General features: G+C 49.0%; 1 protein-coding gene and 1 pseudogene across 1 annotated transcript; one reads left to right on the top strand and one right to left on the bottom strand.

Moving 5' to 3' along the window:
- Nucleotides 1-52760: 52760 nt before the first annotated feature.
- Nucleotides 52761-124386, top strand: LOC146757486 (uncharacterized; annotated as a pseudogene).
- Nucleotides 124387-135723: 11337 nt separating this feature from the next.
- LOC146757485 (olfactory receptor 14C36-like) lies at nt 135724-136707 on the bottom strand. Its single transcript, XM_085520668.1, has one exon. It carries the CDS (start codon nt 136687-136689, stop codon nt 135724-135726), a length of 966 nt encoding a protein of 321 aa, XP_085376794.1. The 5' UTR covers nt 136690-136707.
- Nucleotides 136708-144179: the final 7472 nt, after the last annotated feature.

The raw sequence follows: 144179 nt of genomic DNA, 5'->3' as shown, positions 1-144179 counted from the left end.
CACAAAACAAGCAATTGATTAAAGAAATATTTGGGAGTAACATAGCTGTGTTTTAAATTTTACAGCCTCTATTAGATTTCTACCTCCAGTCCTTTCTGCCTTCGCTCAGATCAAGATATGGAAAATCCCTTCCTTGGCTCTCCTCTTGCAAAGGGCCTTCACAAACATTCAGTAGTGCAGTGGAGCTGTGATCCCCTGCGCCGGGCAGCAGCTGTGGCAGCACAAGCCCTGCCGGGGAGCTCCTTCCCCCCACACAACTCCAATCAGTGCCCTGGGCAGCTCTGCAGACAGGCTGAGTGCAAACACTCAGGGCTGTGCTCTGACACTGCAGCATGGAAGCCCTCAGGTGGAGCAGAAGGCTTTTTCCACAGTAAAGAAACATGCAGTGCCTGCAGCCATATCTTCTACGGGATGTCCCTGGTTTGGTTAACCCTCTATGAAAAGCAGCTGCATGGTCAGCAGTGAGACTTACCTTTTCATGGTCTGTGAGCAATGTTCCTGCTGTGTGCACATAGCCTGCTCACACCGTACACATCCTGTAAGCTCTCTCCCCTTTCTCTCCTCTCCTTCTGTCAGCTGCAGGCTGTGCTGTGCACCAGAGCTGCTCCTGGGCACAACTGTCTGTCTGCAGCACTGCCCACTTGTATGAGCTCCATGTGTCCCAGGAGCCCGGCCCAGCTCAGCAGCAGAGGATGTCATACTTTATCCTTCCCACTCGTCTCCCCTGAGATGTCCCTGTGTCCTCTTTGCCATCAGATCCTGGAAAACAGCCACATCATGATTGTATTTTGAAATCTGATGAATTAAACACCAAATGTACAGTGGTCAGTGACTGATTCCAGGCCTGATACCTGAGATCCTGTGATGAAACAAAATGGGCATACAGGCAAGGACAGAGAGAGGTGGACTGCCACTTTGCAGGGCAGTGATTTAACTGAGGCAGTGCAGGAGTCTCATCCCTAATGGGAAACCCTGGGGCTGAAATGGGATTCAACTCCCCATGGACACACAGTATCATTGGGATTACTCAGGTTCAGCTCCGATGTACACAAGGAGTTGCCTGCATGTGAGCTCCTGCTCTGAGTCCTCGGTCCTTCAGCAGGGAGGCAGTTGCTCGCACACAGACACTGGGCGATGCCCAAGGTGCCTGGGCTGCTCCTGGATGTGTTCCAGTGCTGATAAACTGTGTGGGAAGTCCCTGAGATAGACACCTCTTTCCTGAACATCAGCTGCGGGGCAGAGAGGGAACAGAGGTATTATCGACCATCCTGAATGACAACAGACCCCAGCATTTAGGGCACTTCATTCTGCCTTTGTCTCCAGCTGTACTGAGAATGCAGCGTTACACAGCTGACTAAATGGATGAGCTCACAAAAGAAGAGCCAGATCTTTCTCTGTTCTCCATCTGAGACATATTCTGAAGGTCAAGGCAATACAAAGATAACATACGTCCTTATTCTTCAACAGACATAACCTTAGTTTTCGGTGCGCTCTCAAGTGAATGGCTTCAGAAGCAGCCTAGTGTCTCTGGGCTCTCCCACACACTCACATGCAGCTGTAAATGCAGCACAGCGCCTTCAGGAAAGCCATGCCCATGGTGTATCTGTGCTGCTATGTCAACTGCAAGACCCACAATGGATCTAATGTCTGTGTGCCACCTTCTTCACAGTAATGCCATTAATGAGCTATCCAATCAGGCTCTGTCCAGTGATGCTTTCCAATGAGGATGTTTACTTCTGTATTTTTGCACTAATGAGAACAACAAAACTTGAGGAGCTAGAAATCTTTGTAGAGTTACATGCCTGAGCTCTTGTTTGGACCACAGTGGCAGTGTGAAATGGCTTCTACAACTGCACTGTAGCACAAGGGGTATACAGATTCTTTATCATGGATTGGCGAGGAGACAAGGAAAGGAGAGTGCACTGAGCTCTGCCTCGGGACTACAGAGCAGCCATGTCAGAGCTAATGGAAATGGCCAACAGAGGAGGCCAACAGTGCCTGTTCCTGTCTTCCTGATCAGGGAGAGCAAGTGGAAGGTGCCCTCTGCAGACAGATGGGAGTCTCATGTTGTCAGGCCCTTTTTCCCTTTGGGAGCCTTTTTCACTCCAGTATGTGCTGCAGGGACAGCACAGCAGGGCATGTGCCATCCAGCAGATCCTTGGAGAGCACAGATGGCAGCTTCTTGACCAAGCTATGGGGGAACCAAGGAGTAGAGGTGCTCTGCTGGATCTCATACTCTCCAGCATGGAAGGTCTGGTGGGAATTATGAAGGTCAAAGTGGCATCAGACCACGTGTAAAAGACAAATGGATCTCTTGTTATTATTTATTTATTTATGTATTTATTTATTTATTTTGAGGATGTAAGTTTAAAAGATGATCATAGATGTCAATAAAACTGAAACAAAGAATGGAAGACAAAGATAGAAATCAGTGAAAATGTGTTAACCCTTCTCAACACGAGAAATCGTCATGAATCTTGTTCTATTTTTAGTTGTAAATATGAGAATTTGTAGGGATTTTGTGTCTTTTTTTTTTTTTTTTTTTTTTTCCCTATAATTCAGATGCCTTCAGGTACAGAGACACAGACAGCGGTGCCATTGCCCTGTGACTAAAGCCTGGCGTCCGCCGCTGCTCTTCCCTGCTGCCTTGTTGATGTTCCTCACTTTCCAGGTGTCTTCAGCTCTCCTAAATAAATGGCCTTAGTTAAGGGCATGTTTTCAACAGTTCATTTGGAAACACGCTCCTGCCAATGCCCTCCAGATTTCCCCATCCTCTGCTCTTTGTTCAGTCAGATACCTCCCAATTATCTGTCTGATTTCTTACTTACAGGGACATTATTGGAATTTGCTCCATTCCTCAAAATGCTGATGGACTCTGTTGTCAAATCCTTCACAATTTTTTTCTATCTATCCAATCCTATCTGCGTCTAAATATTTTCTTGAACAAATATTCCCTGTAAAATATAAAACTCAATAGACACAGCTTGGACATGCCATGCAGTTGATCACTGAGTTTTACTGTTCATTCAATTGCATCACCTTTCCTTCAGCTTACTGGTCAAAAAAAAAGGGGGGGGGGGAAATTTTTCCTTTTCCATGTGCAGCTGGTTCTTCCTCTTTAAGCTCTCTCTAGATATCTCTCCATTTTGCTGAACAAGTTCTGATAAACTGAAGAAGAGAACAGGAAGGCAGAAGGCACAGGAGGCTCTTTAGGTTATAATGGGCCCCAGGGCACATTCGCTGCTGAGTCCATCAACCTCCAGTGCAGAGAGAAGTTTGCACAGAGTACTCAGCAAGACATAGTCAGAAGCAACAGTGAAGTTTCTTGGAGTATGAATGGGCCCACTGAGGGCCATTAGCAAGCAAGCTTCCCAAGGCACTAATTAGAGCAGATAATTGGAAGCCATGACTCCAGTCAGGCAAAGGCACTGGCATGGTGGCTCTGATGCTAAGAAAATCCTCCTTTATCTTAAGAAGCAAACAGGACAAGCCCTGATTCCCAGACCCTTGGCAGGGAGATCCTGTCTCTCATGTTGGCTCAGGGCCCTTCCTGGGGCAGTGGGATAGAGGTCTATATGATGTTTAATGAAAGACATGGGCACAGAAGATCCCAGGCTCTGCATTGGGGTCAATGATACTGTCAAGTTCATGTCCCATGTGTGCCCTGTGTCTCATCACAGGATGTGGGATGTGAGAAGGGCTCTGTCTAAACAAGCAGTCAATCACAGTGAAATTCTGAACTTCAGATCTCCCAGTTCCAGTGCCCTCCTGTGCACACCCTCCCATTGTTTGATGTCCTTCATGTTCTGCATTGCCCGGAAGTGCACCTAGTGCTCCAGGTGATGCTGGAGCTGCACAGAGCAGAGAGGGACAATCCTTTCCCTCACCCAGATGGCAATAAAATGCCTGATGTGCTCCAGGGTACTGTTAGCTTTCCTGGCTGTCTGGGCACACTGCTGACTCACATTCAATTAGATTTTGACCAGAACCCCCAGTCCTTTTCAGTCAGAACTCTCTCCAGTGTCCCTTATACATTCTGTGTTTATGTCCAGGGTTGCCCCTACCCAGTTGCACAATCAGGCACTTGTTCTTGTTAGACGTTATTCACTTGGTGCTTAGTACCAACTGGTACCCACTTCTCTGACTTGCCCACATCTCTCTGCAAGTCCTCTCCACCCTCAGTGGAGGCAGCAGCACCTCCTCATCTGCTATCATCAGCGAACATAAGCAAAAATTCCTGCATGCAAGTCATCCACAAAAACATAGAAGAGAAGTGGCCCTATAATGGAGCCCTGGGGAACCATGATAGTGACCATCTACCAGGCTGATGGAACCCATTGACTGTAATCCTTTGGGGCTGACCTACTGGCCAACAGCTCACCCACCACATTCTGTTTCTGTCTAGCCGTATGCAGGACATTCTCTCCAGAAGGGTTCTGTGAGAAATAGTCTTAAAAGCTCTACTAAAATTCTCAAGGATAACATCAACTGTCAACCCTTGGTCAACCAATTCACTAACATTGTCATAAAAAGACCTATAGTTAAACAGGAACTTTCCCTCGGGATCTTGTGTTGACTGTGACCAATGAAACAATTGTCCATCAGGTGATTTTCAATCACTCTCACAATCACTTTCTCCATAATTTTACCAGGCACTGGAGTTAGACTGACTGGTTCATAATTGCCCCTGTCATCTTTCTTGCTCTTCCTTACAATGAGACAACATTTGCCAGCTTCTCTTCAACTTGTATGACCATGGATTTATTTAGATGCCATTGAAATGAGAGCCCAGAGAATACTAAGGTGTCATCATTGCAAGAACATACACGTGCCATAGCTTTGCAGTGTATTGAACTCTGGAGTATGCCACAGATGAAGCATAGAGAAAGACTGGCCTCTTCTGTTGGTAAGCAGAGTAACACTGCGTGATACATGGGGACTGTGTCTCTGCTCTGCTATGCTCTGCTCGCAGGGGAAAGGTGCAGGGGGCTGCTCTCATGTCAGTGCTCATATCTGAGGTGTGGGGTCAAAGTGGAGAGACCAGGCTTTTTTCAGCAGTGTGTGGAGACAAGACAAGGGGAAATGGTCAGAAAGGGGAGCATAGGAAGCTCTGCACAAATGTGTGCAAGAACATCTTTACAGTGAGGGTGACAGAGCCCTGGAACAGGCTGCACAAGGGGTTGGGGAGTCTCCTTCTCTGGAGATATTCAAGACCAGCCTGGACGCCCACCTGTGTGCCTACCTGGTGTTCCCCAGGGGTCTGTGCTGGGGCCTGTCCTCTTCAGTATCTTTACTGATGACCTGGATGAGGGCACTGAGTGCATCCTATGTAGGTTTGCAAATTACACCAAATAGGCTGGGAGTGTGGATGTGCCTGAAGTTAGCAAGGCCCTACTGAGGGATCTGGACAGGCTGGAGAGCTGGGCTGAAGCCAATAGGATGAGGTTCACCAAGACCAAATGCCACATCCTGAACTTTGGGACCTGGAATGGACTGCCCAGGCGGGTGGTGGATTCAGTGACCATGGAGGCGTTCAAGGAATAAATGGATGTTGTGTTGAGGGCCATGGATTTGTGGGAGCTATTGGTGATAGGTGACCAGCTGGACTGGATGATCTTTTACGTTTTTTCCTACCTTGGTGATTCTATTATTCTCTGATATCCCGTCTTTGTATGAGTGCCCTCTTTGAGCAAACACTCTCTGGGATGACTCAGAACATGTCTGGAATTAGTCACTGACCACTTGAAATCTGGTGTTTAATTCAACAGATTTTAATGTACTGTCATGATGCTGTTGTCTTTCAGGAGCGGTTGGCCATTAATACCCCGGGACACCACAGGGGAGATGAGTGGGAAGGATAAAAAATGACATTATCTGTTACTGAATTGGGCTGGGCTTCTGGGATACAGGGAGCTCATAAAAGTGGGAAGTGTTGTAGAGAGAATGCTGTGCCCAGGAGCATCTCTTGTGCGCAGCACAGCAGGGCTGGGGCTTGAGCAGCAATTCACATGAGGATAGAAGAAAGGGAGAGAGAGCTTACAGTGTTAGTACAGTGTGAACCAGCTGTGAACGGACTGCAGGAGCACTGATAACAGATCAACAGAATGGTAAGTGCCTTGCAGTAGGCAATGCAGCTGATTTTCCTGGAGGGATCACCAAATCGGGGACATCCCGTAGCAGATCTGGATGCAGGCACTGCATGTTTCTTTACTGTGTTAAAAGCCTTGGGCTCCAGCTGAGGGCTACCGTGCTGCAGCACCAGAGCAAAGCCCTGAGGGCTGCGTGTCCCAGCACGGCTGCAGGCTGTGCAGCCGGGGCTGCAGGCGGGTGCCCAGGGCTGTCCTGCAGAGCAGGGTCCCTGCTGTGCCCCAGGGGCTGTGTGCCGGGTATGGGACTCTGCCGCCTGCCAGGCTCAGCACTCAGCCTGCCCGGGGAGCTGCCCAGGGGAGACGTGTGGGGGGAAGGAGCCCCCCAGCAGGGCTTGTGCTGCCACAGCTGGTGCCTGGGGCGGGCGGATCAGAGCTCCACTGCACAACGGATTGGTTTTTAAGGTACTTTGCAAGAGGAGTGCCACGGCAGGAGTTTTCCATTTCCTGTTCTGAGGAAAAGAGGATTGGAAACAGAAATCTAAAAGGAGCTATCAGAGATCTGTGAATTTTTCTTCAATAAATTGCTTGTGGCCTGAACAGACAGACCTGATGTGCATTCAGTCCCCCCTTTCTCAGAAGATGGAACCAGTTGTAATTAACATCATTTTCTGTAGGCATGAATAATTCACTTATCCTACAAACAGGCAGCATTTTCTAACTGAAACTGAAAGTCACAGATGCTGGGGTAGGGGGCACTAAGGGGGGCACTTGGGGTAAAGATATGAGACACTAAACAGATGAAAATATGCAGGGAGAAGGGATAAGAAAATAAGAGGAAGATTAGAGCTCCATATGCTGCTTCTGCTTAAGGAATGCTGATCTACATGAAATTAAATGCAAGTAATGGTGCTAAATGTACACTGTTGTAGGAGAATGAAAACATTTCATAGTATAGCAGGAGGAGTGTCTCCGAGAATGGTCTGGACTTGTCATTATCTTCTGCACTCTGAGCAGGACTCCAAGCCCAGGAACAACAGCAGATGCCCAACAGCAGCTCCATCAGCGAGTTCCTCCTGCTGCCGTTGGCAGACATGCGGCAGCTGCAGCTCCTGCACTTCTGGCTCTTCCTGGGCATCTACCTGGCTGCCCTCCTGGGCAACGGCCTCATCAGCACAGCCGTAGCCTGCGACCGCCGCCTGCACACCCCCATGTACTTCTTCCTCCTCAACCTGGCCCTCCTCGACCTGGGCTGCATCTCTACCACTCTCCCCAAAGCCATTGCCAATGCCCTCTGGGACACCAGGGCCATCTCCTACACAGGATGTGCTGCACAGCTCTTTTTCCTTCTCCTCTTCATCTCAGCAGACTGTTCCTTTCTCACCATCATGTCCTATGACCGCTACGTTGCCATCTGCAAGCCCCTGCACTACGGGACCTTGATGGACAGCAGAGCTTGTGCCACCATGGCAGCAGCTGCCTGGGGCGCTGGGGTTCTCTGTTCCCTTCTGCACACTGCCAGTACGTTTTCACTGCCTCTCTGCCAAGGCAATGTTGTCAACCAGTTTTTCTGTGAAATCCCCCAGATCCTCAAGCTCTCCTGCTCAGAATCAAATCTCAGGGAAATTGTGATTCTCATTTTTGGTTCCAGCTTAGCCTTTGGGTGCTTTGTTTTCATATTTGTGTCCTATGTTCAAATCTTCATGGCCGTGCTGCGGATGCCCTCTGAGCAGGGAAGGCACAAAGCCTTCTCCACGTGCCTCCCTCACCTGGCCGTGGTCTCCCTGTTTCTCAGCACTGCCATTTTTGCCTACCTGAAGCCCCTGTCCATTTCCTCCCCACTCCTGGATCTGACAGTGGCAGTTCTGTATTCAGTGGTTCCTCCAACACTGAACCCTATTATCTACAGCATGAGGAACAGGGAGATCAAGCACGCTCTCAGGAAGGTGTTGCAGTGAGCACTATTCCAGCTTCCATAAAATGGACAACTTCCTCATAGGATTCCCAGTGATGGTTCTTCATGTTTTATGCATCTTTGATTGTTTGATCATGTGAGATATAGCAACGTGCAAAAAAATGTTATCGAACTTATAAATAAAAATGTATTACACTTATTTCCTACCTAATTTCCATTTTTTCACTCCAAGAGCTCATGTAAACATGTATCCAGATTCCCCGAATACGTTAAAATATACCTAAAAAGGTTTCAAAATAGATTTTACTTAGCTTTTCTTTTTTCCTACTTTGTCTGGATTTGGGGAGGTACAAGCAGCTCAACGTGCTCTTTTCATTTCTGATCTCTTTACACCTCCACAGTGCTCTCAAGTCCTCTCATTTGTGCAGTCCTGAACGTCTTGTGTGTCTCACGACAGTCCTGTTGTCTCTACAGCAGCAATCCAGGGCTGCAGTCAGTAGCCGGCAATATGAACAGGTCTGTCAGAGCTGGTCTCCTTGCTGGCACTGCCATAACAAGAGGGCCCCTTTAGAGCAGGACCAGAGAACTGGAGGGAGGCCTCTTCCAAAGCTGGTGTAAGGAATATACATCAGGAGCTGCTCCCTGAGAAAACCTTGAGATCTTCAGGTGCTCTTCACTGTGTGACCAGATCAGATTGAATAGTCCCAAGGAGATCCGTAAGCATCTCAGGGCAGTGCTGTGGTTTAAGGTTTATGGGTTGAGACAAAGAGAAAAAGAAAAGGATAATAATTATGACAAATGTATTTATACATATATAATATATTTAGTGTATTTTCACACATATACAACATATGCAGTTGCAAACATATATGAACTAATCCCTATGCGCATCTGTTTGCAAGTCCAGGACTAGTTGCAGGGGTTTTAGCAGCCAGAGGGTTCACTGTAGGAGCTGTACTGACTTTCAGGCTGTTGCAGGAGTTGAAGTGACCTCAGAGTTCATTGCCAGAGCTGAAACCACCACAGGAGATGTGACTATGTTGGAGCAGCCACTGGGCTCACTGGAGGGGTTGGAGTGACCACAGGGCTGAACCTCCTGGCACAGTGCACCTCACCTGGGAGGAATTTGTTTCACTTTCTTGTCACTATACTTGGAACAGCTACAGGACCTGTAGCAGGAGTGACTGCAGAGCTCATTATGAGGGGTGGAGTGACAGCGGGATCTGTCCAGAGCGTGGAGTAACTGCAGAACGTGTAGCAAAACCTTGGAGCTGCTGCAGGGTCTGTGCCAGGAGTTGCAGAGGCTGCAGCACTGTCAGCATTTCCAGCTCTCTTCCCCTTGAGGATGCTGAAGACCCACTTATGGGGCTGGGGATGCAGTTATGGGGCTGGGGACTCAGATATGGGTCTGTGCTCCCACTTATGGGGCTGGAGAAGCATTTATGGGATCGGGGATGCAGTTATGGGGCTGGGGATGCAGTTAAGGGGCTGGAGATGAACCTATGGGGCTGGGGAACCACTTATGGGTCACACTTATGGGGCTGGGTACAGGTATGTCAACCAGGGACCCCCATAGTGTCCCCACTGGGGTAACACTTATGGGGCTGGAGATGCAGTTATGGGGTTTGGGGTCTCACTTGTGGGGCTGGGGACGCAGTTATGGGGTTGGGGATGCAGTTATGGGGCTGGGGAGGCACTTATGGGGCTGGGGAGGCACTTATGGGGCTGGGGAGGCATTTATGGGTCACACTTATGGGGCTGGGGTCCCCACTGGCCCTTATGGGGCCACACTTACGGGGCTGGGAATGCACATATGGGGCTGGGGACCTCTCAAAGTCTATTGTTGAGGGTTTGGGGTCACACTTATGGGGCTGGGGACCTACTTATGGATCTGTGTTCCCACTTATGGGGCTGGGGTCCCCATTGGCCCCTATGGGGTCACACTTATGGGTCACACTTATGGGGCTGAGGATGCACTTATGGGGCTGGGGATGCACTTATGAGGCTGGGGATGCACTTATGCGTCACACTTATGGGGCTGAGGATGCACTTATGGGGCTGGGGATGCACTTATGGGGCTGGGGATGCACTTATTGGTCACACTTATGGGGCTAGAATCATACTTATAGGGTTTGGGGGTCTCACTTATGGGGCTGGGGACACACTTATGGGTCTTGGGACTCAGTTATGGGGCTGGGGACCCACTTATGGGGCTGGAACCTCACTTAAGGGTCACACTTATGGGGCTGGGGTCACACTTATGGGGCTGGGGACTCAGTTATGGGGCTGTGTTCCCACTTATGGAGCTGGGGATGTAGTTATGGGTCACACTCATGGGGCTGGGGTTACAGTTATCAGGCTGGGGTCACACTTATGGGGCTGGGGATGTAGTTATTGGGCTGGGGACCCACTTACGGGGCTGGGGATGCACTTATGGGGCTGGGGTCCCCATTGGCCCCTATGGGGTCACACTTATGGGGTTTTGTTCCCACTTATGGTTCCGTATTCCCACTTATGGGGCTGGGGTCCCCATTGGCCCCTATGGGGTCACATTTATGGGTATGGAGCCTCACTTATGGGGCTGGAGTCACACTTAGGAACCCAGTTACGGGGTTTTAGGTCCCACTTATGGGTCTGGAGACCCACTTATGGGGCTGGGGACATCTCCAAGTCTATAGTTATTGGGTTTTGGGTCACACTTATGGGTGTGTGTTCCCACTTATGGGGCTGGGGTCCCCATTCACCCCTATGGGGTCCCACTTATGGGTCACACTCACCTTGTTGCTTGCCGGCCTTCCTGTTGTCATTGGGGTGAATGAGGTCCCATTTATGTGTCTGTGTTCACACTTATGGGGTTTGGGGTCACACTTATGGGTCTGGGGATGCAGTTATGGGTCACACTTATGGGTCTGTGTTCCCACTTATGGGTCTGAGGACCCACTTATGGGTCTGGAGCCTCACTTATGGGTCCCACTTATGGGTCTGGAGCCTCGCTTATTGGGCTGGAGACCCACTTATGGGGCTGGGGACATCTCCAAGTCTACAGTTATTGGGTTTGGGGACCCACTTATGAGTCTGTGTTCCCACTTATAGGGCTGGGGTCCTCATTGGCCCCTATGGGGTCCCACTTATGGGATTTGGGGTCACACTTATGGGGCTAGGGACACAGTTATAGGGCTGGGGAGGAACTTATGGGGCTAGAATCATAAGGTTTGGGGTCTCACTTATGGAGCTGGGGTCATACTTACGGGTCTAGGGACCCACTAGTTTGTGCCCCGGTGGCACAAGTGGTAGGAGTGCCGTGTTGCAACACCGGAGGCCCTGGGTTCGAATCCCCCCTGTGGCTCAAGTGGTAGAAGTGCCGCTCTGCTACACAGAGGCTCGAATCCTGGGGGGTTGGACTCGATGATCTCTAAGGTCCCTTCCAACTCGTACGAGACTGTGATACTGTGATACTGTGATGATACTTATGGGTCTGGAGCCTCATTTATGGGTCACACATATGGAGTTTGGGGTCCCACTTATGGGTCTGGTGACCCACTTATGGGTCTGTGTTCCCACTTATGGGTCACACTTATGGGGCTGGGGACCCACTTATAGGTCACACTTATGGGGCTGGGGACCCACTTATGGGGCAGGGGTCACACTTCTGGGATTTTGGGTCACACTTATGGGGCTGGGGACGCAGTTATGGGTCCCACTTATGGGTCTGGTGACCCACTTATGGGTCTAGGGACCCACTTATGGGGCTGGGGTCACACTTATTGGGACCCCATTAGGGTTTATGGGGACGTCATTAGTGTTTGGGGTCACAGATATGGGGCTGGAGCCTCACTTATGGGTCTCAGTTATGGGGCTGTGTTCACACTTATGAGGCTTGGGGTCCCCATTGGCCCCTATAGAGTCACTTTTATGGGGCTGGGGATGCAGTTATGGGGCTGGAGCCTCACATATGGGTCACACTTATGGGAGTGGGGACATCTTGAAGTCTTTAGGGTCACACTTATGGGGCTGAGGACCCGCTTACAAGTCTGTGTTCCCACTTATGGGTTTGTGTTCCCACCTTTGGAGGCACTTACAGGGCTGGGGAGGCACTTATGGGGCTGGGGTCCCCATTGGCCCCTGTGGGGTCATACTTATGGGTCACACTTATGGGGCTGGAGATGCAGTTATGGGGCTGGAGTCCCCATTGGCCCCTATGGGGTAACACTTATGGGTATGGAGCCTCACTTACGGGGCTGGAGTCCAACTTAGGAACTCAGTTATGGGATTTTAGGTCCCACTTATGGGTCTGTGTTCCTACTTTTGGGGCTGGGGTCCCCATTCACCCCTATGAGGTCCCACTTATGGGTCGCACTCACCTTGTTGCTTGCCGGCCTTCCCATTGTCATTGGGGTGAATGAGGTCCCATGTAAATGGGGATTGGGGTCACACTTATGGGTCTGTGTTCACACTTATGGGTCTGAGGACCCACTTATGGGTCTGGAGCCTCACTTATGGGTCCCACTTATGGGTCTGGAGCCTCACTTATTGGGCTAGAGACCCACTTATGGGGCTGGGGACATCTCCAAGTCTACAGTTATTGGGTTTGGGGACCAATTATGAGTCTGTGTTCCTACTTATAGGGCTGGGGTCCCCATTGACCCCTATGGGGTCCCACTTATGGGATTTGGGATCACACTTATGGGGCTGGGGACGCAGTTATGGGGCTGGAGCCTCACTTATGGGTCACACTTATGGGAGTGGGGACATCTTGAAGTCTTTAGGGTCACACTTATGGGTCTGAGGACCTGCTTATGAGTCTGTGTTCCCACTTATGGGTCTGTGTTCCCACTTACGGGTCTGGAGCCTCACTTGTGGGTCACAATTATGGGGCTGGAGCCTCACTTACGTGTCTGGAGCCTCACTTATGGGGCCTGGGGTCCCCATTGGCCCCTATGGGGTCACACTTATGGGGCTAGAATCATAATTATGGGGTTTTGAGTCCCACTTATGGGTCTGTCTTCCCACTTATTGGTCTGGGGTCCCCATTGGCCCCTATGGGGTCACACTTATGGGTTGCACTTACCTTGTTGCTTGCCGGCCTTCTCATTGTCATTGGGATGAATGTGGTCCCATATAAAGGCCTGTCTCGCTCCAATTTAGGAGTGAGGCAAAGGTTCTTTTGATATGTTATGCCCGGCGTGAGATTAAGAAGAAGAGCATTCAAATGTTGATCCGACCAGTTTATTAGAGGTGATAGACAACTGAGGGGATGGGGAAGGGAGAGCGACGAATACCAAAATTAGGGTGATGGGGACGGGAAAGTAGGCGATAGAAAAAGGTAGAAAAGAGCAAGAATTACGTTAAAGCGGGGAATAGTCACCTCCTGGATGCAGCAGCGACCCGTAGTACGTTGTTATGTTGGTAGGGGAGAGCAGCAGCAGAGTAGCAGGCCGCAAGCAGCAGATCGGTGCAGCGCAGAAGGCGGTCACAGTACCGTGGTCTCAAGAAGCGGAGTGTCGGGCAGCGAGGTCTCACGGAGCAGAGTCTCGAGCAGCAATCCCAGGAGAGACAGTAGGCAGCAGTAGGACAACGGTGGAGGAATCTGAGGTCAGTTACCTAAAAGGTTCTTCAGCATGCAGGCATCTTCTTCAGCATGCAGGCGTTCATGTAGAGAGGCATCTGATGACAGAAAACCTCCTTGTTTCCGTAGTGAGGCATCTGGTATCAGAAAACCCAAATTCGGGGTTAGTCCGTGCCCTTTTTATCCTACTTCTTCCCAGCCTTCGTGACATTTCTGGAAGGCTCGGGTCAGAGTCATGTGAATTCCTCGGAGATGGCCATCTTCCTTGAGATAGGCCCACACAAAAAGACCACTTTAGGGCCATTAATCAGCATCTTATCTCTCTTATAGCTCCCAGACTTGTCCATCTCTTGAACAAAGGGATTTCTCGAACCTTGGTTCCTGTGTGTCTCAGACAAAGGGAGTCCTGGAACCTTGGCCAGGACTTGCCTGAACTTGTTCATTTCAGCAAACTTTGAGACAGTAATGTAAAAAGCATGGCCTCTTACACCACCCCATGACTCAAAGTTTGCTTAAAAAATGGACCACTGCTGATCCAGGATGGTGAGAAAAAGATAGCAAGCATGAGGGAAAAGGAAGGTGAGGGTGGTTTAATACAATGATTACAAAAGATCTCTTGATGTGCTCAACTTCTCCATCACTTGAGGAGGTTACAAAATACATGGACAATACAACACATTGGATAAGTTCAATGAAACGTGATATCATACACAAAACAAACATGAAAGTTGCAACAACACACAATAGATATAATAAGATGCGTTTTACACACAGTCCACCTGGAAGCCAGGAAAAAAGGTCAAGGTCTGGACTTTTCCAAGTTTGGACAGGAACATGTCCTATTTTCTGTATACCTTCAGCAATTGGTTTAATTTTACCATTATCAATGTTTAGACAACAGGTGGAATCATTTAATTTGACACAGGCACCTCTCAGTGATTCTTCAGGAGGGGTGAGACAAATATTACATAATGAATAAAAGGTAGAAAGTGAGAAGGAACAGCCATACACTGAAAACAACCATACATTTAACAATGACCAATAGCAATAAATAAACAAGTAAAACAATAGGGATCTTTGTGTCAGAAGAACTTTCCACTTGAGCATTTCCAAAATAGTTCAATTGCTGAGAGATATAAATACTAGTCTGGCAAGTTTAAGAACTGTTATAGTCACAACATAGTGTAGGATACCCCAGAATTTAAATCATAGGCAGTAATCCCAGAAACATACATGTTTCTTGTCAAAAACTCAGACACTTTCCAACAACCATGTTTTGAATGGAACTCCTGGACTGATGAGGCACTGAAAAGCATCAGTGCAAAGGATTTTATGATAAATTTCACTTTTGTGACTACATCTAACATATATTAGATGGGTTCCATTGCTCATTTCCCAATTCATTAGGAATTTGGAAACACCATGGAGTTACATGCAAATCACCATCAAGTTTGACCAAAAGAGGTGAAATAAGGGGTCAAAAGGAATGATTACCACTGTGCAAAGAGTACAAGAAAGCCAGGATGACCTGAAAAAAAACAACCTCTGAGCCCAATTGTGAAGTTTAAACAGATCCAAAGACTGATATCAATCACAACTCACAACTACAGCAAACAAAAACATAATACTATTGCAACCAAATATGTAATAAAGAGATATATCAGTATTCTAGCATGATCACATCTTCAATTTTTCTGTCATAAAACACAAATGGTTAAAATCAGCTACAAGCCATTCTGTTCCGTGAAGGTCCCACGGGGATCTTCTGTAAAATAAAGCAAGACAACTTGCCCTTCGGGGGCTTTGTTAATACAATTATCTTCTCCTTTTGTTGTGAGCTTTCTAACACATCCACCCTTCACTGCTTCCCCCCCTCCCCCCCCCCCCCACCTCCCTCTCCTCTGGGGGAGGGGGCGAAAGTATCAGCTTTCCTTGGGCTTTTGTTCTGGCCACAAGTTAACTAATTTCTCTAGCCTGACTGTGGGTAATCCATTCATCAAATCTCGTGGAACACCCTTTTGCCAGTCCAGTGTCCAGAGACGATTACGTTTATGATCAATATTTCTCCTACCTGTTCTTACTGGCAATGAGACCCTTCCATTTCCACTAAGCTTTGGGCTAGGTGGCCTAGGAGCAAGGGTGGTTGCTGCGAGCCTTACTTCCCCTGGCTCAGATTTACTGGAAGAAGCCACAGGCCCATACTTCCTTTCATAATTAATCAACTCTTGGGCAACCTCCCCCCATGTCCATACATTGTACCCTGACTGCAAATGGCCGGAGGTGCCAGTTCCTTCTAATGCTGGCCGGGTTCTTTCTCCCTGAGGCATAGCTTGTATTTTTCCCTGTAGTTGTATACCTATGGGTTTCAGCGATTCTGGAAGCCCCCTAATTAAAGGAGTCATCCTTTCAGGATCCACAGGCATCATCATAGGTGATTCGTGCCATGGCTGCAATTTCCTGTCATACATCATTTGCAGGCAAGCGGACTTTTGGACACTTTCAACCAATTGGTCAACTGTCCCATCAATGGCAAGAGGGTCTCCCCTTTCTAAAGGGTTGAGACCACCAGCCCAGTAAGCAGCCCTTTGTGTTAGGGACCAGGGAACACGGTTATTACCAGTAGTCAAAAATACTCCTGGCCCCCAATAACCCTCAGCCTCCTTTTCGGTTAACATTATTTTTTCTCCACCAGTTAGACTGACTCTCCATACATATTCTGTTTCCGATTCCTTTGGAGAGTGGCTAAAATCCTTTTTCAGTTTTGCTAATTCAGTGGCAGAAAAGGGAATTTCTTTAACATTCATTTGAGGATCCAGGTCCTCTCCATTATCAAAGGTATCTTCTGTTTTTATTAGAGGGCGCAGAGGGGCTATTGGGGTTTCAATCTTATCAAAACTTTGTTTTGCTTCTTTCAGTTCTTCCTGAGGATACAGTTTTTCTTGTGGTGCAACATGAATATCAGTGTCACCCGTATCTTTATATGTTAAAATTTCCTTAAAAGCCATTTGTAACAAGGCCGAATTATGTCTCTCTCTTTCCAATTGTACTTCTAGATTTCCAATTTGGTTTTGCAAGGCTTTCACGAGTTCCTGGGTTGTTTTAACTGTTTCTTGTAACGACTGTATAGTCTGGTTTTCCGCCTCAAACTGCTGGTCTCGGAACTCTACGGCTGCTTTTAAAGCAGCACCCAGTACTGCACAAATAAATGATTTGCCTTTCTGTAGCAAAGTATTCCCTTTTCATCTACTATGGGGTCCCTTTTCACAATTCACTGACACTTCATGATGGATGGGCAAGGAAGATGAGGAAAGGCAGCTGCCCTTTGAGAGAGTGCACTGAGCTCTGCCTGGGGATGGCAGAGGAGCCAGCTGAGAACTGATGGAAAAGGCACAAAGAGGAGAGCGGCAGATTCTGTTCCTTGCTTCCTGATCAGGAAGAACAAGAGGAAGAGGAAAGGCAGGTATGTGAGTTACAGCTGGGATGGAATTGTTTTCTTCAGACATTCCGCTATGGTGCAGTGTTTTGGTTCTAGGAGAAAACCATTGATAACACTCTGATGTTTACAGCTGCTGCTAAGCAGTGTTGTACAGAGCCAAGGCCATGGTCAGTAGAGGGCACATGGAGCTGGGAGGGAACAGAGTGAGGACAGCTGACTGAAAGTGGCCAAAGGGATGTTCTCTATCAGCTGACAGCAAGCAGAAATTGTATTGAAAGGGGTGGGAGTTCATCTCAGTCTCTTCACTGCCCAGGGCCCAGCTGAGCATCAGTCTGGTGGTACTGAGCAAGTGATTGTTTATCCGCTGTTACATACTATTCCATATCAACGGATATATAGTGATAACTATTACTCCTCTCCTTTTATCTCTCTTAGTAAATTGCTTTGTTACAACCCACAAGTTGTACTTTTTTTTCCCAGTTCTCTTCCCCATCCCATTAGGAATGGGGCAGTGCACCAAGCACTGTGTGCTGCTGAGCCACATGTTGGGTTCAACAACCACTGTCATTTTGGTGCCTGATGTGAGGCTCCAAGGGTTGAGATAACAGCACATTTGTCCAGATCGAGTTAACTCAGGGCTTTGTGGGAGCTGGAGAACTGCTGGCCATGATGCTGATAGTTTCCCTATGTGTGGAGCTTGCTGAGTCTTCTCATGAAGCTGCATTGCACAGCTCCTTGCTTGCTGCTTGTTTGCCCTGCTGCATTATTTGTCAACTCTGGATTCTGGATTAGGGTATTTATTTTGCTATGCTGTTTGACCTCGTTTTGTATTATGATAAAATTGGCAGCTGACAAAGTGTAGTTTTGTGCACATTCAGCTCTGTGATCATCTTTGGGTTTTGGAAGTAATATTGTTGGTATGATTAGAAATTCCACATTTTACATAGTCTCCTCTGGGAGCCCAGGGGTGTTCAAGGAGTGACTGGTTACTGTATTGAGGGACATGGTTTAGTGGGAGCTATTGGTAATAGATGAACAGTTGGACTGGATGACCTTTTAGGCCTTTTCCAACCTTGGTGATTCTAGAATTCTAGGACTGAGGTTAAACATTATTCAGGAATATCACTGAGAGATCTGTTTCAAGGTGAGAAGGCTCTGCATGGCAAGGGGTGTGGGACGGTCTGGGCAGCTGCCTGGAGCAGTGGGCACCCCCAGGGCTTTGGAACTTCATCTCTGGGCAACTGCAGGATCCTGAGAAACTGGTAGAATATTGGGGGCAGGTCTGCTGTGGCTCTGGTAGCCCCCAAGAAACACACATGACTGCAGTGTGCCAGATCCAGAGAGCTGGAAATGCTGACAGTGCTGCAGCCTCTGCAACTCTTGGCACAGACCCTGCAGCAGCTCCAAGGTTTTGCCACATGTCCTGCGTTTGCTCCATGCTCTGGACAGATCCCGCTGTCACTCATCCCCTCATAATGAGCTCTGCAGTCACTCCTGCTACAGGTCCTGTAGCTGTTCCAAGTATTGCTATAAGAAAATGCTACAAATTCCTCCCAAGGGAGGAAGTACAGCCCTGCGGTGGCTCCAACCCCTCCAATGAGCCCAGTGGCTGCTCCAACATAGTCACAGTTCCTGTGGTGGTTCCAGCTCTGGCAATGAACTCTGAGGTCACTTCAACTCCTGCAACAGCCCGACAGCCACTTCAGCTCCTACAGTGAACCCTGTGGCTGTTAAAACCCCTGCAACTAGTCCTGGACTTGCAAACAGATGCGCATAGGGATTAGTTCATATATGTTTGCAACTGCATATGTTGTATATGTGTGAAAATACACTAAATATATTATATATGTATAAATACATTTGTCATAATTATTATCCTTTTCTTTTTCTCTTTGTCTCAACCCATAAAACTTAAACCACAGCACTGCCCTGAGACGCTTACAGATCTCCTTGGGACTATTCAATCTGATCTGGTCACACACTGAAGAGCATCAGAAGATCTCGAGGTTTTCTCAGGGAGCAGCTCCTGATGTATATTCCTTACACCAGCTTTGGAAGAGGCCTCCCTCCAGTTCTCTGGTCCTGCACTAAAGGGGCACTCTTGTTATGGCAGTGCCAGCAAGGAGACCAGCTCTGACACAGCCGTTCGTATTGCCGGCTACTGACTGCAGCCCTGGAGTGCTGCTGTAGAGACAACAGGATGGTCGTGAGACACACAAGACCATCAGGACTGCACAAATGAGAGGGCTTGAGAGCACTGTGGTGGTGTAAAGAGATCAGAAATGAAAAGAGCATGTTGAGCTGCTGTCTGTGGCTGTACCTCCCCAAATCCAGACAAAGTAGGAAAAAAGAAAAGCTAAGTAAAAGTCTATTTTGAAACATTTTTAGGTATTTTTAACGTATTCAGAGAATCTGGATACATGTTTACATGAGCTCTTGGAGTGAAAGAATGGAAATTAGTTTGGAAAGAGGTGTAATACAATTTTATTTTTAAGTTCAATAATATATATATAGTTTTTTTGCACGTTGCTATATCTCACATAATCAAACAATCAAAGATGCATAAAATATAAAGAACCATCATTGGGAATCCTATGATGAAGCTGTACATTTTATGGAAGCTGGAACAGTGCGTATTGCAAGATCTTCCTGAGAGCGTGCTTGATCTCCCTGTTCCTCATGCTGTAGATAACAGGGTTCAGTGTTGGAGGAACCACTGAGTACAGAAGTGCCATTGTCAGATCCAGGAGTGGGGAGGAAATGGTCGGGGGCTTCAGGTTGGCAAAAATGCCAGTGCTGACAACTAGGGAGACCACGGCCAGGTGAGGGAGAAATGTGGAGAAGGCTTTCTGACGTCCCTGCTCAGAAGGCATCCTCAGAACAGCCATGAAGATCTGCACATAGGACACAACTATGAAAACAAAGCAACCAAAGCCTAAACTCACACCAAAAAAGATAAACACAACTTCCCTGAGATAGGATGCTGAGCAGGAGAGCTTGAGGATCTGGGGGATTTCACAGAAAAACTGGTTGACAACATTGCCTTGGCAGAGAGGCAGTGAAAACGTACTGGCATTGTGCAGCAGGGAATGGAGAACCCCAGTGGCCCAGGCAGCTGCTGCCATGGTGGCACAAGCTCTGCTGTCCATCAAGGTCCCGTAGTGCAGGGGCTTGCAGATGGCAACGTATCGGTCATAGGACATGATGGTGAGAAGGGAAAACTCTGCTGAGATGAAGAAGAGAAACAAAAAGAGCTGTGCAGCACATCCTGCATAGGAGATGGCCCTGTTGTCCCAGAGGGCGTTGGCCATGGCTTTGGGGAGAGTGGTGGAGATGCAGCCCAGGTCGAGGAGGGCCAGGTTGAGGAGGAAGAAGTACATGGGGGTGTGCAGGCAGCGGTCGCAGGCTACGGCTGTGCTGATGAGGCCGTTGCCCAGGAGGGCAGCCAGGTAGATGCCCAGGAAGAGCCAGAAGTGCAGGAGCTGCAGCTGCCGCGTGTCTGCCAACGGCAGCAGGAGGAACTCGCTGATGGAGCTGCTGTTGGGCATCTGCTGTTGTTGTGCTTGGAGTCCTGTTCAGAGTGCAGATGATAATGACAAATATAGACCGTTCTCAGAGACACTCCTCCTGCTATAACATAAAATATTTTCATTCTCCTACAACAGTGTACATTTAGCACCATTACTTGCATTTAATTTCATGTTGTTCAGCATTCCTAAATTAGATGCAGCATTTGGAGCTGTAACCTTCCACTTCTTTTCTTATCCCTTCTCCCTGGATATTTTCATCTGTTTCATGTCTCATATCTTTACTCCAGGTGCTCTTAGAGCCCCAAAAACAGCCTCTGTGCCATTCAGTGTGAATTCTAAAAGACTGCCTGTTTGCATTTTAAGTGAATTATTCATGTCTACTGAAAATGAGGATATTTTCTGTTGGTTCCATCCTTCAGGAAATGGGAGACTGAGAGCACATCATGTGTGACTGTTCTGAAAACAATCAATTGAGTGAAGAAAAATTCTCAGAGCTGTGACAGCCCCTTTTACATTTCTGCCTCCAATCCTTTCTACGTTCCCCCAGAACAGGAAATGGAAACCCTCTGCTTTGGCTCTCCTCCGGCAAAGCAACCTCACAATCATACTGTTGTGCAGTGTAGCTGTGATCCCCTGCCCCAGGCAGTAGCTGTGGCAGCACAAGCCCTGCCAGGGGGCTCCTTCCTCCCACACGGCTCCCCGCAGCGCCCTGGGCAGCTCCCCGGGCAGGCTGAGTGCTGAGCCTGGCAGGCGGCAGAGTCCCATACCCGGCACACAGCCCCTGGGGCACAGCAGGGACCCTGCTCTGCAGGACAGCCCTGGGCACCCGCCTCCAGCCCTGGCTGCACAGCCTGCAGCCGTGCTGGGATATGCAGCTCTGCCCCCCATCTCTTATGCTGCAGCACAGAAGCCCTCAGGTGAAGCAGAAGTCTTTTTTCCACTGTAACGAACATGCATTACCTGCAGCCAATCTGCTACGGAATGTCCCAGATTTAGTTAACCCTCAATTAAAAGCAGCTACATTGCCTACTGCATGAGACTTACCGTGTCGTGGTCTGTGAGCAATGCTCCTGCAGAGAGCTCGCAGCCCACTCACACAGTACATATCTTGTAAGCTCACTCCAATTTCTCTCCTTCTGTCACCTGCAGGCTGTGCTGTGCACAAGAGCTGCTCCTGGGCACAGCTGTCTCTCTACAGCACCATCCACTTTTATGAGCTCCCTGTGTTCCAGGAGCCCAGACAAGCAAGCAGCAGATGGTGTCATTTTTATCCTTCCCACTCATCTCCCCTGACATGTCCCTGGGTCCTCATGGCCAACATCTCCTGAAAGACAACAGCATCATGACTGTGTTTTGAAATCTGCTCAATTAACCACCACATGTCCAGTGGTCAGTGACTGATTGGAGACATATAGCAAGCACTACCAGAGTACATTTGATGAAGCACAAATGGCACTCAGAGAAGAACAGGGAGGTTTGGATTTTCCCTGTGCAGGGCAGTGATCCAGCTGAGGCAGAGCAGGAGTATCATCCCTTGACAGAAATCCTGGAGCTGAAATGGGATTCAGCTCTCTACACACCCACAGGAGCTGGGATTCCTCTGATTCAGTTCAGAAGAGCACAAGCAGTTGCCTGCATGTGAGCTCCTGCTCTGAGTCCTCGGTCCTTCAGCAGGGAGGCAGTTGCTCACACACAGACACTGGGTGATGCCCAAGGTGCCTGGGCTGCTCCTGATGTTTGCAAGTGCTTGTAAACTGTGTGGGAAATCACAGAATCACAGAATTGTAGGGGTTGGAAGGGACCTCTAGAGATCATAGAGTCCAACCCCCCAGCCAAAACCTCAGGTATTTATAAACCTGGATCAAGTCCCCTCTCAGCCTTCTTTTTTTTCTAGGCTAAACAGACCCAGTTCCCTAAGTCTCTCCTCATAGGGGAGATGCTCCAGGCCCTTCACCTTCTCTGTGGCCCTCCGCTGGACTCTTTCCAAGAGATCCCTGTCTTTTTTGTACTGGGAGCACAGAACTGGACACAATATTCCAGATGAGGCCTCACCAGGGCAGAGTAGAGGGGGAGGATCACCTCCTTTGACCTGCTGGACATGCTCTTTTTAATGCACCCCAGGATGCCATTGGCTCTTTTGGCTACAAGGGCACACTGCTGGCTCATGGTTAATCTGTCATCCACCAGGACGCCCAGGTCCCTCTCAGCAGAGCTCCTCTCCAACAGGTCTACCCCCAGCTTGTGCTGGTGCATGCAATTATTTCTACGCTCATGCAAGACTCTACACTTGCTTTTGCTAAACCTCATCCGGTTTCTTACTGCCCAGCTCTCCAGCCTGTCCAGGTCTCGCTGAATGGCAGCACAGCCTTCAGGCGTGTCAGCCAATCCTCCCAACTTCGTGTCATCAGCAAACTTGCTGAGGGTGGTCACTATCCCCTCATCAAGGTCCTTGATGAAGATGTTGAACAAGACCGGACCCAGTACGGACCCCCGGGGGACGCCGCTAGTTACAGGCCTCCAGCCAGACACCGCACCACCAACAACAACCCTCTGCACTCTGCCAGTCAGCCAATTCTCGACCCACTTCACCATCCACTAATCTATCCCATACTTCCTCAGCTTTGTTATAAGGATGTCATGGGGGACAGTATCAAAAGCCTTACTGAAATCAGGGTAGACTACAACTACCGCCCACCCCGTGTCCACCCAGCTAGTGACATCTTCATAAAAGGCGACCAGGTTGGTCGAGCATGACCTCCCCTTGGCGAACCCATGCTGGGTTCTCCTGATAACCTCCTTATCACCCAGTTGTCTGGAGATGGCATCCAGCACAAGCTGTTCCATCACCTTCCCTGGGACAGAAGTGAGGCTGACTGGCCTATAGTTACCCGGGTCTTCCTTCTTGCCCTTTTTGAAGACCGGACTGACACTGGCCATCCTCCAGTCTTCAGGCACCTCCCCAGTTCTCCAAGACCTCTGATAGATTACAGAGAGCGGCTCAGCAACGACCTCCGCCAGCTCTCTCAGCAACTGCGGATGCACCCCATCAGGTCCCATGGATTTATGGACCTTAATGTTTCCTAGGCACTCACAGACCACCTCTTCCCTGACTAAAGGGAAATATCCCATTCCCTGGACTCTCTCATCAACCTCCAGAGTTCGGGATTCCTGAGGGAGAACCCTTTCACTAAAGACAGAAGCGAAGAAGGCGTTCAGTATTTTCGCCTTCTCAGCATCCCCTGTTACCAGAGCGCCCCCCTCACTTAGTATGGGGCCCACATTCTCCCTAGCCTTCCTTTTGCTGTTAACATATTTAAAAAAGCCTTTTTTATTATCCTTTATCTCCTGAGCTAGATTCAACTCTAGGTGGGTTTTGGCCTTCCTGGTCGCATCTCTGCAGTCCCTGACTACATTCTTGTATTGTTCCCAAGTGGTAAGACCCTTTTTCCACATATCATGTACTTTCTTCCTTCCACGGAGCTGGCACATGAGCTCCTTACTCATCCACACAGGTCTCCTTGCACCTTTTCCTGATTTCTTAGTCACAGGGACTCACCAATCCTGAGCTTGGAAGAGGAGCCGTTTAAACACTAACCAGCTCTCACAGGCCCCCTTGCCTTCTAGCACCCTGGCCCATGGGATAGCCCCAAGTCGGTCCCGAAGGAGATCAAAGTTGGCTTTCCTAAAGTCCAGGGTAGCAGTCCTACTTTTTGCTTTGCTTCCTCCACTCAGGATCTCAAACTCCACCATCTCATGGTCACTACATCCCAAGCTGCCCCCAACTTTTACTTCCTTAACAAGTCCTTCCTTATTGGTGAGAATCAGGTCCAGCAATGCCCCACCCCGCGTTGGTTCCTCTACCACATGCATGAGGAAGTTGTCTTAAATGCACTGCAAGAATTGTCTGGACCGCGCATGCCTGGCCATGTTGGTTGTCCAGAAAATATCTGGATAATTGAAATCCCCCATAAGCACCAGTGCCTGGGAGCGTGCCGCTACTTCCAGTTGCTTATGGAAGGCCTCATTGACCTCCTCCTCCTGATCAGGAGGCCTGTAGTACACACCCACAGCAGGGTCCCCTTTGCCAGCCTTGCCCTTGATTCTCACCCACAAGCTCTCGACTTCTACATTACTCTCCCCCAGGTGGAGTTCAATACATTCTAGCTGTTCTCTCACGTAAAGAGCAACTCCACCACCCCGCCTTGCCAGCCGATCTTTCCTAAAAAGCACATAGCCCTCCATGACAACATTCCAGTCATGCGAGCTGTCCCACCACGTCTCCGTGATCGCAATGAGATCATGGCCACGTGACTGTACGCAGAACTCCAATTCTTCCTGTTTATTCCCCATGGTTTGCGTGTTGGTATAGAGGCACTTGAGAGAGGCAGCATCTCTCCACCCCTCTCCATGCCTTTTAACTCCATTGTCTGCACCCAGCGAGTTCTGCTTTAAGACCTGAACTGCCGCCTCAGACCCAGTGACCCTTGTTTTGTCCCCTTCCCCCATCCTACCTAGTTTAAACACCTGTCAATAAGTCCTGACAGTTCCTCACCTGGAACCCTCTTACCCCTTTGAGACAGGCCGCTTCCGTCTGCAGCTGTCATGCCAGGAGCCGAATAAATTGCCCCATGATCAAAAAAACCAAGACTCCTATGTCTGCACCAACTCTTTAACCATTTGTTTAAGAGGTGGGTTTTTAGGCCCAACTCAGTATCCCTCCCTGCCACTGAAGGTACAGATGCAATAACCACTTGCACACCTGTTCCTTCGATTACCCGCCCCAGTCCCCTGAAATCATCTTTGATAGCCTTCAGGCTTTTGTAACTAACTTCTTCACTGCCAGCCTGAACTATCAGCAGGGGATAGTAGTCAGAAGGTGTCACGGTTTGAACTAAAAATCCACCTGCGTCCGTGACAGGGGGCCGTGGGCCCCGGAGGGGCCCTAGGCCGAAAGGAAAAAGTTAATTAGGAAAAGAAAACAGCGGCAATGATCTAAGGAGGCACACTTATTTACTAAATACTATATCGAAATACAGGATAACACAATATAATACAATGTAATTAAAAATTGAGCTAACGAATCAAGCAAAATAGGAGAGAGAATGAGTCCCGTAACCGAGAGGCCTACTGTGAAATCTAGGCGAATGGCTGAAGGCTCCCACACACTCCCCTGAACGCCAGAACTCGAAAGACGTCAGTCTAGTCTGCGACAGAGTTAATATAGAGTCCAGGTCCCGTGACCTATCGTGTTGTTCCCTGGGAGATGTAGTCTTCTTCTGTAATTTGCAGATTCAGTAAAATTATTCATGCTTTATATGATGTTATGATGTGGAATACTGATAGCAAAAATTACAAAATTGTTAAACCATGACAGAAGGGCAGATCAGACTGGGAAGTCTCCCAGCAATGTCCCTGACCGGTGCCCCGGGGAGGGAGCACACCTCCCTGTGGGTAGGGTCAGGCCGGCATATAGGGCCTTCCATTCCTCGCAGAAGGGAGTCACCTATGACGACTACCCTTCTATCCTTCCGTGTGGAAGAAGTTTTGAGGCGCAGGTGTGTCCGCTTCCCCTGAGGCACCCTCACAGGTGGGGCTGCTTCCACATCGGCATTCACCTCTCCCTCGGGTTCCAGGGCCCCAAACCTATTTTGCAGAGGCACCTGGGGAGCCGAGCATGGTCGTGGGGGCGGACGCCCACTTCGCCGAGCTGCCGGTACCTGTTTCCACCCATCCTTTTCTCTCAGACTACTTTGGTCTGACTGGCAACTGCAGGATAGAGGCTCTGCCGACAGTCCCACACCCCCTACCTCTACATTTGTATTGGTAGGGGTAAGGGAGGACTGAGGGCTCAGTGCAGCAGGAGCACAGTCCATCTGCACACTCCTTTCTATCGCCTATTTGCAAGGTGACCGGGGGCAACATGCTTCTTGGGGAGCCTCAGCTGTGTGCCTGGATCCCAGGGCCGATAGGGCCTGGCACCACCCATCAATTTCAATTTCACAGTCCTTAATGGACCCCAGCCTCTCCTGTTCAGATTCTCTGATTGTCCGCAGTCTAACTACCTCCTCCCTAAGCTCCACCACAAGGCTGAGCAGCTCATCTAGCTGCTCACACCGCACACAAGTTGCATCCTTCCCATCCTCTCCTGGCAGCAGCAGGTAGAGGCACTCCTGGCAGCCAGAGACCTGAACTGCCGCATCTTGGAGCAGACCCTCTGTTTGGGTTGCCACAGTCTTTGCACGGGAAGACCGTTTCCTGGTGAGGACCATTTTTGAAGTGTTAGCATCAGGTCCTGTCAACAGAAGAGCAAGTTACCTGAGAAAAGACAAGAGCACTGACCCGTGCTCACACAGGATGCAGCCTCCACTCCCACTGCTGCCTTATTGAGTGGGTAGTCCAGGCAGCCCTCAAACACTGACTACCTCCAAACTAGGTGCTCAGAACAGCTTTTCACACCTTCTGTGTTGTGTGGGCGGGAACTAGTTCCCACCCACTCTGGCCTCTCTTTATCCACACAGCAAATGGGTGTCTCTCTGTGCACAAGAGACGCTCCTGGGCATAGCTGTCTCTCTACAGCACCATCCACTTTTATGAGCTCCCTGTGTCCCAGGAGCGTGGCCCAGCTCAACAGCAGATGATCTCATTTTTATTCTTCCCACTCATCTCCCCTGACATTTCCCTGGGTCCTCAAGGCCAACATCTCCTGAAAGACAACAGCATCATGACTGTGTTTTGAAATCCGCTCAATTAACCACCACATGTCCAGTGGTCAGTGACTGATGGAGACATATAGCGAGTGCTACTAGAGTTCGTTTGATGAAGCACAAAGGGCACCCAGGCAAGGACAGGGAGGTTTGGACTTTCCCTGTGCAGGACAGTGATCCAGCTGAGGCAGTGCAGGAGTCTCATCCCTTGATAGAAATCCTGGAGCTGAAATGAGATTCAGCTCCCTACACACACACAGGAGATGGGATTCCTCTGATTCAGTTCAGAAGTGCACAAGGAGTTGCCTGCATGTGAGCTCCTGCTCTGAGTCCTCGGTCCTTCAGCTGGGAGGCAGCTGCTCACACACAGACACTGGGTGATGCCCAAGGTGCCTGGGCTGCTCCTGATGTGTGCCAGTGCTTGTAAACCGTGTGGGAAGTCCCTGAGATAGACACCTCCTTCCTGGGCATCAGCTGAGGGCCAGAGAGGGGATAGCACAGGCTGTCTGGTGTATTCACACGCATCTGCAAGAGCAGCACAGGGCCTTCAGGAAAGCCATGCCCTAGGAGTGTCCATGTTGCTACGTCGAATCCAAGACCCATGATCCGTCTAATGTCTGTGTTTCAACTTCTGCACACTGATACCACAGATGATCTGCAGGCCTGAGCTCCTGTTTGGAGCACAGGGACACAGTTACATGGCTTCCACAACTTCACTGTAGCACAAGGGGAGTACAGAGTCTTAACAAAGGTTGGGTGAGGAGTCAAGGAAGGGCGACTGCCCTTTGTGAGAGTGCACTGAGATCTGCCTGAGGATGGAAGAGCAGACAGGTCAGAGCTAATGGAAATGGCCAACAGAGGAGACCATCAGTGTCTGTTCCTGTCTTCTTTTCATGGAGAGCAAGTGGAAGGTGCCCTCTGCAGACATATGGGAGTCTCATGTTGTCAGGCCATTGGCCCTTTTGGGAGCCTTTTTCACTCCAGTATCTGCTGCAGGGACAGCACAGCAGGGCATGTGCCATCCAGAAGATTTGTGCACAGCACAGATGGGAGATTCTTGACCAAGCCATGGAGGAACCAAAGAGGAGAGCTTCTCTGCTGGATCTCATACTCTCCGTCAACAAAAGTCTGGTGGGATCTGTGAAGGTCGAAGGGGCATCAGGCCATGTACAAGAAGCAAATGGATCTCGTTTTATTTATTTATCTATCTATCTATCTATCTATCTATCTATCTATCTATCTATCTATCTATCTATCTATTTATTTATTTATTTTGAGTCTGTAAGCTTAAATGATATTCATTTATGTCAATAAAATTGAGACAAAGAATTAAAGACAAAGATTGAAATCAATGAAAATTTGTTAACCATTCTCAACATGAGAAAACCTCATGAGTATTGTTCCATTTTAAGTTGTAAATATGTATGATTGAGGTGATTTGATGTCTTTATTTTTTCTTTTTTTTTTTTCTTTTTTTTTTTCTTTTTTTTTTTTTCTTTTTCTGAAACTACGATGTTTTCCAGAACTGTGTTTGCTGGACACAAATGCCTTCAGGTTCAGGGACACAGACCGCAGTGCCAGTGCCAATGCCCTGAGACTATAGCCCAGCGCCTGCTGCTGCTCTTCCCTGCTGCCTATTTGATGTCCCTCATACTCCAGGTGCCTCCAGCTCTCCTAAATAAATGGCTGTCGTTAAGGGCATGTTTTCAGCAGGCCATTCAGACACATGCTCTTGCCACAGCCTGCCAGATTTCCCCACCCCTTGCACTTTGTTCAGACAGATAACTCCCAATTATCTGTCTGATTTCTGGCTTTTAGGGGGATGACTCAAATTTGCTCCATCTCGCCAAAGTCTGATGGACTGTGTTGTCAACTCCTTCACCGTGATTCTACCTATCCCTTCTTATCTTTTCCTTTTCTCTTACTTTTTCTTTTTCTATGTCGTTTTCTTCTCCTTTTTCTCTCCTTTACCTTTTCCTTTTCCTTTTCCATATCCTTTTTTTTTCCTTTTCATTTTCCTTTTTCTTTTTCTATTTCTATTTTTCTTTCACTTTCTCTCTTTTAATTTTTCAGGCTTCAAAGAAAGCATGAATTCTGTAAGTTGTTCATTAATGTCAGTAAAAGTGAAAAAAAGAGTTGAAGACAAAGATAGAAATCAAGAAGAATATGTTAACCCATCTCAATTTTTGTAATACTTGTAAGTCCTGTTCAGTTTTAAGTTGATAACTCCCAACTCCCTGGCTGTTCTGTCCCAGGGAGATTACTGGAATTTGCTCCATTCCTCAAAAGTCTGTTTTCAACACCTTCACCGTGATTCTATCTATCCCATCCTATCTGTGTCTAACTCATTTCTTGTGCAGATATTCCCTATGAAAGATAAACCTCAATAGAAGCAGCTTGGACATGGCATGCAGTTGATCACTGTGTTTTACTGATCATTCAATTGCATCACCTTTCCTTCTCTTTGTTGGCCATAAATAAAGATAATTCTTTCTTTTTCTGCATGCAGCTGGTTCTCTGTGGAAAGCCATTGGGAGTTGGTACAAAGTAGGTTTAACAATGAGCGAGTGACTGCAGAGGAGAAGAGTGATGTGAGGAAAAGTGATGCAAGTCCCATGGGGCCAATGAGAGTAGAAGCGAGGTGGGGAGGTTGAGGAGGAAATTTCTCCACACAGAAACGGAATAGAACTCACTGGGGACATCCTGGATTGACATCAGTTGCAAAGTGCTTCTTTTACTTCCTGTATAAAACAAACTATAAACAAATAGACAATAACTGCATTTTGGATTCTTGCTCTTTAATCTGTCTCCATTTTGCTGAACAAGTTCTGAAAACCTGAAGAAGATAACAGGAAGGCACAAGGCACAAGAGGCTCTTTAGTTAATAATGGGCCACAGGGCACATTTGGTGCTGAGTCCATCAACTTCCATTGCAGAGAGAAGTTTGCACAAAGAACTCAGCAAGACAAAGTCAAAAGTAACAGTGAAGATTCTTGGAGTACTAATGGGCCCACTGAGGGCCATTACCAAGTAAGCTTCCCAAGGCACTAATTAGAGCAGATAATTGGAAGCCATGACTCCAGTCAGGCAAAGGCACTGGCATGGTGGCTCTGATGCTAAGAAAATCCTCCTTTATCTTAAGAAGCAAACAGGACAAACCCTGATTCCCAGACCCTTGGCAGGGAGATCCTGTCTCTCATGTTGGCTCAGGGCCCTTCCTGGGGCAGTGGGATAGAGGTCTATATGATGTTTAATGAAAGACATGGGCACAGAAGATCCCAGGCTCTGCATGGGGTGCAAGGACGGTGTGAAGTTCATGTCCCATATGGGCCCTGTGTATCATCGCAGGATGTGGGTTGAGAGAAGGGCCCAGGCTGGACAAGCAGTCAGTTCCAATGAAACTCTGAAGTTCATAACAGAAACATGGTGGGATTGCTTCCATGACTGGAGCACTGCAATGGATGGCTACAAACTCTTCAGGAAGGATAGGCAAGGAAGGAGGGGTGGTGGTGTGGCTCTCTATGTTAGGGAATTCTTTTATGCTACCGAGATTGTTACTGGGGATGATAACATTGAATCCCTATGGGTAAAGATCAGAGGAAGGGCTGACAAGGGCTGACAAGGCAGACATCCTGGTGGGCGTCTGTTATAGACCGCCAAACCAGGATGAAGAGACAGATGAGGTATTCTACAAGCAGCTGGCACGAGCTGCACGGTTGTCAGCCCTTGTCCTTATTGGGGACTTCATCTTCCCTGTCATATGCTGGGAGTATAGCACGGCACAGAAGAAGCACTCTAGGAGGTTTCTGGAGTGCATAGAGGATGCCTTCCTGATGCAGCTGGTCAGAGAACCCACAAGAGGAAATGCCCTGCTAGACCTGCTGTTTGCAAACAGGGAATGTCTGGTGGGAGATGTGGAGGCTGGGGGCTGCCTTGGACAGAGTGACCATGAAATGATAAATTTCTCAATTCATGGTGAAACTTGGAGGGGGAATAGTAAAACTGCTACCTTGGACTTCCGGAGGGCGGACTTTGAATTGTTCAAGAGACTAGTAGGAGCAGTCCCCTGGCATTCAGTCTTAGCAAACAAAGGGGTCCAAGAGAGCTGGTTGCTATTCAAGAAGGAAGTCTTAAGGGCGCAGGAGCAGGCAGTCCCCCTGAGCCGCAAAATGAGCTGGTGGGGAAGAAGACCGGCGTGGATGAATAGGGAACTGTTCTTAAGGTTGCAGAAGAAGAAGAGAATCTACCGCCTGTGGAAGGAGGGAAGAGCAACTCAGAATGACTACAAAGAGGCTGGTAAGTTGTGTAGAGGGAAAGTCAGAGAGGCAAAACCCAGCTTGAATCTAAGCTGGCTGCTGGAGTAAAAACAAACAAGAAACCCTTTTACAAGTACATCAGCTGTAAGAGGAGGACAAAGGGGAATCTCCATTCTTTACTGGACGAAGCTGGGAATGTGATTACAGACGATAAGGAAAAGGCAGGTGTTCTGAATGCCTTTTTTACGTCTGTCTTTAAAAGTCCTCTCGGTCATCCCCAGGGCTCCCCACGCTCTGACCTGGTAGTCTCGGCTGGGGAGCAGACTGAACCCCCTGTGATTCTTGAAGAAGTGGTCAGGGAATTACTACTCCAACTGGACTGCCACAAGTCCATGGGTCCGGATGAGATTCACCCAAGAGTGCTAAAGGAGCTGACGGAGGTGATCGCTGAGCCGCTTTCCATTAACTTTCAGCACTCCCTGTTAATGGGTGAGGTCCCAGAAGACTGGAGGCTTGCCAACGTGACTCCCATTTACAAGAAAGGTTGTAAGGAGGATCCGGGGAACTACAGGCCTGTCAGCCTGACCTCGATGCCAGGGAAGGTAATGGAACGGATAGTCTTGAGGGAGATCATGTGGCAGGTGTGGGAAGACCAGGAGATCCGACCTAGCCAGCATGGGATTGTGAAGGGCAGGTCCTGCTTGACCAATCTGATCTCCTTCTACGATCCCGTGACCCGTCTAATAGATGAAGGAAAGGCTGTTGATATGCTCTACTTAGACCTCAGCAAAGCCTTTGACACTGTCTCCCATGCTGTTCTCCTACAAAAGCTGGCAGCCCGTGGCTTGGATGAGTACACTCTTGGCTGGGTAAGGAGCTGGCTGGAGGGCCGGGCCCAGAGAGTGGTGGTGAATGGAGTTAAATCCAGTTGGAGACCAGTCATGAGTGGTGTTCTCCAGGGGTCGGTGCAGGGACCTGTCCTCTTCAACATCTTTATTGAAGACTTGGATGGGGGCATTGAGTGCGCCCTCAGTAAGTTCACAGATGACACCAAATTGGCAGGGAGTGTCGATCTGCCTGAGGGTAGAGAGGCCCTGCAGAAGGATCTGGATAGGCTGGAGAGCTGGGCCAAAGCCAACAGGAGGAGGTTCAACAAGACCAAATGCTGGGTTGTGCATTTTGGCCACAACAACCCTGGGCAGCTTGGGGCAGAGTGACTGGAGGACTGTGTTGAGGAAACAGACCTGGGGGTACTGATTGATGCTCGGATGATCATGAGCCGTCAGTGTGCCCGGGTGGCAAAGAAGGCCAACGGCATCCTGGCTTGCATCAAAAACAGTGTTACTAGCAGCAATAGGGAGGTAATTGTCCCCCTGTACTCGGCATTGGTGCAGCCGCACCTTGAGTACTCTGTTCAGTTTGGGGCCCCTCACTGCAAGAAAGACATTGCGGCCCTGGAACGTGTTCAGAGGAGGGCTACGAAGCTGGTGAGGGATCTGGAGCACAGGCCTTACGAGGAGCAGCTGAGGGAGCTAGGATTGTTCAGCCTGGAGAAGAGGAGGCTCAGGGGAGACCATATAGCTCTCTATAACTTCCAGAAGGGGGGTTGTAGTGAGCTGGGGGTTGGCCTCTTCTCTCATGTAATCAGTGATAGAACTAGAGGGAATGGTTTTAAGCTGCGTCAGGGGAGAGCAAGTCAACACAAGGCTTTGTGGGAGTTGGAGAACTGCTGGCCATGATGCTGATAGTTTCCCCATGTGTGGAGCTTGCTGAGTCTTCTCATGAAGCTGCATTGCACATCTCCTTGCTTGCTGCTTGTTTTCCCTGCTGCATTATTTGTCAACTCTGGATTCTGGATTAGGGTATTTATTTTGCTATGCTCTTTGACCTTGCTTTGTATGATGATAAAATTGGCAGCTGACAAAGTGAAGTTTTGTGCACATTCATCTCTGTGGTCATCTTTGGGTTTTGGAAGTAATATTGTTGGTATGATTAGGAATTACACATTTTACACCGTCTTCTCTGGGAGCCCAGGTGTATTCAAGGAGTGACTGGTTATTGTATTGAGGGACATGGTTTAGTGGGAGCTATTGGTAATAGATGAACAGTTGGACTGGATGATCTTCTGGGCCTTTTCCAACCTTGGTGATTCTAGAATTCTAGGACTGAGGTTAAACATTATTCAGGAATATCAGTGAGAGATCTGTTTCAAGGTGAGAAGGCTCTGCATGGCAGGGGGTGTGGGACGGTCTGGGCAGCTGCCTGGAGCGGTGGGAACCCCTCTGGGCAACCGCATGATCCTGAGAAACTGGTAGAATATTGGGGGAAGGTCTGATGAAACCCTGGAGATCTCAAACAGGCACAAATAACTGGAGTGTGCCAGGGCCTGGCCCACACCTACTGAGCTGTGTTTAACATTCTTCAGCATCATCAATGGGAAGAGAGCTGGATCTGCTGACAGATCCCTCTGCCACTCCACCGCTCATAATGAGCTCTGCAGTCACTCCTGCTACAGGTCCTGTAGCTGTTCCAAGTTTTTGATAAGAAAATGAAACAAATTCCTCCCAGGTGAGGTGCACTGTGCGAGGAGGTACAGCCCTGTGGTCACTCCAAACCCTCCAATGAGCACAGTGGCTGCTAAAACTTTAATCCCAGGTCCTGCAGTGATTCCAGCTCTGGCAATGAGCTCTGCAGTTGCTCCAACTCCTGCAGTAGGAAAACAGCCTCTCCAGTTCCTACAGAGAAACTTGAGGCTGATAAAACCCCTGCAACAGGTCCTAGACTTGCAAACAGATATGCATATAAACTATTATCATCTATGTATCATATGTATATGTATAAGTACATGCACATATGTTAGCAACTGCCTATATTATATATATGTGAAAATATACTATATATATAAGATATGTATATATGCATTTATCATATTTATAATCGTTTTCTTTTTATCTTGACCTTAAACCACAGATTCTAATCCTCAGCACTGCCTTGAGTCCCTTACAGATCTCCTTGGGACTTCTGAAACTATCCCTGCCAGTCAGTGAAATGCACCAGAATATCTTGAAGTCTTCTCAGAGAGCAGCTCCTGAGGTACATTCCTTAAACCAGATTTGGAAGAGGCCTCCAGTTCTCTGGACCTGCTCCGAAGGGGCCCTCTTGTTATGGCAGTGACAGCAAGGAGACCAGCTCTGACACAGTCATTCATATTGCTGGCTACTGACTGCAGCCCTGGAGTGCTGCTGTAGAGACAACAGGACTATTGTGAGACACAGAAGACCTTCAGCCTGCACAAATGAGAGGGCTTGAGAGCACTGTGGCGGTGTAAAGAGATCAGAAATGAAAACGTTGAGATGCTGTCTCTGGCTGTACGTCCCAAATCCAGACAAAGTAGGAAGACAGAATAGCTAAGCAAATGTCTTTTTTGAAACCTTTTTAGGTATCCTATAACATATTCAGGGAATCTGGTTACATGTTTACATCAGCTCCTAAAGTGACAAAATGAAATTAGGTAGGAAAGAATTTAAATTCATTTTTATTTATAAGTTCAATAACATTATTTTCTTTTGCACATTCCTATATCTCACATAATCAAACAACCAAAGATACATAAAACATGAAGAACCATCACTGGGAATCCTATGAGGAAGTTGTGCATTTTATGGAAGTTGAAATAGTGTGTGTTGCAACATCTTCCTGAAAGCGTGCTTGATCTCCCTGTTCCTCATGCTGTAGATAACAGGGTTCAGAGTTGGAGGAACCACTGCGTACAGAAGTGCCACTGTCAGATCCAGGAGTGGGGAGGAGATGGACGGGGGCTTCAGGTAGGCAAAAAAGCCAGTGCTGAGAAAGAGGGAGACCACAGCCAGGTGAGGGAGGCACGTGGAGAAGGCTTTGTGCCGTCCCTGCTCAGAGGGCATCCTCAGCACAGCCACGAAGATCTGCACATAGGACACCAATATGAAAACAAAGCAGCCAAAGGCTAAACTGGAACCAAAAAAGAGAAACACAACTTCCCTGAGATAGGATGCTGAGCAGGAGAGCTTGAGGATCTGGGGAATTTCACAGAAAAACTGGTTGACAACATTGCCTTGGCAGAGAGGCAGTGAAAACGTACTGGCAGTGTGCAGCAGGGAATAGAGAACCCCAGTGCCCCAGGCAGTTGCTGCCATGGTGGCACAAGCTCTGCTGTCCATCAAGGTCCTGTAGTGCAGGGCCTTGCAGATGGCAACGTAGCGGTCATAGGACATGATGGTGAGAAGAGACAACTCTGCTGACATGAAGAGGAGAAGGAAAAAGAGCTGTGCAGCACATCCTGTGTAGGAGGTGGCCCTGTTGTCCCAGAGGGCGTTGGCCAAGGCTTTGGGGAGAGTGGTGGAGATGCAGCCCAGGTCGAGGAGGGCCAGGTTGAGGAGGTAGAAGTACATGGGGGTGTGCAGGCGGCGGTCGCAGGCTACGGCTGTGCTGATGAGGCCGTTGCCCAGGAGGGCAGCCAGGTAGATGCCCAGGAAGAGCCAGAAGTGCAGGAGCTGCAGCTGCCGCGTGTCTGCCAACGGCAGCAGGAGGAACTTGCTGATGGAGCTGCTGTTGGGCATCTGCTGTTGTTGTGCTTGGAGTCCTGTTCAGAGTGCAGATTATAATGACAAGTCCAGACCATTCTCAGAGGCACTACTGCTATACTATGAAATGTTTTTATTCTCTAAAAACAGTGCACATTTAGCACCATTACTTGCATTTATTTTAATGTAGTTCAGCATTCCTTAAGCAGAAGCAGCAGATGGAGCTCTAACCCTCCTCTTATTTTCTTATCCCTTCTCCCTGGATATTTCCTACTGTTTCTTGTCTTATCTTTACCCCAAGTGCTCTTAGAGCCCCCTACCCCAGCTACAGTGGCATTCAGTTTCAGTTAGTTAATGCTGCCTGTTTTTATGATAAGTGAATTATTCATGCCTGCAGAAAATGAAGATAATTACAATTGGTTCCATTCTTAGAGAAGGGGTAGACTGAGAGCACATCATGTGTGACTGTTCACAAAACAAGCAAATGACTGACGAAAAATTCTCAGATCTCTGACAGCCCCTTTAAGGTTTCTGACTTCAATTCTTTTTGCCCCAGAAAAGAAAATGGAAACCTGCCTTCGCTCTCCTCTTGCCAAGGGCCTTCGCAAACATACTGTTGTGCAGTGGAGCTGTGATCCCCTGCCCCAGGAAGCAGCTGTGGCAGCACAAGCCCTGCCGGGGGGCTCCTTCCCCCCACACATCTCCCCGCAGCGCCCTGGGCAGCTCCCCGGGCAGGCTGAGTGCTGAGCCTGGCAGGCGGCAGAGTCCCATACCCGGCACACAGCCCCTGGGGCACAGCAGGGACCCTGCTCTGCAGGACAGCCCTGGGCACCCACCTGCAGCCCTGGCTGCACAGCCTGCAGCCGTGCTGGGACACGCAGCCCTCAGGGCTGTTCTCTGACACTGCAGCACGGAAGCCCCCAGCTGGAGCAGAAGGCTTTTAACACAGTAAAGAAACATGCAGTGCCTGCGGCCAGATCTGCTATGGTTTCTCCCACATTTAGATAACCCTCTATTAAAAGCATCTGCATTGTCTACTACAAGGGACTTACTGTATCATGGTCTTTGAGTAATGCTCTTTCATAGAGCTCACAGCCTGCTTACACAGTACATATCTTGTAAGCTCTCTCCAATTTCTCTCTTCTCTTTCTGTCACCTGCAGGCTGTGCTGTGCACAAGAGCTGCTCCTGGGAACAGCTGTCTCTCTAGAGCACCATCCACTTTTATGAGCTCCCTGTGTCCCAGGAGCGTGGCCCAGCTCAACAGCAGATGATCTCATTTTTATTCTTCCCACTCATCTCCCCTGACAATCCCCTGACAATCCCCTGAATTGTCTGGACCGCGCATGCCTTGCCATGTTGGTTGTCCAGCAAATATCTGGATAATTGAAATCCCCCATAAGCACCAGTGCCTGGGAGCGTGCCGCTACTTCCAGTTGCTTATGGAAGGCCTCATTGACCTCCTCCTCCTGATCAGGAGGCCTGTAGTACACACCCACAGCAGGGTCCCCTTTGCCAGCCTTGCCCTTGATTCTCACCCACAAGCTCTCGACTTCTACATTACTCTCCCCCAGGTGGAGTTCAATACATTCTAGCTGTTCTCTCACGTAAAGAGCAACTCCACCACCCCGCCTTGCCAGCCGATCTTTCCTAAAAAGCACATAGCCCTCCATGACAACATTCCAGTCATGCGAGCTGTCCCACCACGTCTCCGTGATCGCAATGAGATCATGGCCACGTGACTGTACGCAGAACTCCAATTCTTCCTGTTTATTCCCCATGGTTTGCGTGTTGGTATAGAGGCACTTGAGAGAGGCAGCATCTCTCCACCCCTCTCCATGCCTTTTAACTCCATTGTCTGCACCCAGCGAGTTCTGCTTTAAGACCTGAACTGCCGCCTCAGACCCAGTGACCCTTGTTTTGTCCCCTTCCCCCATCCTACCTAGTTTAAACACCTGTCAATAAGTCCTGACAGTTCCTCACCTGGAACCCTCTTACCCCTTTGAGACAGGCCGCTTCCGTCTGCAGCTGTCATGCCAGGAGCCGAATAAATTGCCCCATGATCAAAAAAACCAAGACTCCTATGTCTGCACCAACTCTTTAACCATTTGTTTAAGAGGTGGGTTTTTAGGCCCAACTCAGTATCCCTCCCTGCCACTGAAGGTACAGATGCAATAACCACTTGCACACCTGTTCCTTCGATTACCTGCCCCAGTCCCCTGAAATCATCTTTGATAGCCTTCAGGCTTTTGTAACTAACTTCTTCACTGCCAGCCTGAACTATCAGCAGGGGATAGTAGTCAGAAGGGCAGATCAGACTGGGAAGTCTCCCAGCAATGTCCCTGACCGGTGCCCCGGGGAGGGAGCACACCTCCCTGTGGGTAGGGTCAGGCCGGCATATAGGGCCTTCCATTCCTCGCAGAAGGGAGTCACCTATGACGACTACCCTTCTATCCTTCCGTGTGGAAGAAGTTTTGAGGCGCAGGTGTGTCCGCTTCCCCCGAGGCACCCTCACAGGTGGGGCTGCTTCCACATCGGCATTCACCTCTCCCTCGGGTTCCAGGGCCCCAAACCTATTTTGCAGAGGCACCTGGGGAGCCGAGCATGGTCGTGGGGGCGGACGCCCACTTCGCCGAGCTGCCGGTACCTGTTTCCACCCATCCTTTTCTCTCAGACTACTTTGGTCTGACTGGCAACTGCAGGATAGAGGCTCCGCCGACAGTCCCACACCCCCTACCTCTACATTTGTATTGGTAGGGGTAAGGGAGGACTGAGGGCTCAGTGCAGCAGGAACACAGTCCATCTGCACACTCCTTTCTATCGCCTATTCGCAAGGTGACCGGGGGCAACATGCTTCTTGGGGAGCCTCAGCTGTGTGCCTGGATCCCAGGGCCGATAGGGCCTGGCACCACCCATCAATTTCAATTTCACAGTCCTTAACGGACCCCAGCCTCTCCTGTTCAGATTCTCTGATTGTCCGCAGTCTAACTACCTCCTCCCTAAGCTCCACCACAAGGCTGAGCAGCTCATCTAGCTGCTCACACCGCACACAAGTTGCATCCTTCCCATCCTCTCCTGGCAGCAGCAGGTTGAGGCACTCCTGGCAGCCAGAGACCTGAACTGCCGCATCTTGGAGCAGACCCTCTGTTTGGGTTGCCACAGTCTTTGCACAGGAAGACCGTTTCCTGGTGAGGACCATTTTTGAAGTGTTAGCATCAGGTCCTGTCAACAGAAGAGCAAGTTACCTGAGAAAAGACAAGAGCACTGACCCGTGTTCACACAGGATGCAGCCTCCACTCCCACTGCTGCCTTATTGAGTGGGTAGTCCAGGCAGCCCTCAAACACTGACTACCTCCAAACTAGGTGCTCAGAACAGCTTTTCACACCTTCTGTGTTGTGTGGGTGGGAACTAGTTCCCCACCCACTCTGGCCTCTCTTTATCCACACAGCAAATGGGTGTCTCTCTGTGCACAAGAGACGCTCCTGGGCATAGCTGTCTCTCTACAGCACCATCCACTTTTATGAGCTCCCTGTGTCCCAGGAGCGTTGCCCAGCTCAACATCAGATGATCTCATTTTTATTCTTCCCACTCATCTCCCCTGACATTTCCCTGGGTCCTCAAGGCCAACATCTCCTGAAAGACAACAGCATCATGACTGTGTTTTGAAATCCGCTCAATTAACCACCACATGTCCAGTGGTCAGTGACTGATGGAGACATATAGCAAGTGCTACTAGAGTTCGTTTGATGAAGCACAAAGGGCACCCAGGCAAGGACAGGGAGGTTTGGACTTTCCCTGTGCAGGGCAGTGATCCAGCTGAGGCAGTGCAGGAATCTCATCCCTTGACAGAAATCCTGGAGCTGAAATGGGATTCAGCTCCCTACACACACACAGGAGATGGGATTCCTCTGGTTCAGTTCAGAAGTGCACAAGGAGTTGCCTGCATGTGAGCTCCTGCTCTGAGTCCTCAGTCCTTCCGCTGGGAGGCAGCTGCTCACACACAGACACTGGGTGATGCCCAAGGTGCCTGGGCTGCTCCTGATGTGTGCCAGTGCTTGTAAACCATGTGGGAAATCCCTGAGATAGACAGCTCCTTCCTGGGCATCAGCTGAGGGCCAGAGAGGGGATAGCACAAGCTGTCTGGTGTATTCACACGCATCTGCAAGAGCAGCACAGGGCCTTCAGCAAAGCCATGCCCATGGAGTGTCCGTGTTGCTACGTCGAATCCAAGACCCGTGATCCGTCTAATGTCTGTGTTTCACCTTCTGCACACTGATACCATAGATGATCTGCAGGCCTGAGCTCCTGTTTGGACCACAGGGAGACAGTTACATGGCTTCCACAACTTCACTGTAGCACAAGGGGAATACAGAGTCTTAACAAAGGTTGGGTGAGGAGTCAAGGAAGGGCGACTGCCCTCTGTGAGAGTGCACTGAGATCTGCCTGAGGATGGAAGAGCAGACAGGTCAGATCTAAGGGAAATGGCCAACAGAGGAGACCATCAGTGTCTGTTCCTGTCTTCTTTTCATGGAGAGCAAGTGGAAGGTGCCCTCTGCAGACATATGGGAGTCTCATGTTGTCAGGCCATTGGCCATTTTTGGGAGCCTTTTTCACTCCAGTATGTGCTGCAGGGACAGCACAGCAGGGCATGTGCCATCCAGAAGATTTGTGCAGAGCACAGATGGGAGATTCTTGACCAAGCCATGGAGGAACCAAAGAGGAGAGGTTCTCTCTGCTGGATCTCATACTCTCCGTCAACAAAAGTCTGGTGGGATCTGTGAAAGTCGAAGGGGCATCAGGCCATGTACAAGAAGCAAATGGATCTCGTTTTATTTATTTATTTATTTATTTATTTATTTTGAGTCCGTAAGCTTAAAAGATATTCATTAATGTCAATAATATTGAGACAAAGAATTAAAGACAAAGATTGAAATCAATGAAAATTTGTTAACCATTCTCAACATGAGAAAACCTCATGAGTATTGTTCCATTTTAAGTTGTAAATATGTATCTTTGAGGTGATTTGATGTCTTTATTTTTTTCTTTTTTTTTTTTCTTTTTTTTTTTTCTTTTTTTTTTTTTCTTTTTCTGAAACTACAATGTTTTCCAGAACTGTGTTTGCTGGACACAAATGCCTTCATGTTCAGGGACACAGACCGCGGTGCCAGTGCCAATGCCCTGAGACTATAGCCCGGCGCCCGCTGCTGCTCTTCCCTGCTGCCTATTTGATCTCCCTCATGCTCCAGGTGCCTCCAGCTCTCCTAAATAAATGGCTGTCGTTAAGGGCATGTTTTCAGCAGGCCATTTAGACACATGCTCTTGCCACAGCCTGCCAGATTTCCCCACCCCTTGCACTTTGTTCAGACAGATAACTCCCAATTATCTGTCTGATTTCTGACTTTTAGGGGGATGACTCAAATTTGCTCCATCTCCCCAAACTCTGATGGACTGTGTTGTCAACTCCTTCACCGTGATTCTACCTATCCCTTCTTATCTTTTCTTTTTCTCTTACTTTTTCTTTTTCTATGTCGTTTTCTTCTCCTTTTTCTCTCCTTTACCTTTTCCTTTTCCTTTTCCATATCCTTTTTTTTCCCTTTTCATTTTCCTTTTTCTTTTTCTATTTCTATTTTTCTTTCACTTTCTCTCTCAGGCTTCAAAGAAAGCATGAATTCTGTAAGTTGTTCATTAATGTCAGTAAAAGTGAAAAAAAGAGTTGAAGACAAAGATAGAAATCAAGAAGAATGTGTTAACCCGTCTCAAAGTAAGAAATACTCATGAGTCCTGTTCAGTGTTGATACCTCCCAACTCCCTGGCTGATCTATCCCAGGGAGATTACTGGAATTTGCTCCATTCCTCGAAAGTCTGTTGTCAGCTCCTTTACCGTGATTCTGTCTATCCCATCCTATCTGTGTCTAACTCATTTCTTGTGCAAATATTCCCTATGAAAGATAAACCTCAATAGAAGCAGCTTGGACACGGCATACAGTTGATCACTGTGTTTTACTGATCATTCAATTACATCACCTTTCCTTCTCTTTGTTGGCCATAAATAAAGATAATTCTTTCTTTTTCCATGTGCAGCTGGTTCTCTGTGGAAAGCCATTGGGAGTTGGTACAAAGTAGGTTTAACACTGAGCGGGTGATGGCAGAAGAGAAGAGTGATGTGAGGAAAAGTGATGCAAGTCCCATGGGGCCAATGAGAGTAGAAGCGAGGTGGGGAGGTTGAGGAGGAACTTTCTCCACACAGAAACGGAATAGAACTCACTGGGGACATCCTGGATTGACATCAGTTGCAAAGTGCTTCTTTTACTTCCTGTATAAAACAAACTATAAACAAATAGACAATAACTCCAGTTTGGATTCTTGCTCTTTAAGCTGTCTCCATTTTGCTTAACAAGTTCTGAAAACCTGAAGAAGATAACAGGAAGGCACAAGGCACAAGAGGCTCTTTAGTTAATAATGGGCCACAGGGCACATTTGGTGCTGAGTCCATCAACTTCCATTGCAGAGAGAAGTTTGCACAAAGAACTCAGCAAGACAAAGTCAAAAGTAACAGTGAAGATTCTTGGAGTACTAATGGGCCCACTGAGGGCCATTACCAAGTAAGCTTCCCAAGGCACTAATTAGAGCAGATAATTGGAAGCCATGACTCCAGTCAGGCAAAGGCACTGGCATGGTGGCTCTGATGCTAAGAAAATCTTCCTTTATCTTAAGAAGCAAACAGGACAAGCCCTGATTCCCAGACCCTTGGCAGGGAGATCCTGTCTCTCATGTTGGCTCAGGGCCCTTCCTGGGGCAGTGGGATAGAGGTCTATATGATGTTTAATGAAAGACATGGGCACAGAAGATCCCAGGCTCTGCATGGGGTGCAAGGACGGTGTGAAGTTCATGTCCCATATGGGCCCTGTGTATCATCGCAGGATGTGGGTTGAGAGAAGGGCCCAGGCTGAACAAGCAGTCAATTCCAATGAAACTCTGAACTTCATAACAGAAACATGGTGGGATTGCTTCCATGACTGGAGCACTGCAATGGATGGCTACAAACTCTTCAGGAAGGATAGGCAAGGAAGGAGGGGTGGTGGTGTGGCTCTCTATGTTAGGGAATTCTTTTATGCTACCGAGATTGTTACTGGGGATGATAACATTGAATCCCTATGGGTAAAGATCAGAGGAAGGGCTGACAAGGCAGACATCCTGGTGGGCGTCTGTTATAGACCGCCAAACCAGGATGAAGAGACAGATGAGGTATTCTACAAGCAGCTGGCACGAGCTGCACGGTTGTCAGCCCTTGTCCTTATTGGGGACTTCATCTTCCCTGTCATATGCTGGGAGTATAGCACGGCACAGAAGAAGCACTCTAGGAGGTTTCTGGAGTGCATAGAGGATGCCTTCCTGATGCAGCTGGTCAGAGAACCCACAAGAGGAAATGCCCCGCTAGACCTGCTGTTTGCAAACAGGGAATGTCTGGTGGGAGATGTGGAGGCTGGGGGCTGCCTTGGACAGAGTGACCATGAAATGATAAATTTCTCAATTCATGGTGAAACTTGGAGGGGGAATAGTAAAACTGCTACCTTGGACTTCTGGAGGGCGGACTTTGAATTGTTCAAGAGACTAGTAGGAGCAGTCCCCTGGCATTCAGTCTTAGCAAACAAAGGGGTCCAAGAGAGCTGGTTGCTATTCAAGAAGGAAGTCTTAAGGGCGCAGGAGCAGGCAGTCCCCCTGAGCCGCAAAATGAGCTGGTGGGGAAGTAGACCGGCGTGGATGAATAGGGAACTGTTCTTAAGGTTGCAGAAGAAGAAGAGAATCTACCGCCTGTGGAAGGAGGGAAGAGCAACTCAGAATGACTACAAAGAGGCTGGTAAGTTGTGTAGAGGGAAAGTCAGAGAGGCAAAAGCCCAGCTTGAATCTAAGCTGGCCGCTGGGGCAAAAACAAACAAGAAACCCTTTTACAAGTACATCAGCTATAAGAGGAGGACAAAGGGGAATCTCCATTCTTTACTGGACGAGGCTGGGAATGTGATCATAGAGGATAAGACAAAGGCAGATGTTCTGAATGCCTTCTTTACATCTGTCTCTAAAAGTCATCTCGGTCATCCCCAGGGCTCCCCACGCTCTGACCTGGTAGTCTCGGCTGGGGAGCAGACTGAACCCCCTGTGATTCTTGAAGAAGTGGTCAGGGAATTACTACTCCAACTGGACTGCCACAAGTCCATGGGTCCGGATGAGATTCACCCAAGAGTGCTAAAGGAGCTGACGGAGGTGATCGCTGAGCCGCTTTCCATTATCTTTCAGCACTCCCTGTTAATGGGTGAGGTCCCAGAAGACTGGAGGCTTGCCAACGTGACTCCCATTTACAAGAAAGGTTGTAAGGAGGATCTGGGGAACTACAGGCCTGTCAGCCTGACCTCGATGCCAGGGAAGGTAATGGAACGGATAGTCTTGAGGGAGATCATGTGGCAGGTGTGGGAAGACCAGGAGATCCGACCTAGCCAGCATGGGATTGTGAAGGGCAGGTCCTGCTTGACCAATCTGATCTCCTTCTACAATCCCGTGACCCGTCTAATAGATGAAGGAAAGGCTGTTGATGTGCTCTTAGACCTTAGCAAAGCCTTTGACACTGTCTCCCATGCTGTTCTCCTACAAAAGCTGGCAGCCCGTGGCTTGGATGAGTACACTCTCGGCTGGGTAAGGAGCTGGCTGGAGGGCCGGGCCCAGAGAGTGGTGGTGAATGGAGTTAAATCCAGTTGGAGACCAGTCATGAGTGGTGTTCCCCAGGGGTCGGTGCTGGGACCTGTCCTCTTCAACATCTTTATTGATGACTTGGATGGGGGCATTGAGTGCACCCTCAGTAAGTTCACAGATGACACCAAATTGGCAGGGAGTGTCGATCTGCCTGTGGGTAGAGAGGCCCTGCAGAGGGATCTGGATAGGCTGGAGAGCTGGGCCAAAGCCAACAGGATGAGGTTCAACAAGACCAAATGCCGGGTTCTGCATTTTGGCCACAACAACCCTGGGCAGCGCTACAGGCTTGGGGCAGAGTGGCTAGTGGATTGTGTTGAGGAAACAGACCTGGGGGTATTGATTGATGCTCGGCTGAACATGAGCCGTCAGTGTGCCCAGGTGGCCAAGGAGGCCAACGGCATCCTGGCTTTCATCAAAAACAGTGTTACTAGCAGCAACAGGGAGGTAATTGTCCCCCTGTAATCGGCATTGGTGCAGCCGTACCTTGAGTACTCTGTTCAGTTTGGGGCCCCTCACTGCAAGAAAGACATTGCAGCCCTGGAACGTGTTCAGAGGAGGGCTATGAAGCTGGTGAGGGATCTGGAGCACAGGCCTTATGAGGAGCAGCTGAGGGAGCTAGGATTGTTCAGCCTGGAGAAGAGGAGGCTCAGGGGAGACCTTATAGCTCTCTATAACTTCCAGAAGGGGGGTTGTAGTGAGCTGTGGGTTAGCCTCTTCTCTCGTGTAATCAGTGATAGAACTAGAGGGAATGGTTTTAAGCTGCATCAGGGGAGATTCAGGCTGGACATTAGGAAGTATTACTTTTCGGAAAGGGTAGTCAGGCATTGGAGTGCACTGCCCAGGGAGGTGGTGGAGTCACTGACCATGGGAGTGTTCAAGAAATGCTTCGATGTGGTGCTGAGGAATATGATTTAGCCAGGAAGTATTGGTAATGGTTGGACTAGATGATCTTCTAGGTCTTTCCCAACCTTGATAATTCTGTGATTCAGTGATAATTGCCCCATAAGTGCTTCATACCCGCCCCATAGCTGGCCCATAAGTGCCCCATAGCTGCCCCACAGCAGCCCAATAAGTGCCCCATAAGTGCCCCATAGCTGCTTCATAAGTGCCCCATAGCTGCCCCATACTTGCCCAATATGTGACCCATAAGTGCCCCATTGCTGCCCAATAGCAGCCCCATAAGTGCCCCATAGCTGCTCCATAAGTTCCCCATATGTGCCCATAAGTGCCCTATAAGTGCCTCATAGCTGCCCCATAACGGAACCAAAAGAGCCCCACAGCTTCCCCATAAGTGCCCCATAAAATCTCCATAGCTGCCCCATAAGTGCCCCATAGCAGCCCCATAAGTGCCCTATAAGTGCCCCATACCGGCCCCATAGCTGCCCCATAGCAGACCCATATCTGCCCCATATGTGCCTCATAAGTGCCCCATATCTGCCCCATAAGTGCCCCATAGCTGCCCCATAAGTGCCCCATAGCAGCCCCATAAGTATTCCATAGCAGCCCAATAACTGCCCCATAGCTGCCACATAGCAGCCCCATAAATGCCCCATAAGTGCCCCATAAATGCCCCATAAGTGCCCCATAGCAGCCCAATAAGTGCCCCATAGCAGCCCATTAAGTACCCCATAGCTGTCCCTAAGCTGCCACATAGCAGCCACATAAGTGCCCCATAGCTGCCCAATAAGTGCCCCATAGCAGCCCATTAAGTGCCCCATAAATGCCTCATAGCTGCCCCATGAATGCCCCATAGCTGCCCCATAAGTGCCCCATAGATGCCCCATAGCTGCCCCATAAGTGCCCAATGGCTGCCCTATAGCAGCCTCATAAGTGCCACATAGCTGCCCCATACCAGCCCCATAAGTGTCCCATATGTGCCCTATAGGTGCCCCATTACTGCCCCATAGCAGCCCCATTACTGTCCCATAGCTGACCCATAAGTGCCCCATAGCAGCCTCATAAGTGCCCCATAGCAGCCCCATTACTGTCCCATAGCTGCCCCATAAGTGCCCCATAGCAGCCTCATAAGTGCCCCATAGCAGCCTCATAAGTGCCCCATTACTGCCCCATAGCAGCCCCATAAGTGCCCCATTACTGCCCCATAGCAGCCCCATAAGTGCCCCATAGCTGCCCTATAAATGCTTCATAGCTGCCCCATAATTGCCCCATAGTTGCCTCATAAGTGCCCCATAGCTGCCCCATAAGTGCCCCATAAGTGCCCCATAGCCACCTGTCACGGGTTACTTAGATTTACCTATGCCTGTGACAGGGGAAGCCACCCTTTGGGCCCCCCCCCCGGGGCCCGGAAAGGAGGGAGAAAAGGGGAATGGGATAAAAACAGCGGCAATCTAAGGAGGAAAAACTTATTTTACTAAATATGATATCGAAATACAAGATAACACAATATAATATAATTGAGGCTAACAAATCGAACAAACAGAGAGAGAGAGAGAGTCCCCGAAAACCGAGAGGCCGACTGTGAACTCTAGGCGACACGGCTGGAACGCTTCCCACTCTCCGAGAAGTTCGAGAGAAGAAGGAGGGCACTCCAGCCTGGGAACGAGATTATACAGCGTCCTGGTCCCGTGACTTATCATTAACCCTGTTGTTCTCTGGGATATGTAGTCTTCTTCTGTGGACTGCACATTCAATAGAAGTATCCATACTTTACATGATGTTATGATGTGGAATACTGATAGCAAAATTACAAAATTACGAAACCATGACATTCTCCTTGCAGAGGTGTCCTTGGTTCTCATGCTGTTGATCTTGCTCCACAGCTGCTGCTCTGAACAGCTTTTCTTGTATTCCCACAAGCACCAGTGCAGCCACCGCCCTCAGGCACCCTGGCCATCCCTTACTCACTTCCTTGGCAATTTGCAGCTCAGGGGTTTGGCAGATGACTTCTTTCCTGGCAGTCCTTAAGGTTCAAAGTCCAGCTGTAATCTCATTTCCCAAATATGTCACTTGCTGTTGAGTTATTTGTGCTTTCTGTAAACCAAGAAACTCAGCAAACTCTCAGTCTATTGTACACAGTCCTTTTGTTGCTGTGGCAGCCACGTGCTGCAGTAAAGTTCCACCCTAGGATGGAGGATCCCAGATCTCAGGCTCATGAGTTGACCATCATTCAGCTGTTCTCACAACCCTGGGTAACACTGTCCAGGTTAACTGAGACTCTTCTCCCCATATCAGGGCTTTCCTATTCAAAGGCTAATAACCTTGGGCTTCCTTTGGCCAAACCAGGCAGAAGAGACATCCCTCAAATCCAGAAGGTAAAATTAATCTTTTTGTTCCTTAACTTGGTTAATAAAGTGCATGGATTTGCCACCACTGAGTGTATCCATTCAACTATTCTAGTACTTGCCCTCAAGTCTTGTACCAAACTACAGCACTTGCTATCAAAATTGGAATCCAAACTCCAAAAAGTTACCTATTATTTCTTTTATCCTTCTACAGTCCCATAGCCTCAAAGGGCACCGCTTTACCCTGACTAGGCAAGCTCTTGCTTTTAACTTCTATTTAGGGCTTCATTTTTGGCCCTGATGCCCACACCACCAAGTGTGTCATATTTGAGACTGCTGTAACTCCTGGGGGTACAACATTGTTTTGCCCAATTTGTGTTAAAGCCAGAGTTACAGTTTTTAATCAGTCAATATCGTTGCACTCTTAGCTCCAGTTATATTCAATTTCTTGCCAGAGTAACCTGGCAGGTACAAGAATTTCTGTATTCCTGCTTGTTTTCTTAGCTTATGTTTAATTAATCCAAAAAAGGAAACCTTTTCTCGTTGGGCAGTAGCATCTACTACTGTTACAAAACCATCTATGGGTAGTAAGAAGCACCCATATCCACCAGAAAATGAACCTCAATATCCTGCTTTCCTAAATGCAATTTCCCATTGCAGTTTGCACACTGCTTTCCTTCCAGTGAGGTCACCCCCAAGTACATTGCCCGGTGCAACTCAAGGGTAGGTATGGCCAGCCATACGGACCACAAACCCACACAGAACCACAAGGTATCGCTGCACAGAAGACTTATTAGGACCCTTAGACAAGGATCTGGGGAAAGTCGTATTCTTACAGCAGCTTCTGGGTAAAGCTCCTACCCACAGCTCGGTTCCATTGCAAGAGTTCTGTTCAACACAGAATGTCCTCTGGTGCTGTACCGGAGATTGCCTCTTGCTGGGACATACTCGTGGGGGAGAGGAGTGAAAGGAACGCCAGGACAGCAAGGTAGAGATGCCTGAGCACAGGGGTGTGCGAATGTCCCCAGCGAAGGAAGCAAAGAGAGCCGGCAGAAAGCGATGCTTCATTAGCGTAACACAAACACCCATCCCTTCCCCCCTTCCCCCCTCCCCCGGGTGCAGATGTGCCATGAGAACGAGCTGTGAAACTGCCGAGCGCCTGGCAGCCGGCTCGGGGCGTGCTCGCTGCGGGAATTCCTGCCTTCCTGAGCCTGTGCGGAAGAGGCGAGAGCCTGGCTGGAAGCCATCCGGGCAGCACCGCGGTGGCAGGAGGTGCACCAAGGCCGTCCTGCGGCCAGCTCCGGGCTGAGGGCACTCGGCGTCCTCTGCTCTACGCGACTCCGAGGAGCCCGGCTACCTGCACCAGAGCTGGGAGCAGCCTGCTCCGCACCCAAGGTAGGTGCCCTTCGTGGCTCGCGCAGAGGAGCGCACGCTTCCTGCCCCCTGCCAGCAGCACCGGGAGAGGAGCGGGGAGCGGCCCCGGACGGGGCGGAACCCGCACTGCCGTACCCCAGGCGGGACCCTGGTCCCGGCTCCAGCTCCCGCTCAGCGCAGCAGGTTTGCTGGCCCAGACGGGCTGCAACCAGGGCAGCAGTTCATGCAGCCCGGGCTGGGCTCCGAGGGGCACGGGAATGGGCTGGGAGCTGGGACAGTGAGGAAGGGAGCAGAGGAGGTCAGCGTGCTCTGCTGCCCGGTTGGATCTCTGTAACACAGCGCAGCTGGGGCTGCAGTTCTTCCTCTGGGCCTCGGAAGACACGAGACAGCCTCGCTCTGCAGCTCTGCACGCGTGGATTGATGGAAGCTTTAAACCCCCCGATGCCTCCTTTGGAGTGTCTTAATGTGAAGCCTCCAAGTGGAAATTTGCACTCGCCCTGCTCCTCCTCCCCGGCAGCCTCCAGCTTCCCTTCGGGGACCCTGCAGGCAACATGTGCCTCTGGCGACCCTTGAAATGGCGTTACCTTTTGTTTGCTGAGCGCTTGCCTGATGGCTCAGCTGGGGTTGTGCAAACCTCTGGCAAGGCTTTTGTTCAGGCTGTCCCGGCAGCTGCAGATGCCTTGAGCACACAGCTGCGGGCCCTGAGCACGTTCAGCATCTGCAGCAGCTCTGGCACTGGACTCTGGAACAGACGATGAGAAGCTGGCAGCCTGTGGGCTGACTGGAGCACGTGTTGAGAACACGGCCGAGCAGCAGCAGGTCAGTAAAGCACAGCCCAGGTGCCTTCTGCAAAGGGCACGCGGTGCTGAGAGCGTCCCCTGGCAGTGGGCGCAGTCTGCATGCTCAGCTGAAGAGGGAGAGAGGAATGTATTTATCGATATCATGCAGGTGTCCTGGAGTGCTCTAACAACTGCTTAACAAGGCTGTTGTAACCACGTGGTTGTTTATTGCCTTAATTCTTCCATTTAGTGCTGATACTATTCGATAAGATGCCTTCACGGTTCAGTTAAAATTCCCAGCACTGCATCGGCTGGTGGTGGCTGTGACCGTCACAGGCTGGTTTGGCTGCAGTTGCTGTCAGATACTCTCTCTTCTCAGGAGATGGAAAAATAATCTCCATGTGGTTGGATGTTTTGTTCATTTATTGTTGTGTTTAAGTAAGCCATCCTATTTATTTGAGAAGTGTGAACCATCCAGTTGACTCCTCGCCATTTTGCACTTCCTTACCCGAGGAATGTGAGCCATCACCACTTTTAGGTAACATCAGCAGTAGGTGGTTTTGAGAACTACATCAGTCACCTTTACAGAGTACTTTTCCCAACCCTTTTCTGAGGGCTTGCTTGATTTCAGCAAGCCCAGGGCTACTTCCACTCCTGAGAGGATGTACGGACATCTGCCAGAGGATTTAATCCATTTGCCACCAGGTGTTCCCTCATGGATCTGTGGAGGTGGTGCTCCAGCAGGCTGCTCTGCTGGCAGCTGCCATCTGTGCTGAGGCTTGCTGTGATTGTGTGTTGGGGGCTGCATTCACGGTGTTCTTCCATGAACCAGGTGCTTTTCTGCACCTCCTGCTGGATGGTTGGATGGCCATACCATTTTCTAACAGTATTTCTGCATCTCTTTTCTGGGTAGCCGTCCCCTTTAGGCGTGCTTGCAGTCAATCAAAAGATCCCCCAGTTGGCACAGGCTGTCCTTGTTGCATGTCCTCAACTTCCTTCACCACTCAGACCTCCAATGAAACTCCCCTTTCCCATTCCTCCTGTATCACTCTTCAGTTTCCTTAACTGCAGCTAGGGCAGGCAATAAGCCGTCATTCTGCTGCCTCTGTTTGCCTTAACTGTGTAGAGGCAGTGCCTTTAATTAGTGCTATGGGTGCAGTTTTGCATCTGTTTGGAGCCAAACCCTACAGGTGGAGGATGTGTGGCCTAAAGGATTGTAGGCGACTCGGGGAGGTCTTCGTTTATTGTGTGAATAAGCATTACCTGCATAACTTGCACCGTGTAGTGCAGCAGAAATATTGTGGAATATCAGTCGCTTTTGATTCTGGGAGGACCAGTGAAGTTCTCCTTTGCTTCATATGTCACTTCCAAACCCGACACGATGCTGATAACACCTTTCCCATTTTGCATCCTATTACTGCTCCCAGTGACCTCTGCTTGCCGCTCAACTACAGCAGTTGCCACAAGAACATTCACAGAAGAATTTGGGACGCGCTTCATGTTTCTTGTCATCGGTTTGTTTCCCTTCTTGCCATCCTGCAGACTTTGCCCATTGGTCACAAGTGGATCCAAACACAGCATACACTCCTAAGGGAGAAGCAGGACTATATTTGTTGATATAATAGGGATATGCTGTAGTGATTTAACAGTGACACAACAGGATCGGAGGTGGCTGGATACACTTGGTTATTTACTGCATGGAGGGTAGGGTTACGCACACACCTACAGGAGGCCCTCCCATTGAGTCACGAGGCTCAGAGTAGTTCCCCTTTTTTTCTCATGTCTTCAGTCCACAGAGGTAAGGAGCTAGGATGTGGCTGGATCCTCTCCTAGTCCCAAGCTTGGTCAAGGCTTTGTGTGGAAGGAATCATACGTGCACAGTCCCTCTAAGACAGAACCTTAGAGAATACATGAAAGCTCCAAAGTAACCACGGGTGTCTTACAGAAGATCTGTATTGAGAAGGAGTCTTGATGTCAAACTGCAAGGGATCTCTGTGCAGGTGTGAGCTGCAGAAACAGCCCTGCTCGAGGGCAGGTCCTGTGGTGCAGCCCGCTGCTGTGCAGCAGAGCTGGAGGGGCACTTGGGCTGCTCCCTCTTTTGGGGTAAGATGACTGCCTCCTTGCCGTGCTTTGTCTTAAGTCCCCTCTCAGTCTCAGCTGTTGAACTAAGTGTCAGCTACCAGTTGTTTCAGCCTCCCAGTCTGAGACAGCTTTGTGACGGTTCATCTCTTTGAGCCAGACTGTTTCCTGTGCTGCAGCTCATTGTCTTCCTCTGCAAGGCTGGGCAGTGCCCTGCAGAAGGGCTGAGCTGGGACTGGGACTGCTGCATTCCCTCACAGCTCCCCTGCCATTTCTCTTCTCTCTGCAGGCTCCAGTTCAACTTCTGCCTTCCAGCCGTGATCATCCCAGCCTGCAGGAGAGCAGCAAATGGCCGCAGCACATCCAGTTGTGGTAGGGGTTGGGGAAGCAGGCAGGAGAGGCCAAGGGGCCAGGGATGTGAATGCAGGGGTAGAGGGAGGTGCCCTCAGCCAGCGTGTGTGTGCTGGGGACAGAAAAGCAGCTGGGGTGTGAGGTTCTGTCCTGTGCGAGCTGCTTGCCTGGGCCTTGGCTGTTCCCAGCAAGGAGCCTCTTTGCTTGCAGGAGCCCGTGAGCTTTGAGGAGGTGGCCGTGTATTTCAGCAGGGAGGAGTGGGCGCTGCTGGACCCTGTGCAACGAGCGCTCTACCGGGACGTGATGTTGGAGACATACCAGTGTGTGGCCTCGCTGGGTGAGAGCTTGTCTGCCTTTCCTCCTTGTTAGGGCACCTTTGGCTGTGCAAAATGAGCCTCTGCAAGCCGGGCCTTGAATAAACACCATGCAGCTACATATTGACTTATACCACAGTGCCAGCAAGAAAGGAGATACTGAAAAGCGTGAGTTTCAGAAGGGATTAGTATGCACGGCACTCTGATCAAAGCCACAGAGTCAGTGCTGGCAAGCAGGCATCAGCCAGGAGGGAGAAAACCAGCCCTTGTGTTGTGTGTTGCTTGGTGCCACCAGCTCCAGCTCACAGATGAATCCCTGGTTACTGCTATGGAATTGAGGATTTTCCATGCAATTGCCGTCAACATTTTGATGCCTTGACCACTGGTAGACTGTAAGAAAACAAATAAGCTGTTGTAAAGTTAATTTGAAAGAAAAAATATCCCTTCACAATGTTCAGAGATGTCAAAACATTCTTTGCTCCAAGGGAAGCTGTAGGCACAGTGTCATTTAGACCTAAATGGTGGTTTCTCCTTGGGGAGGGGCACAGAGTGGAACTGTTGAACAGGCACTGTGCCAGCATGAGGGAAATGCTCTCTTGTTCCCTGTTTCTCTCCCTGAAGCTCCACTTCCAGCCCCCAAGCCCGTGGTGATCTCCCTGCTTGAAAGAGGGGAAGACCCCTGGATCCCAGATGTGCATAGCCCTGAGGCCATGCCAGGAGACCTCAGCCCAGGTGAGGTGGTGGAGGGAAGGGGAATGTTGGGGCTGTAAGAGCCTTCTCTGCCTGTGTTTTATTTTGGGCACTGTGTGCTATTGCTGCATTTCCTCTGTCATCCAGCAGCTGATGGGATCAGAAATACAAAGGAGGTTCCGCAGAGAAATTGTGTAGCGGAAATGCAGCGGAATTGCATCTCTGAGGAAGAAATCAGAAGGGATGTCCAGGAAGTCCTGCAGCAAGGTCAGGGTGAGCACATCAAGAAGCCCCTGGGAAAGCATCTGGGAATGACACCGAGGAACCCAGTGGACTTCAACATAGGTCCAAAGCAGCCTGAGGAAACCAGGAGCAAGGATGTGTGCCAGATGAAAAAGCAGAATCCATGCTCTGAGTGTGAGAAAAGCTTTAAACTGGATTCCAGCATCACTAGCCACCAGTGCACGCACTCAGCAAAGAGGCATTACGAGTTCTGTGATTCTGCAGAGAGCATGAAATGGAGACTCCACCCCACTGGCCAGCAGTGCATGTACACAGGAGAGAGAGCCTTTGAGTGCTCTGACTGTGGAAAGACTTTTACGGACAGTGGGAGCCTCACTTCCCACCAGTGTATCCACAGAAGAGAGAGACTGTACAAGTGCCTTGAGTGTGGGAAGAGCTTGAAAGGTATTTCTAAACTCAAAATACACCAACGTGTCCACACAGGAGAGCAACCATGTAAGTGCCCTGAGTGTGGGAAGAGCTTTAAGGATAGTTCTAACCTCAAAATACACCAACGTGTCCACACAGGAGAGCGACCGTATAAGTGCCTTGAGTGTGGGAAGAGCTTCAAAACCAGTTCCAGCCTCACCATCCACCATCGCATCCACACAGGAGAGAGACCGTATAAGTGCACTGAGTGTGGGAAGAGCTTCAAAAAGAGTTCCAGCCTCACCGTCCACCATCACATTCACACAGGAGAGAGACCCTGCAAGTGCTCTGAGTGTGGGAAGAGCTTCAAAATCAGATCTGAACTGAAGGTGCACCAGCGTGTCCACACAGGAGAGAGACCATATAAGTGCTCTGAGTGTGAGAAGAGCTTCATAAGCAGTTCTAATTTGAAGCTCCACCAGCGCATCCACACAGGAGAGAGACCCTGCAAGTGCTCTGAGTGTGGGAAGAGCTTCAGAAGCAGCTCTAAACTGAAGGTGCACCAGCGTGTCCACACAGGAGTGAGACCATATAAGTGCTCTGAGTGTGGGAAGAGCTTCATAAGCAGTTCTAATTTGAAGCTCCACCAGCGCATCCATACAGGAGAGAAACCCTATAAGTGTCCTGAGTGTGGGAAGAGCTTCAGTAGCAGCTTTGAACTGAAGATGCACCAGCGTGTCCATACAGGAGAGAGACCCTATAAGTGTCCTGAGTGTGGAAAGAACTTCAAAAGACGTTCTGAACTGAAGATGCACCAGCGTGTCCACACAGGAGAGAGACCATATAAGTGCTCTGAGTGTGGGAAGAGCTTCATAAGCAGTTTTGCTTTGAAGCTCCACCAGCGCATCCACACAGGAGAGAGACCATATAAGTGCTCTGAGTGTGAGAAGAGCTTCATAAGCAGTTTTAATTTGAAGCGCCACCAGAGCATCCACACAGGAGAGAGACCCTGCAAGTGCTCTGAGTGTGGGAAGAGCTTCAGAAGCAGCTCTAAACTGAAGGAGCACCAGCGTGTCCACACAGGAGTGAGACCATATAAGTGCTCTGAGTGTGGGAAGAGCTTCATAAGCAGTTCTAATTTGAAGCTCCACCAGCGCATCCATACAGGAGAGAAACCCTATAAGTGTCCTGAGTGTGGGAAGAGCTTCAAAAGCAGCTCTGAACTGAAGGTGCACCAGCGTGTCCACACAGGAGAGAGACCCTATAAGTGTCCTGAGTGTGGAATGAACTACAAAAGGCGTTTTGAACTGAAGATGCACCAGCGTGTCCACACAGGAGAGAGACCATATAAGTGCTCTGAGTGTGGGAAGAGCTTCATAAGCAGTTCACATTTGAAGCGCCACCAGCGCATCCACACAGGAGAGAAACCCTATAAGTGTCCTGAGTGTGGGAAGAGCTTTAAAAGGCGTTCTGAGCTGACGCTGCATCAGAGCATCCACAGGAAAAAGAGACCCTGTGAGTGTCCTGAGTGTGGTAAGAGCTTCAAAGGGAGTTCTGAATTGAAGCTGCACCAGCATATGCACACAGGAGAGATACCATAGGTTCTGTTGGACATCTTAGAACATTTTGGCCAGGCCTGCATGCAGGGAGATGCCTGGGAACTTGTCTTTTCTCTCCCTCAGAGAATCCCATCTGCTGTGTTACCAGAATGTCTGCACCAGTGAGCTGAAATGGCAGGAAGCCTTGAGTGTGAGAAGGGCTTTGTGCCGAGCAGAGAGCTCCTCACACTCCCAGAAGAACTTCATGCAAAGCTCAGTCCTCATTAAACATTGCAGTCCACAGGACAGGTAGCTACTAGGAGTGCATCTCCTGCAGGAAGAGTTTCTCTCAGGGCTGATGCCTCATTTCTCATGGGAAAACCCCCAGCAGGAGAGACTCTCAGGATGCTGGATAGCCCGGGGATGAGGGAGACCAATGCTTCTCCCCATGCAGGAAGAGTTTGCAAAGGAGATGGCATCACCGACACCCTCTGCAGAAGGGACTTAACCCAGGAGCTTCAGATGGCCTTTCCTTGCTGCCCAAAGCACTTCTCTCACCATGCCCGCTTTCCACTTCTACTCTTCCCACCAGCTGCTTTTTGATGCTGTTTCCTAGTGGAGAAGTGGTTGTGTAGGGATCTGCTGTGTGTCTGTGTGCATGTGTTGCTCTCAGTCATTTCTGAGCGCACTCATGCATCCCAGAGAAGGGTCAGCAGAGCAGTAAGGTGGCTCTTGGAGGTTTTCTGAGAATCTTCTGTAGTGGAAAGAGAAGGGGGTGAATAAAGTAGCTGAGTTGTTCTGGAGCTTTCTTCACTGTAGTCTTGTTTTTGCTCTTAAAATAAATGTCAGCATGTGGAATGAGGAGAGGGAAAGGTGCAAGCAGGGTTTCGTTTTGGTGCCCTCTCCAGCCCACTGCTTGCTTCTAGACAAGGCATTTCCTTTCTTAATAGAGGAGATGCTCCAGGCCCTTCACCATCTTCATGGCCCTCCGCTGGACTCTCTCCAAGAGATCCCTGTCTTTTTTGTACTGGGGAGCCATGAACTGGACACAATATTCCAGATGAGGCCTCACCAGGGCAGAGTAGAGGGGGAGGATCACCTCCTTTGACCTGCTGGACACACTCCTTTTAATGCACCCCAGGATGCCATTGGCCTTCTTGGCTACAAGGGCACACTGCTGGCTCATGGCCAATCTGTCGTCCACCAGGACACCCAGGTCCCTCTCAGCAGAGCTCCTCTCCAGCAGGTCTTCCCCCAGCCTGTACCGGTGCATGTAATTATTCCTCCCTAGGTGCAAGACTCTACACTTGCTTTTGCTAAACCTCATCCGGTTTCTTACTGCCCAGCTCTCCAGCCTGTCCAGGTCTCTCTGAATGGCAGCACAGCCTTCAGGCGTGTCAGCCAATCCTCCCAACTTCGTGTCATCACAAATTTGCTGAGGGTGGTCACTATCCCCTCATCAAGGTCCTTGATGATGTTTAACAAGACCAGACCCAGTACAGACCCCAGGGGGACGCTGCTAGTTACACGCCTCCAGCCAGACACCGCACCAGCAATGACAACCCTTTGCACTCTGCCAGTCAGCCAATTCTCAACCCACTTCACCATCCACTCATCTATCCCATACTTCCTCAGCTTTGTTATAAGGATGTCATGGGGGACAGTATCAAAAGCCTTACTGAAATCAAGGTAGACTACATCTACCGCTCTCCCCCTGTCCACCCAGCTAGTGACATCTTCATAAAAGGCGACCAGGTTGGTCGAGCACGACCTCCCCTTGGTGAACCCATGCTGAGTACTCCTGATAGCCTCCATATCACCCAGTTGTCTGGAGATGGCATCTAGAACAAGCTGTTCCATCACCTTCCCTGGGACAGAGGTGAGGCTGACCGGCCTATAATTACCCGGGTCTTCTTCTTGCCCTTTTTGAAGACTGAAGTGACATTGGCCGTCCTCCAGTCTTCAGGCACCTCCCCAGTTCTCCAAGATCTCTGATAGATTACAGAGAGCAGCTCAGCAAAGACCTCTGCCAGCTCTCTCAGCACCCGCAGATGCACCCCATCAGGTCCCATGGATTTATTGAACTTAATGTTTCCTAGGCACTCACGGACCACGTCCTCCCCGACTAAAGAGAAATCTCCCATTCCCCGGACTCTCTCATTAACCTCCAGGGTCTGAGATTCCTGAGGGAGAGCCCTTTCACTAAAGACAGAAGCAAATAATCCTACGGGGTTAGGAAAGGGCACAGCAGAGCAGTCAGTGAGGAGCACAAGGCAGTGAAGCGCAGCACGAGCCATTGATTGCCTGCACTGATGATGTTCTGCAGCCACCTCCATTGAGATCTGCGTCCTGAGTGCAGATGGAAAGTGAAGGGAAAGGAGGAGCGGGGGATGGAGGGGCAGGAAGCGCTTGGTGCAGGCGGGAGCAGTTCCGGGCCATGGCGCCATGGGAAGATGATCGTGGCCGGGAGGAGCGGGCTGTGCGCTACCAACGGGGTCGGGCCGCGGTGCGGGGCATGGAGGGATGTCGGGGGAGGAGCTGGCGGTGCTGCAGCACGCAGAGGCGATGCGTGCGGTGCCAGCGAGTGCGTGGAGCTGAAGGAAGGTGTGTAACATGTCCTTGCTCTGGCTGTCAGTGAGCGGGACGAGTCGGGGCTGCAGTTCTGTGCTGGTGTTTGTTGCTGGGACCGGCTGCCTGAGCAGAATGGGGGCAGCGAGAGGGAGGTTGGACAAGCGGCAGCATCCGGAGCACGGCCCGGTTCTGCTGTGCTGATGGTGCTGTACGGCTGTGGGTCCCCACTGAGGGTCGGTGAGGCAGCGTGGCCCCGTGTGTGTTCCAACATGATGTGTGGACGTGGAACGTAATCAGAGTGAGTGGATGCAAATGGAGTCGGAGGTGTTACAAGGAGAGGCTCTGGATTGGAACACGGAGAGCAGAGCTGGTGTGTCCCAGCAGGCAGGCGTAGTCAGGTGCCCTTTGGAGCCTGCTGTTGTTGGCGCTGAGCTCAGGAGCCCCATCAGATCAATGTGGTGCTGCGTGCTGCGTATGGCAGCGCCAAGAGATTCCCTTGTGGGAGAAGGGGGGGGATGAAGGAGGCCGAGGGCCCTATGCTCAGGGCCAGCTCGTCTGTAGCCTCTTGCTGCTGGAGAGAAGGGCTGCCCGCTGGGCACAGGCAGTGCCTTCTGGCTCCCATGCCGTGCCCTTTCCTCCAGCCCCCTCCTCATGCCATGTGGAATGCCAGTGCCAGCAGTGCCAGCAGTTAGAACCCTGTTGGGCCATGTTAGAACCCTGGCCACAGCTGTTACCTTGGTCACCGCTGCCCCACGCAACGCACTCGCCTCTTAGAGCTCCGGCCATTGACAGCCATGTGGGGGCCTAAGAGAGCGAGGCTGGAGGAAACCCAACATTTAGCTGGGAAGATGGCGGCTTCATTTAACATCATCTCCTCCTCTGAGACCTCTGCAGGCCCCTGGTTCCATCTAAACCCTGTTTTTATTGGTGTTTTTCATGTTAAGTTTAGTTGTAGTGTTAGGATTAGGTTATTGTTAGTGTTTTCTAGATAGGAGTAGATTATTGTTCGTGTTAGTGTTCGGAGTAGATGATTGTTCCTGTTTTAGAGTTAGGTATAGGTTTCTGTTCGTACTTAGAGTTAGGTGGGGTCCTACCAGCTGCTGGCAGCAAACAGCGCTCACTCGGTAAGCACACGTCTGCTTTCTCACCCAATGCCATGAGTGCTGCTCCATGAGTGCAATGGTCTGCTGACATCTCCAAGGGATGGGATTTGCATCTTTTGACTTTTCTGTTGCAGATTGTCGAGGAGCAGAGCGTGAGTGGCTGTGAAATGCAATTGGGAAATGCTTCATGGAAACAGTCTGGAGCTGTGTCTGGAGCTTCCTGCATGGCCGTTGTAAGGTAGGTGTGCCTTACTGTAAGCATGCTCTGAAGCAGTGTTGGTTAAGCACAGCTCACTCCTCTGTCTTCAACAGATCAGCTTTCTGCACTCTTTATTTCTGTGGCTGGCGTTGTAGAGCACAGCAGCAGCAAGGCCACGAACACGTCCACAACCAGGTACGTGAACATGAGTGACTTTAATGGCTAGAATAACATTGCTGTTAGTATTAATAAGGCAGTGGTCACGCGTGTGTGCTGGAGCTCAGGGATAGGTTTATTCTTGCCTGTTAAGCTTTTCCCTTATTGACACCCACCCATCCTCTCTTGTTTCTCTTCCCTTTCAGTTGTTTGAAAGCTCCCTGACTGTTTCCCAATTGATTCTTGCAGGACTCGGAGGGTTTTGAGTATCAGACTTGGGAGACAGTGAAGAAACCCAAGGCAAGTGCTGCTCAGCTGAGCAAGAAAGCCAAGAAGGAAAGCAAAAAGAAACGATAAGGGCTTGAGCAGGAAGGCACAAAGGACAGCAGAATCGCCTGGATTGCGTCCTCACAGGTGCACCAAAGGACACACACTGCGTGGTGCGTTTTTCAGGCCTGGCCATGCTTTCCCTTTCATGGACTCCAGAGGGGAACTAAGGAAGCTGTGTCTTTAATCATTACCAGTATCCCGCCTTTTTGATTTCATATTGAAATGTATTTTGGATGCATTTAGCTTCTCTTTGTTGTAAATAAAAGTGAAACAAATATTTGAATGGTGTTGCTGCCTCTTTCAGTAGCTGCTCAATACAGTGCCTGGCTCGGGCTGGCAATTGCAGGGCCATGAAGTGTTCGGCTTCACATCCCTCCTGGAATCACAGAATCACAGAATTGTAGGGGCTAGAAGGGACCTCTAGAGATCATCGAGTCCAACCCCTCTGCAAAAGCAGGCTCCATATACCACAGCTCCAAACCAATTACATGATCCTGAAGCAGTCCGCGTTCCACGACAAAAGCAGCTCCATTTTGTTTAATCTTTCCACTATTTTGACAATGGCTGAAGTATACAGATTAACTTCTGTAGCGCTTATAAATAATTCAAGTTCCTGAAGCCTGCCAATTAGTTCATTCACAAAGGGTTTCCTGTCCCCTTTGCCATATACTAATGCAAGTGCACTGGCATGCTTTTCTGGAGCTGCTTTTGTAAAGTCACGCCACATTTGTCGTGGAACGCAGACTGCTTCAGGATCATGTAATTGGTTTGGATCGTTACGATTGAACTGGGGGCTGTATATCATTTCCATCAGAGCATTTTCTCTCAAAAATTGGATACCTTTCTCTATATCAGTCCATTTCTTTCCATCAGGCTCCAAGTCCCATTTAAAGGGGAATCTATCTCTTACCGCTATCAACATCCGCTTCCAGAGGGTGTAGGACTGATTTTGGCATGTGCCAATACCTCTGTCCACACGTGAGTCCCTGGAAATGCTACCCAGTTGGCGAGCTTCACTGCCATCGAGCCACGCACTATTGGCACCATTGTCCCAGCAGCGAAGTAACCAAGTGACCATATTTTCTTTTGGCTGACGTGTGAAATCCTTCCTTAGATCCCGAATTTCACTCAGTTTAAAAGATCAATCAATAATGGTCGTTATACTTTGCTCACCTTTTGCTCTATCAAGAGTCCCAGGTGTTGATGGTGGCAACTGTGTTGATGAGGCTGCCCCATCTCTAAGTTTGGACTCAAGAAATTCTCGTAAAGAAAATCTGGCTTTTGGCTCCTCTTCTGACTCTGACCCTGACCCTGACGCTTGTGTTATTTCCTCCAGGTAACCCTCCTTCTTTTTCCTCTCTCCAAACTTCCTCTGCTCCTCTAACTTCTTCTGCTCCTCTAACATCTTCTTGTACCCCTCTAACATCCTCTGCTCCTCCAACTTCCTCTGGTCTTCTGAGTCCCCCTGCTCTCCTGAGTCCCCTGCTCTCCTGAGTCCTGCTCTACTAACTCCCTCCGCTCTTCCAACTCCTTCTGCATTTTCTCTAACTGAGTTGAAACTCGTTTTGTCTTTCGCCCTCTTACAGGGGCAACCAACATTGTATCTGGTGTCCCTGATAGTTGGTCCAATTGGACTACATGTGTACCCGGTGGCTGGTCAGATTGAACTACATGCGCCCCCAGTGGCTGGCCAAATTGGACTACATGTGCCCCCAATGGCTGGTCAAAACTATCAGCAGGGGATAGTAGTCAGAAGGTGTCACGGTTTGAACTAAAAATCCACCTGCGTCCGTGACAGGGGGCCGTGGGCCCCGGAGGGGCCCTAGACCGAAAGGAAAAAGTTAATTAGGAAAAGAAAACAGCGGCAACGATCTAAGGAGGCACACTTATTTACTAAATACTATATCGAAATACCGGATAACACAATATAATATAATATAATTGAAAATTGAAAATTGAGCTAACGAATCAAGCAAAATAGGAGAGAGAATGAGTCCCGTAACCGAGAGGCCTACTGTGAATCTAAGCGAACGGCTGAAGGCTCCCACACACTCCCCTGAACGCCAGAACTCGAAAGACGTCAGTCTGTTCTGCGACTGAGTTAATATAGAGTCCAGGTCCCGTGACCTATCGTGTTGCTCTCTGGGAGATGTAGTCTTCTTCTGTAAGTTGCAGATTCAGTAAAATTATTCATGCTTTATATGATGTTATGATGTGGAATACTGATAGCAAAATTACAAGATTATTAAACCATGACACTGATTGAACAAATGAACTGAACTGCTTGTTAAATATGATTAATCGGTCATTAAATCAAACCCTTTTTCAGCCTAAAAGAAAACGGGGGAAATGTAGAGAGTGTTTTTTACAGCTAGTTAGCTGAGAAGGGTCGTAAACATGGTGCAGCTAAGCAAGCAGCCGTAACACCTGCAAGGACAGCAAGAACAACAGGATGCCCTGGGATGGTGAGAAACTAGCCATGGTTCTGGGAACTCAGCAAGGGAGTAGGTTTCAGTTGATAACAACAAGCTGTTAAGATACTTGGGGATGGTATGTAATTGGGAACCAATGATGAGCTCCACTTTTGCAATATGTATGAGCTAATTATCCGTATTATAAAGGTACACGCAGCCAAGGAATAAACGAGATTAGCTGATCATATGTCAATGACAGGTGTGGTTGTTTGCTTTTCTCACATTGTTCTGCAACAATATACAACATATGCAGTTGCTAACATATATGCACAGATACTAATATTTTGTATATCTGCAAAGTCCAGGAATTGTTGCAGGGGTTTTAAAAGCCACAGGGTTTACTGTAGGAACTGAAGCAGCTGTCGGGCTGTTACAGGTGTTGGAGCAACTGCAGAGCTCATTGCCAGAGCTGGAATCAACACGGGACCTGTGGCTGAAGTTGGAGCAGCCACTGGACTCATTGGAGGGGTTGGAGCGACCGCAGGGCTGTACTTCCTGGCACAGTGCACCTTCCCTGGGAAAAATTTGTTTCATTTCCTTATCACAATACTTGGAACAGCTACAAAACCTGTAGCAGGAGTGACTGCAGAGATCATTATGAGGGGTGGAGTGACAGTGGGAACTGTTCAGAGCTTGGAGCATCTGCAGGACATGTAGCAGAAACTCGTAGCTCCTTCCTATGAATATGTAGATGAGTTCATATAGATTTGTTGAATATGTATGAGATTGACTTTGAATTATGTAACAATTCTGCATGCTAGTGTGCAAGACAGGAAGAGTGATTCCCCTTTGCACCCTGCTCTGAATAAACACATCTCTGCTTTATAACCTAATCCTGGGTTATAGAGTTTGATTCCAGAAGTCAGCTTGGTGATCCAGATGGGACAAGCCTGTTCAAAGACAGGAAAGCAATCCAGCCAATAACTGATCATTTTCAGAAACTCAGGTTTTTGATGGAGTGTTTAATCAAAAATACAACGCAGCCATCCTCCTGGTTAGAAAACTGTACAGGAACTACTAGATACTACAAGATTCAAGGACTATCAACAGAACAGTGGAGAACTTATATCCATTGGTACCATATCCGTATACACTGCTTACAAAATTATCAGTGGAATTGGCATGGTCCCTCTTGTGCCATCCCATGGCACCCAGACTGTGTTGCTGCAAGGGTTGGACTGAGGCATCAGCTCTGTCAGCCTCATCTCAAGTTTGTTGTATGACAGCAGCGTCTCCCGGTGGTGGGTGATGAGGTCGTAGAGGCTGTCAAATTCTCAGCTGTCAGTCAGAAAGAAACTGTGGATGCTGGTGTCCTGCTGCCTGTGGATGTGACAATGCTGCACTTTCCTATTACGCCAGATGGACAGAATGCATTCCCCAATGAGTTTTTAGTTCTTCCTGACAAGAAAGGAGACATCAGGTGCCCCCATCTCAGTGCAGTACTCTGTCAGCAGCCACTCAGCAATGTGCCGCCCACCACACCCTGCTCCCAGCCTGCCATGGAACCGTTCCCATGGGAGATGCAGCTCTGTGTTCAAGCTCACCTCCTTTTGCACAGCTCATCTCCCCCAGACATCTCCCCCTGTTGTCCTGACCAGTACAATATAGAGTGGGTTCCATGCACAAGTGATGGGGTCTTAAACCATTTGGCAATCCACCTTCTGCTCATCTGCCACCATTTGGCACTCTGCCGTCTGCTCCTCTGGATTTGCCATCTGCTCCTTTGTCAGACATGAACCCATGGCTCCTTACTGCTCACTTCAAGCCACCTCAGCTTTGCTGGCGCTTGCCTATGGTCTTTACAGCATCTGCTAACACCCATGCTAGGTGTCTGGTTATTATTTTGAGAGGGTCTGTCTGGCATGGATAGTTACAGTCTTTCAGTTTTCTCCCTCCATATCTGTTGAAATTAATTTATGGGGGTGGGGTGGGGAAGAGATAGGTGGTTCGGAGAGCATACAGAAATGGAGGACATGGAAATGCAGGCTTTGTTTCCAGACAGTAAAAATTTAAAATGAGATTAAAAAACAAGATACCAAAAATTGATAGAGGTCTTAGGAGGGCAGGTAGGAGAAGGAGGGTGGGTAAGGGTTCAAAACAAAATAATAGTCCCTATTATGCGCAATATTCATGGCTGAGCACAGGAAAACATACAGGGGAACAGAGGCTCTTTATAAATAGCTGAGCCATCAGATTATGGCTTGGAAGTTATACACCACCACTGAATAGGTAGCACAGCAATGTGAGGTTTGTTTGCAGAATAATCCTAGAACCAGCCCCAAGGTTTCTGTAGTACAAATAGGAAAGGGAATTTACGCTGGGCAACAATAGCAAATGGATTTCTCTGAACTCCCAAGGAAAAGGATGGTTTCATTATATGCTAGCTCTGACCAATACATTTCAGCATAGCCGTATGGGATTCATTCCCTGACCATACTCAGAATGTCCAGGATAGGGAAAAGAGAGTGGATAATCTTCCTAAAAACCCTGCAGTTGTAATAGTTGCAGAAATAAAGGATCTCAGTCAAATGTTTGAAGCTGAGACAGAGTATGGGGATATGAATGCCTGGGTAGAACTGATTAAATATACCATCCAGAATACCAAACATAGCGATTGCTATGCTTCATCATTCATCAGGATGACCTGTAGCTCAGGTAGTACCCCTTCCACTAGGGTGGACTCAGGAACCCCAAGGGATGTGGTGCATGATTGCCCTGTATCAGGAGAAAGCCGCTTAGGGAAACAGAGCCTGTAAATCGCTATCTTTACTGCTCTCTCCAATGCCTGAGGTGGATGCCAAAACCCCTCCTGCATTCCCCATGGCCACGGGTAACCATACAGTTTGCCTCTCAAGACAGGGTGTAAGAGCTACCAGGACTACAGGGAATTTCTCCCTATGCAGTGAGACCTTGAATGTCATGGAAGATTCAGCAGAAAACTACTTGAGATTGGGAATCTGTGGAGCAGATCTCTGGTGCTGTTGCAGTGTGTGGGAAGATCTTACAGTCCACTCTCCCATCTTACTGGGGAGGTACCTGTGTGCTTGCTCAACGAGCTCTACCATTCACCCTGGCATTCACGAAGGGGATGTCACACACCCCCAGAAGGAACAAAAGGAGCTTAGGGTTCTCATTTGATAATGCTGTATATAGATATAGATTTGATGGGAATGCTCAGAGGTTTCTGTGATAAATTTAAGGCAAGAAATCCAATTGCTGCAGGGTTTGAATCACTGTCCTGGTGGGTGACAATTAACAACAATGTGGACTGGATTAACTACATCTCTTAAAACAACAAAAGAGAGAATCTGGTCTACAGGCAATATGGGAACATACTAAACTACTTCATCAAGTATCGATAGATGATACTTTATTTGGATTTACCAAATTGTGTGAAAAACTTACTGCTTGGCTACCACAGTTTGCATGGCTGAAGCAGCTCTTTGTTGCTTTGTATTACTGCAGTCATCTTGCTTGTTTTAATGTACGTTGAAATGAGGTGTGCATTACGGCAGTGTAAAACCAGTGGGAATAGCTGTGAAGAATAGAAAAAGCACAAGCTAAGACAGAAAGTGGAGAGCGGAAGTTATTTGAAATCTTCCCTTTCCCAGAATGTAGCAATCTAGCAAAAGTATTTGCAAAGTCTAAGAAAAGGGGGATAGAGTTTGAACATGGGGACAATCTAAGGCTCAACTATTGCAGAGGGGCTTGGGTAAGCAGGATGTCAGATCAGATAAGAAAAGAATATTTTGAAACTCCATTGTCAGCGTTATGGGGAACACTGGGCAAGGGACCAGCTGGAAACTGTTGCAGGCTGAAGTCAACACACAATTTGATGAACAGCTGTGTGCTTCCTGCTGGATTGTGGGTTTCTGAGAACATCCGACCCCAACAGCTCCAGAAATGTCTCACAAGAAGGAGGACAGACAGAGTAACTGCACGTCCTTTATTCTTTTAAGGTTCACAGAGAGCCTGGTTCATTATGCATAGTGTATTTGGGCTACAATACAAAGGTAAAGGCTGAATAAGAATTGGTTTTAATAATGAGGTTTTAGTGAAAAACATTACAGTATTTAAAAACATAATAATAAGCAGAATAAATTACACATACTAAGTGGCATGAAACAAACAAACAATGAGAGAGAGAGCGACTCTGTAAAAAGCTGCATTACAAGTCATAAATTCCAAAAGACAGGCAATTCACTGCATTTGAAAAACATCTGGTAATCACTTTCCTCACAGCATCCTTGACCTCCCTGTTCCTCATGCTGTAGATGAGGGGGTTTACTGCTGGTGGCACAGCTGAGTACAGAACTGCCACCATCAGGTCCACGGATGGAGAGGAGACAGAGGGTGGCTTCAGGTAGGCATAAAACCCAGTGATGGTAAGTAGGGAGACCACAGCCAGGTGAGGGAGGCACGTGGAGAAGGCTTTGTGCCTTCCCTGCTCAGAGGGCATCCGCAGCACGGCCATGAAGATTTGAACATAGGACACAAATATGAAAACAAAGCACCCAAAAACTAAACCGATACTAAAATTGAGGAACACAACTTCCCTGAGATTTGATTCTGAGCAGGAGAGCTTGAGGATCTGGGGGATTTCACAGAAAAACTGGTTGACAACATTCCCTTGGCAGAGAGGCAGTGAAAACGCACTGGCAGTGTGCAGCAGGGAGTAGAGAAACCCAGCGCCCCAGGCAGCTGCTGCCATGGTGGCACAAGCTCTGCTGTCCATCAAGGTCCCGTAGTGCAGGGGCTTGCAGATGGCAACGTAGCGGTCATAGGACATGATGGTGAGAAAGGAACAGTCTGCTGAGATGAAGAGGAGAAGGAAAAAGAGCTGTGCAGCACATCCTGTGTAGGAGATGGCCCTGGTGTCCCAGAGGGCATTGGCCATGGCTTTGGGGAGAGTGGTGGAGATGCAGCCCAGGTCGAGGAGGGCCAGGTTGAGGAGGAAGAAGTACATGGGGGTGTGCAGGCGGCGGTCGCAGGCTACGGCTGTGCTGATGAGGCCGTTGCCCAGGAGGGCAGCCAGGTAGATGCCCAGGAAGAGCCAGAAGTGCAGGAGCTGCAGCTGCCGCGTGTCTGCCAACGGCAGCAGGAGGAATTCGCTGATGGAGCTCCTGTTGGGCATCTGCTGTTGTTGGGCTTTGAGTCCTGCTCAGAGTGAAGAAGATAATGACAAGTCCATACCATTCTCAGACACACTCCTCCTGCTGTACTGTGAAATGTTTTCATTTACCTTTGGGTAATTTTCATTTAACTCCATAACTTGAATTTATATTCATGAGCTTCACCATCCCTAAAGAAATAGAAGATTAAGGAGCTCTTACTTTTTCTCATTTCATAATCATATCCCAGACTCCTGAATATTTTCCTCTTGGTAACTGTTTACATGTCTCATATCTTCACTCCAACTGTTCTTAGTGCCCCCAACCCCAGCCTCTTTGCACTTCAATATGTTTTAGTCAAATATGCCTGTTTGCAGGATAAGTGCACTATTGAAGTCTGCAGAAAACAAGAAAAACATGAACTGATTCTTTCCTTTTAGAAACGAGAGGCTGAAAGCACAACCTGTGTGGCTGTTCACAAAACAAGCAATTGATTAAAGAAATATTTGGGAGTAACATAGCTGTGTTTTAAATTTTACAGCCTCTATTAGATTTCTACCTCCAGTCCTTTCTGCCTTCGCTCAGATCAAGATATGGAAAATCCCTTCCTTGGCTCTCCTCTTGCAAAGGGCCTTCACAAACATTCAGTAGTGCAGTGGAGCTGTGATCCCCTGCGCCGGGCAGCAGCTGTGGCAGCACAAGCCCTGCCGGGGAGCTCCTTCCCCCCACACAACTCCAATCAGTGCCCTGGGCAGCTCTGCAGACAGGCTGAGTGCAAACACTCAGGGCTGTGCTCTGACACTGCAGCATGGAAGCCCTCAGGTGGAGCAGAAGGCTTTTTCCACAGTAAAGAAACATGCAGTGCCTGCAGCCATATCTTCTACGGGATGTCCCTGGTTTGGTTAACCCTCTATGAAAAGCAGCTGCATGGTCAGCAGTGAGACTTACCTTTTCATGGTCTGTGAGCAATGTTCCTGCTGTGTGCACATAGCCTGCTCACACCGTACACATCCTGTAAGCTCTCTCCCCTTTCTCTCCTCTCCTTCTGTCAGCTGCAGGCTGTGCTGTGCACCAGAGCTGCTCCTGGGCACAACTGTCTGTCTGCAGCACTGCCCACTTGTATGAGCTCCATGTGTCCCAGGAGCCCGGCCCAGCTCAGCAGCAGAGGATGTCATACTTTATCCTTCCCACTCGTCTCCCCTGAGATGTCCCTGTGTCCTCTTTGCCATCAGATCCTGGAAAACAGCCACATCATGATTGTATTTTGAAATCTGATGAATTAAACACCAAATGTACAGTGGTCAGTGACTGATTCCAGGCCTGATACCTGAGATCCTGTGATGAAACAAAATGGGCATACAGGCAAGGACAGAGAGAGGTGGACTGCCACTTTGCAGGGCAGTGATTTAACTGAGGCAGTGCAGGAGTCTCATCCCTAATGGGAAACCCTGGGGCTGAAATGGGATTCAACTCCCCATGGACACACAGTATCATTGGGATTACTCAGGTTCAGCTCCGATGTACACAAGGAGTTGCCTGCATGTGAGCTCCTGCTCTGAGTCCTCGGTCCTTCAGCAGGGAGGCAGTTGCTCGCACACAGACACTGGGCGATGCCCAAGGTGCCTGGGCTGCTCCTGGATGTGTTCCAGTGCTGATAAACTGTGTGGGAAGTCCCTGAGATAGACACCTCTTTCCTGAACATCAGCTGCGGGGCAGAGAGGGAACAGAGGTATTATCGACCATCCTGAATGACAACAGACCCCAGCATTTAGGGCACTTCATTCTGCCTTTGTCTCCAGCTGTACTGAGAATGCAGCGTTACACAGCTGACTAAATGGATGAGCTCACAAAAGAAGAGCCAGATCTTTCTCTGTTCTCCATCTGAGACATATTCTGAAGGTCAAGGCAATACAAAGATAACATACGTCCTTATTCTTCAACAGACATAACCTTAGTTTTCGGTGCGCTCTCAAGTGAATGGCTTCAGAAGCAGCCTAGTGTCTCTGGGCTCTCCCACACACTCACATGCAGCTGTAAATGCAGCACAGCGCCTTCAGGAAAGCCATGCCCATGGTGTATCTGTGCTGCTATGTCAACTGCAAGACCCACAATGGATCTAATGTCTGTGTGCCACCTTCTTCACAGTAATGCCATTAATGAGCTATCCAATCAGGCTCTGTCCAGTGATGCTTTCCAATGAGGATGTTTACTTCTGTATTTTTGCACTAATGAGAACAACAAAACTTGAGGAGCTAGAAATCTTTGTAGAGTTACATGCCTGAGCTCTTGTTTGGACCACAGTGGCAGTGTGAAATGGCTTCTACAACTGCACTGTAGCACAAGGGGTATACAGATTCTTTATCATGGATTGGCGAGGAGACAAGGAAAGGAGAGTGCACTGAGCTCTGCCTCGGGACTACAGAGCAGCCATGTCAGAGCTAATGGAAATGGCCAACAGAGGAGGCCAACAGTGCCTGTTCCTGTCTTCCTGATCAGGGAGAGCAAGTGGAAGGTGCCCTCTGCAGACAGATGGGAGTCTCATGTTGTCAGGCCCTTTTTCCCTTTGGGAGCCTTTTTCACTCCAGTATGTGCTGCAGGGACAGCACAGCAGGGCATGTGCCATCCAGCAGATCCTTGGAGAGCACAGATGGCAGCTTCTTGACCAAGCTATGGGGGAACCAAGGAGTAGAGGTGCTCTGCTGGATCTCATACTCTCCAGCATGGAAGGTCTGGTGGGAATTATGAAGGTCAAAGTGGCATCAGACCACATGTAAAAGACAAATGGATCTCTTGTTATTATTTATTTATTTATGTATTTATTTATTTATTTTGAGGATGTAAGTTTAAAAGATGATCATAGATGTCAATAAAACTGAAACAAAGAATGGAAGACAAAGATAGAAATCAGTGAAAATGTGTTAACCCTTCTCAACACGAGAAATCGTCATGAATCTTGTTCTATTTTTAGTTGTAAATATGAGAATTTGTAGGGATTTTGTGTCTTTTTTTTTTTTTTTTTTTTTTTCCCTATAATTCAGATGCCTTCAGGTACAGAGACACAGACAGCGGTGCCATTGCCCTGTGACTAAAGCCTGGCGTCCGCCGCTGCTCTTCCCTGCTGCCTTGTTGATGTTCCTCACTTTCCAGGTGTCTTCAGCTCTCCTAAATAAATGGCCTTAGTTAAGGGCATGTTTTCAACAGTTCATTTGGAAACACGCTCCTGCCAATGCCCTCCAGATTTCCCCATCCTCTGCTCTTTGTTCAGTCAGATACCTCCCAATTATCTGTCTGATTTCTTACTTACAGGGACATTATTGGAATTTGCTCCATTCCTCAAAATGCTGATGGACTCTGTTGTCAAATCCTTCACAATTTTTTTCTATCTATCCAATCCTATCTGCGTCTAAATATTTTCTTGAACAAATATTCCCTGTAAAATATAAAACTCAATAGACACAGCTTGGACATGCCATGCAGTTGATCACTGAGTTTTACTGTTCATTCAATTGCATCACCTTTCCTTCAGCTTACTGGTCAAAAAAAAAGGGGGGGGGGGAAATTTTTCCTTTTCCATGTGCAGCTGGTTCTTCCTCTTTAAGCTCTCTCTAGATATCTCTCCATTTTGCTGAACAAGTTCTGATAAACTGAAGAAGAGAACAGGAAGGCAGAAGGCACAGGAGGCTCTTTAGGTTATAATGGGCCCCAGGGCACATTCGCTGCTGAGTCCATCAACCTCCAGTGCAGAGAGAAGTTTGCACAGAGTACTCAGCAAGACATAGTCAGAAGCAACAGTGAAGTTTCTTGGAGTATGAATGGGCCCACTGAGGGCCATTAGCAAGCAAGCTTCCCAAGGCACTAATTAGAGCAGATAATTGGAAGCCATGACTCCAGTCAGGCAAAGGCACTGGCATGGTGGCTCTGATGCTAAGAAAATCCTCCTTTATCTTAAGAAGCAAACAGGACAAGCCCTGATTCCCAGACCCTTGGCAGGGAGATCCTGTCTCTCATGTTGGCTCAGGGCCCTTCCTGGGGCAGTGGGATAGAGGTCTATATGATGTTTAATGAAAGACATGGGCACAGAAGATCCCAGGCTCTGCATTGGGGTCAATGATACTGTCAAGTTCATGTCCCATGTGTGCCCTGTGTCTCATCACAGGATGTGGGATGTGAGAAGGGCTCTGTCTAAACAAGCAGTCAATCACAGTGAAATTCTGAACTTCAGATCTCCCAGTTCCAGTGCCCTCCTGTGCACACCCTCCCATTGTTTGATGTCCTTCATGTTCTGCATTGCCCGGAAGTGCACCTAGTGCTCCAGGTGATGCTGGAGCTGCACAGAGCAGAGAGGGACAATCCTTTCCCTCACCCAGATGGCAATAAAATGCCTGATGTGCTCCAGGGTACTGTTAGCTTTCCTGGCTGTCTGGGCACACTGCTGACTCACATTCAATTAGATTTTGACCAGAACCCCCAGTCCTTTTCAGTCAGAACTCTCTCCAGTGTCCCTTATACATTCTGTGTTTATGTCCAGGGTTGCCCCTACCCAGTTGCACAATCAGGCACTTGTTCTTGTTAGACGTTATTCACTTGGTGCTTAGTACCAACTGGTACCCACTTCTCTGACTTGCCCACATCTCTCTGCAAGTCCTCTCCACCCTCAGTGGAGGCAGCAGCACCTCCTCATCTGCTATCATCAGCGAACATAAGCAAAAATTCCTGCATGCAAGTCATCCACAAAAACATAGAAGAGAAGTGGCCCTATAATGGAGCCCTGGGGAACCATGATAGTGACCATCTACCAGGCTGATGGAACCCATTGACTGTAATCCTTTGGGGCTGACCTACTGGCCAACAGCTCACCCACCACATTCTGTTTCTGTCTAGCCGTATGCAGGACATTCTCTCCAGAAGGGTTCTGTGAGAAATAGTCTTAAAAGCTCTACTAAAATTCTCAAGGATAACATCAACTGTCAACCCTTGGTCAACCAATTCACTAACATTGTCATAAAAAGACCTATAGTTAAACAGGAACTTTCCCTCGGGATCTTGTGTTGACTGTGACCAATGAAACAATTGTCCATCAGGTGATTTTCAATCACTCTCACAATCACTTTCTCCATAATTTTACCAGGCACTGGAGTTAGACTGACTGGTTCATAATTGCCCCTGTCATCTTTCTTGCTCTTCCTTACAATGAGACAACATTTGCCAGCTTCTCTTCAACTTGTATGACCATGGATTTATTTAGATGCCATTGAAATGAGAGCCCAGAGAATACTAAGGTGTCATCATTGCAAGAACATACACGTGCCATAGCTTTGCAGTGTATTGAACTCTGGAGTATGCCACAGATGAAGCATAGAGAAAGACTGGCCTCTTCTGTTGGTAAGCAGAGTAACACTGCGTGATACATGGGGACTGTGTCTCTGCTCTGCTATGCTCTGCTCGCAGGGGAAAGGTGCAGGGGGCTGCTCTCATGTCAGTGCTCATATCTGAGGTGTGGGGTCAAAGTGGAGAGACCAGGCTTTTTTCAGCAGTGTGTGGAGACAAGACAAGGGGAAATGGTCAGAAAGGGGAGCATAGGAAGCTCTGCACAAATGTGTGCAAGAACATCTTTACAGTGAGGGTGACAGAGCCCTGGAACAGGCTGCACAAGGGGTTGGGGAGTCTCCTTCTCTGGAGATATTCAAGACCAGCCTGGACGCCCACCTGTGTGCCTACCTGGTGTTCCCCAGGGGTCTGTGCTGGGGCCTGTCCTCTTCAGTATCTTTACTGATGACCTGGATGAGGGCACTGAGTGCATCCTATGTAGGTTTGCAAATTACACCAAATAGGCTGGGAGTGTGGATGTGCCTGAAGTTAGCAAGGCCCTACTGAGGGATCTGGACAGGCTGGAGAGCTGGGCTGAAGCCAATAGGATGAGGTTCACCAAGACCAAATGCCACATCCTGAACTTTGGGACCTGGAATGGACTGCCCAGGCGGGTGGTGGATTCAGTGACCATGGAGGCGTTCAAGGAATAAATGGATGTTGTGTTGAGGGCCATGGATTTGTGGGAGCTATTGGTGATAGGTGACCAGCTGGACTGGATGATCTTTTACGTTTTTTCCTACCTTGGTGATTCTATTATTCTCTGATATCCCGTCTTTGTATGAGTGCCCTCTTTGAGCAAACACTCTCTGGGATGACTCAGAACATGTCTGGAATTAGTCACTGACCACTTGAAATCTGGTGTTTAATTCAACAGATTTTAATGTACTGTCATGATGCTGTTGTCTTTCAGGAGCGGTTGGCCATTAATACCCCGGGACACCACAGGGGAGATGAGTGGGAAGGATAAAAAATGACATTATCTGTTACTGAATTGGGCTGGGCTTCTGGGATACAGGGAGCTCATAAAAGTGGGAAGTGTTGTAGAGAGAATGCTGTGCCCAGGAGCATCTCTTGTGCGCAGCACAGCAGGGCTGGGGCTTGAGCAGCAATTCACATGAGGATAGAAGAAAGGGAGAGAGAGCTTACAGTGTTAGTACAGTGTGAACCAGCTGTGAACGGACTGCAGGAGCACTGATAACAGATCAACAGAATGGTAAGTGCCTTGCAGTAGGCAATGCAGCTGATTTTCCTGGAGGGATCACCAAATCGGGGACATCCCGTAGCAGATCTGGATGCAGGCACTGCATGTTTCTTTACTGTGTTAAAAGCCTTGGGCTCCAGCTGAGGGCTACCGTGCTGCAGCACCAGAGCAAAGCCCTGAGGGCTGCGTGTCCCAGCACGGCTGCAGGCTGTGCAGCCGGGGCTGCAGGCGGGTGCCCAGGGCTGTCCTGCAGAGCAGGGTCCCTGCTGTGCCCCAGGGGCTGTGTGCCGGGTATGGGACTCTGCCGCCTGCCAGGCTCAGCACTCAGCCTGCCCGGGGAGCTGCCCAGGGGAGACGTGTGGGGGGAAGGAGCCCCCCAGCAGGGCTTGTGCTGCCACAGCTGGTGCCTGGGGCGGGCGGATCAGAGCTCCACTGCACAACGGATTGGTTTTTAAGGTACTTTGCAAGAGGAGTGCCACGGCAGGAGTTTTCCATTTCCTGTTCTGAGGAAAAGAGGATTGGAAACAGAAATCTAAAAGGAGCTATCAGAGATCTGTGAATTTTTCTTCAATAAATTGCTTGTGGCCTGAACAGACAGACCTGATGTGCATTCAGTCCCCCCTTTCTCAGAAGATGGAACCAGTTGTAATTAACATCATTTTCTGTAGGCATGAATAATTCACTTATCCTACAAACAGGCAGCATTTTCTAACTGAAACTGAAAGTCACAGATGCTGGGGTAGGGGGCACTAAGGGGGGCACTTGGGGTAAAGATATGAGACACTAAACAGATGAAAATATGCAGGGAGAAGGGATAAGAAAATAAGAGGAAGATTAGAGCTCCATATGCTGCTTCTGCTTAAGGAATGCTGATCTACATGAAATTAAATGCAAGTAATGGTGCTAAATGTACACTGTTGTAGGAGAATGAAAACATTTCATAGTATAGCAGGAGGAGTGTCTCCGAGAATGGTCTGGACTTGTCATTATCTTCTGCACTCTGAGCAGGACTCCAAGCCCAGGAACAACAGCAGATGCCCAACAGCAGCTCCATCAGCGAGTTCCTCCTGCTGCCGTTGGCAGACATGCGGCAGCTGCAGCTCCTGCACTTCTGGCTCTTCCTGGGCATCTACCTGGCTGCCCTCCTGGGCAACGGCCTCATCAGCACAGCCGTAGCCTGCGACCGCCGCCTGCACACCCCCATGTACTTCTTCCTCCTCAACCTGGCCCTCCTCGACCTGGGCTGCATCTCTACCACTCTCCCCAAAGCCATTGCCAATGCCCTCTGGGACACCAGGGCCATCTCCTACACAGGATGTGCTGCACAGCTCTTTTTCCTTCTCCTCTTCATCTCAGCAGACTGTTCCTTTCTCACCATCATGTCCTATGACCGCTACGTTGCCATCTGCAAGCCCCTGCACTACGGGACCTTGATGGACAGCAGAGCTTGTGCCACCATGGCAGCAGCTGCCTGGGGCGCTGGGGTTCTCTGTTCCCTTCTGCACACTGCCAGTACGTTTTCACTGCCTCTCTGCCAAGGCAATGTTGTCAACCAGTTTTTCTGTGAAATCCCCCAGATCCTCAAGCTCTCCTGCTCAGAATCAAATCTCAGGGAAATTGTGATTCTCATTTTTGGTTCCAGCTTAGCCTTTGGGTGCTTTGTTTTCATATTTGTGTCCTATGTTCAAATCTTCATGGCCGTGCTGCGGATGCCCTCTGAGCAGGGAAGGCACAAAGCCTTCTCCACGTGCCTCCCTCACCTGGCCGTGGTCTCCCTGTTTCTCAGCACTGCCATTTTTGCCTACCTGAAGCCCCTGTCCATTTCCTCCCCACTCCTGGATCTGACAGTGGCAGTTCTGTATTCAGTGGTTCCTCCAACACTGAACCCTATTATCTACAGCATGAGGAACAGGGAGATCAAGCACGCTCTCAGGAAGGTGTTGCAGTGAGCACTATTCCAGCTTCCATAAAATGGACAACTTCCTCATAGGATTCCCAGTGATGGTTCTTCATGTTTTATGCATCTTTGATTGTTTGATCATGTGAGATATAGCAACGTGCAAAAAAATGTTATCGAACTTATAAATAAAAATGTATTACACTTATTTCCTACCTAATTTCCATTTTTTCACTCCAAGAGCTCATGTAAACATGTATCCAGATTCCCCGAATACGTTAAAATATACCTAAAAAGGTTTCAAAATAGATTTTACTTAGCTTTTCTTTTTTCCTACTTTGTCTGGATTTGGGGAGGTACAAGCAGCTCAACGTGCTCTTTTCATTTCTGATCTCTTTACACCTCCACAGTGCTCTCAAGTCCTCTCATTTGTGCAGTCCTGAACGTCTTGTGTGTCTCACGACAGTCCTGTTGTCTCTACAGCAGCAATCCAGGGCTGCAGTCAGTAGCCGGCAATATGAACAGGTCTGTCAGAGCTGGTCTCCTTGCTGGCACTGCCATAACAAGAGGGCCCCTTTAGAGCAGGACCAGAGAACTGGAGGGAGGCCTCTTCCAAAGCTGGTGTAAGGAATATACATCAGGAGCTGCTCCCTGAGAAAACCTTGAGATCTTCAGGTGCTCTTCACTGTGTGACCAGATCAGATTGAATAGTCCCAAGGAGATCCGTAAGCATCTCAGGGCAGTGCTGTGGTTTAAGGTTTATGGGTTGAGACAAAGAGAAAAAGAAAAGGATAATAATTATGACAAATGTATTTATACATATATAATATATTTAGTGTATTTTCACACATATACAACATATGCAGTTGCAAACATATATGAACTAATCCCTATGCGCATCTGTTTGCAAGTCCAGGACTAGTTGCAGGGGTTTTAGCAGCCAGAGGGTTCACTGTAGGAGCTGTACTGACTTTCAGGCTGTTGCAGGAGTTGAAGTGACCTCAGAGTTCATTGCCAGAGCTGAAACCACCACAGGAGATGTGACTATGTTGGAGCAGCCACTGGGCTCATTGGAGGGGTTGGAGTGACCACAGGGCTGAACCTCCTGGCACAGTGCACCTCACCTGGGAGGAATTTGTTTCACTTTCTTGTCACTATACTTGGAACAGCTACAGGACCTGTAGCAGGAGTGACTGCAGAGCTCATTATGAGGGGTGGAGTGACAGCGGGATCTGTCCAGAGCGTGGAGTAACTGCAGAACGTGTAGCAAAACCTTGGAGCTGCTGCAGGGTCTGTGCCAGGAGTTGCAGAGGCTGCAGCACTGTCAGCATTTCCAGCTCTCTTCCCCTTGAGGATGCTGAAGACCCACTTATGGGGCTGGGGATGCAGTTATGGGGCTGGGGACTCAGATATGGGTCTGTGCTCCCACTTATGGGGCTGGAGAAGCATTTATGGGATCGGGGATGCAGTTATGGGGCTGGGGATGCAGTTAAGGGGCTGGAGATGAACCTATGGGGCTGGGGAACCACTTATGGGTCACACTTATGGGGCTGGGTACAGGTATGTCAACCAGGGACCCCCATAGTGTCCCCACTGGGGTAACACTTATGGGGCTGGAGATGCAGTTATGGGGTTTGGGGTCTCACTTGTGGGGCTGGGGACGCAGTTATGGGGTTGGGGATGCAGTTATGGGGCTGGGGAGGCACTTATGGGGCTGGGGAGGCACTTATGGGGCTGGGGAGGCATTTATGGGTCACACTTATGGGGCTGGGGTCCCCACTGGCCCTTATGGGGCCACACTTACGGGGCTGGGAATGCACATATGGGGCTGGGGACCTCTCAAAGTCTATTGTTGAGGGTTTGGGGTCACACTTATGGGGCTGGGGACCTACTTATGGATCTGTGTTCCCACTTATGGGGCTGGGGTCCCCATTGGCCCCTATGGGGTCACACTTATGGGTCACACTTATGGGGCTGAGGATGCACTTATGGGGCTGGGGATGCACTTATGAGGCTGGGGATGCACTTATGCGTCACACTTATGGGGCTGAGGATGCACTTATGGGGCTGGGGATGCACTTATGGGGCTGGGGATGCACTTATTGGTCACACTTATGGGGCTAGAATCATACTTATAGGGTTTGGGGGTCTCACTTATGGGGCTGGGGACACACTTATGGGTCTTGGGACTCAGTTATGGGGCTGGGGACCCACTTATGGGGCTGGAACCTCACTTAAGGGTCACACTTATGGGGCTGGGGTCACACTTATGGGGCTGGGGACTCAGTTATGGGGCTGTGTTCCCACTTATGGAGCTGGGGATGTAGTTATGGGTCACACTCATGGGGCTGGGGTTACAGTTATCAGGCTGGGGTCACACTTATGGGGCTGGGGATGTAGTTATTGGGCTGGGGACCCACTTACGGGGCTGGGGATGCACTTATGGGGCTGGGGTCCCCATTGGCCCCTATGGGGTCACACTTATGGGGTTTTGTTCCCACTTATGGTTCCGTATTCCCACTTATGGGGCTGGGGTCCCCATTGGCCCCTATGGGGTCACATTTATGGGTATGGAGCCTCACTTATGGGGCTGGAGTCACACTTAGGAACCCAGTTACGGGGTTTTAGGTCCCACTTATGGGTCTGGAGACCCACTTATGGGGCTGGGGACATCTCCAAGTCTATAGTTATTGGGTTTTGGGTCACACTTATGGGTGTGTGTTCCCACTTATGGGGCTGGGGTCCCCATTCACCCCTATGGGGTCCCACTTATGGGTCACACTCACCTTGTTGCTTGCCGGCCTTCCTGTTGTCATTGGGGTGAATGAGGTCCCATTTATGTGTCTGTGTTCACACTTATGGGGTTTGGGGTCACACTTATGGGTCTGGGGATGCAGTTATGGGTCACACTTATGGGTCTGTGTTCCCACTTATGGGTCTGAGGACCCACTTATGGGTCTGGAGCCTCACTTATGGGTCCCACTTATGGGTCTGGAGCCTCGCTTATTGGGCTGGAGACCCACTTATGGGGCTGGGGACATCTCCAAGTCTACAGTTATTGGGTTTGGGGACCCACTTATGAGTCTGTGTTCCCACTTATAGGGCTGGGGTCCTCATTGGCCCCTATGGGGTCCCACTTATGGGATTTGGGGTCACACTTATGGGGCTAGGGACACAGTTATAGGGCTGGGGAGGAACTTATGGGGCTAGAATCATAAGGTTTGGGGTCTCACTTATGGAGCTGGGGTCATACTTACGGGTCTAGGGACCCACTAGTTTGTGCCCCGGTGGCACAAGTGGTAGGAGTGCCGTGTTGCAACACCGGAGGCCCTGGGTTCGAATCCCCCCTGTGGCTCAAGTGGTAGAAGTGCCGCTCTGCTACACAGAGGCTCGAATCCTGGGGGGTTGGACTCGATGATCTCTAAGGTCCCTTCCAACTCGTACGAGACTGTGATACTGTGATACTGTGATGATACTTATGGGTCTGGAGCCTCATTTATGGGTCACACATATGGAGTTTGGGGTCCCACTTATGGGTCTGGTGACCCACTTATGGGTCTGTGTTCCCACTTATGGGTCACACTTATGGGGCTGGGGACCCACTTATAGGTCACACTTATGGGGCTGGGGACCCACTTATGGGGCAGGGGTCACACTTCTGGGATTTTGGGTCACACTTATGGGGCTGGGGACGCAGTTATGGGTCCCACTTATGGGTCTGGTGACCCACTTATGGGTCTAGGGACCCACTTATGGGGCTGGGGTCACACTTATTGGGACCCCATTAGGGTTTATGGGGACGTCATTAGTGTTTGGGGTCACAGATATGGGGCTGGAGCCTCACTTATGGGTCTCAGTTATGGGGCTGTGTTCACACTTATGAGGCTTGGGGTCCCCATTGGCCCCTATAGAGTCACTTTTATGGGGCTGGGGATGCAGTTATGGGGCTGGAGCCTCACATATGGGTCACACTTATGGGAGTGGGGACATCTTGAAGTCTTTAGGGTCACACTTATGGGGCTGAGGACCCGCTTACAAGTCTGTGTTCCCACTTATGGGTTTGTGTTCCCACCTTTGGAGGCACTTACAGGGCTGGGGAGGCACTTATGGGGCTGGGGTCCCCATTGGCCCCTGTGGGGTCATACTTATGGGTCACACTTATGGGGCTGGAGATGCAGTTATGGGGCTGGAGTCCCCATTGGCCCCTATGGGGTAACACTTATGGGTATGGAGCCTCACTTACGGGGCTGGAGTCCAACTTAGGAACTCAGTTATGGGATTTTAGGTCCCACTTATGGGTCTGTGTTCCTACTTTTGGGGCTGGGGTCCCCATTCACCCCTATGAGGTCCCACTTATGGGTCGCACTCACCTTGTTGCTTGCCGGCCTTCCCATTGTCATTGGGGTGAATGAGGTCCCATGTAAATGGGGATTGGGGTCACACTTATGGGTCTGTGTTCACACTTATGGGTCTGAGGACCCACTTATGGGTCTGGAGCCTCACTTATGGGTCCCACTTATGGGTCTGGAGCCTCACTTATTGGGCTAGAGACCCACTTATGGGGCTGGGGACATCTCCAAGTCTACAGTTATTGGGTTTGGGGACCAATTATGAGTCTGTGTTCCTACTTATAGGGCTGGGGTCCCCATTGACCCCTATGGGGTCCCACTTATGGGATTTGGGATCACACTTATGGGGCTGGGGACGCAGTTATGGGGCTGGAGCCTCACTTATGGGTCACACTTATGGGAGTGGGGACATCTTGAAGTCTTTAGGGTCACACTTATGGGTCTGAGGACCTGCTTATGAGTCTGTGTTCCCACTTATGGGTCTGTGTTCCCACTTACGGGTCTGGAGCCTCACTTGTGGGTCACAATTATGGGGCTGGAGCCTCACTTACGTGTCTGGAGCCTCACTTATGGGGCCTGGGGTCCCCATTGGCCCCTATGGGGTCACACTTATGGGGCTAGAATCATAATTATGGGGTTTTGAGTCCCACTTATGGGTCTGTCTTCCCACTTATTGGTCTGGGGTCCCCATTGGCCCCTATGGGGTCACACTTATGGGTTGCACTTACCTTGTTGCTTGCCGGCCTTCTCATTGTCATTGGGATGAATGTGGTCCCATATAAAGGCCTGTCTCGCTCCAATTTAGGAGTGAGGCAAAGGTTCTTTTGATATGTTATGCCCGGCGTGAGATTAAGAAGAAGAGCATTCAAATGTTGATCCGACCAGTTTATTAGAGGTGATAGACAACTGAGGGGATGGGGAAGGGAGAGCGACGAATACCAAAATTAGGGTGATGGGGACGGGAAAGTAGGCGATAGAAAAAGGTAGAAAAGAGCAAGAATTACGTTAAAGCGGGGAATAGTCACCTCCTGGATGCAGCAGCGACCCGTAGTACGTTGTTATGTTGGTAGGGGAGAGCAGCAGCAGAGTAGCAGGCCGCAAGCAGCAGATCGGTGCAGCGCAGAAGGCGGTCACAGTACCGTGGTCTCAAGAAGCGGAGTGTCGGGCAGCGAGGTCTCACGGAGCAGAGTCTCGAGCAGCAATCCCAGGAGAGACAGTAGGCAGCAGTAGGACAACGGTGGAGGAATCTGAGGTCAGTTACCTAAAAGGTTCTTCAGCATGCAGGCATCTTCTTCAGCATGCAGGCGTTCATGTAGAGAGGCATCTGATGACAGAAAACCTCCTTGTTTCCGTAGTGAGGCATCTGGTATCAGAAAACCCAAATTCGGGGTTAGTCCGTGCCCTTTTTATCCTACTTCTTCCCAGCCTTCGTGACATTTCTGGAAGGCTCGGGTCAGAGTCATGTGAATTCCTCGGAGATGGCCATCTTCCTTGAGATAGGCCCACACAAAAAGACCACTTTAGGGCCATTAATCAGCATCTTATCTCTCTTATAGCTCCCAGACTTGTCCATCTCTTGAACAAAGGGATTTCTCGAACCTTGGTTCCTGTGTGTCTCAGACAAAGGGAGTCCTGGAACCTTGGCCAGGACTTGCCTGAACTTGTTCATTTCAGCAAACTTTGAGACAGTAATGTAAAAAGCATGGCCTCTTACACCACCCCATGACTCAAAGTTTGCTTAAAAAATGGACCACTGCTGATCCAGGATGGTGAGAAAAAGATAGCAAGCATGAGGGAAAAGGAAGGTGAGGGTGGTTTAATACAATGATTACAAAAGATCTCTTGATGTGCTCAACTTCTCCATCACTTGAGGAGGTTACAAAATACATGGACAATACAACACATTGGATAAGTTCAATGAAACGTGATATCATACACAAAACAAACATGAAAGTTGCAACAACACACAATAGATATAATAAGATGAGTTATACACACAGTCCACCTGGAAGCCAGGAAAAAAGGTCAAGGTCTGGACTTTTCCAAGTTTGGACAGGAACATGTCCTATTTTCTGTATACCTTCAGCAATTGGTTTAATTTTACCATTATCAATGTTTAGACAACAGGTGGAATCATTTAATTTGACACAGGCACCTCTCAGTGATTCTTCAGGAGGGGTGAGACAAATATTACATAATGAATAAAAGGTAGAAAGTGAGAAGGAACAGCCATACACTGAAAACAACCATACATTTAACAATGACCAATAGCAATAAATAAACAAGTAAAACAATAGGGATCTTTGTGTCAGAAGAACTTTCCACTTGAGCATTTCCAAAATAGTTCAATTGCTGAGAGATATAAATACTAGTCTGGCAAGTTTAAGAACTGTTATAGTCACAACATAGTGTAGGATACCCCAGAATTTAAATCATAGGCAGTAATCCCAGAAACATACATGTTTCTTGTCAAAAACTCAGACACTTTCCAACAACCATGTTTTGAATGGAACTCCTGGACTGATGAGGCACTGAAAAGCATCAGTGCAAAGGATTTTATGATAAATTTCACTTTTGTGACTACATCTAACATATATTAGATGGGTTCCATTGCTCATTTCCCAATTCATTAGGAATTTGGAAACACCATGGAGTTACATGCAAATCACCATCAAGTTTGACCAAAAGAGGTGAAATAAGGGGTCAAAAGGAATGATTACCACTGTGCAAAGAGTACAAGAAAGCCAGGATGACCTGAAAAAAAACAACCTCTGAGCCCAATTGTGAAGTTTAAACAGATCCAAAGACTGATATCAATCACAACTCACAACTACAGCAAACAAAAACATAATACTATTGCAACCAAATATGTAATAAAGAGATATATCAGTATTCTAGCATGATCACATCTTCAATTTTTCTGTCATAAAACACAAATGGTTAAAATCAGCTACAAGCCATTCTGTTCCGTGAAGGTCCCACGGGGATCTTCTGTAAAATAAAGCAAGACAACTTGCCCTTCGGGGGCTTTGTTAATACAATTATCTTCTCCTTTTGTTGTGAGCTTTCTAACACATCCACCCTTCACTGCTTCCCCCCCTCCCCCCCCCCCCCACCTCCCTCTCCTCTGGGGGAGGGGGCGAAAGTATCAGCTTTCCTTGGGCTTTTGTTCTGGCCACAAGTTAACTAATTTCTCTAGCCTGACTGTGGGTAATCCATTCATCAAATCTCGTGGAACACCCTTTTGCCAGTCCAGTGTCCAGAGACGATTACGTTTATGATCAATATTTCTCCTACCTGTTCTTACTGGCAATGAGACCCTTCCATTTCCACTAAGCTTTGGGCTAGGTGGCCTAGGAGCAAGGGTGGTTGCTGCGAGCCTTACTTCCCCTGGCTCAGATTTACTGGAAGAAGCCACAGGCCCATACTTCCTTTCATAATTAATCAACTCTTGGGCAACCTCCCCCCATGTCCATACATTGTACCCTGACTGCAAATGGCCGGAGGTGCCAGTTCCTTCTAATGCTGGCCGGGTTCTTTCTCCCTGAGGCATAGCTTGTATTTTTCCCTGTAGTTGTATACCTATGGGTTTCAGCGATTCTGGAAGCCCCCTAATTAAAGGAGTCATCCTTTCAGGATCCACAGGCATCATCATAGGTGATTCGTGCCATGGCTGCAATTTCCTGTCATACATCATTTGCAGGCAAGCGGACTTTTGGACACTTTCAACCAATTGGTCAACTGTCCCATCAATGGCAAGAGGGTCTCCCCTTTCTAAAGGGTTGAGACCACCAGCCCAGTAAGCAGCCCTTTGTGTTAGGGACCAGGGAACACGGTTATTACCAGTAGTCAAAAATACTCCTGGCCCCCAATAACCCTCAGCCTCCTTTTCGGTTAACATTATTTTTTCTCCACCAGTTAGACTGACTCTCCATACATATTCTGTTTCCGATTCCTTTGGAGAGTGGCTAAAATCCTTTTTCAGTTTTGCTAATTCAGTGGCAGAAAAGGGAATTTCTTTAACATTCATTTGAGGATCCAGGTCCTCTCCATTATCAAAGGTATCTTCTGTTTTTATTAGAGGGCGCAGAGGGGCTATTGGGGTTTCAATCTTATCAAAACTTTGTTTTGCTTCTTTCAGTTCTTCCTGAGGATACAGTTTTTCTTGTGGTGCAACATGAATATCAGTGTCACCCGTATCTTTATATGTTAAAATTTCCTTAAAAGCCATTTGTAACAAGGCCGAATTATGTCTCTCTCTTTCCAATTGTACTTCTAGATTTCCAATTTGGTTTTGCAAGGCTTTCACGAGTTCCTGGGTTGTTTTAACTGTTTCTTGTAACGACTGTATAGTCTGGTTTTCCGCCTCAAACTGCTGGTCTCGGAACTCTACGGCTGCTTTTAAAGCAGCACCCAGTACTGCACAAATAAATGATTTGCCTTTCTGTAGCAAAGTATTCCCTTTTCATCTACTATGGGGTCCCTTTTCACAATTCACTGACACTTCATGATGGATGGGCAAGGAAGATGAGGAAAGGCAGCTGCCCTTTGAGAGAGTGCACTGAGCTCTGCCTGGGGATGGCAGAGGAGCCAGCTGAGAACTGATGGAAAAGGCACAAAGAGGAGAGCGGCAGATTCTGTTCCTTGCTTCCTGATCAGGAAGAACAAGAGGAAGAGGAAAGGCAGGTATGTGAGTTACAGCTGGGATGGAATTGTTTTCTTCAGACATTCCGCTATGGTGCAGTGTTTTGGTTCTAGGAGAAAACCATTGATAACACTCTGATGTTTACAGCTGCTGCTAAGCAGTGTTGTACAGAGCCAAGGCCATGGTCAGTAGAGGGCACATGGAGCTGGGAGGGAACAGAGTGAGGACAGCTGACTGAAAGTGGCCAAAGGGATGTTCTCTATCAGCTGACAGCAAGCAGAAATTGTATTGAAAGGGGTGGGAGTTCATCTCAGTCTCTTCACTGCCCAGGGCCCAGCTGAGCATCAGTCTGGTGGTACTGAGCAAGTGATTGTTTATCCGCTGTTAAATACTATTCCATATCAACGGATATATAGTGATAACTATTACTCCTCTCCTTTTATCTCTCTTAGTAAATTGCTTTGTTACAACCCACAAGTTGTACTTTTTTTTCCCAGTTCTCTTCCCCATCCCATTAGGAATGGGGCAGTGCACCAAGCACTGTGTGCTGCTGAGCCACATGTTGGGTTCAACAACCACTGTCATTTTGGTGCCTGATGTGAGGCTCCAAGGGTTGAGATAACAGCACATTTGTCCAGATCGAGTTAACTCAGGGCTTTGTGGGAGCTGGAGAACTGCTGGCCATGATGCTGATAGTTTCCCTATGTGTGGAGCTTGCTGAGTCTTCTCATGAAGCTGCATTGCACAGCTCCTTGCTTGCTGCTTGTTTGCCCTGCTGCATTATTTGTCAACTCTGGATTCTGGATTAGGGTATTTATTTTGCTATGCTGTTTGACCTCGTTTTGTATTATGATAAAATTGGCAGCTGACAAAGTGTAGTTTTGTGCACATTCAGCTCTGTGATCATCTTTGGGTTTTGGAAGTAATATTGTTGGTATGATTAGAAATTCCACATTTTACATAGTCTCCTCTGGGAGCCCAGGGGTGTTCAAGGAGTGACTGGTTACTGTATTGAGGGACATGGTTTAGTGGGAGCTATTGGTAATAGATGAACAGTTGGACTGGATGACCTTTTAGGCCTTTTCCAACCTTGGTGATTCTAGAATTCTAGGACTGAGGTTAAACATTATTCAGGAATATCACTGAGAGATCTGTTTCAAGGTGAGAAGGCTCTGCATGGCAAGGGGTGTGGGACGGTCTGGGCAGCTGCCTGGAGCAGTGGGCACCCCCAGGGCTTTGGAACTTCATCTCTGGGCAACTGCAGGATCCTGAGAAACTGGTAGAATATTGGGGGCAGGTCTGCTGTGGCTCTGGTAGCCCCCAAGAAACACACATGACTGCAGTGTGCCAGATCCAGAGAGCTGGAAATGCTGACAGTGCTGCAGCCTCTGCAACTCTTGGCACAGACCCTGCAGCAGCTCCAAGGTTTTGCCACATGTCCTGCGTTTGCTCCATGCTCTGGACAGATCCCGCTGTCACTCATCCCCTCATAATGAGCTCTGCAGTCACTCCTGCTACAGGTCCTGTAGCTGTTCCAAGTATTGCTATAAGAAAATGCTACAAATTCCTCCCAAGGGAGGAAGTACAGCCCTGCGGTGGCTCCAACCCCTCCAATGAGCCCAGTGGCTGCTCCAACATAGTCACAGTTCCTGTGGTGGTTCCAGCTCTGGCAATGAACTCTGAGGTCACTTCAACTCCTGCAACAGCCCGACAGCCACTTCAGCTCCTACAGTGAACCCTGTGGCTGTTAAAACCCCTGCAACTAGTCCTGGACTTGCAAACAGATGCGCATAGGGATTAGTTCATATATGTTTGCAACTGCATATGTTGTATATGTGTGAAAATACACTAAATATATTATATATGTATAAATACATTTGTCATAATTATTATCCTTTTCTTTTTCTCTTTGTCTCAACCCATAAAACTTAAACCACAGCACTGCCCTGAGACGCTTACAGATCTCCTTGGGACTATTCAATCTGATCTGGTCACACACTGAAGAGCATCAGAAGATCTCGAGGTTTTCTCAGGGAGCAGCTCCTGATGTATATTCCTTACACCAGCTTTGGAAGAGGCCTCCCTCCAGTTCTCTGGTCCTGCACTAAAGGGGCACTCTTGTTATGGCAGTGCCAGCAAGGAGACCAGCTCTGACACAGCCGTTCGTATTGCCGGCTACTGACTGCAGCCCTGGAGTGCTGCTGTAGAGACAACAGGATGGTCGTGAGACACACAAGACCATCAGGACTGCACAAATGAGAGGGCTTGAGAGCACTGTGGTGGTGTAAAGAGATCAGAAATGAAAAGAGCATGTTGAGCTGCTGTCTGTGGCTGTACCTCCCCAAATCCAGACAAAGTAGGAAAAAAGAAAAGCTAAGTAAAAGTCTATTTTGAAACATTTTTAGGTATTTTTAACGTATTCAGAGAATCTGGATACATGTTTACATGAGCTCTTGGAGTGAAAGAATGGAAATTAGTTTGGAAAGAGGTGTAATACAATTTTATTTTTAAGTTCAATAATATATATATAGTTTTTTTGCACGTTGCTATATCTCACATAATCAAACAATCAAAGATGCATAAAATATAAAGAACCATCATTGGGAATCCTATGATGAAGCTGTACATTTTATGGAAGCTGGAACAGTGCGTATTGCAAGATCTTCCTGAGAGCGTGCTTGATCTCCCTGTTCCTCATGCTGTAGATAACAGGGTTCAGTGTTGGAGGAACCACTGAGTACAGAAGTGCCATTGTCAGATCCAGGAGTGGGGAGGAAATGGTCGGGGGCTTCAGGTTGGCAAAAATGCCAGTGCTGACAACTAGGGAGACCACGGCCAGGTGAGGGAGAAATGTGGAGAAGGCTTTCTGACGTCCCTGCTCAGAAGGCATCCTCAGAACAGCCATGAAGATCTGCACATAGGACACAACTATGAAAACAAAGCAACCAAAGCCTAAACTCACACCAAAAAAGATAAACACAACTTCCCTGAGATAGGATGCTGAGCAGGAGAGCTTGAGGATCTGGGGGATTTCACAGAAAAACTGGTTGACAACATTGCCTTGGCAGAGAGGCAGTGAAAACGTACTGGCATTGTGCAGCAGGGAATGGAGAACCCCAGTGGCCCAGGCAGCTGCTGCCATGGTGGCACAAGCTCTGCTGTCCATCAAGGTCCCGTAGTGCAGGGGCTTGCAGATGGCAACGTATCGGTCATAGGACATGATGGTGAGAAGGGAAAACTCTGCTGAGATGAAGAAGAGAAACAAAAAGAGCTGTGCAGCACATCCTGCATAGGAGATGGCCCTGTTGTCCCAGAGGGCGTTGGCCATGGCTTTGGGGAGAGTGGTGGAGATGCAGCCCAGGTCGAGGAGGGCCAGGTTGAGGAGGAAGAAGTACATGGGGGTGTGCAGGCAGCGGTCGCAGGCTACGGCTGTGCTGATGAGGCCGTTGCCCAGGAGGGCAGCCAGGTAGATGCCCAGGAAGAGCCAGAAGTGCAGGAGCTGCAGCTGCCGCGTGTCTGCCAACGGCAGCAGGAGGAACTCGCTGATGGAGCTGCTGTTGGGCATCTGCTGTTGTTGTGCTTGGAGTCCTGTTCAGAGTGCAGATGATAATGACAAATATAGACCGTTCTCAGAGACACTCCTCCTGCTATAACATAAAATATTTTCATTCTCCTACAACAGTGTACATTTAGCACCATTACTTGCATTTAATTTCATGTTGTTCAGCATTCCTAAATTAGATGCAGCATTTGGAGCTGTAACCTTCCACTTCTTTTCTTATCCCTTCTCCCTGGATATTTTCATCTGTTTCATGTCTCATATCTTTACTCCAGGTGCTCTTAGAGCCCCAAAAACAGCCTCTGTGCCATTCAGTGTGAATTCTAAAAGACTGCCTGTTTGCATTTTAAGTGAATTATTCATGTCTACTGAAAATGAGGATATTTTCTGTTGGTTCCATCCTTCAGGAAATGGGAGACTGAGAGCACATCATGTGTGACTGTTCTGAAAACAATCAATTGAGTGAAGAAAAATTCTCAGAGCTGTGACAGCCCCTTTTACATTTCTGCCTCCAATCCTTTCTACGTTCCCCCAGAACAGGAAATGGAAACCCTCTGCTTTGGCTCTCCTCCGGCAAAGCAACCTCACAATCATACTGTTGTGCAGTGTAGCTGTGATCCCCTGCCCCAGGCAGTAGCTGTGGCAGCACAAGCCCTGCCAGGGGGCTCCTTCCTCCCACACGGCTCCCCGCAGCGCCCTGGGCAGCTCCCCGGGCAGGCTGAGTGCTGAGCCTGGCAGGCGGCAGAGTCCCATACCCGGCACACAGCCCCTGGGGCACAGCAGGGACCCTGCTCTGCAGGACAGCCCTGGGCACCCGCCTCCAGCCCTGGCTGCACAGCCTGCAGCCGTGCTGGGATATGCAGCTCTGCCCCCCATCTCTTATGCTGCAGCACAGAAGCCCTCAGGTGAAGCAGAAGTCTTTTTTCCACTGTAACGAACATGCATTACCTGCAGCCAATCTGCTACGGAATGTCCCAGATTTAGTTAACCCTCAATTAAAAGCAGCTACATTGCCTACTGCATGAGACTTACCGTGTCGTGGTCTGTGAGCAATGCTCCTGCAGAGAGCTCGCAGCCCACTCACACAGTACATATCTTGTAAGCTCACTCCAATTTCTCTCCTTCTGTCACCTGCAGGCTGTGCTGTGCACAAGAGCTGCTCCTGGGCACAGCTGTCTCTCTACAGCACCATCCACTTTTATGAGCTCCCTGTGTTCCAGGAGCCCAGACAAGCAAGCAGCAGATGGTGTCATTTTTATCCTTCCCACTCATCTCCCCTGACATGTCCCTGGGTCCTCATGGCCAACATCTCCTGAAAGACAACAGCATCATGACTGTGTTTTGAAATCTGCTCAATTAACCACCACATGTCCAGTGGTCAGTGACTGATTGGAGACATATAGCAAGCACTACCAGAGTACATTTGATGAAGCACAAATGGCACTCAGAGAAGAACAGGGAGGTTTGGATTTTCCCTGTGCAGGGCAGTGATCCAGCTGAGGCAGAGCAGGAGTATCATCCCTTGACAGAAATCCTGGAGCTGAAATGGGATTCAGCTCTCTACACACCCACAGGAGCTGGGATTCCTCTGATTCAGTTCAGAAGAGCACAAGCAGTTGCCTGCATGTGAGCTCCTGCTCTGAGTCCTCGGTCCTTCAGCAGGGAGGCAGTTGCTCACACACAGACACTGGGTGATGCCCAAGGTGCCTGGGCTGCTCCTGATGTTTGCAAGTGCTTGTAAACTGTGTGGGAAATCACAGAATCACAGAATTGTAGGGGTTGGAAGGGACCTCTAGAGATCATAGAGTCCAACCCCCCAGCCAAAACCTCAGGTATTTATAAACCTGGATCAAGTCCCCTCTCAGCCTTCTTTTTTTTCTAGGCTAAACAGACCCAGTTCCCTAAGTCTCTCCTCATAGGGGAGATGCTCCAGGCCCTTCACCTTCTCTGTGGCCCTCCGCTGGACTCTTTCCAAGAGATCCCTGTCTTTTTTGTACTGGGAGCACAGAACTGGACACAATATTCCAGATGAGGCCTCACCAGGGCAGAGTAGAGGGGGAGGATCACCTCCTTTGACCTGCTGGACATGCTCTTTTTAATGCACCCCAGGATGCCATTGGCTCTTTTGGCTACAAGGGCACACTGCTGGCTCATGGTTAATCTGTCATCCACCAGGACGCCCAGGTCCCTCTCAGCAGAGCTCCTCTCCAACAGGTCTACCCCCAGCTTGTGCTGGTGCATGCAATTATTTCTACGCTCATGCAAGACTCTACACTTGCTTTTGCTAAACCTCATCCGGTTTCTTACTGCCCAGCTCTCCAGCCTGTCCAGGTCTCGCTGAATGGCAGCACAGCCTTCAGGCGTGTCAGCCAATCCTCCCAACTTCGTGTCATCAGCAAACTTGCTGAGGGTGGTCACTATCCCCTCATCAAGGTCCTTGATGAAGATGTTGAACAAGACCGGACCCAGTACGGACCCCCGGGGGACGCCGCTAGTTACAGGCCTCCAGCCAGACACCGCACCACCAACAACAACCCTCTGCACTCTGCCAGTCAGCCAATTCTCGACCCACTTCACCATCCACTAATCTATCCCATACTTCCTCAGCTTTGTTATAAGGATGTCATGGGGGACAGTATCAAAAGCCTTACTGAAATCAGGGTAGACTACAACTACCGCCCACCCCGTGTCCACCCAGCTAGTGACATCTTCATAAAAGGCGACCAGGTTGGTCGAGCATGACCTCCCCTTGGCGAACCCATGCTGGGTTCTCCTGATAACCTCCTTATCACCCAGTTGTCTGGAGATGGCATCCAGCACAAGCTGTTCCATCACCTTCCCTGGGACAGAAGTGAGGCTGACTGGCCTATAGTTACCCGGGTCTTCCTTCTTGCCCTTTTTGAAGACCGGACTGACACTGGCCATCCTCCAGTCTTCAGGCACCTCCCCAGTTCTCCAAGACCTCTGATAGATTACAGAGAGCGGCTCAGCAACGACCTCCGCCAGCTCTCTCAGCAACTGCGGATGCACCCCATCAGGTCCCATGGATTTATGGACCTTAATGTTTCCTAGGCACTCACAGACCACCTCTTCCCTGACTAAAGGGAAATATCCCATTCCCTGGACTCTCTCATCAACCTCCAGAGTTCGGGATTCCTGAGGGAGAACCCTTTCACTAAAGACAGAAGCGAAGAAGGCGTTCAGTATTTTCGCCTTCTCAGCATCCCCTGTTACCAGAGCGCCCCCCTCACTTAGTATGGGGCCCACATTCTCCCTAGCCTTCCTTTTGCTGTTAACATATTTAAAAAAGCCTTTTTTATTATCCTTTATCTCCTGAGCTAGATTCAACTCTAGGTGGGTTTTGGCCTTCCTGGTCGCATCTCTGCAGTCCCTGACTACATTCTTGTATTGTTCCCAAGTGGTAAGACCCTTTTTCCACATATCATGTACTTTCTTCCTTCCACGGAGCTGGCACATGAGCTCCTTACTCATCCACACAGGTCTCCTTGCACCTTTTCCTGATTTCTTAGTCACAGGGACTCACCAATCCTGAGCTTGGAAGAGGAGCCGTTTAAACACTAACCAGCTCTCACAGGCCCCCTTGCCTTCTAGCACCCTGGCCCATGGGATAGCCCCAAGTCGGTCCCGAAGGAGATCAAAGTTGGCTTTCCTAAAGTCCAGGGTAGCAGTCCTACTTTTTGCTTTGCTTCCTCCACTCAGGATCTCAAACTCCACCATCTCATGGTCACTACATCCCAAGCTGCCCCCAACTTTTACTTCCTTAACAAGTCCTTCCTTATTGGTGAGAATCAGGTCCAGCAATGCCCCACCCCGCGTTGGTTCCTCTACCACATGCATGAGGAAGTTGTCTTAAATGCACTGCAAGAATTGTCTGGACCGCGCATGCCTGGCCATGTTGGTTGTCCAGAAAATATCTGGATAATTGAAATCCCCCATAAGCACCAGTGCCTGGGAGTGTGCCGCTACTTCCAGTTGCTTATGGAAGGCCTCATTGACCTCCTCCTCCTGATCAGGAGGCCTGTAGTACACACCCACAACAGTGTCCCCTTTGCCAGCCTGGCCCTTGATTCTCACCCACAAGCTCTCGACTTCTACATTACTCTCCCCCAGGTGGAGTTCAATACATTCTAGCTGCTCTCTCACGTAAAGAGCAACTCCACCACCCCGCCTTACCAGCCGATCTTTCCTAAAAAGCACATAGCCCTCCATGACAACATTCCAGTCATGCGAGCTGTCCCACCATGTCTCCGTGATCGCAATGAGATCATGGCCACGTGACTGTACGCAGAACTCCAATTCTTCCTGTTTATTCCCCATGCTTTGCGTGTTGGTATAGAGGCACTTGAGAGAGGCAGCATCTCTCCACCCCTCTCCATGCCTTTTAACTCCATTGTCTGCACCCAGCGAGTTCTGCTTTAAGACCTGAACTGCCGCCTCAGACCCAGTGACCCTTGTTTTGTCCCCTTCCCCCATCCTACCTAGTTTAAACACCTGTCAATAAGTCCTGACAGTTCCTCACCTGGAACCCTCTTACCCCTTTGAGACAGGCCGCTTCCGTCTGCAGCTGTCATGCCAGGAGCCGAATAAATTGCCCCATGATCAAAAAAACCAAGACTCCTATGTCTGCACCAACTCTTTAACCATTTGTTTAAGAGGTGGGTTTTTAGGCCCAACTCAGTATCCCTCCCTGCCACTGAAGGTACAGATGCAATAACCACTTGCACACCTGTTCCTTCGATTACCCGCCCCAGTCCCCTGAAATCATCTTTGATAGCCTTCAGGCTTTTGTAACTAACTTCTTCACTGCCAGCCTGAACTATCAGCAGGGGATAGTAGTCAGAAGGTGTCACGGTTTGAACTAAAAATCCACCTGCGTCCGTGACAGGGGGCCGTGGGCCCCGGAGGGGCCCTAGGCCGAAAGGAAAAAGTTAATTAGGAAAAGAAAACAGCGGCAATGATCTAAGGAGGCACACTTATTTACTAAATACTATATCGAAATACAGGATAACACAATATAATACAATGTAATTAAAAATTGAGCTAACGAATCAAGCAAAATAGGAGAGAGAATGAGTCCCGTAACCGAGAGGCCTACTGTGAAATCTAGGCGAATGGCTGAAGGCTCCCACACACTCCCCTGAACGCCAGAACTCGAAAGACGTCAGTCTAGTCTGCGACAGAGTTAATATAGAGTCCAGGTCCCGTGACCTATCGTGTTGTTCCCTGGGAGATGTAGTCTTCTTCTGTAATTTGCAGATTCAGTAAAATTATTCATGCTTTATATGATGTTATGATGTGGAATACTGATAGCAAAAATTACAAAATTGTTAAACCATGACAGAAGGGCAGATCAGACTGGGAAGTCTCCCAGCAATGTCCCTGACCGGTGCCCCGGGGAGGGAGCACACCTCCCTGTGGGTAGGGTCAGGCCGGCATATAGGGCCTTCCATTCCTCGCAGAAGGGAGTCACCTATGACGACTACCCTTCTATCCTTCCGTGTGGAAGAAGTTTTGAGGCGCAGGTGTGTCCGCTTCCCCTGAGGCACCCTCACAGGTGGGGCTGCTTCCACATCGGCATTCACCTCTCCCTCGGGTTCCAGGGCCCCAAACCTATTTTGCAGAGGCACCTGGGGAGCCGAGCATGGTCGTGGGGGCGGACGCCCACTTCGCCGAGCTGCCGGTACCTGTTTCCACCCATCCTTTTCTCTCAGACTACTTTGGTCTGACTGGCAACTGCAGGATAGAGGCTCTGCCGACAGTCCCACACCCCCTACCTCTACATTTGTATTGGTAGGGGTAAGGGAGGACTGAGGGCTCAGTGCAGCAGGAGCACAGTCCATCTGCACACTCCTTTCTATCGCCTATTCGCAAGGTGACCGGGGGCAACATGCTTCTTGGGGAGCCTCAGCTGTGTGCCTGGATCCCAGGGCCGATAGGGCCTGGCACCACCCATCAATTTCAATTTCACAGTCCTTAATGGACCCCAGCCTCTCCTGTTCAGATTCTCTGATTGTCCGCAGTCTAACTACCTCCTCCCTAAGCTCCACCACAAGGCTGAGCAGCTCATCTAGCTGCTCACACCGCACACAAGTTGCATCCTTCCCATCCTCTCCTGGCAGCAGCAGGTAGAGGCACTCCTGGCAGCCAGAGACCTGAACTGCCGCATCTTGGAGCAGACCCTCTGTTTGGGTTGCCACAGTCTTTGCACGGGAAGACCGTTTCCTGGTGAGGACCATTTTTGAAGTGTTAGCATCAGGTCCTGTCAACAGAAGAGCAAGTTACCTGAGAAAAGACAAGAGCACTGACCCGTGCTCACACAGGATGCAGCCTCCACTCCCACTGCTGCCTTATTGAGTGGGTAGTCCAGGCAGCCCTCAAACACTGACTACCTCCAAACTAGGTGCTCAGAACAGCTTTTCACACCTTCTGTGTTGTGTGGGCGGGAACTAGTTCCCACCCACTCTGGCCTCTCTTTATCCACACAGCAAATGGGTGTCTCTCTGTGCACAAGAGACGCTCCTGGGCATAGCTGTCTCTCTACAGCACCATCCACTTTTATGAGCTCCCTGTGTCCCAGGAGCGTGGCCCAGCTCAACAGCAGATGATCTCATTTTTATTCTTCCCACTCATCTCCCCTGACATTTCCCTGGGTCCTCAAGGCCAACATCTCCTGAAAGACAACAGCATCATGACTGTGTTTTGAAATCCGCTCAATTAACCACCACATGTCCAGTGGTCAGTGACTGATGGAGACATATAGCGAGTGCTACTAGAGTTCGTTTGATGAAGCACAAAGGGCACCCAGGCAAGGACAGGGAGGTTTGGACTTTCCCTGTGCAGGACAGTGATCCAGCTGAGGCAGTGCAGGAGTCTCATCCCTTGATAGAAATCCTGGAGCTGAAATGAGATTCAGCTCCCTACACACACACAGGAGATGGGATTCCTCTGATTCAGTTCAGAAGTGCACAAGGAGTTGCCTGCATGTGAGCTCCTGCTCTGAGTCCTCGGTCCTTCAGCTGGGAGGCAGCTGCTCACACACAGACACTGGGTGATGCCCAAGGTGCCTGGGCTGCTCCTGATGTGTGCCAGTGCTTGTAAACCGTGTGGGAAGTCCCTGAGATAGACACCTCCTTCCTGGGCATCAGCTGAGGGCCAGAGAGGGGATAGCACAGGCTGTCTGGTGTATTCACACGCATCTGCAAGAGCAGCACAGGGCCTTCAGGAAAGCCATGCCCTAGGAGTGTCCATGTTGCTACGTCGAATCCAAGACCCATGATCCGTCTAATGTCTGTGTTTCAACTTCTGCACACTGATACCACAGATGATCTGCAGGCCTGAGCTCCTGTTTGGAGCACAGGGACACAGTTACATGGCTTCCACAACTTCACTGTAGCACAAGGGGAGTACAGAGTCTTAACAAAGGTTGGGTGAGGAGTCAAGGAAGGGCGACTGCCCTTTGTGAGAGTGCACTGAGATCTGCCTGAGGATGGAAGAGCAGACAGGTCAGAGCTAATGGAAATGGCCAACAGAGGAGACCATCAGTGTCTGTTCCTGTCTTCTTTTCATGGAGAGCAAGTGGAAGGTGCCCTCTGCAGACATATGGGAGTCTCATGTTGTCAGGCCATTGGCCCTTTTGGGAGCCTTTTTCACTCCAGTATCTGCTGCAGGGACAGCACAGCAGGGCATGTGCCATCCAGAAGATTTGTGCACAGCACAGATGGGAGATTCTTGACCAAGCCATGGAGGAACCAAAGAGGAGAGCTTCTCTGCTGGATCTCATACTCTCCGTCAACAAAAGTCTGGTGGGATCTGTGAAGGTCGAAGGGGCATCAGGCCATGTACAAGAAGCAAATGGATCTCGTTTTATTTATTTATCTATCTATCTATCTATCTATCTATCTATCTATCTATCTATCTATCTATTTATTTATTTATTTTGAGTCTGTAAGCTTAAATGATATTCATTTATGTCAATAAAATTGAGACAAAGAATTAAAGACAAAGATTGAAATCAATGAAAATTTGTTAACCATTCTCAACATGAGAAAACCTCATGAGTATTGTTCCATTTTAAGTTGTAAATATGTATGATTGAGGTGATTTGATGTCTTTATTTTTTCTTTTTTTTTTTTCTTTTTTTTTTTCTTTTTTTTTTTTTCTTTTTCTGAAACTACAATGTTTTCCAGAACTGTGTTTGCTGGACACAAATGCCTTCAGGTTCAGGGACACAGACCGCAGTGCCAGTGCCAATGCCCTGAGACTATAGCCCAGCGCCCGCTGCTGCTCTTCCCTGCTGCCTATTTGATGTCCCTCATACTCCAGGTGCCTCCAGCTCTCCTAAATAAATGGCTGTCGTTAAGGGCATGTTTTCAGCAGGCCATTTAGACACATGCTCTTGCCACAGCCTGCCAGATTTCCCCACCCCTTGCACTTTGTTCAGACAGATAACTCCCAATTATCTGTCTGATTTCTGGCTTTTAGGGGGATGACTCAAATTTGCTCCATCTCGCCAAAGTCTGATGGACTGTGTTGTCAACTCCTTCACCGTGATTCTACCTATCCCTTCTTATCTTTTCCTTTTCTCTTACTTTTTCTTTTTCTATGTCGTTTTCTTCTCCTTTTTCTCTCCTTTACCTTTTCCTTTTCCTTTTCCATATCCTTTTTTTTTCCTTTTCATTTTCCTTTTTCTTTTTCTATTTCTATTTTTCTTTCACTTTCTCTCTTTTAATTTTTCAGGCTTCAAAGAAAGCATGAATTCTGTAAGTTGTTCATTAATGTCAGTAAAAGTGAAAAAAAGAGTTGAAGACAAAGATAGAAATCAAGAAGAATATGTTAACCCATCTCAATTTTTGTAATACTTGTAAGTCCTGTTCAGTTTTAAGTTGATAACTCCCAACTCCCTGGCTGTTCTGTCCCAGGGAGATTACTGGAATTTGCTCCATTCCTCAAAAGTCTGTTTTCAACACCTTCACCGTGATTCTATCTATCCCATCCTATCTGTGTCTAACTCATTTCTTGTGCAGATATTCCCTATGAAAGATAAACCTCAATAGAAGCAGCTTGGACATGGCATGCAGTTGATCACTGTGTTTTACTGATCATTCAATTGCATCACCTTTCCTTCTCTTTGTTGGCCATAAATAAAGATAATTCTTTCTTTTTCTGCATGCAGCTGGTTCTCTGTGGAAAGCCATTGGGAGTTGGTACAAAGTAGGTTTAACAATGAGCGAGTGACTGCAGAGGAGAAGAGTGATGTGAGGAAAAGTGATGCAAGTCCCATGGGGCCAATGAGAGTAGAAGCGAGGTGGGGAGGTTGAGGAGGAAATTTCTCCACACAGAAACGGAATAGAACTCACTGGGGACATCCTGGATTGACATCAGTTGCAAAGTGCTTCTTTTACTTCCTGTATAAAACAAACTATAAACAAATAGACAATAACTGCATTTTGGATTCTTGCTCTTTAATCTGTCTCCATTTTGCTGAACAAGTTCTGAAAACCTGAAGAAGATAACAGGAAGGCACAAGGCACAAGAGGCTCTTTAGTTAATAATGGGCCACAGGGCACATTTGGTGCTGAGTCCATCAACTTCCATTGCAGAGAGAAGTTTGCACAAAGAACTCAGCAAGACAAAGTCAAAAGTAACAGTGAAGATTCTTGGAGTACTAATGGGCCCACTGAGGGCCATTACCAAGTAAGCTTCCCAAGGCACTAATTAGAGCAGATAATTGGAAGCCATGACTCCAGTCAGGCAAAGGCACTGGCATGGTGGCTCTGATGCTAAGAAAATCCTCCTTTATCTTAAGAAGCAAACAGGACAAACCCTGATTCCCAGACCCTTGGCAGGGAGATCCTGTCTCTCATGTTGGCTCAGGGCCCTTCCTGGGGCAGTGGGATAGAGGTCTATATGATGTTTAATGAAAGACATGGGCACAGAAGATCCCAGGCTCTGCATGGGGTGCAAGGACGGTGTGAAGTTCATGTCCCATATGGGCCCTGTGTATCATCGCAGGATGTGGGTTGAGAGAAGGGCCCAGGCTGGACAAGCAGTCAGTTCCAATGAAACTCTGAAGTTCATAACAGAAACATGGTGGGATTGCTTCCATGACTGGAGCACTGCAATGGATGGCTACAAACTCTTCAGGAAGGATAGGCAAGGAAGGAGGGGTGGTGGTGTGGCTCTCTATGTTAGGGAATTCTTTTATGCTACCGAGATTGTTACTGGGGATGATAACATTGAATCCCTATGGGTAAAGATCAGAGGAAGGGCTGACAAGGGCTGACAAGGCAGACATCCTGGTGGGCGTCTGTTATAGACCGCCAAACCAGGATGAAGAGACAGATGAGGTATTCTACAAGCAGCTGGCACGAGCTGCACGGTTGTCAGCCCTTGTCCTTATTGGGGACTTCATCTTCCCTGTCATATGCTGGGAGTATAGCACGGCACAGAAGAAGCACTCTAGGAGGTTTCTGGAGTGCATAGAGGATGCCTTCCTGATGCAGCTGGTCAGAGAACCCACAAGAGGAAATGCCCTGCTAGACCTGCTGTTTGCAAACAGGGAATGTCTGGTGGGAGATGTGGAGGCTGGGGGCTGCCTTGGACAGAGTGACCATGAAATGATAAATTTCTCAATTCATGGTGAAACTTGGAGGGGGAATAGTAAAACTGCTACCTTGGACTTCCGGAGGGCGGACTTTGAATTGTTCAAGAGACTAGTAGGAGCAGTCCCCTGGCATTCAGTCTTAGCAAACAAAGGGGTCCAAGAGAGCTGGTTGCTATTCAAGAAGGAAGTCTTAAGGGCGCAGGAGCAGGCAGTCCCCCTGAGCCGCAAAATGAGCTGGTGGGGAAGAAGACCGGCGTGGATGAATAGGGAACTGTTCTTAAGGTTGCAGAAGAAGAAGAGAATCTACCGCCTGTGGAAGGAGGGAAGAGCAACTCAGAATGACTACAAAGAGGCTGGTAAGTTGTGTAGAGGGAAAGTCAGAGAGGCAAAACCCAGCTTGAATCTAAGCTGGCTGCTGGAGTAAAAACAAACAAGAAACCCTTTTACAAGTACATCAGCTGTAAGAGGAGGACAAAGGGGAATCTCCATTCTTTACTGGACGAAGCTGGGAATGTGATTACAGACGATAAGGAAAAGGCAGGTGTTCTGAATGCCTTTTTTACGTCTGTCTTTAAAAGTCCTCTCGGTCATCCCCAGGGCTCCCCACGCTCTGACCTGGTAGTCTCGGCTGGGGAGCAGACTGAACCCCCTGTGATTCTTGAAGAAGTGGTCAGGGAATTACTACTCCAACTGGACTGCCACAAGTCCATGGGTCCGGATGAGATTCACCCAAGAGTGCTAAAGGAGCTGACGGAGGTGATCGCTGAGCCGCTTTCCATTAACTTTCAGCACTCCCTGTTAATGGGTGAGGTCCCAGAAGACTGGAGGCTTGCCAACGTGACTCCCATTTACAAGAAAGGTTGTAAGGAGGATCCGGGGAACTACAGGCCTGTCAGCCTGACCTCGATGCCAGGGAAGGTAATGGAACGGATAGTCTTGAGGGAGATCATGTGGCAGGTGTGGGAAGACCAGGAGATCCGACCTAGCCAGCATGGGATTGTGAAGGGCAGGTCCTGCTTGACCAATCTGATCTCCTTCTACGATCCCGTGACCCGTCTAATAGATGAAGGAAAGGCTGTTGATATGCTCTACTTAGACCTCAGCAAAGCCTTTGACACTGTCTCCCATGCTGTTCTCCTACAAAAGCTGGCAGCCCGTGGCTTGGATGAGTACACTCTCGGCTGGGTAAGGAGCTGGCTGGAGGGCCGGGCCCAGAGAGTGGTGGTGAATGGAGTTAAATCCAGTTGGAGACCAGTCATGAGTGGTGTTCTCCAGGGGTCGGTGCAGGGACCTGTCCTCTTCAACATCTTTATTGAAGACTTGGATGGGGGCATTGAGTGCGCCCTCAGTAAGTTCACAGATGACACCAAATTGGCAGGGAGTGTCGATCTGCCTGAGGGTAGAGAGGCCCTGCAGAAGGATCTGGATAGGCTGGAGAGCTGGGCCAAAGCCAACAGGAGGAGGTTCAACAAGACCAAATGCTGGGTTGTGCATTTTGGCCACAACAACCCTGGGCAGCTTGGGGCAGAGTGACTGGAGGACTGTGTTGAGGAAACAGACCTGGGGGTACTGATTGATGCTCGGATGATCATGAGCCGTCAGTGTGCCCGGGTGGCAAAGAAGGCCAACGGCATCCTGGCTTGCATCAAAAACAGTGTTACTAGCAGCAATAGGGAGGTAATTGTCCCCCTGTACTCGGCATTGGTGCAGCCGCACCTTGAGTACTCTGTTCAGTTTGGGGCCCCTCACTGCAAGAAAGACATTGCGGCCCTGGAACGTGTTCAGAGGAGGGCTACGAAGCTGGTGAGGGATCTGGAGCACAGGCCTTACGAGGAGCAGCTGAGGGAGCTAGGATTGTTCAGCCTGGAGAAGAGGAGGCTCAGGGGAGACCATATAGCTCTCTATAACTTCCAGAAGGGGGGTTGTAGTGAGCTGGGGGTTGGCCTCTTCTCTCATGTAATCAGTGATAGAACTAGAGGGAATGGTTTTAAGCTGCGTCAGGGGAGAGCAAGTCAACACAAGGCTTTGTGGGAGTTGGAGAACTGCTGGCCATGATGCTGATAGTTTCCCCATGTGTGGAGCTTGCTGAGTCTTCTCATGAAGCTGCATTGCACATCTCCTTGCTTGCTGCTTGTTTTCCCTGCTGCATTATTTGTCAACTCTGGATTCTGGATTAGGGTATTTATTTTGCTATGCTCTTTGACCTTGCTTTGTATGATGATAAAATTGGCAGCTGACAAAGTGAAGTTTTGTGCACATTCATCTCTGTGGTCATCTTTGGGTTTTGGAAGTAATATTGTTGGTATGATTAGGAATTACACATTTTACACCGTCTTCTCTGGGAGCCCAGGTGTATTCAAGGAGTGACTGGTTATTGTATTGAGGGACATGGTTTAGTGGGAGCTATTGGTAATAGATGAACAGTTGGACTGGATGATCTTCTGGGCCTTTTCCAACCTTGGTGATTCTAGAATTCTAGGACTGAGGTTAAACATTATTCAGGAATATCAGTGAGAGATCTGTTTCAAGGTGAGAAGGCTCTGCATGGCAGGGGGTGTGGGACGGTCTGGGCAGCTGCCTGGAGCGGTGGGAACCCCTCTGGGCAACCGCATGATCCTGAGAAACTGGTAGAATATTGGGGGAAGGTCTGATGAAACCCTGGAGATCTCAAACAGGCACAAATAACTGGAGTGTGCCAGGGCCTGGCCCACACCTACTGAGCTGTGTTTAACATTCTTCAGCATCATCAATGGGAAGAGAGCTGGATCTGCTGACAGATCCCTCTGCCACTCCACCGCTCATAATGAGCTCTGCAGTCACTCCTGCTACAGGTCCTGTAGCTGTTCCAAGTTTTTGATAAGAAAATGAAACAAATTCCTCCCAGGTGAGGTGCACTGTGCGAGGAGGTACAGCCCTGTGGTCACTCCAAACCCTCCAATGAGCACAGTGGCTGCTAAAACTTTAATCCCAGGTCCTGCAGTGATTCCAGCTCTGGCAATGAGCTCTGCAGTTGCTCCAACTCCTGCAGTAGGAAAACAGCCTCTCCAGTTCCTACAGAGAAACTTGAGGCTGATAAAACCCCTGCAACAGGTCCTAGACTTGCAAACAGATATGCATATAAACTATTATCATCTATGTATCATATGTATATGTATAAGTACATGCACATATGTTAGCAACTGCCTATATTATATATATGTGAAAATATACTATATATATAAGATATGTATATATGCATTTATCATATTTATAATCGTTTTCTTTTTATCTTGACCTTAAACCACAGATTCTAATCCTCAGCACTGCCTTGAGTCCCTTACAGATCTCCTTGGGACTTCTGAAACTATCCCTGCCAGTCAGTGAAATGCACCAGAATATCTTGAAGTCTTCTCAGAGAGCAGCTCCTGAGGTACATTCCTTAAACCAGATTTGGAAGAGGCCTCCAGTTCTCTGGACCTGCTCCGAAGGGGCCCTCTTGTTATGGCAGTGACAGCAAGGAGACCAGCTCTGACACAGTCATTCATATTGCTGGCTACTGACTGCAGCCCTGGAGTGCTGCTGTAGAGACAACAGGACTATTGTGAGACACAGAAGACCTTCAGCCTGCACAAATGAGAGGGCTTGAGAGCACTGTGGCGGTGTAAAGAGATCAGAAATGAAAACGTTGAGATGCTGTCTCTGGCTGTACGTCCCAAATCCAGACAAAGTAGGAAGACAGAATAGCTAAGCAAATGTCTTTTTTGAAACCTTTTTAGGTATCCTATAACATATTCAGGGAATCTGGTTACATGTTTACATCAGCTCCTAAAGTGACAAAATGAAATTAGGTAGGAAAGAATTTAAATTCATTTTTATTTATAAGTTCAATAACATTATTTTCTTTTGCACATTCCTATATCTCACATAATCAAACAACCAAAGATACATAAAACATGAAGAACCATCACTGGGAATCCTATGAGGAAGTTGTGCATTTTATGGAAGTTGAAATAGTGTGTGTTGCAACATCTTCCTGAAAGCGTGCTTGATCTCCCTGTTCCTCATGCTGTAGATAACAGGGTTCAGAGTTGGAGGAACCACTGCGTACAGAAGTGCCACTGTCAGATCCAGGAGTGGGGAGGAGATGGACGGGGGCTTCAGGTAGGCAAAAAAGCCAGTGCTGAGAAAGAGGGAGACCACAGCCAGGTGAGGGAGGCACGTGGAGAAGGCTTTGTGCCGTCCCTGCTCAGAGGGCATCCTCAGCACAGCCACGAAGATCTGCACATAGGACACCAATATGAAAACAAAGCAGCCAAAGGCTAAACTGGAACCAAAAAAGAGAAACACAACTTCCCTGAGATAGGATGCTGAGCAGGAGAGCTTGAGGATCTGGGGAATTTCACAGAAAAACTGGTTGACAACATTGCCTTGGCAGAGAGGCAGTGAAAACGTACTGGCAGTGTGCAGCAGGGAATAGAGAACCCCAGTGCCCCAGGCAGTTGCTGCCATGGTGGCACAAGCTCTGCTGTCCATCAAGGTCCTGTAGTGCAGGGCCTTGCAGATGGCAACGTAGCGGTCATAGGACATGATGGTGAGAAGAGACAACTCTGCTGACATGAAGAGGAGAAGGAAAAAGAGCTGTGCAGCACATCCTGTGTAGGAGGTGGCCCTGTTGTCCCAGAGGGCGTTGGCCAAGGCTTTGGGGAGAGTGGTGGAGATGCAGCCCAGGTCGAGGAGGGCCAGGTTGAGGAGGTAGAAGTACATGGGGGTGTGCAGGCGGCGGTCGCAGGCTACGGCTGTGCTGATGAGGCCGTTGCCCAGGAGGGCAGCCAGGTAGATGCCCAGGAAGAGCCAGAAGTGCAGGAGCTGCAGCTGCCGCGTGTCTGCCAACGGCAGCAGGAGGAACTTGCTGATGGAGCTGCTGTTGGGCATCTGCTGTTGTTGTGCTTGGAGTCCTGTTCAGAGTGCAGATTATAATGACAAGTCCAGACCATTCTCAGAGGCACTACTGCTATACTATGAAATGTTTTTATTCTCTAAAAACAGTGCACATTTAGCACCATTACTTGCATTTATTTTAATGTAGTTCAGCATTCCTTAAGCAGAAGCAGCAGATGGAGCTCTAACCCTCCTCTTATTTTCTTATCCCTTCTCCCTGGATATTTCCTACTGTTTCTTGTCTTATCTTTACCCCAAGTGCTCTTAGAGCCCCCTACCCCAGCTACAGTGGCATTCAGTTTCAGTTAGTTAATGCTGCCTGTTTTTATGATAAGTGAATTATTCATGCCTGCAGAAAATGAAGATAATTACAATTGGTTCCATTCTTAGAGAAGGGGTAGACTGAGAGCACATCATGTGTGACTGTTCACAAAACAAGCAAATGACTGACGAAAAATTCTCAGATCTCTGACAGCCCCTTTAAGGTTTCTGACTTCAATTCTTTTTGCCCCAGAAAAGAAAATGGAAACCTGCCTTCGCTCTCCTCTTGCCAAGGGCCTTCGCAAACATACTGTTGTGCAGTGGAGCTGTGATCCCCTGCCCCAGGAAGCAGCTGTGGCAGCACAAGCCCTGCCGGGGGGCTCCTTCCCCCCACACATCTCCCCGCAGCGCCCTGGGCAGCTCCCCGGGCAGGCTGAGTGCTGAGCCTGGCAGGCGGCAGAGTCCCATACCCGGCACACAGCCCCTGGGGCACAGCAGGGACCCTGCTCTGCAGGACAGCCCTGGGCACCCACCTGCAGCCCTGGCTGCACAGCCTGCAGCCGTGCTGGGACACGCAGCCCTCAGGGCTGTGCTCTGACACTGCAGCACGGAAGCCCCCAGCTGGAGCAGAAGGCTTTTAACACAGTAAAGAAACATGCAGTGCCTGCGGCCAGATCTGCTATGGTTTCTCCCACATTTAGATAACCCTCTATTAAAAGCATCTGCATTGTCTACTACAAGGGACTTACTGTATCATGGTCTTTGAGTAATGCTCTTTCATAGAGCTCACAGCCTGCTTACACAGTACATATCTTGTAAGCTCTCTCCAATTTCTCTCTTCTCTTTCTGTCACCTGCAGGCTGTGCTGTGCACAAGAGCTGCTCCTGGGAACAGCTGTCTCTCTAGAGCACCATCCACTTTTATGAGCTCCCTGTGTCCCAGGAGCGTGGCCCAGCTCAACAGCAGATGATCTCATTTTTATTCTTCCCACTCATCTCCCCTGACAATCCCCTGACAATCCCCTGAATTGTCTGGACCGCTCATGCCTTGCCATGTTGGTTGTCCAGCAAATATCTGGATAATTGAAATCCCCCATAAGCACCAGTGCCTGGGAGCGTGCCGCTACTTCCAGTTGCTTATGGAAGGCCTCATTGACCTCCTCCTCCTGATCAGGAGGCCTGTAGTACACACCCACAGCAGGGTCCCCTTTGCCAGCCTGGCCCTTGATTCTCACCCACAAGCTCTCGACTTCTACATTACTCTCCCCCAGGTGGAGTTCAATACATTCTAGCTGTTCTCTCACGTAAAGAGCAACTCCACCACCCCGCCTTGCCAGCCGATCTTTCCTAAAAAGCACATAGCCCTCCATGACAACATTCCAGTCATGCGAGCTGTCCCACCACGTCTCCGTGATCGCAATGAGATCATGGCCACGTGACTGTACGCAGAACTCCAATTCTTCCTGTTTATTCCCCATGGTTTGCGTGTTGGTATAGAGGCACTTGAGAGAGGCAGCATCTCTCCACCCCTCTCCATGCCTTTTAACTCCATTGTCTGCACCCAGCGAGTTCTGCTTTAAGACCTGAACTGCCGCCTCAGACCCAGTGACCCTTGTTTTGTCCCCTTCCCCCATCCTACCTAGTTTAAACACCTGTCAATAAGTCCTGACAGTTCCTCACCTGGAACCCTCTTACCCCTTTGAGACAGGCCGCTTCCGTCTGCAGCTGTCATGCCAGGAGCCGAATAAATTGCCCCATGATCAAAAAAACCAAGACTCCTATGTCTGCACCAACTCTTTAACCATTTGTTTAAGAGGTGGGTTTTTAGGCCCAACTCAGTATCCCTCCCTGCCACTGAAGGTACAGATGCAATAACCACTTGCACACCTGTTCCTTCGATTACCTGCCCCAGTCCCCTGAAATCATCTTTGATAGCCTTCAGGCTTTTGTAACTAACTTCTTCACTGCCAGCCTGAACTATCAGCAGGGGATAGTAGTCAGAAGGGCAGATCAGACTGGGAAGTCTCCCAGCAATGTCCCTGACCGGTGCCCCGGGGAGGGAGCACACCTCCCTGTGGGTAGGGTCAGGCCGGCATATAGGGCCTTCCATTCCTCGCAGAAGGGAGTCACCTATGACGACTACCCTTCTATCCTTCCGTGTGGAAGAAGTTTTGAGGCGCAGGTGTGTCCGCTTCCCCCGAGGCACCCTCACAGGTGGGGCTGCTTCCACATCGGCATTCACCTCTCCCTCGGGTTCCAGGGCCCCAAACCTATTTTGCAGAGGCACCTGGGGAGCCGAGCATGGTCGTGGGGGCGGACGCCCACTTCGCCGAGCTGCCGGTACCTGTTTCCACCCATCCTTTTCTCTCAGACTACTTTGGTCTGACTGGCAACTGCAGGATAGAGGCTCCGCCGACAGTCCCACACCCCCTACCTCTACATTTGTATTGGTAGGGGTAAGGGAGGACTGAGGGCTCAGTGCAGCAGGAACACAGTCCATCTGCACACTCCTTTCTATCGCCTATTCGCAAGGTGACCGGGGGCAACATGCTTCTTGGGGAGCCTCAGCTGTGTGCCTGGATCCCAGGGCCGATAGGGCCTGGCACCACCCATCAATTTCAATTTCACAGTCCTTAACGGACCCCAGCCTCTCCTGTTCAGATTCTCTGATTGTCCGCAGTCTAACTACCTCCTCCCTAAGCTCCACCACAAGGCTGAGCAGCTCATCTAGCTGCTCACACCGCACACAAGTTGCATCCTTCCCATCCTCTCCTGGCAGCAGCAGGTTGAGGCACTCCTGGCAGCCAGAGACCTGAACTGCCGCATCTTGGAGCAGACCCTCTGTTTGGGTTGCCACAGTCTTTGCACAGGAAGACCGTTTCCTGGTGAGGACCATTTTTGAAGTGTTAGCATCAGGTCCTGTCAACAGAAGAGCAAGTTACCTGAGAAAAGACAAGAGCACTGACCCGTGTTCACACAGGATGCAGCCTCCACTCCCACTGCTGCCTTATTGAGTGGGTAGTCCAGGCAGCCCTCAAACACTGACTACCTCCAAACTAGGTGCTCAGAACAGCTTTTCACACCTTCTGTGTTGTGTGGGTGGGAACTAGTTCCCCACCCACTCTGGCCTCTCTTTATCCACACAGCAAATGGGTGTCTCTCTGTGCACAAGAGACGCTCCTGGGCATAGCTGTCTCTCTACAGCACCATCCACTTTTATGAGCTCCCTGTGTCCCAGGAGCGTTGCCCAGCTCAACATCAGATGATCTCATTTTTATTCTTCCCACTCATCTCCCCTGACATTTCCCTGGGTCCTCAAGGCCAACATCTCCTGAAAGACAACAGCATCATGACTGTGTTTTGAAATCCGCTCAATTAACCACCACATGTCCAGTGGTCAGTGACTGATGGAGACATATAGCAAGTGCTACTAGAGTTCGTTTGATGAAGCACAAAGGGCACCCAGGCAAGGACAGGGAGGTTTGGACTTTCCCTGTGCAGGGCAGTGATCCAGCTGAGGCAGTGCAGGAATCTCATCCCTTGACAGAAATCCTGGAGCTGAAATGGGATTCAGCTCCCTACACACACACAGGAGATGGGATTCCTCTGGTTCAGTTCAGAAGTGCACAAGGAGTTGCCTGCATGTGAGCTCCTGCTCTGAGTCCTCAGTCCTTCCGCTGGGAGGCAGCTGCTCACACACAGACACTGGGTGATGCCCAAGGTGCCTGGGCTGCTCCTGATGTGTGCCAGTGCTTGTAAACCATGTGGGAAATCCCTGAGATAGACAGCTCCTTCCTGGGCATCAGCTGAGGGCCAGAGAGGGGATAGCACAAGCTGTCTGGTGTATTCACACGCATCTGCAAGAGCAGCACAGGGCCTTCAGCAAAGCCATGCCCATGGAGTGTCCGTGTTGCTACGTCGAATCCAAGACCCGTGATCCGTCTAATGTCTGTGTTTCACCTTCTGCACACTGATACCATAGATGATCTGCAGGCCTGAGCTCCTGTTTGGACCACAGGGAGACAGTTACATGGCTTCCACAACTTCACTGTAGCACAAGGGGAATACAGAGTCTTAACAAAGGTTGGGTGAGGAGTCAAGGAAGGGCGACTGCCCTCTGTGAGAGTGCACTGAGATCTGCCTGAGGATGGAAGAGCAGACAGGTCAGATCTAAGGGAAATGGCCAACAGAGGAGACCATCAGTGTCTGTTCCTGTCTTCTTTTCATGGAGAGCAAGTGGAAGGTGCCCTCTGCAGACATATGGGAGTCTCATGTTGTCAGGCCATTGGCCATTTTTGGGAGCCTTTTTCACTCCAGTATGTGCTGCAGGGACAGCACAGCAGGGCATGTGCCATCCAGAAGATTTGTGCAGAGCACAGATGGGAGATTCTTGACCAAGCCATGGAGGAACCAAAGAGGAGAGGTTCTCTCTGCTGGATCTCATACTCTCCGTCAACAAAAGTCTGGTGGGATCTGTGAAAGTCGAAGGGGCATCAGGCCATGTACAAGAAGCAAATGGATCTCGTTTTATTTATTTATTTATTTATTTATTTATTTTGAGTCCGTAAGCTTAAAAGATATTCATTAATGTCAATAATATTGAGACAAAGAATTAAAGACAAAGATTGAAATCAATGAAAATTTGTTAACCATTCTCAACATGAGAAAACCTCATGAGTATTGTTCCATTTTAAGTTGTAAATATGTATCTTTGAGGTGATTTGATGTCTTTATTTTTTTCTTTTTTTTTTTTCTTTTTTTTTTTTCTTTTTTTTTTTTTCTTTTTCTGAAACTACAATGTTTTCCAGAACTGTGTTTGCTGGACACAAATGCCTTCATGTTCAGGGACACAGACCGCGGTGCCAGTGCCAATGCCCTGAGACTATAGCCCGGCGCCCGCTGCTGCTCTTCCCTGCTGCCTATTTGATCTCCCTCATGCTCCAGGTGCCTCCAGCTCTCCTAAATAAATGGCTGTCGTTAAGGGCATGTTTTCAGCAGGCCATTTAGACACATGCTCTTGCCACAGCCTGCCAGATTTCCCCACCCCTTGCACTTTGTTCAGACAGATAACTCCCAATTATCTGTCTGATTTCTGACTTTTAGGGGGATGACTCAAATTTGCTCCATCTCCCCAAACTCTGATGGACTGTGTTGTCAACTCCTTCACCGTGATTCTACCTATCCCTTCTTATCTTTTCTTTTTCTCTTACTTTTTCTTTTTCTATGTCGTTTTCTTCTCCTTTTTCTCTCCTTTACCTTTTCCTTTTCCTTTTCCATATCCTTTTTTTTCCCTTTTCATTTTCCTTTTTCTTTTTCTATTTCTATTTTTCTTTCACTTTCTCTCTCAGGCTTCAAAGAAAGCATGAATTCTGTAAGTTGTTCATTAATGTCAGTAAAAGTGAAAAAAAGAGTTGAAGACAAAGATAGAAATCAAGAAGAATGTGTTAACCCGTCTCAAAGTAAGAAATACTCATGAGTCCTGTTCAGTGTTGATACCTCCCAACTCCCTGGCTGATCTATCCCAGGGAGATTACTGGAATTTGCTCCATTCCTCGAAAGTCTGTTGTCAGCTCCTTTACCGTGATTCTGTCTATCCCATCCTATCTGTGTCTAACTCATTTCTTGTGCAAATATTCCCTATGAAAGATAAACCTCAATAGAAGCAGCTTGGACACGGCATACAGTTGATCACTGTGTTTTACTGATCATTCAATTACATCACCTTTCCTTCTCTTTGTTGGCCATAAATAAAGATAATTCTTTCTTTTTCCATGTGCAGCTGGTTCTCTGTGGAAAGCCATTGGGAGTTGGTACAAAGTAGGTTTAACACTGAGCGGGTGATGGCAGAAGAGAAGAGTGATGTGAGGAAAAGTGATGCAAGTCCCATGGGGCCAATGAGAGTAGAAGCGAGGTGGGGAGGTTGAGGAGGAACTTTCTCCACACAGAAACGGAATAGAACTCACTGGGGACATCCTGGATTGACATCAGTTGCAAAGTGCTTCTTTTACTTCCTGTATAAAACAAACTATAAACAAATAGACAATAACTCCAGTTTGGATTCTTGCTCTTTAAGCTGTCTCCATTTTGCTTAACAAGTTCTGAAAACCTGAAGAAGATAACAGGAAGGCACAAGGCACAAGAGGCTCTTTAGTTAATAATGGGCCACAGGGCACATTTGGTGCTGAGTCCATCAACTTCCATTGCAGAGAGAAGTTTGCACAAAGAACTCAGCAAGACAAAGTCAAAAGTAACAGTGAAGATTCTTGGAGTACTAATGGGCCCACTGAGGGCCATTACCAAGTAAGCTTCCCAAGGCACTAATTAGAGCAGATAATTGGAAGCCATGACTCCAGTCAGGCAAAGGCACTGGCATGGTGGCTCTGATGCTAAGAAAATCTTCCTTTATCTTAAGAAGCAAACAGGACAAGCCCTGATTCCCAGACCCTTGGCAGGGAGATCCTGTCTCTCATGTTGGCTCAGGGCCCTTCCTGGGGCAGTGGGATAGAGGTCTATATGATGTTTAATGAAAGACATGGGCACAGAAGATCCCAGGCTCTGCATGGGGTGCAAGGACGGTGTGAAGTTCATGTCCCATATGGGCCCTGTGTATCATCGCAGGATGTGGGTTGAGAGAAGGGCCCAGGCTGAACAAGCAGTCAATTCCAATGAAACTCTGAACTTCATAACAGAAACATGGTGGGATTGCTTCCATGACTGGAGCACTGCAATGGATGGCTACAAACTCTTCAGGAAGGATAGGCAAGGAAGGAGGGGTGGTGGTGTGGCTCTCTATGTTAGGGAATTCTTTTATGCTACCGAGATTGTTACTGGGGATGATAACATTGAATCCCTATGGGTAAAGATCAGAGGAAGGGCTGACAAGGCAGACATCCTGGTGGGCGTCTGTTATAGACCGCCAAACCAGGATGAAGAGACAGATGAGGTATTCTACAAGCAGCTGGCACGAGCTGCACGGTTGTCAGCCCTTGTCCTTATTGGGGACTTCATCTTCCCTGTCATATGCTGGGAGTATAGCACGGCACAGAAGAAGCACTCTAGGAGGTTTCTGGAGTGCATAGAGGATGCCTTCCTGATGCAGCTGGTCAGAGAACCCACAAGAGGAAATGCCCCGCTAGACCTGCTGTTTGCAAACAGGGAATGTCTGGTGGGAGATGTGGAGGCTGGGGGCTGCCTTGGACAGAGTGACCATGAAATGATAAATTTCTCAATTCATGGTGAAACTTGGAGGGGGAATAGTAAAACTGCTACCTTGGACTTCTGGAGGGCGGACTTTGAATTGTTCAAGAGACTAGTAGGAGCAGTCCCCTGGCATTCAGTCTTAGCAAACAAAGGGGTCCAAGAGAGCTGGTTGCTATTCAAGAAGGAAGTCTTAAGGGCGCAGGAGCAGGCAGTCCCCCTGAGCCGCAAAATGAGCTGGTGGGGAAGTAGACCGGCGTGGATGAATAGGGAACTGTTCTTAAGGTTGCAGAAGAAGAAGAGAATCTACCGCCTGTGGAAGGAGGGAAGAGCAACTCAGAATGACTACAAAGAGGCTGGTAAGTTGTGTAGAGGGAAAGTCAGAGAGGCAAAAGCCCAGCTTGAATCTAAGCTGGCCGCTGGGGCAAAAACAAACAAGAAACCCTTTTACAAGTACATCAGCTATAAGAGGAGGACAAAGGGGAATCTCCATTCTTTACTGGACGAGGCTGGGAATGTGATCATAGAGGATAAGACAAAGGCAGATGTTCTGAATGCCTTCTTTACATCTGTCTCTAAAAGTCATCTCGGTCATCCCCAGGGCTCCCCACGCTCTGACCTGGTAGTCTCGGCTGGGGAGCAGACTGAACCCCCTGTGATTCTTGAAGAAGTGGTCAGGGAATTACTACTCCAACTGGACTGCCACAAGTCCATGGGTCCGGATGAGATTCACCCAAGAGTGCTAAAGGAGCTGACGGAGGTGATCGCTGAGCCGCTTTCCATTATCTTTCAGCACTCCCTGTTAATGGGTGAGGTTCCAGAAGACTGGAGGCTTGCCAACGTGACTCCCATTTACAAGAAAGGTTGTAAGGAGGATCTGGGGAACTACAGGCCTGTCAGCCTGACCTCGATGCCAGGGAAGGTAATGGAACGGATAGTCTTGAGGGAGATCATGTGGCAGGTGTGGGAAGACCAGGAGATCCGACCTAGCCAGCATGGGATTGTGAAGGGCAGGTCCTGCTTGACCAATCTGATCTCCTTCTACAATCCCGTGACCCGTCTAATAGATGAAGGAAAGGCTGTTGATGTGCTCTTAGACCTTAGCAAAGCCTTTGACACTGTCTCCCATGCTGTTCTCCTACAAAAGCTGGCAGCCCGTGGCTTGGATGAGTACACTCTCGGCTGGGTAAGGAGCTGGCTGGAGGGCCGGGCCCAGAGAGTGGTGGTGAATGGAGTTAAATCCAGTTGGAGACCAGTCATGAGTATTGTTCCCCAGGGGTCGGTGCTGGGACCTGTCCTCTTCAACATCTTTATTGATGACTTGGATGGGGGCATTGAGTGCACCCTCAGTAAGTTCACAGATGACACCAAATTGGCAGGGAGTGTCGATCTGCCTGTGGGTAGAGAGGCCCTGCAGAGGGATCTGGATAGGCTGGAGAGCTGGGCCAAAGCCAACAGGATGAGGTTCAACAAGACCAAATGCCGGGTTCTGCATTTTGGCCACAACAACCCTGGGCAGCGCTACAGGCTTGGGGCAGAGTGGCTAGTGGATTGTGTTGAGGAAACAGACCTGGGGGTATTGATTGATGCTCGGCTGAACATGAGCCGTCAGTGTGCCCAGGTGGCCAAGGAGGCCAACGGCATCCTGGCTTTCATCAAAAACAGTGTTACTAGCAGCAACAGGGAGGTAATTGTCCCCCTGTAATCGGCATTGGTGCAGCCGTACCTTGAGTACTCTGTTCAGTTTGGGGCCCCTCACTGCAAGAAAGACATTGCAGCCCTGGAACGTGTTCAGAGGAGGGCTATGAAGCTGGTGAGGGATCTGGAGCACAGGCCTTATGAGGAGCAGCTGAGGGAGCTAGGATTGTTCAGCCTGGAGAAGAGGAGGCTCAGGGGAGACCTTATAGCTCTCTATAACTTCCAGAAGGGGGGTTGTAGTGAGCTGTGGGTTAGCCTCTTCTCTCGTGTAATCAGTGATAGAACTAGAGGGAATGGTTTTAAGCTGCATCAGGGGAGATTCAGGCTGGACATTAGGAAGTATTACTTTTCGGAAAGGGTAGTCAGGCATTGGAGTGCACTGCCCAGGGAGGTGGTGGAGTCACTGACCATGGGAGTGTTCAAGAAATGCTTCGATGTGGTGCTGAGGAATATGATTTAGCCAGGAAGTATTGGTAATGGTTGGACTAGATGATCTTCTAGGTCTTTCCCAACCTTGATAATTCTGTGATTCAGTGATAATTGCCCCATAAGTGCTTCATACCCGCCCCATAGCTGGCCCATAAGTGCCCCATAGCTGCCCCACAGCAGCCCAATAAGTGCCCCATAAGTGCCCCATAGCTGCTTCATAAGTGCCCCATAGCTGCCCCATACTTGCCCAATATGTGACCCATAAGTGCCCCATTGCTGCCCAATAGCAGCCCCATAAGTGCCCCATAGCTGCTCCATAAGTTCCCCATATGTGCCCATAAGTGCCCTATAAGTGCCTCATAGCTGCCCCATAACGGAACCAAAAGAGCCCCACAGCTTCCCCATAAGTGCCCCATAAAATCTCCATAGCTGCCCCATAAGTGCCCCATAGCAGCCCCATAAGTGCCCTATAAGTGCCCCATACCGGCCCCATAGCTGCCCCATAGCAGACCCATATCTGCCCCATATGTGCCTCATAAGTGCCCCATATCTGCCCCATAAGTGCCCCATAGCTGCCCCATAAGTGCCCCATAGCAGCCCCATAAGTATTCCATAGCAGCCCAATAACTGCCCCATAGCTGCCACATAGCAGCCCCATAAATGCCCCATAAGTGCCCCATAAATGCCCCATAAGTGCCCCATAGCAGCCCAATAAGTGCCCCATAGCAGCCCATTAAGTACCCCATAGCTGTCCCTAAGCTGCCACATAGCAGCCACATAAGTGCCCCATAGCTGCCCAATAAGTGCCCCATAGCAGCCCATTAAGTGCCCCATAAATGCCTCATAGCTGCCCCATGAATGCCCCATAGCTGCCCCATAAGTGCCCCATAGATGCCCCATAGCTGCCCCATAAGTGCCCAATGGCTGCCCTATAGCAGCCTCATAAGTGCCACATAGCTGCCCCATACCAGCCCCATAAGTGTCCCATATGTGCCCTATAGGTGCCCCATTACTGCCCCATAGCAGCCCCATTACTGTCCCATAGCTGACCCATAAGTGCCCCATAGCAGCCTCATAAGTGCCCCATAGCAGCCCCATTACTGTCCCATAGCTGCCCCATAAGTGCCCCATAGCAGCCTCATAAGTGCCCCATAGCAGCCTCATAAGTGCCCCATTACTGCCCCATAGCAGCCCCATAAGTGCCCCATTACTGCCCCATAGCAGCCCCATAAGTGCCCCATAGCTGCCCTATAAATGCTTCATAGCTGCCCCATAATTGCCCCATAGTTGCCTCATAAGTGCCCCATAGCTGCCCCATAAGTGCCCCATAAGTGCCCCATAGCCACCTGTCACGGGTTACTTAGATTTACCTATGCCTGTGACAGGGGAAGCCACCCTTTGGGCCCCCCCCCCGGGGCCCGGAAAGGAGGGAGAAAAGGGGAATGGGATAAAAACAGCGGCAATCTAAGGAGGAAAAACTTATTTTACTAAATATGATATCGAAATACAAGATAACACAATATAATATAATTGAGGCTAACAAATCGAACAAACAGAGAGAGAGAGAGAGTCCCCGAAAACCGAGAGGCCGACTGTGAACTCTAGGCGACACGGCTGGAACGCTTCCCACTCTCCGAGAAGTTCGAGAGAAGAAGGAGGGCACTCCAGCCTGGGAACGAGATTATACAGCGTCCTGGTCCCGTGACTTATCATTAACCCTGTTGTTCTCTGGGATATGTAGTCTTCTTCTGTGGACTGCACATTCAATAGAAGTATCCATACTTTACATGATGTTATGATGTGGAATACTGATAGCAAAATTACAAAATTACGAAACCATGACATTCTCCTTGCAGAGGTGTCCTTGGTTCTCATGCTGTTGATCTTGCTCCACAGCTGCTGCTCTGAACAGCTTTTCTTGTATTCCCACAAGCACCAGTGCAGCCACCGCCCTCAGGCACCCTGGCCATCCCTTACTCACTTCCTTGGCAATTTGCAGCTCAGGGGTTTGGCAGATGACTTCTTTCCTGGCAGTCCTTAAGGTTCAAAGTCCAGCTGTAATCTCATTTCCCAAATATGTCACTTGCTGTTGAGTTATTTGTGCTTTCTGTAAACCAAGAAACTCAGCAAACTCTCAGTCTATTGTACACAGTCCTTTTGTTGCTGTGGCAGCCACGTGCTGCAGTAAAGTTCCACCCTAGGATGGAGGATCCCAGATCTCAGGCTCATGAGTTGACCATCATTCAGCTGTTCTCACAACCCTGGGTAACACTGTCCAGGTTAACTGAGACTCTTCTCCCCATATCAGGGCTTTCCTATTCAAAGGCTAATAACCTTGGGCTTCCTTTGGCCAAACCAGGCAGAAGAGACATCCCTCAAATCCAGAAGGTAAAATTAATCTTTTTGTTCCTTAACTTGGTTAATAAAGTGCATGGATTTGCCACCACTGAGTGTATCCATTCAACTATTCTAGTACTTGCCCTCAAGTCTTGTACCAAACTACAGCACTTGCTATCAAAATTGGAATCCAAACTCCAAAAAGTTACCTATTATTTCTTTTATCCTTCTACAGTCCCATAGCCTCAAAGGGCACCGCTTTACCCTGACTAGGCAAGCTCTTGCTTTTAACTTCTATTTAGGGCTTCATTTTTGGCCCTGATGCCCACACCACCAAGTGTGTCATATTTGAGACTGCTGTAACTCCTGGGGGTACAACATTGTTTTGCCCAATTTGTGTTAAAGCCAGAGTTACAGTTTTTAATCAGTCAATATCGTTGCACTCTTAGCTCCAGTTATATTCAATTTCTTGCCAGAGTAACCTGGCAGGTACAAGAATTTCTGTATTCCTGCTTGTTTTCTTAGCTTATGTTTAATTAATCCAAAAAAGGAAACCTTTTCTCGTTGGGCAGTAGCATCTACTACTGTTACAAAACCATCTATGGGTAGTAAGAAGCACCCATATCCACCAGAAAATGAACCTCAATATCCTGCTTTCCTAAATGCAATTTCCCATTGCAGTTTGCACACTGCTTTCCTTCCAGTGAGGTCACCCCCAAGTACATTGCCCGGTGCAACTCAAGGGTAGGTATGGCCAGCCATACGGACCACAAACCCACACAGAACCACAAGGTATCGCTGCACAGAAGACTTATTAGGACCCTTAGACAAGGATCTGGGGAAAGTCGTATTCTTACAGCAGCTTCTGGGTAAAGCTCCTACCCACAGCTCGGTTCCATTGCAAGAGTTCTGTTCAACACAGAATGTCCTCTGGTGCTGTACCGGAGATTGCCTCTTGCTGGGACATACTCGTGGGGGAGAGGAGTGAAAGGAACGCCAGGACAGCAAGGTAGAGATGCCTGAGCACAGGGGTGTGCGAATGTCCCCAGCGAAGGAAGCAAAGAGAGCCGGCAGAAAGCGATGCTTCATTAGCGTAACACAAACACCCATCCCTTCCCCCCTTCCCCCCTCCCCCGGGTGCAGATGTGCCATGAGAACGAGCTGTGAAACTGCCGAGCGCCTGGCAGCCGGCTCGGGGCGTGCTCGCTGCGGGAATTCCTGCCTTCCTGAGCCTGTGCGGAAGAGGCGAGAGCCTGGCTGGAAGCCATCCGGGCAGCACCGCGGTGGCAGGAGGTGCACCAAGGCCGTCCTGCGGCCAGCTCCGGGCTGAGGGCACTCGGCGTCCTCTGCTCTACGCGACTCCGAGGAGCCCGGCTACCTGCACCAGAGCTGGGAGCAGCCTGCTCCGCACCCAAGGTAGGTGCCCTTCGTGGCTCGCGCAGAGGAGCGCACGCTTCCTGCCCCCTGCCAGCAGCACCGGGAGAGGAGCGGGGAGCGGCCCCGGACGGGGCGGAACCCGCACTGCCGTACCCCAGGTGGGACCCTGGTCCCGGCTCCAGCTCCCGCTCAGCGCAGCAGGTTTGCTGGCCCAGACGGGCTGCAACCAGGGCAGCAGTTCATGCAGCCCGGGCTGGGCTCCGAGGGGCACGGGAATGGGCTGGGAGCTGGGACAGTGAGGAAGGGAGCAGAGGAGGTCAGCGTGCTCTGCTGCCCGGTTGGATCTCTGTAACACAGCGCAGCTGGGGCTGCAGTTCTTCCTCTGGGCCTCGGAAGACACGAGACAGCCTCGCTCTGCAGCTCTGCACGCGTGGATTGATGGAAGCTTTAAACCCCCCGATGCCTCCTTTGGAGTGTCTTAATGTGAAGCCTCCAAGTGGAAATTTGCACTCGCCCTGCTCCTCCTCCCCGGCAGCCTCCAGCTTCCCTTCGGGGACCCTGCAGGCAACATGTGCCTCTGGCGACCCTTGAAATGGCGTTACCTTTTGTTTGCTGAGCGCTTGCCTGATGGCTCAGCTGGGGTTGTGCAAACCTCTGGCAAGGCTTTTGTTCAGGCTGTCCCGGCAGCTGCAGATGCCTTGAGCACACAGCTGCGGGCCCTGAGCACGTTCAGCATCTGCAGCAGCTCTGGCACTGGACTCTGGAACAGACGATGAGAAGCTGGCAGCCTGTGGGCTGACTGGAGCACGTGTTGAGAACACGGCCGAGCAGCAGCAGGTCAGTAAAGCACAGCCCAGGTGCCTTCTGCAAAGGGCACGCGGTGCTGAGAGCGTCCCCTGGCAGTGGGCGCAGTCTGCATGCTCAGCTGAAGAGGGAGAGAGGAATGTATTTATCGATATCATGCAGGTGTCCTGGAGTGCTCTAACAACTGCTTAACAAGGCTGTTGTAACCACGTGGTTGTTTATTGCCTTAATTCTTCCATTTAGTGCTGATACTATTCGATAAGATGCCTTCACGGTTCAGTTAAAATTCCCAGCACTGCATCGGCTGGTGGTGGCTGTGACCGTCACAGGCTGGTTTGGCTGCAGTTGCTGTCAGATACTCTCTCTTCTCAGGAGATGGAAAAATAATCTCCATGTGGTTGGATGTTTTGTTCATTTATTGTTGTGTTTAAGTAAGCCATCCTATTTATTTGAGAAGTGTGAACCATCCAGTTGACTCCTCGCCATTTTGCACTTCCTTACCCGAGGAATGTGAGCCATCACCACTTTTAGGTAACATCAGCAGTAGGTGGTTTTGAGAACTACATCAGTCACCTTTACAGAGTACTTTTCCCAACCCTTTTCTGAGGGCTTGCTTGATTTCAGCAAGCCCAGGGCTACTTCCACTCCTGAGAGGATGTACGGACATCTGCCAGAGGATTTAATCCATTTGCCACCAGGTGTTCCCTCATGGATCTGTGGAGGTGGTGCTCCAGCAGGCTGCTCTGCTGGCAGCTGCCATCTGTGCTGAGGCTTGCTGTGATTGTGTGTTGGGGGCTGCATTCACGGTGTTCTTCCATGAACCAGGTGCTTTTCTGCACCTCCTGCTGGATGGTTGGATGGCCATACCATTTTCTAACAGTATTTCTGCATCTCTTTTCTGGGTAGCCGTCCCCTTTAGGCGTGCTTGCAGTCAATCAAAAGATCCCCCAGTTGGCACAGGCTGTCCTTGTTGCATGTCCTCAACTTCCTTCACCACTCAGACCTCCAATGAAACTCCCCTTTCCCATTCCTCCTGTATCACTCTTCAGTTTCCTTAACTGCAGCTAGGGCAGGCAATAAGCCGTCATTCTGCTGCCTCTGTTTGCCTTAACTGTGTAGAGGCAGTGCCTTTAATTAGTGCTATGGGTGCAGTTTTGCATCTGTTTGGAGCCAAACCCTACAGGTGGAGGATGTGTGGCCTAAAGGATTGTAGGCGACTCGGGGAGGTCTTCGTTTATTGTGTGAATAAGCATTACCTGCATAACTTGCACCGTGTAGTGCAGCAGAAATATTGTGGAATATCAGTCGCTTTTGATTCTGGGAGGACCAGTGAAGTTCTCCTTTGCTTCATATGTCACTTCCAAACCCGACACGATGCTGATAACACCTTTCCCATTTTGCATCCTATTACTGCTCCCAGTGACCTCTGCTTGCCGCTCAACTACAGCAGTTGCCACAAGAACATTCACAGAAGAATTTGGGACGCGCTTCATGTTTCTTGTCATCGGTTTGTTTCCCTTCTTGCCATCCTGCAGACTTTGCCCATTGGTCACAAGTGGATCCAAACACAGCATACACTCCTAAGGGAGAAGCAGGACTATATTTGTTGATATAATAGGGATATGCTGTAGTGATTTAACAGTGACACAACAGGATCGGAGGTGGCTGGATACACTTGGTTATTTACTGCATGGAGGGTAGGGTTACGCACACACCTACAGGAGGCCCTCCCATTGAGTCACGAGGCTCAGAGTAGTTCCCCTTTTTTTCTCATGTCTTCAGTCCACAGAGGTAAGGAGCTAGGATGTGGCTGGATCCTCTCCTAGTCCCAAGCTTGGTCAAGGCTTTGTGTGGAAGGAATCATACGTGCACAGTCCCTCTAAGACAGAACCTTAGAGAATACATGAAAGCTCCAAAGTAACCACGGGTGTCTTACAGAAGATCTGTATTGAGAAGGAGTCTTGATGTCAAACTGCAAGGGATCTCTGTGCAGGTGTGAGCTGCAGAAACAGCCCTGCTCGAGGGCAGGTCCTGTGGTGCAGCCCGCTGCTGTGCAGCAGAGCTGGAGGGGCACTTGGGCTGCTCCCTCTTTTGGGGTAAGATGACTGCCTCCTTGCCGTGCTTTGTCTTAAGTCCCCTCTCAGTCTCAGCTGTTGAACTAAGTGTCAGCTACCAGTTGTTTCAGCCTCCCAGTCTGAGACAGCTTTGTGACGGTTCATCTCTTTGAGCCAGACTGTTTCCTGTGCTGCAGCTCATTGTCTTCCTCTGCAAGGCTGGGCAGTGCCCTGCAGAAGGGCTGAGCTGGGACTGGGACTGCTGCATTCCCTCACAGCTCCCCTGCCATTTCTCTTCTCTCTGCAGGCTCCAGTTCAACTTCTGCCTTCCAGCCGTGATCATCCCAGCCTGCAGGAGAGCAGCAAATGGCCGCAGCACATCCAGTTGCGGTAGGGGTTGGGGAAGCAGGCAGGAGAGGCCAAGGGGCCAGGGATGTGAATGCAGGGGTAGAGGGAGGTGCCCTCAGCCAGCGTGTGTGTGCTGGGGACAGAAAAGCAGCTGGGGTGTGAGGTTCTGTCCTGTGCGAGCTGCTTGCCTGGGCCTTGGCTGTTCCCAGCAAGGAGCCTCTTTGCTTGCAGGAGCCCGTGAGCTTTGAGGAGGTGGCCGTGTATTTCAGCAGGGAGGAGTGGGCGCTGCTGGACCCTGTGCAACGAGCGCTCTACCGGGACGTGATGTTGGAGACATACCAGTGTGTGGCCTCGCTGGGTGAGAGCTTGTCTGCCTTTCCTCCTTGTTAGGGCACCTTTGGCTGTGCAAAATGAGCCTCTGCAAGCCGGGCCTTGAATAAACACCATGCAGCTACATATTGACTTATACCACAGTGCCAGCAAGAAAGGAGATACTGAAAAGCGTGAGTTTCAGAAGGGATTAGTATGCACGGCACTCTGATCAAAGCCACAGAGTCAGTGCTGGCAAGCAGGCATCAGCCAGGAGGGAGAAAACCAGCCCTTGTGTTGTGTGTTGCTTGGTGCCACCAGCTCCAGCTCACAGATGAATCCCTGGTTACTGCTATGGAATTGAGGATTTTCCATGCAATTGCCGTCAACATTTTGATGCCTTGACCACTGGTAGACTGTAAGAAAACAAATAAGCTGTTGTAAAGTTAATTTGAAAGAAAAAATATCCCTTCACAATGTTCAGAGATGTCAAAACATTCTTTGCTCCAAGGGAAGCTGTAGGCACAGTGTCATTTAGACCTAAATGGTGGTTTCTCCTTGGGGAGGGGCACAGAGTGGAACTGTTGAACAGGCACTGTGCCAGCATGAGGGAAATGCTCTCTTGTTCCCTGTTTCTCTCCCTGAAGCTCCACTTCCAGCCCCCAAGCCCGTGGTGATCTCCCTGCTTGAAAGAGGGGAAGACCCCTGGATCCCAGATGTGCATAGCCCTGAGGCCATGCCAGGAGACCTCAGCCCAGGTGAGGTGGTGGAGGGAAGGGGAATGTTGGGGCTGTAAGAGCCTTCTCTGCCTGTGTTTTATTTTGGGCACTGTGTGCTATTGCTGCATTTCCTCTGTCATCCAGCAGCTGATGGGATCAGAAATACAAAGGAGGTTCCGCAGAGAAATTGTGTAGCGGAAATGCAGCGGAATTGCATCTCTGAGGAAGAAATCAGAAGGGATGTCCAGGAAGTCCTGCAGCAAGGTCAGGGTGAGCACATCAAGAAGCCCCTGGGAAAGCATCTGGGAATGACACCGAGGAACCCAGTGGACTTCAACATAGGTCCAAAGCAGCCTGAGGAAACCAGGAGCAAGGATGTGTGCCAGATGAAAAAGCAGAATCCATGCTCTGAGTGTGAGAAAAGCTTTAAACTGGATTCCAGCATCACTAGCCACCAGTGCACGCACTCAGCAAAGAGGCATTACGAGTTCTGTGATTCTGCAGAGAGCATGAAATGGAGACTCCACCCCACTGGCCAGCAGTGCATGTACACAGGAGAGAGAGCCTTTGAGTGCTCTGACTGTGGAAAGACTTTTACGGACAGTGGGAGCCTCACTTCCCACCAGTGTATCCACAGAAGAGAGAGACTGTACAAGTGCCTTGAGTGTGGGAAGAGCTTGAAAGGTATTTCTAAACTCAAAATACACCAACGTGTCCACACAGGAGAGCAACCATGTAAGTGCCCTGAGTGTGGGAAGAGCTTTAAGGATAGTTCTAACCTCAAAATACACCAACGTGTCCACACAGGAGAGCGACCGTATAAGTGCCTTGAGTGTGGGAAGAGCTTCAAAACCAGTTCCAGCCTCACCATCCACCATCGCATCCACACAGGAGAGAGACCGTATAAGTGCACTGAGTGTGGGAAGAGCTTCAAAAAGAGTTCCAGCCTCACCGTCCACCATCACATTCACACAGGAGAGAGACCCTGCAAGTGCTCTGAGTGTGGGAAGAGCTTCAAAATCAGATCTGAACTGAAGGTGCACCAGCGTGTCCACACAGGAGAGAGACCATATAAGTGCTCTGAGTGTGAGAAGAGCTTCATAAGCAGTTCTAATTTGAAGCTCCACCAGCGCATCCACACAGGAGAGAGACCCTGCAAGTGCTCTGAGTGTGGGAAGAGCTTCAGAAGCAGCTCTAAACTGAAGGTGCACCAGCGTGTCCACACAGGAGTGAGACCATATAAGTGCTCTGAGTGTGGGAAGAGCTTCATAAGCAGTTCTAATTTGAAGCTCCACCAGCGCATCCATACAGGAGAGAAACCCTATAAGTGTCCTGAGTGTGGGAAGAGCTTCAGTAGCAGCTTTGAACTGAAGATGCACCAGCGTGTCCATACAGGAGAGAGACCCTATAAGTGTCCTGAGTGTGGAAAGAACTTCAAAAGACGTTCTGAACTGAAGATGCACCAGCGTGTCCACACAGGAGAGAGACCATATAAGTGCTCTGAGTGTGGGAAGAGCTTCATAAGCAGTTTTGCTTTGAAGCTCCACCAGCGCATCCACACAGGAGAGAGACCATATAAGTGCTCTGAGTGTGAGAAGAGCTTCATAAGCAGTTTTAATTTGAAGCGCCACCAGAGCATCCACACAGGAGAGAGACCCTGCAAGTGCTCTGAGTGTGGGAAGAGCTTCAGAAGCAGCTCTAAACTGAAGGAGCACCAGCGTGTCCACACAGGAGTGAGACCATATAAGTGCTCTGAGTGTGGGAAGAGCTTCATAAGCAGTTCTAATTTGAAGCTCCACCAGCGCATCCATACAGGAGAGAAACCCTATAAGTGTCCTGAGTGTGGGAAGAGCTTCAAAAGCAGCTCTGAACTGAAGGTGCACCAGCGTGTCCACACAGGAGAGAGACCCTATAAGTGTCCTGAGTGTGGAATGAACTACAAAAGGCGTTTTGAACTGAAGATGCACCAGCGTGTCCACACAGGAGAGAGACCATATAAGTGCTCTGAGTGTGGGAAGAGCTTCATAAGCAGTTCACATTTGAAGCGCCACCAGCGCATCCACACAGGAGAGAAACCCTATAAGTGTCCTGAGTGTGGGAAGAGCTTTAAAAGGCGTTCTGAGCTGACGCTGCATCAGAGCATCCACAGGAAAAAGAGACCCTGTGAGTGTCCTGAGTGTGGTAAGAGCTTCAAAGGGAGTTCTGAATTGAAGCTGCACCAGCATATGCACACAGGAGAGATACCATAGGTTCTGTTGGACATCTTAGAACATTTTGGCCAGGCCTGCATGCAGGGAGATGCCTGGGAACTTGTCTTTTCTCTCCCTCAGAGAATCCCATCTGCTGTGTTACCAGAATGTCTGCACCAGTGAGCTGAAATGGCAGGAAGCCTTGAGTGTGAGAAGGGCTTTGTGCCGAGCAGAGAGCTCCTCACACTCCCAGAAGAACTTCATGCAAAGCTCAGTCCTCATTAAACATTGCAGTCCACAGGACAGGTAGCTACTAGGAGTGCATCTCCTGCAGGAAGAGTTTCTCTCAGGGCTGATGCCTCATTTCTCATGGGAAAACCCCCAGCAGGAGAGACTCTCAGGATGCTGGATAGCCCGGGGATGAGGGAGACCAATGCTTCTCCCCATGCAGGAAGAGTTTGCAAAGGAGATGGCATCACCGACACCCTCTGCAGAAGGGACTTAACCCAGGAGCTTCAGATGGCCTTTCCTTGCTGCCCAAAGCACTTCTCTCACCATGCCCGCTTTCCACTTCTACTCTTCCCACCAGCTGCTTTTTGATGCTGTTTCCTAGTGGAGAAGTGGTTGTGTAGGGATCTGCTGTGTGTCTGTGTGCATGTGTTGCTCTCAGTCATTTCTGAGCGCACTCATGCATCCCAGAGAAGGGTCAGCAGAGCAGTAAGGTGGCTCTTGGAGGTTTTCTGAGAATCTTCTGTAGTGGAAAGAGAAGGGGGTGAATAAAGTAGCTGAGTTGTTCTGGAGCTTTCTTCACTGTAGTCTTGTTTTTGCTCTTAAAATAAATGTCAGCATGTGGAATGAGGAGAGGGAAAGGTGCAAGCAGGGTTTCGTTTTGGTGCCCTCTCCAGCCCACTGCTTGCTTCTAGACAAGGCATTTCCTTTCTTAATAGAGGAGATGCTCCAGGCCCTTCACCATCTTCATGGCCCTCCGCTGGACTCTCTCCAAGAGATCCCTGTCTTTTTTGTACTGGGGAGCCATGAACTGGACACAATATTCCAGATGAGGCCTCACCAGGGCAGAGTAGAGGGGGAGGATCACCTCCTTTGACCTGCTGGACACACTCCTTTTAATGCACCCCAGGATGCCATTGGCCTTCTTGGCTACAAGGGCACACTGCTGGCTCATGGCCAATCTGTCGTCCACCAGGACACCCAGGTCCCTCTCAGCAGAGCTCCTCTCCAGCAGGTCTTCCCCCAGCCTGTACCGGTGCATGTAATTATTCCTCCCTAGGTGCAAGACTCTACACTTGCTTTTGCTAAACCTCATCCGGTTTCTTACTGCCCAGCTCTCCAGCCTGTCCAGGTCTCTCTGAATGGCAGCACAGCCTTCAGGCGTGTCAGCCAATCCTCCCAACTTCGTGTCATCACAAATTTGCTGAGGGTGGTCACTATCCCCTCATCAAGGTCCTTGATGATGTTTAACAAGACCAGACCCAGTACAGACCCCAGGGGGACGCTGCTAGTTACACGCCTCCAGCCAGACACCGCACCAGCAATGACAACCCTCTGCACTCTGCCAGTCAGCCAATTCTCAACCCACTTCACCATCCACTCATCTATCCCATACTTCCTCAGCTTTGTTATAAGGATGTCATGGGGGACAGTATCAAAAGCCTTACTGAAATCAAGGTAGACTACATCTACCGCTCTCCCCCTGTCCACCCAGCTAGTGACATCTTCATAAAAGGCGACCAGGTTGGTCGAGCACGACCTCCCCTTGGTGAACCCATGCTGAGTACTCCTGATAGCCTCCATATCACCCAGTTGTCTGGAGATGGCATCTAGAACAAGCTGTTCCATCACCTTCCCTGGGACAGAGGTGAGGCTGACCCGGGTCTTCTTCTTGCCCTTTTTGAAGACTGAAGTGACATTGGCCGTCCTCCAGTCTTCAGGCACCTCCCCAGTTCTCCAAGATCTCTGATAGATTACAGAGAGCAGCTCAGCAAAGACCTCTGCCAGCTCTCTCAGCACCCGCAGATGCACCCCATCAGGTCCCATGGATTTATTGAACTTAATGTTTCCTAGGCACTCACGGACCACGTCCTCCCCGACTAAAGAGAAATCTCCCATTCCCCGGACTCTCTCATTAACCTCCAGGGTCTGAGATTCCTGAGGGAGAGCCCTTTCACTAAAGACAGAAGCAAATAATCCTACGGGGTTAGGAAAGGGCACAGCAGAGCAGTCAGTGAGGAGCACAAGGCAGTGAAGCGCAGCACGAGCCATTGATTGCCTGCACTGATGATGTTCTGCAGCCACCTCCATTGAGATCTGCGTCCTGAGTGCAGATGGAAAGTGAAGGGAAAGGAGGAGCGGGGGATGGAGGGGCAGGAAGCGCTTGGTGCCGGCGGGAGCAGTTCCGGGCCATGGCGCCATGGGAAGATGATCGTGGCCGGGAGGAGCGGGCTGTGCGCTACCAACGGGGTCGGGCCGCGGTGCGGGGCATGGAGGGATGTCGGGGGAGGAGCTGGCGGTGCTGCAGCACGCAGAGGCGATGCGTGCGGTGCCAGCGAGTGCGTGGAGCTGAAGGAAGGTGTGTAACATGTCCTTGCTCTGGCTGTCAGTGAGCGGGACGAGTCGGGGCTGCAGTTCTGTGCTGGTGTTTGTTGCTGGGACCGGCTGCCTGAGCAGAATGGGGGCAGCGAGAGGGAGGTTGGACAAGCGGCAGCATCCGGAGCACGGCCCGGTTCTGCTGTGCTGATGGTGCTGTACGGCTGTGGGTCCCCACTGAGGGTCGGTGAGGCAGCGTGGCCCCGTGTGTGTTCCAACATGATGTGTGGACGTGGAACGTAATCAGAGTGAGTGGATGCAAATGGAGTCGGAGGTGTTACAAGGAGAGGCTCTGGATTGGAACACGGAGAGCAGAGCTGGTGTGTCCCAGCAGGCAGGCGTAGTCAGGTGCCCTTTGGAGCCTGCTGTTGTTGGCGCTGAGCTCAGGAGCCCCATCAGATCAATGTGGTGCTGCGTGCTGCGTATGGCAGCGCCAAGAGATTCCCTTGTGGGAGAAGGGGGGGGATGAAGGAGGCCGAGGGCCCTATGCTCAGGGCCAGCTCGTCTGTAGCCTCTTGCTGCTGGAGAGAAGGGCTGCCCGCTGGGCACAGGCAGTGCCTTCTGGCTCCCATGCCGTGCCCTTTCCTCCAGCCCCCTCCTCATGCCATGTGGAATGCCAGTGCCAGCAGTGCCAGCAGTTAGAACCCTGTTGGGCCATGTTAGAACCCTGGCCACAGCTGTTACCTTGGTCACCGCTGCCCCACGCAACGCACTCGCCTCTTAGAGCTCCGGCCATTGACAGCCATGTGGGGGCCTAAGAGAGCGAGGCTGGAGGAAACCCAACATTTAGCTGGGAAGATGGCGGCTTCATTTAACATCATCTCCTCCTCTGAGACCTCTGCAGGCCCCTGGTTCCATCTAAACCCTGTTTTTATTGGTGTTTTTCATGTTAAGTTTAGTTGTAGTGTTAGGATTAGGTTATTGTTAGTGTTTTCTAGATAGGAGTAGATTATTGTTCGTGTTAGTGTTCGGAGTAGATGATTGTTCCTGTTTTAGAGTTAGGTATAGGTTTCTGTTCGTACTTAGAGTTAGGTGGGGTCCTACCAGCTGCTGGCAGCAAACAGCGCTCACTCGGTAAGCACACGTCTGCTTTCTCACCCAATGCCATGAGTGCTGCTCCATGAGTGCAATGGTCTGCTGACATCTCCAAGGGATGGGATTTGCATCTTTTGACTTTTCTGTTGCAGATTGTCGAGGAGCAGAGCGTGAGTGGCTGTGAAATGCAATTGGGAAATGCTTCATGGAAACAGTCTGGAGCTGTGTCTGGAGCTTCCTGCATGGCCGTTGTAAGGTAGGTGTGCCTTACTGTAAGCATGCTCTGAAGCAGTGTTGGTTAAGCACAGCTCACTCCTCTGTCTTCAACAGATCAGCTTTCTGCACTCTTTATTTCTGTGGCTGGCGTTGTAGAGCACAGCAGCAGCAAGGCCACGAACACGTCCACAACCAGGTACGTGAACATGAGTGACTTTAATGGCTAGAATAACATTGCTGTTAGTATTAATAAGGCAGTGGTCACGCGTGTGTGCTGGAGCTCAGGGATAGGTTTATTCTTGCCTGTTAAGCTTTTCCCTTATTGACACCCACCCATCCTCTCTTGTTTCTCTTCCCTTTCAGTTGTTTGAAAGCTCCCTGACTGTTTCCCAATTGATTCTTGCAGGACTCGGAGGGTTTTGAGTATCAGACTTGGGAGACAGTGAAGAAACCCAAGGCAAGTGCTGCTCAGCTGAGCAAGAAAGCCAAGAAGGAAAGCAAAAAGAAACGATAAGGGCTTGAGCAGGAAGGCACAAAGGACAGCAGAATCGCCTGGATTGCGTCCTCACAGGTGCACCAAAGGACACACACTGCGTGGTGCGTTTTTCAGGCCTGGCCATGCTTTCCCTTTCATGGACTCCAGAGGGGAACTAAGGAAGCTGTGTCTTTAATCATTACCAGTATCCCGCCTTTTTGATTTCATATTGAAATGTATTTTGGATGCATTTAGCTTCTCTTTGTTGTAAATAAAAGTGAAACAAATATTTGATAAGTGTTTCTGCCTCTTTCAGTAGCTGCTCAATACAGTGCCTGGCTCGGGCTGGCAATTGCAGGGCCATGAAGTGTTCGGCTTCACATCCCTCCTGGAATCACAGAATCACAGAATTGTAGGGGCTAGAAGGGACCTCTAGAGATCATCGAGTCCAACCCCTCTGCAAAAGCAGGCTCCATATACCACAGCTCCAAACCAATTACATGATCCTGAAGCAGTCCGCGTTCCACGACAAAAGCAGCTCCATTTTGTTTAATCTTTCCACTATTTTGACAATGGCTGAAGTATACAGATTAACTTCTGTAGCGCTTATAAATAATTCAAGTTCCTGAAGCCTGCCAATTAGTTCATTCACAAAGGGTTTCCTGTCCCCTTTGCCATATACTAATGCAAGTGCACTGGCATGCTTTTCTGGAGCTGCTTTTGTAAAGTCACGCCACATTTGTCGTGGAACGTGGACTGCTTCAGGATCATGTAATTGGTTTGGATCGTTACGATTGAACTGGGGGCTGTATAGCATTTCCACCAGAGCATTTTCTCTCAAAAATTGGATACCTTTCTCTATATCAGTCCATTTCTTTCCATCAGGCTCCAAGTCCCGTTTAAAGGGGAATCTATCTCTTACTGCTATCAACATCCGCTTCCAGAGGGTGTAGGGCTGATTTTGGCATGTGCCAATACCTCTGTCCACACGTGAGTCCCTGGAAATGCTACCCAATTGGCGAGCTTCACTGCCATCGAGCCACGCACTATTGGCACCATTGTCCCAGCAGCGAAGTAACCAAGTGACCATATTTTCTTTTGGCTGACGTGTGAAATCCTTCCTTAGATCTCGAATTTCACTCAGTTTAAAAGATCAATCAATAATGGTCGTTATACTTTGCTCACCTTTTGCTCTATCAAGAGTCCCAGGTGTTGATGGTGGCAACTGTGTTGATGAGGCTGCCCCATCTCTAAGTTTGGACTCAAGAAATTCTCGTAAAGAAAATCTGGCTTTTGGCTCCTCTTCTGACTCTGACCCTGACCCTGGCGCTTGTGTTATTTCCTCCAGGTAACCCTCCTTCTTTTTCCTCTCTCCAAACTTCCTCTGCTCCTCTAACTTCTTCTGCTCCTCTAACATCTTCTTGTACCCCTCTAACATCCTCTGCTCCTCCAACTTCCTCTGGTCTTCTGAGTCCCCCTGCTCTCCTGAGTCCCCTGCTCTCCTGAGTCCTGCTCTACTAACTCCCTCCGCTCTTCCAACTCCTTCTGCATTTTCTCTAACTGAGTTGAAACTCGTTTTGTCTTTCGCCCTCTTACAGGGGCAACCAACATTGTATCTGGTGTCCCTGATAGTTGGTCCAATTGGACTACATGTGTCCCCGGTGGCTGGTCAGATTGAACTACATGCGCCCCCAGTGGCTGGCCAAATTGGACTACATGTGCCCCCAACGGCTGGTCAAATTGGACTACATGTGCCCCCAATGGCTGGTCAAATTGGACTACATGTGCCCCTGGTAGTTGGTTACATACATTCAGCTCACCCCGGAGGGCACATAGCTGGTCTCGGAGAGCGTTCCGCTCGAACTGGACGGCACTGAGCTCAGTCTGGAGGCTGTTGTAGTTGGACTGGAGAGTGTTGTACCCGAACCGGAGGACGTTATGCTCGGCCTGGAGGGCAGTGTGCTCAGTCTGGAGAGTGTTGAGCTCGGTCCGGAGGGCATTGTGGTCAGTCTGGAGAGTGTTGTGCTCGGACTGGACAGCATTATGCTCGGACTGAAGAGTGTTGTGCTCGGACTGGAGGGTGTCGCAGTTGGGTTGGAAGGCATCGTGCTTGGCCTGGAGGGTGCCGCTCTCAGACTGGAGGGCGTCATACTTGGACTGGAGAGTGTTGTGCTCGGTCTGGAGGGCATTGTGCTCGGTCCGGAGGGCATCGCGCTCAGTCTGGAGAGTGTTGTACTCGGACAGGAGGGCGCTGTGCTCGGACTGGAGAGTGTTGTGCTCGGACTGGAGGGCGCCGTGCTCGGACTGGAGAGTGTCGTGCTCGGACCGGAGGGCGCCGTGCTCGGACTGGAGAGTGTCGTGCTCGGACCGGAGGGCGCTGTGCTCGGACTGGAGAGTGTTGAGTTGGGATTGCAGGGAGCTTTTCTCATTTCGGAGAGCCTCTCCCTCATACCACAAGGTGTCTCTTTGATATAGGAGATCTTTTCTCTCAGCTTCAATAGCTTTTTCTCTCTCTACCTTCTCATCCCAAAGTTTTTCTGCCTCAGCTCTAAGACTCTCCTTCTCGGCCCTGAGACTCTGTCTCTCAGCTTCAAAAACTTCCCTCTCAGGAATGGTATTGAATAAGGCCCAATAAGCATTAGCTAGGCCCAAAATCATTTGTGCCTCCTGAGATCTGCCTGAGCCACGACATTCCTGCCTCAAATATGCAATCAAACTCTCAGGATTCTTCAAGTGTTCAGGAGTGAAGCTCCATAACACTGAAGATGTCTGTCCTTTGAGAATCTCTTCAAAGCCTCTCCACACTCCCTGCCACTCAGTATTCTCTGGTTCTAGAGAAGACTTCCTCCAGATGTTATAAATCCAGATACTGAGTGAGATTATTACAATAATCAACAGTAAGATCAGGGAGATTAAGAATGTGGCCCACTGATCATTCAAAAACTGCATAAAGGATTCATAGAAAGAAAGAGGAGCATGCTTAAAAATCACCATTTCTGTATAATTAGTTGCATTAGTTGCTCCCTCTGGAGCTGTACGCAGATACGAAGTGAGCATTGCTAACCATGCTTTCAATCCATTATACAATTGTATAGCTCCATAAGAAAAAGTGGCTAGCTTAAACATGACCCAATATGTTCGGAGCATCTCAAAAAAGGAACCAATGGCACACAGTCCCTGGTAAAACAAATTTAGTAGAGAAAACATTTTTTTTTTTTCCTTTTTTTTTCTTCAATAGAGAGAAAAAAGTAAAAGAAAACAAAGCTCAACAATGTTTATAAAATATACCAGAGTATTGGCACTCCGCCTGGACTTTTCAAGGTCAAGCTCGCAGGTGCAGAATCGCAAAACTAAGATAGCTCCTTAACAGGGAAAAAAACTTGTAGCTCTGTTAAAAGCTAAAAGAGCAACAGAAGAAAACACAGAAAAACAGCAACTCAATATGCCCGCATTCTCCACCAAAATCTGTCACGGTTTGAACGAAAAAATCCACCTGCGTCTGTGACAGGGGCCGTGGGCCCCGGAGGGGCCCTAGGCCGAAAGGAAAGAGTTAATTAGGAAAAGAAAACAGCGGCAACCATCTAAGGAGGCACACTTATTTACTAAATACTATCTCGAAATACCGGATAACACAATATAATACAATATAATTGAAAATTGAAAATTGAGCTAATGAATCAAGCAAAATAGGAGAGAGAATGAGTCCCGTAACCGAGAGGCCTACTGTGAAATCTAGGCGAACGGCTGAAGGCTCCCACACACTCCCCTGAACGCCAGAACTCGAAAGACGTCAGTCTAGTCTGCGACAGAGTTAATATAGAGTCCAGGTCCCGTGACCTATCGTGTTGCTCTCTGGGAGATGTAGTCTTCTTCTGTAAGTTGCAGATTCAGTAAAATTATTCATGCTTAATATGATGTTATGATGTGGAATACTGATAGAAAAATTACAAAATTATTAAACCATGACACTGATTGAACAAATGAACTGAACTGCTTGTTAAATATGATTAATCGGTCGTTAAATCAAACCCTTTTTCAGCCTAAGAGAAAACGGGGGAAATGTAGAGAGTGTTTTTTACAGCTAGTTAGCTGAGAAGGGTCGTAAACACGGTGCAGCTAAGCAAGCAGCCGTAACACCTGCAAGGACAGCAAGAACAACAGGATGCCCTGGGATGGTGAGAAACTAGCCATGGTTCTGGGAACTCAGCAAGGGAGTAGGTTTCAGTTGATAACAACAAGGGAGTAGGTTTCAGTTGATAACAACAAGCTGTTAAGATACTTGGGGATGGTATGTAATTGGGAACCAATGATGAGCTCCACTTTTGCAATATGTATGAGCTAATTATCCGTATTATAAAGGTACACGCAGCCAAGGAATAAACGAGATTAGCTGATCATATGTCAATGACAGGTGTGGTCGTTTGCTTTTCTCCCATTGTTCTGCAACAATATACAACATATGCAGTTGCTAACATATATGCACAGATACTAATATGTTGCATATCTGCTTGCAAGTCCAGGAATTGTTGCAGGGGTTTTAAAAGCCACAGGGTTTACTGTAGGAACTGAAGCAGCTGTCGGGCTGTTACAGGCGTTGGAGCAACTGCAGAGCTCATTGCCAGAGCTGGAATCAACACGGGACCTGTGGCTGAAGTTGGAGCAGCCACTGGACTCATTGGAGGGGTTGGAGCGACCGCAGGGCTGTACTTCCTGGCACAGTGCACCTTCCCTGGGAAAAATTTGTTTCATTTCCTTATCACAATACTTGGAACAGCTACAAAACCTGTAGCAGGAGTGACTGCAGAGCTCATTATGAGGGGTGGAGTGACAGTGGGAACTGTTCAGAGCTTGGAGCATCTGCAGGACATGTAGCAGAAACTTGTAGCTCCTTCCTATGAATATGTAGATGAGTTCATATAGATTTGTTGAATATGTATGAGATTGACTTTGAATTATGTAAAAATTCTGCATGCTAGTGTGCAAGACAGGAAGAGTGATTCCCCTTTGCACCCTGCTCTGAATAAACACATCTCTGCTTTATAACCTAACCCTGGGTTATAGAGTTTGATTCCAGAAGTCAGCTTGGTGATCCAGATGGGACAAGCCTGTTCAAAGACAGGAAAGCAATCCAGCCAATAACTGATCATTTTCAGAAACTCAGGTTTTTGATGGAGTGTTTAATCAAAAATACAACGCAGCCATCCTCCTGGTTAGAAAACTGTACAGGAACTACTAGATACTACAAGATTCAAGGACTATCAACAGAACAGTGGAGAACTTATATCCATTGGTACCATATCCGTATACACTGCTTACAAAATTATCAGTGGAATTGGCATGGTCCCTCTTGTGCCATCCCATGGCACCCAGACTGTGTTGCTGCAAGGGTTGGACTGAGGCACCAGCTCTGTCAGCCTCATCTCAAGTTTGTTGTATGACAGCAGCGTCTCCCGGTGGTGGGTGATGAGGTCGTAGAGGCTGTCAAATTCTCAGCTGTCAGTCAGAAAGAAACTGTGGATGCTGGTGTCCTGCTGCCTGTGGATGTGACAATACTGCACTTTCCTATTACGCCAGATGGACAGAATGCATTCCCCAATGAGTTTTTAGTTCTTCCTGACAAGAAAGGAGACATCAGGTGCCCCCATCTCAGTGCAGTACTCTGTCAGCAGCCACTCAGCAATGTGCCGCCCACCACACCCTGCTCCCAGCCTGCCATGGAACCATTCCCATGGGAGATGCAGCTCTATGTTCAAGCTCACCTCCTTTTGCACAGCTCATCTCCCCCAGACATCTCCCCCTGTTGTCCTGACCAGTACAATACAGAGTGGGTTCCATGCACAAGTGATGGGGTCTTAAACCATTTGGCAATCCACCTTCTGCTCATCTGCCACCATTTGTCTCCTGTATCAGGAGAAAGCCGCTTAAGGCAACAGAGCCTGTAAATCGCTATATTTACTGCTCTCTCCAATGCCTGAGGTGGATGCCAAAACCCCTCCTGCATTCCCCATGGCCTCGGGTAACCATACAGTTTGCCTCTCAAGACAGGGTGAAAGAGCTACCAGGACTACAGGGAATTTCTCCCTATGCAGTGAGACCTTGAATGTCATGGAAGATTCAGCAGGAAACTATTTGAGATTGGGAATCTGTAGAGCAGATCTCTGGTGCTGTTGCGGCCTGTGGGAAGATCTTACAGTCCACTCTCCCATCTTACTGGGGAGGTACCTGTGTGCTTGCTCAACGAGCTCTACCATTCACCCTGGCATTCACGAAGGGGATGTCACACACCCCCAGAAGGAACAAAAGGAGCTTAGGGTTCTCATTTGATAATGCTGTATATAGATATAGATTTGATGGGAATGCTCAGAGGTTTCTCTGATAAATTTAAGGCAAGAAATCCAATTGCTGCAGGGTTTGAATCACTGTCCTGGTGGGTGACAATTAACAACAATGTGGACTGGATTAACTACATCTCTTAAAACAACAAAAGGGAGAATCTGGTCTACAGGCAATATGGGAACATACTAAACTATTTCATCAAGTATCGATAGATGATACTTTATTTGGATTTACCAAATTGTGTGAAAAACTTACTTCTTGGCTACCACAGTTTGCATGGATGAAGCAGCTCTTTGTTGCTTTGTATTACTGCAGTCATCTTGCTTGTTTTAATGTACGTTGAAATGAGGTGTGCATTACAGCAGTGTAAAACCAGTGGGAATAGCTGTGAAGAATAGAAAAAGCACAAGCTAAGACAGAAAGTGGAGAGCGGAAGTTATTTGAAATCTTCCCTTTCCCGGAATGTACTAATCTAGCAAAAGTATTTGCAAAGTCTAAGAAAAGGGGGATAGAGTTTGAACAAGGGGACAATCTAAGGCTCAACTATAGCAGAGGGGCTTGGGTAAGCAGGATGTCAGATCAGATAAGAAAAGAATATTTTGAAACTCCATTGTCAGCGTTATGGGGAACACTGGGCAAGGGACCAGCTGGAAACTGTTGCAGGCTGAAGTCAACACACAATTTGATGAACAGCTGTGTGCTTCCTGCTGGATTGTGGGTTTCTGAGAACATCCGACCCCAACAGCTCCAGAAATGTCTCACAAGAAGGAGGACAGACAGAGTAACTGCACGTCCTTTATTCTTTTAAGGTTCACAGAGAGCCTGGTTCATTATGCACAGTGTATCTGGGCTACAATACAAAGGTAAACGCTGAATAAGAATTGGTTTTAATAATGAAGTTTTAGTGAAAAACATTACAGTATTTAAAAACATCATAATAAGCAGAATAAATTACACATACTAAGTGGCATGAAACAAACAAACAATGAGAGAGAGAGCGACTCTGTAAAAAGCTGCATTACAAGTCATAAATTCCAAAAGACAGGCAATTCACTGCATATGAAAAACATCTGGTAATCACTTTCCTCACAGCATCCTTGACCTCCCTGTTCCTCATGCTGTAGATGAGGGGGTTTACTGCTGGTGGCACAGCTGAGTACAGAACTGCCACCATCAGGTCCACGGATGGAGAGGAGACAGAGGGTGCCTTCGGATAGGCATAAAACCCAGTGATGGTAAGTAGGGAGACCACAGCCAGGTGAGGGAGGCACGTGGAGAAGGCTTTGTGCCTTCCCTGCTCAGAGGGCATCCGCAGCACGGCCATGAAGATTTGTACATAGGACACAAATATGAAAACAAAGCACCCAAAAACTAAACCGATACTAAAATTGAGGAACACAACTTCCCTGAGATTTGATTCTGAGCAGGAGAGCTTGAGGATCTGGGGGATTTCACAGAAAAACTGGTTGACAACATTCCCTTGGCAGAGAGGCAGTGAAAACGTACTGGCAGTGTGCAGCAGGGAATAGAGAACCCCAGTGCCCCAGGCAGTTGCTGCCATGGTGGCACAAGCTCTGCTGTCCATCAAGGTCCCGTAGTGCAGGGGCTTGCAGATGGCAACGTAGCGGTCATAGCACATGATGGTGAGAAGGGAATACTCTGCTGAGAGGAAGAAGGAGAAGAAAAAGAGCTGTGCAGCACATCCTGTGTAGGAGATGGCCCTGGTGTCCCAGAGGGTGTTGGCCATGGCTTTGGGGAGAGTGGTGGAGATGCAGCCCAGGTCGAGGAGGGCCAGGTTGAGGAGGAAGAAGTACATGGGGGTGTGCAGGCGGCGGTCGCAGGCTACGGCTGTGCTGATGAGGCCGTTGCCCAGGAGGGCAGCCAGGTAGATGCCCAGGAAGAGCCAGAAGTGCAGGAGCTGCAGCTGCCGCGTGTCTGCCAACGGCAGCAGGAGGAACTCGCTGATGGAGCTGCTGTTGGGCATCTGCTGTTGTTGGGCTTTGAGTCCTGCTCAGAGTGCAGAAGATAATGACAAGTCCATACCATTCTCAGACACACTCCTCCTGCTGTACTGTGAAATGTTTTCATTTACCTTTGGGTAATTTTCATTTAACTCCATAACTTGAATTTATATTCATGAGCTTCACCATCCCTAAAGAAATAGAAGATTAAGGAGCTCTTACTTTTTCTCATTTCATAATCATATCCCAGACTCCTGAATATTTTCCACTTGGTAACTGTTTACATGTCTCATATCTTCACTCCAACTGTTCTTAGTGCCCCCAACACCAGCCTCTTCGCACTTCAATATGTTTTAGTCAAATATGCCTGTTTGCAGGATAAGTGCACTATTGAAGTCTGCAGAAAACAAGAAAAACATGAACTGATTCTTTCCTTTTAGAAACGAGAGGCTGAAAGCACAACCTGTGTGGCTGTTCACAAAACAAGCAATTGATTAAAGAAATATTTGGGAGTAACATAGCTGTGTTTTAAATTTTACAGCCTCTATTAGATTTCCACCTCCAGTCCTTTCTGCCTTCCCTCAGATTAAGATATGGAAAATCCCTTCCTTGGCTCTCCTCTTGCAAAGGGCCTTCACAAACATTCAGTAGTGCAGTGGAGCTGTGATCCCCTGCGCCGGGCAGCAGCTGTGGCAGCACAAGTCCTGCCGGGGGGCTCCTTCCCCCCACACAACTCCCCTCAGTGCCCTGGGCAGCTCTGCAGGCAGGCTGAGTGCAGACACTCAGGGCTGTGCTCTGACACTGCAGCACGGAAGCCCTCGGGAGGAGCAGAAGGCTTTTTCCACAGTAAAGAAACATGCAGTGCCTGCAGCCATATCTTCTACGGGATGTCCCTGGTTTGGTTAACCCTCTATGAAAAGCAGCTGCATGGTCAGCAGTGAGACTTACCTTTTCATGGTCTGTGAGCAATGTTCCTGCTGTGTGCCCACAGCCTGCTCACACCGTACACATCCTGTAAGCTCTCTCCCCTTTCTCTCCTCTCCTTCTGTCAGCTGCAGGCTGTGCTGTGCACCAGAGCTGCTCCTGGGCACAACTTTCTGTCTGCAGCACTGTCCACTTGTATGAGCTCCCTGTGTCCCAGGAGCCCAGCCCAGCTCAGCAGCAGAGGATGTCATACTTTATCCTTCCCACTCGTCTCCCCTGAGATGTCCCTGTGTCCTCTTTGCCATCAGATCCTGGAGAACAGCCACATCATGATTGTACTTTGAAATCTGATGAATTAATCACCAAATGTACTGTGGTCAGTGACTGATTCCAGACCTGATACCTGAGATCCTGTGATGAAACAAAATGGGCATACAGGCAAGGACAGAGAGAGGTGGACTTCCCCTGTGCAGGGCAGTGATTTAACTGAGGCAGTGCAGGAGTCTCATCCCTAATGGGAAACCCTGGGGCTGAAATGGAATTCAGCTCCCCATGGACACACAGTATCATTGGGATTCCTCTGGTTCAGCTCAGATGTACACAAGGAGTTGCCTGCATGTGAGCTCCTGCTCTGAGTCCTCGGTCCTTCAGCAGGGATGCAGCTGCTCACACACAGACACTGGGTGATGACCAAGGTGCCTGGGCTGCTCCTGATGTGTGCCAGTGCTTATAAAATGTGTGGGAAATCCCTGGGACAGAAACCTCTTTCCTGAACATCAGCTGCGGGGCAGAGAGGGAATAGAGGTATTATCGACCATCCTGAATGACAACAGACCCCAGCGTTTAGGGCACTTCATGGTGCCTTTGTCTCCAACTCCACTGAGAATGCAGAGTTACACAGCTGACTAAATGGATGAGCTCACAAAAGAAGAGCCAGATCTTTCTCTGTTCTCCATCTGCGGCATATTCTGGAGCTCAAGGCAATACAAAGATAACATACATCTTTATTCTTCAACAGACATAACCTCAGTTTTCGGTGGGCTCTCAAGTGAATGGCTTCAGAAGCAGCCTAGTGTCTCCGGGCTCCACCACACACTCACATGCAACTGTAAATGCAGCACAGGGCCTTCAGGAAAGCTATGCCTGAGGTGTGTCTGTGCTGCTATGTCAACTCCAAGACCCACAAGGGATCTAAAGCCTGTGTGCCACCTTCTGCACACTAATGCCGTGGATGAGCTATCCAGTCAGGCTCTGTCCAGTGATGCTTTCCAATGAGGATGTTTACTTCTGTATTTTTGCACTAATGAAAACAACAAGACTTGAGGAGCTAGAAATCTTTGTAGGGTTACATGCCTGAGCTCTTCTTTGGACCACAGTGGCACAGTTGAATGGCTTCCACAACTGCACTGTAGAACAAGGGGTATACAGATTCTTTATCATGGATTGGCGAGGAGACAAGGAAGGGCTACTGCCCTCTGTGAGAGTGCACAGAGCTCTGCCTGGGGATGGCACAGCAGCCAGGTCAGAGCTAATGGAAATGGCCAACAGAGGAGGCCAACAGTGCCTGTTCCTGTCTTCCTGATCAGGGAGAGCAAGTGGAAGGTGCCCTCTACAAACAGATGGGAGTCTCATGTTTCAGGCCCTTGTCCCCTTTGGGGGCCTTTTTCACTCCAGTATCTGCAGCAGGGACAGCACAGCAGGGCATGTGGCATCCAGCAGATCCTTAGAGAGCAAAGATGGCCGCTTCTTGACCAAGCCATGGAGGAAGCAAAGAGGAGAGGTGCTCTGCTGGATCTCATACTCTCCAGCATGGAAGGTCTGGTGGGAATTGTGAAGGTGAAAGGGGCATCAGGACATGTGCAAGATGCAAATGGGTCTCTTATTTATTTATTTATTTATTTATTTATTTTTGTAGGCTGTAAGCTTAAAAGATGATTATTAATGTCAATTAAACTGAAACAAAGAATTGAAGACAAAGATAGAAATCAATGAAAATGTATTAACCCTTCTCAAGATGAGAAGTTCTCATGAGTCTTGTTCCTTTTTTAGTTGTAAATATGAGTCTTTGATGGGATTTTGTGTTTTTTATTTTTTATTTTTTTCCTTGCTATTCAGGTGTCTTCAGGTTCAGGGACACAGACAGTGGTGCCATTGCCAATGCCATGTGACTAAAGTCCAGTGTCTGCCGCTGCTCTTCCCTGCTGCCTATATGATGTCCCTCATCCACCAGGTGTTTTCAGCTCTCCTAAATAAATGGCCGTGGTTAAGGGCTTGTTTTCAGCAGGCCGTTTGGGCACACACTCCTGCCACTGCTTTCTTGATTTCCACATCCCTTGCTCTTTGTTCAGTCAGATACATCCCAGTTATCTGTCTGATTTCTGACTTACAGGGAGATTACTGGAATTTGCTCCATTCCTCAAAAGTCTGATGTACTTTGTTGTCAATCCTTCACAGTAATTCTATCTATCCCATCCTATCTGCGTCTAAATCATTTCTTGAACAAATATTCCCTATGAAAGGAAAACCTCAGCAGATGCAGCTTGGACATGGCATGCAGTTGATCACTATGTTTTACTGTTAATTCATTTGCATCACCTTTCCTTCAGTTTGCTGGCCAAAAAAAAAAAAAAAAAAGAAGAGTAATTTTTACTTTTCTATATGCAGCTGGTTCTCTGTGGAAAGCCAGTGGGAGTTGGTGCAAAGGAGGTTTAATACTGAGCGGGTGACAGCAGAGGAGAAGAGTGATGTGAGGAAAAGAGATGTAAGTCCCATGGGGCCAATGTGAGTAGAAAGGGGGTGGGGATGTAGAGGAGCTTTGTCAACACAGTAACAGAATAGAACTCGTTGGGACATCCTGGATTGGTATCAGTTGCACAGTGCTGTTTTAATGTCTTGATTAAACCAAAATATAAATAAATAGACAATAAATGTCTGCTGGATTCTTCCTCTTTAAGCTCTCTCCAGGTATCTCTCCATTTTGCTGAACAAGTTCTAAAAACCTGAAGAAGAGAACAGGAAAGCACAAGGCACAGGAGACTCTTTGGTTATAATGGGCCCCTGGGCACATTTGCTGCTGAGTCCATCAACCTCCAGTGCAGAGAGAAGTTTGCACAAAGTGCTCAACAAGACAAAGTCAGAAGCAACAGTGAAGTTTCTTGGAGTATTAATGGGCCCACTGAGGGCCATTAGCAAGCAAGCTTCCCAAGGCACTAGTTAGAGCAGATAATTGTAAACCATGACTCCAGTCAGGTAAAGGCACTGGCATGGTGGCTCTGATGCTAAGAAAATCCTCCTTTGTCTTAAGAAGCAAACAGGACAAGCCCTGATTCCCAGACCCTTGGCAGGGAGGTCCTGTCTCTCATGTTGGCTCAGGGCCCTTCCTGGGGCAGTGGGATGGAGGTCTGTATGATGTTAAATGAAAGACATGGGGACAGAGATCCCAGGCTCTGCATTGGGTACAATGTTAATGTCAAGTTCATGTCCCATGTGTGCCCTGTGTCTCATCACAGGATGTGGGGTGTGAGAAGGGCCCCATCTAAACAAGCAGTCAATCACAGTGAAACTCTGAACTTCAGATCTCTCAGTTCCAGTGCCCTCCTGTGCACACCCTCCCATCGCTTGATGTCCTTTATGTTCTGCATTGGTCAGAAGTGCACCTAGTGCATCGCGGTGAGTCTGTAGCAATGCAGAGCAAAGAGGGACAACCCTTTCCCTCACCCAGTTGGCAATAAATTCCCTGATGCACTCCAGGGGACCGTTAGCTTTCCTGGCTGCCTGGGCACATTGCTGACTCACTTCCAATTTGATGTTGACCAGGACCCCCAGTCCTTTTCAGTCAGAGCGTTCTCCAGTGTCCCTTATACATTCTGTGTTTATGTCCAGGTTTGCACCTACCCAGTTGCACAATTAGGCACTTGTTCTTGTTTGACATTATTCACTTGGTGCTTAGTACCAACTGGTACCCACTTCTCTGACTTGTCCACATCTCTCTGCAAGTCCTCTCCACCCTCAGTGGAGGCAGCAGCACCTCCTCATCTGGTATCATCAGCAAACATCAACAAAAAGTCTTGCATGCAAGTCATTCGCAAAAACATGACAGAGAAGTGACAATAAAATGGAGCTCTGGGGAACCCTGCTAGTGACCATCTACCAGCCTGTTGGAACCCATTGACTCTAATCCTTTGGGCCTGACCTACCAGCCAACATCTCACCCACCACATTCTGTTTCTGTCTAGCCGTATGCAGGACGTTCTGTCCAGAAGGGTTCTGTGAGAAATAGTCTTAAAAGCTCTACTAAAATTCTCAAGGATAACATCAACTGTCAACCCTTGGTCAACCAATTCACTAACATTGTCATAAAAAGAGCTATAGTTAAACAGGACCTTCCCCTCGGGAACTTGTGTTGGCTGTGACCAATGACACAATTGTCCTTCAGGTGATTTTCAATCACTCCCACCATCACTTTCTCCATAATTTTACCAGGCACTGGAGTGAGACTGACAAGTCCATAGTTGCCCCTGTCATCTTTGTTGCTCTTCCTTACAATGAGACAACATTTGCCAGCTTCCCGTCAACTGGTATGACCCTAGATTTATTTACATGCCATTGAAATGCGAGCCCAGAGCATACTAAGGTGTCATCATTGTAAGGACATAGATGTGTCAGAGCTTTGCAGTGCCTTGAACTCTAGAGTATAAAACAGATGGAGCATAGAGAAAGACTGGCTTCTTCTGTTGGTTAGCAGAATAACACTACATGATACATGGGGTCTCTGCTCTGCTGGGAGTGTGGATGTGCCTGAAGTTAGCAAGGCCTTGCTTAGGAATCTTGACAGGCTGGAGAGCTGGGCTGAAGCTAATGGGATGAGGTTCACCAAGACCAAGTGCCACATCCTGAACTTTGGGACCTGGAATGGACTGCCCAGTGTTGGGGTGGTGGATTCACTGACCCTGGAGGAGTTCAAGGAATGACTGGTTGTTGTGTTGAGGGACATGGATTAGTGGGAGCTATTCGTGATAGGTGACCAGCTGGAGTGGATGATCTTTTAGGTCTTTTCCAACCTTGGTGATTCTATGATTCTATGATATCCTGTCCTTGTATGAGTGCCCTCTTTGAGCAAACACTCTCTGGGAGGACTCAGCACATGTCTGGAATTAGTCACTGACCACTTGAAATCTGGTGTTTAATTCAACAGATTTTAATGTACTGTCATGATGCTGTTGTCTTTCAGGAGCGGTTGGCCATTAATACCCCGGGACACCACAGGGGAGATGAGTGGGAAGGATAAAAAATGACATCATCTGTTACTGATATGGACTTGGCTCCTCAGATACATGGAGCTCATAAATGTGGGCAATGTTTTAGCTGTGCACAGGTGCATCTCTTGTGCGCAGCACAGCAAGGCTGGGGCTTCATCAGCAGTTGACATGAGGATAGAAGAGAAGGGAGAGAGAGCGTACAGAGTTCACACAGTGTGAGCCTGCTGTGAGCTGACTGCTGGAGCATTGATAACAGACCACAGCATGGTAAGTGTCTAGCAGTAGGCAATGGAGCTTCTTTTCCTGGAGGGATCACCAATCTGGGACACCCCATAGCTGATCTGGCTGCAGGCACCGCATGATTCGTTACTATGTTAAAAGCCTTCTGCTCCAACTGAGGGCTTCTGTGCTGCAGTATCAGACCACAGCCATGAGGGCTGCTTGTCCCAGCACGGCTGCAGGCTGTGCAGCCGGGGCTGCAGGCTGGTGCCCAGGGCTGTCCTGCAGAGCAGGGTCCCTGCTGTGCCCCAGGGGCTGTGTGCCGGGTATGGGACTCTGCCCCCTGCCAGGCTCAGCACTCAGCCTGCCCGGGGAGCTGCCCAGGGTGCTGCGGGGAGACGGGTGGGGGGAAGGAGACCCCAGCAGGGCTTGTGCTGCCACAGCTGCTGCCTGGGGCAGGGGATCACAGCTCCACTGCTCAACAGAATGTTTGTGAATGGTCTTGGCAAGAGGAGAGCGAAGGCAGGGATTTTGCAATTATTTTTCTGAGGGAAAGCAGAAAGGACTGGAGGCAGAAATAGAATAGGGGCTGTAAAATTTAAAACACAGCTATGTTACTCACAAGTATGTTTTCAATCAATTGCTTGTTTTGTGAACAGTGACATAGGTTGTGCTTTCAACCTCTCATTTCTAAAAGGAAAGAATCAGTTTGTTGTTATCTGAAGACTTTAATATTGCACTTACCCTGCAAACAGGCATATTTGTCTAAGACATATTGAAGTGCAAAAAGGCTGGGGCTGGGGGTCTAAGAGAAGCTGGAGTAAAAATATGTGATGAGTAAAGGGCACCTAACAGGAAAGTATTCAGGAGTCTGGGATATGATTATGAAATGAGAAAAAAGTAAGAGCTCCTTAATCTTCTACTTCTGTAGTGACGGTGAAGCTCACGAAAATAAATTGAAGTTATGGAGTTAAATGAAAATTATCCAAAGGTAAATGAAAACATTTCACAGTACAGCAGAAGAACTGTCTCTGAGAATGGTCTGGACTTGTCATTATCTTCTGCACTCTGAGCAGGACTCCAAGCCCAACAACAGCAGATGCCCAACAGCA

The sequence above is a fragment of the Coturnix japonica genome, chromosome 20, assembly GCF_054131305.1.
Source record: "Coturnix japonica strain WE chromosome 20, WE-NBRP24, whole genome shotgun sequence".
Taxonomy (NCBI): Eukaryota; Metazoa; Chordata; class Aves; order Galliformes; family Phasianidae; genus Coturnix; species Coturnix japonica.
The sequence above is the reverse complement of the archived record's forward strand: the minus strand, read 5'-3'. Positions and strand labels throughout refer to the sequence as shown.

Excerpts from the sequence above, each read along its gene's own strand:
- LOC146757485 (XM_085520668.1), bottom strand. The coding sequence starts at position 136,689 with ATGCCCAACAGCAGCTCCATCAGCGAGTTCCTCCTGCTGCCGTTGGCA.